Genomic DNA, 121,482 nt, shown 5'->3' with positions numbered 1-121,482 from the left:
AAGCTCACTCCAGTAGGCCAGATGTTTGAACCCAGGCCTCATGGACAAGGGATGGCAGCATATTGGAAATCCTCATCTCACAGGCAACAGGATTTTTATCCATTGTTTGTTGGTTCCAGGCTATAATGTCTGACGAATATGTAATAAAATTTGATCCTGTTTCAATATCATGTTGACCTGACTGTTGTCCTGATTGTCTGTGTCAACGCAGTTCTCTCTGCTTTGTTGAAACAATATAACATTGCTTTGTGTTGTGGGGAATTTTTCAGTACATTTTCAAGTCTCTTACTTCCCATCTCTTTGCTGTCTGTTTAGTTTATTTTTTCAGTTCTGCAGTCAGTGTATAAGATGTCACCATTAAGAGCATTAGGATGCCTCTTCCTGTCTCTGAACTGCTTCATTTCAACTCCCCTTTTTCCACTCAACACATCTTTAGGCCTGTCTTTTTTTCCCTCACATCACCGTGCCCTTATTTAATCCAGCTCTTTCCATCTTTAACCATGTTTCTTTGAAAGCCGCATACTGAGGAGTGCAAATTACATCCTGACACCTCCTGTTAGCCCTCGTCCCACACTCTGCTTTTCACTGGGTACATCAGGCCCCAGCCTCTGTGCTTTTTCTTGGAAAAGATGTAGGTGTTCTATAAAATGCACTTTTTAATAGACACAACCCATGGTTCTTTGCTTTGTTTGGTGGAGCTATAATGAATAATGTTGCCGGTTATCACAGGAATAGTATGTATTTAATTGCTCGTTCGCTAAGCCCAGCTCCCCTTAGTTACTGTTACTCCTGTCAAGCTTTCCTTTCTCGCACGGCACACATGAAGTTTACCACTCGAAATTTTTTTATTCTTAGTGATGATGGGTCCTTGATTTCAGACAGAGGTAGACAAAAAGCAGTTCTTATGTCCGATTTGCAAATATCCATTTGGTAGTCTGGAGTTACTGTTGCTGGTAGATTTTGTATCTAGTGAGCTAATTAAGCTAATGGTAGCTCAATGAGTTGGTTGAAAATGTTGAACTCCTGTCTATGGCTGACTTTTTGTTTCCACCTCACTCGTTTTAAACAGAATCGTGTAAAAGGGGTCTTAAATATGGACTTGATAGCTACACACATGAATCTAACAGGCATTGCAGAATACTGTTTGTTTCTTCAGTTTTGTGTCCTTAATCAGTGGATCCCACCCTGAATCTGAGGCAACAGCATAGTTCTTAAACTCTGCTAAGAAGACTTGCATCACATCACTGTTTATAGTGCGCATGTTGCTGCTTGTGTAACAGTAACCACAGCCTGTGTTTGTTAACGTACTGACAAAATGTGACAAAGGAGGAAGAAAGAAAGAATGTGGCCTAACTGCAATAATACAGTGAATATTGCACATGCTACATACTGTAGATAAAGACCCCTTATAATATTCTATGTATAGTGTAGATATGGGATACTTCTTAAGTAGCTCATGATTGAGCTCACAAATGCTCCAGATGCAAAATAAGCAGTTTTAAAATAATTTCATTCTGCAAAAAAAAAGCTTTTTTTGGAGCTCCTTTCTCCACTATAATTGAACTTACTTATAGCCATGTCTTAAAATACTTCATGTTGAAAGTACCTTAGTGCATCTGAGAACATCTTGAACATACAGTAGATTTGTACCCTAAGACAAATAACCTGTGATCAAACTGGGTTGTCACTTCCTATCAGCTGATCCTTACTCCAGTAAGGTTGTGTTTAGATTGCTCACCCTGCAGAGGCAGCTGAGACACAGATGGGTGAAATGATTGTCAGCGCTTCTGTAAGGTTTTTAGCGACATGGCTCCGTGGATGGCAATGTCAGTTGGTCCGCATTAACAATTGTTAATGGATAGTGAGCATGTTAGCACGCTGACGTGACCATTTCTCTCAAAACACCACTGTGCTTAAGTGCAGCCTCACAGAGCTGCTACCATGGCTGTAGACGCTTGTCTTATGATACCCCGCCCCATCTCAGTCTTATATAACACACTAGATGTGAAAACTCACAATAGTGCTTATGAACTTGTGACAAGGGCAATAAGGACAGAATGGGGAAAAGACCCACAATGCCACCTGGGGAATTGCACCCCAGGACATCTGTCAAATCAAGAACCTTGACTATTGTTTGGAAAATAGATGATAAAACACACCCTCGATAATGACACAAGACACAAGTGTTTTCACAATAAACCACATTTTTTATTGAAATAGCCAAATAGGCAGGGACTGGAGATGCTGCGGAGGAAAGAATAGATAGTCAAATGAAAGTAACTGAAACCAGTAAGGGAAATAGTTATTTATTACAATTCTAGCTAAAAAAGCCTTAATACAAAATCTGAAACCGTAAGTGAACCCTAAAGTATCTAAAACTGTCAGTCCAACGTAAACCAAGCACAACTGGGGAAAGTGAGCTGAGGCCACCTGTGAAGAGGAGGACTACACTGAGGAGTGCCCAGGGGTGCTACCACCTTAGGTGCAACATGTCGAACCTCACAGCAAAAATAGTGAAATCTACATTTGTGTCCCAGTGCTTGTACTCACATTCCTAAAGTGTAGGGCCCTCACCATGGGTGCCTAGCCTCCCAACAATGGCACTCTGCTTCACCGGGAAAAAAAGGTAATACAAAAAGAATCACAAACAAAACCCAGTTTGTTTGACAACACAGGTAAAACAACAACTCAAGCAAAAATCTGCTATGGCAACAGCTGCGCACGTAGATGTAGTGGCTGGTATCTTATTGCTGAAACATGTATAACTTGGGGCTGCGTTCACTAACACTAGACAGGATACTGTATTCACCTGCACTAGGGGATCATTCCCCACTACAAACTGAAAGTGCTTTAACGTCTCCAAAATGGTGGTTCATGAATAAAATGTGATTGAACACTACAAGTATGCTTGTTAACCAAATTGCGCACAAAGAGAAAGGAATACAATTGTACCATATTTCTGTATACTCATGCAGTTAAAGAAACCTACCATGATCTTGAGGATCAGGGATTACTTGCAGGTGGATGAGCCTTGCAGAGCACCTGACGGGAATAACACAAATGCAGCCTAACAATGTACACAGTGGTATGGCTGTGTGGGAATAAACTGGACTGTCAGCCGTCAGACGGAGGTCAGCTGGTGTAGGAAGTCTAACAAGCAAGAGGTTATTTTGGATGACTCTAAATAATGCAGAATCACTAACAGAGATAAGACAATAACACCCACACCTCTCTTGTAAAGTTCATTACATGTGATAATGAACTTTACAAATAGGTAAATTAGGTTCCTCAAATGTGCAGGGTGGACACAAATGGCACAGGATCTATATTGGTTTTACAATGAAATTTTGAAGGTACAGGTCTACAGTATGTATGTATGTGTGTATGTTTTTTTCCCCCTGAAGTTTTATCTTTGTTGCAACATAATCTTCCTTTAAAACACACCAGGATGTGGCCACTGTGCCAGTTAGCACATCCTTGACTTCCTGCACCAGTTACTTGTTCACTTTGACTCACTGCTGTTTCATGCTGGGCAGGGCAGCGTACACTCAGCTCGTGAGAGTTTGCAGGAAACAGCTGCCTTGGGTTTCATATGTGGGGGCAGATGAGAGCTCTGACACTCAGACCTACAGTCTTTGTGAGGGCCAGAAAACCAAAACAATGAACTAAAAGCAGCTAAAAGCTGCACAGACCTGCAGAGTGGGGTGCTCAACAACAATAAATTATATTTTTTGTCGCTAAATGTATGAAAAACTTTGGCCAAAGACACAACCGGGGCATCTTTGTTTGTATTAAATTAAGTGTAACCCTTGCCTAGATCTTAATGTTAACCAGAATGTTTTAACATTACGTCAGCCACCAGAAACTAAGCGTGGCTGCAGTTTTTCATTATTTGATGGGAATAGATACTTGTAATATTGTTTGCAGTAAAAACATAGCAATGTTTTCATATGAGAGAATATACAGTGGAATAAAAGAGAATGCAATGCAGTTTTGAGTAATTGGAGAATCAAATTAAAATAATCTGTGAATCATGTTTGCTTCTGTACATTTGCATGAATACATTCCTATTCTTTTTGATTTTAACTTTTTAGCAAAAGATGAACTGACCACAAACAATGTATTGGCTTTACCTTGTTTTCTGAAGTTCAAAATTGATCTAAGTGATTCCGAGACCTAAATGGATCTAAACCATCCCAGGCTATAACAGAGGCACCAGACCACTTCACAGTGGAAAACAAACACTTTGGCCGGCCGATTTTATCTTTGGTGATGCCACAGATGTAAAAATTTAAATGGTGCTGATGGACGAGTAACCTCCAAGTTTCACTACAAATGTCAATTGGGCGCCAGATATTAACCATTAGCCTTTCTAGCAACAATCATTAGCTATTACTGTAGCCATTAAGAGACTGGTTCCCTTAAATCCATGAAATCCAATACATTTGTCATGTTGTTTTTGCATTATGCCTAAAGACTGCTGAGATTATTTTCTGAGGCTTAAGTTAAAAATACCTTTACAAAGTGGGCAAACACACTCATAAGCAAAGCGTTGTTTATTCATTTCATTAAAGTCAAGTTTCACAACTGAATATCAAAGTCATAATCAAGGTGCCAGCTGGTGGGAAACTCAACAAAGGGCATTACATTCACATTTGAAGACAATTTACATTTGTGAATTAGATTTTTAGATTTCGATTCAAATGCAGTATTAGATGTACTCAGCTTGGGGCTTTTGGGGTAGCACTGAGTATTACATTATTACATTATTAGTGTGCATTCACTGGCTGGAACACAAAGAAGATGGCCAAATTATTAACAAGGCAATGACAGGTTCATCCATAGCATGTGTGCATAATGTGCCCCTGTCACTTGGTAACAATTTAAACATCATCTCATGTGATTTGTACTTCCAGATTTGATCGCGTTAACTTTAAATTAATTTTTTACCATTATATTCATTACATTACCTGTATTTTACCACTTACAACCACAGTTGAGACAAATATAATAAACCCACTGTGGTGTGTACTGTATGTAATAAATATTATTTAAGTCAATTTGCTGCTGCTGCTGCTGCTGCTGATGATGCACGCCTTATTACAGTGCAAACCACACTATCATTGGGATAAAATGGCTCCCTTTGTACATATGATAAGTCAAATAGATAGAGAGATAGTATGGAGACCACAACTCAATCAAAGGACATTATGGAACAGCTGCCTCCCACGGCGTCTCTAACTGAATGAGATGATGTTCATGCATACATTTGCGACATTATATAACACAATTGTCCTTCATAAACTGAAAACATTATCTTAAACTAAACAACATACTATTGCTCCAATTACAGGCCAATTCAATACCTTTTCAGACATAAAAGAAGATGAAGATAATATCAGCTTTTTCATAAACAGACTGGAGGTCTTTAATGACTATAGACAACCTGGACAACTGAACTCAATTTAGCCTACATAAAAGAGAAACGTTGACTTGGAATATTGAGAATATTAAGTTACATCAAGTTACCAAAATTAATGCTAAACAAAATTAAAAACAGAATCCCCAATGATACAGGTTTTAGAGGTGTATAAATATAATATGCTAATATAATATAAACAAGGTCACAACAAAATAAGGGAAAAATGTCAATAAATCCAAATGATCAGCCATCATTATTTTTATTATGTAAACCTGTACTTTCACACTGTGACATGTCAACATATTTTCCATAAAAAATAGGCCTATTATATAACTATATATTTTATTCTTATTCACAAAATATATGGAAAGTAATAACAAGATAATGTAAGAAGTATGCTACAGCCACGCAAGCGACTCAGCGAGGCTGTACTAAATGTTAAATGGTAACACCAGCATGCTAATATGCTATGCTAATGCTTACATGTGCGTTAATATTTATTTTTTATATTATTTTTTATTTATTTTTTGGCTACATGTTGATGTTTTGCAGGTATAAACTTTATCATGTTCACTATCTTAGTTTAGCATGTTAGCATGCTTGCATTTGTTAATTACCCCTAAACACAAAGTACAGCTGAGGTTGATGATCATAAGTTTTGCAGGTCAAAACCAAAATACTGGACAAATTAAAATCCAGACCTGATAATGGCGCTATATGGAAGGTGAAGGGATCACCTAAGATATTGCAATTCATTCCTGAGGGGGACTTGAATGTCTGTACAAAGCTTTATGTCAGTCCATGCAATAATAGAGACATTTCACTCAAACTACAAGCATCATCCTCATGTTTGCTCTAAAGAAAAATTTCATGGCAATCTATCCAATAGTTGTTGAGATTTTTCTGTCTGGACCAAAGTGGCAGACCGCCTGAAAGCCTGACATTGCCATCTCTAAAGCCATGCCACTAACATGGCTATAGAGTATGAATATGGAGAACCAAAACATTTTCAGAGTAACATAGGAACAACTGTTATCATGTGACCGAAATTAGGTACTTAGGTCACAAGACAACAACTGAACAACTTCCATATCTGCATGGCAACTGAGCAAACTTCATCTGCTGATGAAGGCCACCTGATGTGGCTGAAAGCCCTGGAAGATTTCCAGGAAGTGGACCGTTTCCAAGGCTAATATTGAACCTTCAAGCTCTAAACATGTTTATTTGTGGATAAAACATTAATATTTATGGATGTAACATTAGGCAATTAACAATATGTTCATCAGACCAGCTAAGATATCTTTAAAGATGAATAGAATGTCCACTTTAGCTCTAATTGGCTCGGTCAAGTACACACCTGTGACCGCATAACAGTTCATCTAGATCTAAATATCCATGCGCTGACAGAAAAGTCACTGTTCACGCGCTTGGCTAAATGTTTGCTGACGTTAGCTAAACCATACAAATGAGCTTTTTGTTGCTCTTGACCTCATTGGATAGGTGCGTTATCACTTACTTCAAATATTTCTTCAACACGCGCAGTTGTGTTGCAACGGCATTTTATATTTATTTCCCATTTAACATAAAGCCTGATATTGGACTATAAAAGTCTGTAAAGGTACTGTATAACAGTCCACCACCAGGCCGCGCCACTGCGCGTGTCGCTGCGCTTCCTCCCTCTTAAACCGCTCTGACGTCACCAACCTGCAATCGAACGAATGAACTGACGAACGACCGAGTCCCTACCGGAGCTACCGGGAGGCAGTAGCGTTACAGAGCGAGTCCCCGCCGCCGCCCCGGAGGAGCCAAACGGAGGAAGGTCCACTGTGAGCCGCCGTGAGAGAACGCCGTGCTGGAACCAAACGATGCGAGCGCTGCTCTCCGCCGCCCACTAACATAAACTATCGACGAGTGGAGAACAAGAGAACCGTTACCGTGATTTTCCGACAGAAAACAGAAGAGAGACGGACGGACGGACGGACGGACAGACAGACAGACAGACCACCACCGAGAAACCCGCTTGAGAAGCAAACAACTGCGGTGGCTACATCGTGTTGTTTTTGCGCGGTGGATCAAACCGAGCGGATCCTTGATTTAAATGCTTTAACGGTGCCGTATCCGCGGCTTGAGAGCGAGAGAGAGGGAGCTGCCCAGAGAGCAAAAGAAGGATCTTAGAGGGGTCGAAGGCATAACGTTAGCACAGAAAAGGAGTAAATTAACCAAAAAAAAAAAGCAGAAAAAAAAGGATTTGCAACCAGCGTTGTTTCCAAGCACAAGTTTCATTGAATCCACCGTCTTATTGCTTTTTCTGCCGTGGATCCCGGAATCGGTAACGCTATCAAGCTGTGTTCTCTAACCATGGGATGTACTCTGAGCGCAGAGGAGAGGGCGGCTCTGGACCGGAGCAAAGCCATCGAGAAAAACCTCAAGGAGGACGGTCTCACCGCGGCCAAAGATGTTAAACTGCTGCTGCTCGGTAAGAGACGCCGGTTGAATTCCCTACCGTGGGGCCTGTAGAGCCACGGCAGAGAAATGAAACGCTTGGGGGAATGAAAGGTGTGGTTTGTGGGGGCTGGGCGTTTGGTAAGTGCTGATCAGAGACAGTGGTGGAAATGAATATAAAAAACACTTCTATCATGAGCTAAAAAAAAAACCCGATATGAACAGAAAAATCAATATACTGGCAAAGAGGCATTGATTTGCTTGATCTTGCCGTCTTATTAGGCTACATCACTTTGAAGCCACCTGCTATATCAGGATTTTATCCAGTAAAGACATGCCAGGTGGGTGTAATGTACTGCAGGAAAAAGATGGGAACTCCATCAGAGATGATAACTGCAGATGGGTGCCAGAAAAAAATGGCAGTATGCAGCAATGGAGGGCCAAGCACAGCCAGTGTTGGTTCATTGGTTTGGGGTGCGAGATTGATTGATTGATTCTTTGTGGGAAAGAAAGTAGCCTGCAAGTGTTTAATCCATTTATCCATTTGACTAAGTTAAAAGATGGAGGATGGAAGGAGGGAATTAAAAAAAAAGGGTGTTGAGGAAGAAAGGGTGCAGCCACTTTCTCCATCTTTTTATCTCCACCCTGCTGCATGCTGTCCTTATTCACTTTTTAAGAGGCTGATTCTCCCTTTCTTTCTCTGTCTCTCTTTCTCCCACCCCCTCCTCTCTCTCACTCTGTCTCCATCTTGCTCTCTCTAACACACACACACACATACACATACACATACAAACACACGCATACACCCTGTTTACATTGTCTTCTTGTCTCTTATCCCTCAGGGGCTGGAGAGTCAGGGAAAAGCACCATCGTCAAACAGATGAAGTAAGTGTCTAATAAGCACGGTCTAATAACCCTATAGTGTGTATGTGTGTCCCTTTCTCACTCTTTCTTTCTGTCTCTGTTACGCTCACACACACACACACACACACACTTCACACAGCCTGATCTCAAAATGAGTCTGTAGCTTTTCTTGGAAAAGGATGACTGTTGACCCTATAGTGTACTAACTGGCCTTTGTCAAATGTCTGACCATGCTTCACTCTGTCAACCCTCGTCAAACATCTGGTGTCGCTCTATGTGGGTGGAAAGACGTACCAAATTGGGTGTGGGGAAAAAATAATGTAGGTGCAGTGATTTACTGTACTGCTGTGTATGCATGGGGTTGCTCTATCATATTATATGGGCTGTTTATAAAAGACGTTACATGCACTTCAGTCCAGTCATAATAGCAGTAGCTTTTCCTGAACTGGCTTGAAATAGTTGCTTTTCCTACATAAGCGTGCATTAGTTAAATGGTTCAGATTTGAGGTGTGGTCATGTCACCACACTTGGTTAAAAATAAATAGTAATGCTGGAGCAAATTTAAGCAATTATGCTAACATCAATTTAAACTCACTTTTTAGTTGTAGTCACACATTATTGGTTTTAGTATTAGTAAAGGGGTGTTTCTATGTCACTGATTCTGTGATCTCAGGGGCAGAGGTAACCTCCAATCGCACACTTGTGCACTTTAATGCTGCCGAAATGGTATACACTGTAGGTTTTGTATTAAAAGCTATAGTAATACAATGTGGAGGGTTTAGTTGGTGTAGACTTGAGATTCAATATTTTCCACCTAGCTTAACAAAAACACATGTTAATATTTCCAGACCAGTGACTCTTCAGACTTTAGCAATGAGTTTTAATGACCAAATCTTACTTCTATGTTACTGCAGTATTACTGTATAATACTGTATTTATAGAGCTGAAACAAATAAGCCATTAATCAGTTAGAAAATGAAAATGAGTCAGCAGCTATTTTGTTAACAAATTCATCGTTTAAGTTATTTTTTCTCGCAGCAATGCCAAAAATTAGATTGGTTCCAGCTTTTCAAATGTGAGGATTTTCTGCATTTGTCTGTTTTTATGTCATTGGAAGCTGAATATCTTTGGGTTTCGGATTGTTGGTCAAACAAAACAAGACATAATAATAATAATAATAATAATTGAGAAATTATTGTCGTTAATTGCGGCCCTAACATTTTTTAACCCAAACTATTAAAGAGATACTTTTGTTATGGCACCATCAGCTGCCACTGGCTGCTGTAGCCTATAATACCTTTTATGTAAATACCATGTAGCCTGTTGGCTGTGTCAGTGCATGTGAAGGCCTACTTACTAACCAGGAGTCAGTCCAATATAGCTCAGATAAAATACCACCGCAGTACTCCTGCTTTACTCCCGTAGGGATTTAATGTGTACCTGCGGTACTTGCTGTGAGTTTAGTTACTTAATTAAAGCTGTCTCGTTTTTTTCTCCTATGGTATCATTATAATGTCTTTATAATACTCCTATAGGGACCTATCTGCCTAATGCAGAGTTTCTTGCAAATGTATCATACTTTAATAGTATTTTTGTATTTACTATCACTGCAATAATCCTATAATATATCTACAGGATTTACTATAGTTTTTTTTTTTTCTTCTAAGGTTGGCTGCACATCGGCTGGTACATAAACAGTATACTCAGCCCCCCCCGTCATATTATCTGTAATCCAGTCGTGACATATGGTTTTTCTTCAATCTCCTCTGCTGCGTCATTTTACAGACAACAGAGTGCGTTTTAGCTGATAATAGGCTTTGGTTGTGGTCATACAGTATAGTGACAAATCATATGAGGACATGATTCAGTGGATCCAGATTAGCCTGTTTCTCAGCTTCCATCCAGCAGCACAGCACATTCTTCACGCTGACTGACCAATGCTCCCAGTGGGTTCATTGTGTGTATATATATATATATATATATATATATATATATATATATATATATATATATAGTAGGCCATAACCTTTGGAGCAACTGAATTCATAGAACGCTTTGGACTGTTGTAAATCACACATTTATGTGATTTGCAGTGATGCAAATAGGTGGTTGTGTTAGTCCATATATGTGTAAGCCTATTGTGCTAATATTGCAGATAATTTATTAGGTGAACCATAAGGTTATTGCTGCTTTACACTCATTGGAATACCAAAGACACACATTATGGGTGTACAAGATTACTACTATTAAATTAATTTTACCGTATTTCCTGACAGAAAGAGAGCCATTTTCCTTTCAGCGGGTTCACACTATAGGCTGACATTTTTTGGGAATCCTGTCGGTCACAGGATTCCTGTGGGATTGCAGCCGGATGGGAGTCACTTTCACTATTCATCACGTGACTGGGACGGGACAGGAAAAAAAATCAACGGGAGCGGGTGGGATGGAAATCATAGGTCCATTTTTATATATAAATATGCAGTTCTAATAGACACTATTTTCTGATTTTTTTAAATTTTTTTAATGGAGATGGGACAGGAGTCATTCTTCCAGGATTGGGACGGGACAGGAATTTTCTTTTTAACTCATGTCATGAGATTGGGATGGAACAGGAGTATTTTTGTGGGAGTGGGGTGAGTGAAAATAACACTCGCGTGTCACCCTTTAGTTCACACCATGCTCACTTATTCAGTCATTCCAGCCATGCCACCTCTGTGTTTCTGTTGTCTGATTACAGTCTTCAAGCTATTCTTGCTTATGCTTATGCATGAGTTGATGAATCTGCATCTGGCAGCCAACATTGTCTGTTAATTGTTGAAAAAATCCAAGGTTTTATTTAATACACGCTGCATGCTTCTCAGGGGCAACCTTATTCTCGGATAGAGAGCTATCTGATACAGTGTGCCCCAATGAAATTTCTTCTTGATAAGGTGTACTGACCATGAGACCATTTGTTGTGGGCATGTCAGAAGCTTTACACCAGCCTGCCATTTTCAAAGTGATTGATTGAGTGTATGAATATTTTTCACAATATATGACAATATATTTTTCACAGTGTTTGTATTTCTTTACAAAGGGCATCTGATATTATAGAGAGGAAAGCTGCTTTTCAAGTGGTGGACAGCGCCCTGTAGGGAAGCCTTTACGTTCCTGTTCAGAGACGCTCTGCTATTTCCGGAACCGCATCAGAGGAGTGGAAAGCCCTTACTGCATTTTCTTTCACAGTGCTTTGAACATCTGGGGCGTGCTCAAGTGACCAATTGTGGGTGGGTGTGTGTGTGCACTTTCTTCAGAGAGAGAGAGAGACGGAGATGAGTGGATTAGATTTAGATTTTATGGCGTGTGGATGGGGCAGGAATGACGAAGCGTAGAAGAAAATGTGTGCCTGTGCAGAAAAAGGGAATCTAAAGGAATAACGATTTGCTTGAGAAATATGTGAATGACTGGATGGTGTGTGTTTGTGTATACATGTACATGATCGCCTATCAGTGAGTGTAATATTTGGGCCAGCAACCCGAGGGACATGGTCATGTGTGAACAACATATCTCTATCTCGTGCATAGAGCTGTGTGTGTCACCATCTGTTTATGGAGCCTGTGTGTGTTTAGACATGTGCAAAGGTTCTCTCGCTGCCCAGCTGGCAAACTGACCTCTCCAGCAGTTGTGTGTGTGTGTGTGTGTGTGTGTGTGTGTGTGTGTGTGTGTGTGAAAAATAATTTAATGTAGTAATATTTTCAGATAATTGAGCAGAACCAAGGAAACCACTGCCTGGCAAAGCCGCTCCCCAAAAAGTGGGGAGAAAGATTAGAGGTTCTAACCAGTGGTGGGTTTAAGTGTGGCCCCCCTCCCCTTTGTACTTTTTAAATGATGTGTGAGTTGTTTGCTCTCTGCCCTTAAAGGTTGTGCTTCAAGGGGTAGTTGTGTAAGGGCAAACTCCAGAGATGGGTGTAATTGTGCCAGGGAAGATATGAATGACTCCTGGTTAACATGCCCAGAAGACATAAGACGTTTCTTTTTAGAAGTTTAGCTCATTAGCAAGTAATAGCTAGCATGATTTGTTACTAAACAAGCCATTAAACACAACATAAGCCTAACTTTAAGCTAGTTTTTAAGGTGCTGCCTTTAGCTATGTACTCCTAAAGCCTAGCTGAAAATAAAAGTAGGAGTATCCTTTTAAATCTGGAAACTGAAATTGCTCACTTTTTTTGTTTGCTGGCTAAATTATTAGTAATTTAGTTAGCAGGTTATCTATATTATTTATTTTTTGGTATAGAGATTACAGAGAAGCAACCAAGATTGTCAGTGAGAAACCAACAACAATGAGACACTAAAAATAGCAGAACAGCTTAAATGATTTTTAACTTAGGGAAGGACTAGAGTTGAGAGGATAAAATATGCTGTTTGTGTAGGTCAGAGAAAGAAAGACCAAGTGAGTTAGACTCATTAATCTAAAAACATATAATTTAACAAATAACTAATATATACAGTATGCACCTTAGGTATTTAGCCAAACACATAAAGAAATGTATGTATTTTATTTCCCCCCTCAATTTAGTTAACTCTAGGTAATCATTTCAAGCCCAGAGTTGTCTTCTAAAGGTTGTTGTATTGAAGTAAGATTTAGATTTGTGAGATGGACTGTTTCTTTAAAAAACTGAAAATATGATGTTGCTTACCTTTCTTTTTTTATTGATTGGTTTAGTGGTTGTTCAGCTTACTCATCATGGTTAGTAACACTTAGTCTGCAAAAACAGTTGTATAATATCTCTGGAGGGAGTGCTCCAGAGTTTGAAAAATAACCCTAATGATGTTATCAGGGTTATCTTGACTTGGGTATAATAGGAAGCGTGCGTTACAAACTGGGGCATTGTGTTTGAAAGACATGGTAAACAGGGAAAGTGTAATGAAAGATGCTATCCAGTTGCATTTTGGGGAATATAGGATCCAGTGTTTTTTGAGCTTTATCCATACTAGGGACTAAAAGTCAGGATAACTCTGCTTTAATTTAGATCGTACTAAGTTGCTGGAGTACCCCTTAAAGTCCACATTTTTATTAGTCGTGTTTGGGTTGAATATATAACCACATATTCAGCCCTCTGGCTCCAGACCAGTCCAGGTACTTTGAAAAAGTGAGCACAGTGAGTCTTCCTGACATCTCTAGGCCACCTGATAGCCAGAGGAGTCGTACCATGACATGTTTTCATACCTGATTTAAATCTCTTGGTAATTTCTCTTTCAATCATTAACAGTCTACAAACGATATAAAACTATATAAACTGTCAACATAATACGTGATAGGATAAATGCAGTTTATAGGTGCTGAATAGCAGCAATAGAGATGGCCTCTATTGCTCACACAACAATGTTTATTTGTAGTTCAATAACAGACTCACTATTTTATACCCAAACAGGTGAGAGCTAATCTGATCTATCATGATTTCATCATCCTTGTTTATAGATGTTTACAGTGTCTGTAGTGTCAGGACTCAAGAAACATGGACAATCATTCCTCATTTGTAAATTGTAGCCCGAATAACAAGGCTGAAAGACTTTGCCAAAAGTAGCTTTGTTCAGTATAATTTTATAATAAATTGTTTGCCAAATGGTATGTTAAAAACACAGGTCTGTGTTTTTGTTTTGTTTTTTGTTGGGGTTTTTTTGTATGTGCAGTCATTTTAGAAACTTATATTTTGTGGTGCTCTTGAATTTTATTGCGTTAGACAGAAAGGTGTTTCTAAAATTTTGTCTACCTCCAATCTAAAATCAAAACGCTGTTGTTTCTTGCATTTTGTTTAACTCCTTGGTTACTGCAAGGTGGGGGGTTTATGTTGTGATTAGGCTATCTTTATTAGTTGTCTGAAGTATTTTCCATGGAGTATTTGCTAGACATTATTATTTCAAAGCTGTTGCAAATGATAATACATACTGAACAGTGCTGTCAGGTAAAAACCTTTCGCCCTGATCACAAAGACATTATCCACTGGGTTTTGAAAGGATGTTATAAGAGGTGTGACACTTTCTAAACCTATTAAAGGCAGCCGTCCGTGTCAATGAATGTACACAGAAAATAAACCAACCTTGAATTCATTGATATGTTTTTGACAAATTATTTTGATTAGAACTTGGTAGTAGTGAAAAAGTTGTCCTCTGTCATTAGGATTTGAATAAAAGAAACATCAAACCCATTCGGTCAGTCAGTCGCTGAGTGTAGAACATACAGAGCTTCTCACTCTGTCTTTCTCCTTTTCTTCATCTCTGGCTTTCTCTTTTACAATGTATGTGTGTGTTTGTGCCAGGCTGACATGATTGGAGGCGACTGGCCGAAGGGAGAACAAACGCTCTCCGTCCCTCACGGCTGCACTGCTTCCCACAGGCTGTTCCCACCGTGTGTGTGTGTGGTTTCTCTACAACAGGAGATAATTAGGTTTAAGCCTCAGAAGAGGAGAATTAAAGGGGGAAGGGGAGGAAGATGGAGGGAAAAAAAGGTGGTGGTGTTTTGTGCAGAGGGGGAGACGGGGGTTATAAACTCCCTTTGTGTATCCCTATACACAAAGGGAGTTTTAATGAAGAAAAATAAATGTCCAGTGCATAGACAGAAAGAAAGAGAAGAGCAGTCTGTAAGTGGGGATAGAAAGGACTGAACTTACTGGAGAAATTAGGAAGTTTGGTAAAGTGGTGGAAGTAATGTTGAAAAGAGGAGTGATGAAGAACAAAGTGAGGGATGAAGAGAGAGGCAAGAGTACTTGGGGGGGAGAAGAGGAAAAAAATGGGAGGAGAATTACAGGAGAAGCAACCAGGGAGGAAAATTAAATTTTTCTTTTCAAAGAAGGGTGAAGTGATGTTGGAGTGTGAAAAGAAACAGGAGAGAAGAGGATAAAAGGGAGGACGAGTGTGAATGAGGGTGGGGAGGTAAGAGGAGGGAAGCGAAGCCATTTTGAGCAAGAGGAGAGGGACTGGCAAGTGAAAGAACATATTCTCACTTATTAAGCAAGCTAGAGGAAGTGACAAAGGCAAACAGGGACAGGTTTGTCACGGACAGAGTGCAAAGGGTACTCCTCTTCTGGACTATGTTCTCCTCGATAATTATTAGCCTCCTTTTCCTGCGATGGTTAGACACAAGGAGGTAAAATAGAGAGCAAAGAAAGGGTGGCGGGGACTCATGCTGGCACCAACTCAAGTCTTGCTTGAAGACACAGTCTGTAACTGGTCATCTGAAACAGTCCGTCAGCCAGATAGTCATCCTTCATTGGTTAAATATAGCCGTGGGCGTGCTCATAACCGGAATGATTTGATTGGCTGCCTGAGTGAGCTGTGAAATAACAGCAAGGCAGCATCTCATGATAGCTGTGTTCGCATGTGCTCTCTAGCACGTCCAAGCAGTCTTTGATAACAGTGTGTGTATTTAGCGTTTGAATCCTATTTGCATTTTGTCAATAGGCAGACAAACAACAAAACTTTATCAAAGCACACACACTTAGACACACACACACCAACCCAAATGAAGAAACTTCCACTCTTCTCGTTTTCATCTCATTTTGTCAAATCTCTTGAACTTACCTCATTTACCCCGATCTTAAAGTTATCTCCCCGGTCTTTCTCATTCCTTCTTTCCACATGATACACATTTCCACACTATCTTATGTCTTCTGCACAACTTTGCACAGTCAAAGCACGCTTATAGTAGGATGCTTTTAGACAATTTCTATAATAAATAAATGCAGCAACAGCTAAATGCAACAATGCCATTTAAAGATAATGACACAAATGTAACATTTAGAGATATTGTACAGTAGATGTGTGAAGCAGCTGACCTTTGACAGAAAAGCTACCACTAAGACCATTTTAAAAGTTTGTTAAAAATGTTGATACGACAAGAAGGCTTTTTTATAATACACTATAGACTGTGTTGAGTATAAATAGCCTTATAGGCTCTACCATTGACCAGAACCGCACCTATAAGACCAATGGCTAGTTGACGATCCCGTACGATGACATATCACCTGTGTTTGTTTTGGTACTTCCAACCATCAGTCATCCAGGCATCACCTTGAAATTCAACATCACCGCCTGGTTTTGAGTGATGAGCTCATTAATCATTTCTAAAGTTCATTCAGAAAAGTGACGAAATCAGTTCTAAAAGCAAATCAAGTTGCCATTGACTTAGTACTTCTACATGTCTTATCACCTGGTTGATAGAGAACGCTCATAGACATCTTTTGGCTGATATCATTGGACTGTCACTACCAGATGCTTTAACTTAAGAGAGTACGCACATCAACTTTAATAATCAGTTTCAGCACCGATGTGGCAGTCCATCCTTCTTGCTACCAGATAGCCAGCCAGCCCTCTTTAGTTGTGACCTGTAAACTAACTGGGATCTGTATGCATTTACCTGTCACATTTTAATGCCACAGTTTACGGGGCTGGCATAATGTAGTCAGCTGTAATTTTCTTATTTGTGCATGTTATCACAACTTGACTGTGCTGTTTATACATTTTACACATGGTACAAAAAATGTAAACTAATCAAATGAATTAAATCACCTGTCAGCCATAGATTTCCTTCCAAAATAAGATGCGTAACACTTGAGTAAAAGGTTGTTGCTTCTAGGTGTCTTGTGCAGGAGAACAGGAACGATTTGGTGATTGGTATCAGATCAGCTGATCCTCATGACATTTAAATCGGTGATCTGTTTTGGTCCTTAAAACACCCCTCCCTCTGAATATAATGAAGACTCTGGAGATAGAGGCCCTCATGCAGTCACAGCTCTGCAGATCTACAGTTTTCCAAATGTCTCAGGTGTGGAGCACCACAGTATGTGTCCTGTCAGAACGCATTAGCAGTTTAGTTACTGGTGGTAACACAGCAGTCGCTTTGAATATAGAGCAAATCTTTCTGTCTCTCTCTACATTCATGTCTTGTTCTCTTCTTCTGTTACTTTTTTTATTATATTAAAGGCTGTTTTGCTCTAAGCCATGTCTGCTCTCTTTCTTTCTGTCTGCACAGTTGTATGAGACCAGGTCAATACGACTGTGTGTGTGTGTGTGAGTGTGTGTGGTCTGCACGCTAATCGGGGCTTCTTATAAAAAACAAAGGTCTTTTGTTGGAGGAAAGTGTGTGTGTGTGTGTGTTTCATGTTCTTATATCCCAGTGGGGACTTTAACCTGAATGCATATCAACCCATGGGGACTTGTGTCACAAAAAAAGTGTTTGTGTGTGTGCTTGTACATTTATACAATTATAATTGAGTGTGTTTTTTCTGTCTGTGCTTTTGTTGTGTGCATATGTTGATGTGGTTGTGTAAGTGTGTTTTTTTGTGTGTTAGACCTATTTGGCAGATTTCATGTCAGTTCAGCGCACTGCGAGACAAAGGAGTCTTGTTACAGAGGCCACACTCAGCTGATATAAAGTCAGCTGATGGTGACTGTGGCTGGGTTTGTAGCTGGAAGAGTGTATGTTTGAATGCATGTTTGTATTTCTGTTTGTATAACCTAAGTGAGGACAGAAATGTCAGGAAACAAATAAATCTGTAGATTTTAGTACTACTTTACTGATTTCTGTGAAAATAACGTAATTGTTTTTGACACCTGGTCGGACAGGTGTTGATTCAGTTTTATAATAATACATACTATTTTCTGTTGTTTTTCCCCTCCATATATCTGTATGTAAATAATGTGGACAAAGTATTAGAAAGAAGCATAATATAGCCTCAGGACTGAGTCAACATACAAGCAGCTAAAGTTATAGTTGAACAGAAACAAACAAGTAAGAAGTACTACTGCATTGCTTCGCATTACATCATACTGGTGGTTTTTTATTTGTCTGGTCACTCTGTGTAAATCCAGAAAAAACTCTTTTTAGCATATGATTCTTAGATTCCATTTTGGTATCTTGCAAATACAGGAAGTAGATGGGTAAATTAATGTCTTTATCTCATCACTGACAAAATGTGAACATATAGAACAGACCACTTGATTGTCTCTACAGGGCTGTCAGATTTTCAAACAAGACTGAGAGTCTACAGCCATGCTTGCAGCTCTATGAGGCTGTTCTGGTACTTTTAGCGAAATGCTAATGGTTAGTTAACAAGCAATGCGAACAAGCTGATGTTTAGCAGGTGAAACATTTACTATGTATTTTAGCATACTAAACACAAAGTACAGCTGAGGCTGATGAGAACATCATTAGTTTTGCAGGGTCATAAACCAAGGTATTGGACACATTATAGTTTTGAACTGATTATGGCACCAGATGGAAAAATTAAGGGATCACCAGAGTTACTACAATTCATCCATTCATGAATTGTACAAAATTTCATAGCAATTCACATAATAGTTGTAGAGAAACCACTATAAACCACAAATGTCAATGTTGTTGTTGCGCTAAATGAAACATCAGTGGAACACCAAAGTCATTAGAATTCATCCTCTCAGCACCAGGGATATCCCTGATTTCATGGCAATTCATCCAATTGTTGTTTTTCAGCTTGAGTGATGGACCGACTGACACTGCCATCCCTACGTTGCTTGCATGGCTAATAAAAATCAAGTTTGAACGAATCACATCAACCATGTAATTAGTTCAAATGAACTGAATATGAACAGATGATTACACATTGTATATTTTTTCCCACGTTCAAATAGTAGTTCAAATTTCAAATGAAAACCCCTACTAAAAAGACAAACAGAAGCGTTTTGGTGTGGCTCAGCCAGACCAGAGCCATCTATCTGGTTGCTGGAATTCAGGAAGGCCCCATTCGTTTGTTTCCACTAGATGGCCGGGCTTTCCTTGGTTTGAATCACTCAAAGTAAGTAATTAATATTGACACAGGGGAAGACAGGAAAGCTGAATAATTACATTTCGACCTTATATCTGGGACAACCTGATTAAACCTGTGGCCTTACTTCTCTCTCTGTCTCTCCCAGTCTGTCTTATTTCAGCAGCCTGTCTGGAGGTTCCATCAGTTTACCAATGACTCAGATTGCCAGTAACAGAGCACATGTTGACTTATACAGGCTGTTATAGTGATGCTATCAACTGCTCCTGGAACAACCACTTCCCATAATTGTGCTGACAACTGGAAATGCAGAACATGTTTTATTTAATTTTTTACATCACTTTATGCATACTTTTCTGTAACTCTAAAAAGAAATCCCTACATTGTTTGTACTTGTTTTCATTGGCTATTGGTTTTCCTGCATTTCACAAGTGACATGTTTATAGATTCCTTTCCTTTGAAGTCTACTGGCACCAGAAACTACAAAATATGGCCGTAGCCAAGATTTTCAAAATATCAAGGTCTGTTAGTACCGGCCAATATAAAACACTAAGTGAGCTTGGCTCAACAAATAGATTAAATTGAAAGGTGCAAGAAACTGCAAGTAGCCTAATAATATGAACTGCAAACTGTACAGCAGGTTAATAAATCGACCAAATCTTCAAAAAACAGACCCAAGTGTGCTTAATGGTAGCTAGCTGGAGGAAAAAAATGGTGCTCGTAGTTGGCTTTTCTTGATCTGAGAAGAGAATCATATTATTTTTGACTTTGCTGAATTCTGAGTCCCCTAAACCTTTTATGTCTGTTTTTAACTGGGACCTTTTTACAAATTGGGAGTTAAAGACGGCAAGATCCAACCTGAAATATACACACCTGACAGTTAAAGCATAGTGGTGTGATTAGATGAGCCAGTGAGCCAAAATTACAGTTGTAAAATGGTTCCAAGAAATTTACCACATATGGCCTCGAATCTCAGCAGCTGTATCATCATGGCCAGCCAACAAAAATACTAAGCAGAAGTTTACATTTTATTCACTCACATTTACCAAATAGTGATATCTAATGGGGGTATCTGCAAAGGGGATGAACATTTAACAAGCTTAGACCTGTGATTTACAAAAGTACAGTGTGGAGACTAATGCTACCGTTGGTTTTCCAGCCAATAAGAAAGATTTTGACTGTATTTGGCATAGAAATATTCATAGAAAAATCCCACAAATAATAACTGAATTACAAGGCTTCAGTGCAAGGTTTTGGGTGTGACTCTCTTTGCAGCTGTTGTTACCCAACTGTTAATTAGGCAACAGTTATGAAACTGCACTTTCTGCCACTGTCACACAAAGTTTTGCCAGGTGAGCACTTGAGTGTGTGTGAGTGTTTGTGTGTTTCATGTTCTTATACCCAGTGGGGACTTTAACCTGAATGCATATAAACCCATGGGGACTACATGTGGGGACCTCAACTTTTGTCACCACGGGTAGAGACTGCTTTTTGATGGTTAAGACTTGGTTTTAGGGCACAAGTTATAATTAGGTTAGGGTAAGGGTTAAGGTTAGACACTTAGTTGTGATGGTTAAGGTTAGAGTATGGGGCTAGGGAAGGTATTATGTCAATGACTGTCCCCCACAGGGATAGTGAAACAAACGTATGTGTGTGTGTGTACATGCTTTTGTGTTTCCCTGTAGAAATCAGTCACTGGAGAGGGAGACAGGGTGCATCACCACTGTGTTTTTTAATTAATAGTTAATTGCAAATGGAAAAGGAAAGGACGCAGGAGGAGAGGAGTAAAAAAGAAGAAGAAATAATTAGGAATGAGGAGTGAGAAGAGGAAGGAAGAGAAAGGGAACAAGTATGATGTTAGTGAGAAATAGAGCGAGAGTGTGGGGGGGGCACAGGAATAAGGGATGAAAGAGGACTTGGCAGAGGAGAGAGGCAGATAGAGATTACATGTGACAGTGAAGCACAGAGATAATGGCAGACAGATTTAATGAGGTCTTCCCAGATGTAATACCGAACTGTAATTATTCTCTCCTGTCTGTCTGGGTTTATACACATGTGTGTGCCGCTCCTAACATGCCTGCTGAACTAGTGTGAAGCAGACTGTGTCCCTTGGCACAAGAACTGTCCATCAGTACATGACCAAAGCTGGAGCCAGCACTCCTCCCTAGCAGAGGATACATTTTTAGACTCAAAAACTGAACAAGGGTGGAAACTCCTAATCTTCCTGTCACAGTGGAAATGTTGTGGCTCTCCACATTATACTGGTCATTAGAAGATAAGATGTAAGTGACATTTGAGAAGGCGCGCAGTGGTCAAAGGCTTGAGCTTTTTCTTCCTGGGAGAATTTATTTTTAAAAGTTGTAATCAAATATGCAAATGTAGACTTAAATCAATAAGTTTTTCTTAATAGATTGCTATTAAACCTTTTAAGTGCTTCACATGCGATCTCTGATTCAATAGAATACAATAAGAAGAATTTTAACAACTGTTAGACCAGTATTGTAATATGGCATCTTCTGTGGCCATGAATTCAGTTTATTAATCAATTATGTCAATTTTATTCAGTTTTGTACCATTTTCTCATAATGTGTCACGAACAAAACTATGAACCTCTGCGAGTGCCACTGTGTCTTACTTTGGACAAGAGGATTAGCTAAATGGTTACAAGACTGTCCACAATGACACTAGTGGCTCTGTGACGCTGTACTTTGACACAGCGGTGCTTTGAGCTAAATGCATTCGAACCCTGACACATAACACCAGAATTACTGGCTTTGCTCTGGAAAAAGGAAAATAACTTCTGTTGTAATGAATACTGGTGAAAACCTCACAGAACTCATTAGGATTCATCCCCTGGACACCATCAATATTCAAGTACCAAAATTTATGGTAATCCATCCAATAGTTGAGATATATTAGTCTGGACCACAGTGGTGGACCAACCGACCAACATTACCATCCCTGGAGCAACGCCACTAGCATGGCTGAAAACATGATACAGAGCCCAGGGCATGGAGGTGTATGTGAGAGTATGTGGGCTCAGGATGCTGCTGCTTGACCTCAAGGTGTGATTGCAAGTGAGTGGAGCCAAATGACAGAGCAGCTGATGCCTCCATTTCACTGTGTGTGTCAGTCAGGGTGGGGGCTGTATTACAGACACCTTTTGGTTATTTATAGCTTCTTTTTTCTGATTATCTCCCTCTTCTTTCATGCTCTCTCTCGTACCCATTCTCACCCATCACATTTTTTGTCCCCTCTTGCTCCTTCACTCTTTGCACTTGCTCTAACGCTCCCCTAAACACTCACAGACACACACACAAACGCACACACGCGGTACACGGTGTAAGTGTCTGGCAGTGTTGACAGGAGTTGGTCTGTGTGTACTTTGTCACGACTAAGAGCTCTGTCGACAAAGACCACAAAGTGAGTGGATGCACAGCATAGCGATAAAGAACCAATCGCACAGGGTCGTGTGTGTGTGTGTGTGTGTGTGTGTGTGTGTGTGGTTGTGTCAGGACAAACAGTGGTAGCTAGCAACAATGCAGAACAGAGATAAAGACCTAATTGCACAGTGCGGGTTGTAGGCTTTGTGTCTGTGTGTGTTCACATGAGTAGGTGTGAGGATAAAAATATGAGTGTGGGGGATAATGGGAGACAGAGAGGAGAGAGGCAGGCATGTTGTTTTTGATACAATATGTATATATGTGTGTGTGTGTGTGTGTATGTATGTGTTTAAAGCACATACAGCAGAGAAGTCTTATACGGACCACAAGGTCCCCTCTGTTAGTGTTGTTGTCGCTTGTTTTTTATCTAGCAGTTTGTGTTAATGGTAGTCAGAGATGCTGACCTTCTGTACTGCTGTGTATTGTAATTCACTTATTATGTACAGTGTTTGGCTTTAGAAATTAAAATGTAAATGCCACAGCCCCAGGCATTTGTCTGTCTGTGAGTCTGATGACAGGAGCCACAGAGTCACCTTCACATAAAAGTTCTACATTTTAGGGGAACTGAGGACACTGGCCTTTTTTTTTCTTTTTTTTTTAAGATATAAATCTTTATTGTAAATGCCATTTTGTTGTAGACAACCACACATCAAAGGACTGACAGGATGCTTTGCTGACATGCTTTTCTTTATAAACTGTAGAAAAACATGGCAACACATATGACCCTGAGGGGAGGTTTTGATCGGTTCAATTCACACCACTTCTCATGGGGGGATGGTACAGAAAAGTGGTTGTCATTACTTAATTGCCTATAAGCTAGCCAATTGGCGTGACTGGTTCAGCTCGCAGGCTGATGCTAACATCTGCTGAGATGCATATAATTTTTCTCCACAGTTGCATCCCTTAAAGGCAGCTGCATTGCTGAACAAACACTCTTACAGCTTGTTTAAAAAAAACACTTTCATCAACTTCTTTTACTTGAATTTATAAGGATGTGAAGTACATTAAAAGAAATGTACTTCAATGTGGTTGTGGCTCGCTCGCTAATGGCAGGTGGAGCCACATGGGCGTGACTGAATACTCAGCTGCTTATAAGGGTGGCCCTCCTCACCCACCGTCCTAGGAAAAAAACAATATCCTTGACCAATTAAGTGATCTTCTATGTGTGATTAGCGCTTCACTGTCTTTGTTAGCTACTGGAACCAGAAAATCCAAAGCACAAGTGTGTCCCGAATCCATGCTGCATACTAATTCTAAATTTTGAATATGTAGTGTGTTTGCACTGGGAAAGTGACAAAATGAAGTATACTCAAACCAGACAGCACGCATGCTAATTACAGCCAATTCTTGATCGTGCTGTTGATGGACACCATTTTCCCACAGTAAAAAAAAATTACAATATTAAGTATTAAATCTTACGAAGTTGAATTGGGAGTGATATTCCAATGTTTGATAGCTGTCCAACGTCACACATATAGTATCATTTCCTGTTAGTAGAAAATGCCTGGCCTCATTTAGACAGTTTCACACACACCAAAAAATTACATTTCTTATTCAAAATGTAATGATTATCAATTTTCAAAGACCACCACAAATACCGATCATTTAAAGTGATTATTAATTGCTTACTGACACCTGTCGTTACACTTAACACCTGCTATCTGGCTTCCAAAATGGCAGCCACATAATGATATCACGGAATAATATCGTGGTTAAATTGCCCATATGTCTGTCCCTCTTTCCATCTGTCTGGCTCGGTGTGAAACTAAACTATGTTTCAGGTCAACGTGCAGATTGTGCCAAAGCTACGGGAAACTGCACAAACACACACACACACACACACACACAGTGCTTTCTCTTTGCTGACAGAAGGGCTTGGAGAGTGGGTAATGAGAAAAGGTCCTCATGCATGAAAGCTCACATCAGCAGGTCAGCCAGCCCAACACACCACACACACACACACACACACACACACACACACACACACACACACACACACACACACACACACACACACACACACACAAACAAGTCCTTGATACACCTCTAATAACACTTGCTACAACACTAATCTTAAATTTTTGCTGCATCTCAACTGTATTCTCTCTTTTTTGTGAGTATCCTTTCTTTCTTGCTCTGTCACTCTATCGTTCTCTCTCTTCCTGGGTTAATAAGGATAATGTATTCATTTTCTAGGAAGACTGTAATGATTCTGCTGTCAACCCTCCCACATTGACTTCTACTTTAGCTGGTTAAAGATCATATGGAATATTCATTAAATTCCACTCCAGGTTTAGAAAAACATCTCACAAATGCATAGTTGGTTAATATCATATGTCTCAAGTTAGAAAGATAGACTCCTGATGCACTGGGTTCTCCTGTTTCAGGAGTCTTATTTTTTTAGGTTCTCATTGATTGGTGTTTCACGTAACTGTGAAACACACATCACCCTCTTTCTTGGGATCTTCAGCTCAACACACATCCAATTGAGAGTTTGTCCTCGTTTCACCTCTCCGGTGCAAGGAAAGATGGAAGGAAGAATTTTAGAAAAAGTGTCTGGTTGGCAAGTCATTAAGACTAAAAAAAAATCTAGGTATCTGTTTTCAGATGTGATGCAATATATTATGTGTGCAATTTTGTAATGTTAGCGGATGTGGACATCATACAGATAAGAATAACCCATTTATTTGTCCAAGTTCCAGTGTATAGATGTGTGCCTTGGCCCTCTGTGTGAAAGTCACCAATGTAAACAGAAGCCTGGTGTATTTATATGGGACTGGCAGGCTGCCTGATTGATCTGAAACATTACACTGCCCAGGACCATTGCTGTCCTCGAGACCACAAACACACAGACTCACACAACATAAACATGCTCTCACACACACACACACACACACACACACACACACACACACACACACACACACACACACACACACACATAAACTTGCATACTAGGGCTGCACAATTAATCGCATTATTATTGAAATCGCAACATGGCCATGTGCAATATCCAAATCGCAGAAGCTGCAATCTCTTGATAAAGGTAAAATGTGTGACAAAACACCATTATACTGAAGTACTGTAGTGCTGCAGAGATGCCCTGGCCTATAAATCTTGTTCTCCAAATGTAAGGAAACCTGTTTGTTTGGTACAGACCCCAACAAATGTCACATCATCATGATTTGAATCGTTTTTCAGTGAAAATGAAAATTGTGATGCAAAAATGAGCATTCCCACTGATCATGAATCATGTTGCAATTGTAATATCGGTCAAAATAATCGCAATATGATTTTTTTTTTTTTTTTTTTTTTTTTTTTTTTTTTTTTTACCGTATCGTGCAGCCCTGTTGCATACAGATGTATAGTGGCACATAGTGTCAGATGTTCAGACACACACCCTGCTGAGGTGTTTTTGAGACAGAGCAGTGTGTGTGTGTTTGTGTGTAAGATTGTTTGCTTGCCCATGTGTGAGAGGAAAAGAAACTAATTAAAATGTCATGGATGAAATCCCACTGAACTATTTGAGAATGCCACGTTGTTGCTTCACACTTTCAACATTTATCTGTGTAAGATTATAAAGATGCAGGATATTAATAAACTGCTTGGTGTTTTTTGAAATGCATGTCTTAATAATTCCTTTAAGTCATCCTCTAGGAGGGGCATAGGTACACAGTCAATGATTGTGCACACCATTTTGTCCTTTAATCAACAGGGTAATAAAATTGGATAGTACTTGTGGGGAAGTTTGCTTACAGGTCTGCATATGTTGTATAAAGCACTTTGCTGCTCTAGAGTCTGATAAAAATCAGTGTTAGTTGGTGCTGAAGACTACAAGTTTGGAAATGAAAAAAATCTGCGGGTGGGGAGTTAGAAAGAAGTGAGTTTACCAGACCTCTGTAGTCAGCTCCTGATTTCAGCTTGAGGCTAGCAACTGAGTTGCATTGTGGGGAATGTAGGCGCCCGGTTTTGACAAGGAAGAAGATTGCATGGAATAAAAAAAGTTTCAGTTTTACCTATCACCCTCAAAAAACTTAATTACTTTAACTGCCGTTTTTCCTAGTATCATTTACCTGATGTGTTCGCTGACTGTACAGTTATCCTGTCACAGCATGCAGTCAGTGAGGATTAGTCTGGTGCAGGTTGCTTTCAGACACTAACATAAAGACCTGCACAGCCTGTTAAGAATAACATGTTTGTTCCCCTAACGCTAAACTGTATACATTTGTTTACAGAAACAGGCGAGACGCTAACACTAGCAAACCCCCTACAATAAAATATGCGTGAGGATCATGCACATCCATTGTAATAATGTTAGCCACAATCAGAATATTTAATTTATGACATCAGTGTTTACTTAGGTAGGGTTGCAACGGTATGAGATTTTCATGGTACGATAACTGTATCACGGTCTCACAGTATACAGTATTACACAATTATTATTATCAGTTACAATGACCCTTTTGGTTGAACAAATGCTTTATTATCATTTCACAAAATATTATGTCCTGACAAAACTTGAAACCTTTTTTAAATGGAAGTATGTGTGAAAAGTCTCCCTTTTGAAAATAAATAAAAAGATGCAAACGCGCAGGTGAGATTCTCTGTCCAGTTGCATTTTTTCCCCAATACCTGCAATATCATGCAGCCCTGTTGCATACAGATGTATAGTGGCACATAGCTTTCAGATGTTGAGACACACACCCTGCTGAGGTGTTTTTGAGACAGAGCAGTGTGTGTGTGTGTGTGTGTGTGTTTGTGTGTGAGATTGTTTGCTTGCCCTTGTGTGAGAGGAAAAGAAACTAATTAAAATGTCATGGATGAAATCCCACTGAACTATTTGAGAATGCCACGTTGTTGCTTCGCACTTTCAACATTAATCTGTGTAAGATTATAAAGATGCAGGATATTAATAAGCTAAATTTTTTCCCCAATACCGTAGATAAGCAAATGTACTTGGTATACTGCTGCAACCCTACATACAGTTGAAGTAGTAAGATTAAAGAGCTACCAGTCACACGTTCAATGGAAATTTGGGAAAACGTAGGTAGGCCTCTTTCTGCTCGATTAGAGCAGTTAGGAACAGCACAGTGACATTTACGGCTCCATTGCACCCAGTCATCGTTGTTTTGGTCACTCCTCTGAAGCAGCAGAACTTCTTTAGTGACAAGGGTCAGCCTGGCCGTGTGAGCCGTAGAAAAAGTTAAGTGTAAAAAGACAGCCAATTGAGCTGCGTACTTCAGGTGGAACTGAAGAATTGTCTGTTTTTCCAACTCTTGAAGCTAAATACCTCGACTTTACGCTCATAAATACAAGGCCATTTACATTGAGTTTTTTGAGTGCATATTTTCAGATTCTTTTACACACGTACAAATCTAATGCACATTTAGAGATTAGTGTACACATTGACAAATCTCTTCCAAAGCAGAATACACATTTGCACATTCCGGTACGCATTCACAAATCTGAGTACGCACATACGGATTGCGATACAGTTTCACAGCTCTCCACACACATTTGCATATATTATTGCTACAATAATACCCCCATAGATTTCAGGGGGCAGCCACTGTACCTGATTATGATCTTGGTGGTCTTGGAAGTAGCCTTTTGCTTCCTCTGAGTTCTTCCACTTGCGTCAAAAACCTCTCTTTAAATTTCAGTTTTTTTGAAGGAATTTTGAATTTTGTGACACTTGGACTTTTTGGATTAATCTGTTCAAAAAAAGGCTGGGTACCAAAATGAGGTACTTTTATGGTGTAGACTGAAAAGCTTTGACCTCATCAGCATCAAGTCAAAAAGGGCACTTGTTTCAAGATGTAGACTAGTGATTGGCTTGCTGTGTAGCATACATGTGGTGGGCAGGCAGGTAAAACAGTACTTCCTGTCATCAGAGATTAGTGGGTGGCGCCCCGCATTGGCAAATCTCTAGGATGTGTCAGGAGGGCAGAGTCTCAGTAACACATTTATACTGGGGGATAGCAATAGATACAGGACTAGACAAATGTACTGTAAGTTGATAGAGATGGGTATAGTTGTTTGAAGATGTGCTTCAAAAACGAGAGCTGGGTTCGATCCTCAGTCCTTTCCATGTGGAGGTCTTGTTCAGCCTGATTAATTTATGTGTGGGGATGTTGTCTATCTGAATTGCCTTACAATGTTGCCCCAACCTGTATCTGCCTGTCTGTATCAGGCAGTTGTCTTCTGGTGTCCTGTCTGTTGTTCTTGGCTGCCCATCTCTCTGTCATCTCTCTCTGTTTGACTTTGTCTGATTTGTCCATCTGTACAGTCTTTCCTCCTGCCAGTCTGTCTGCCTGACTAACTGTCTAACTGTCTTTGAGTCTGCCTGTCGGTGTGTCCTTGTGTTAGCTACAGTGAAAGACAGCATGACATTTAAAACAGCAGGATGGGCTGCTGCTAGCACTGTGTGCCTAAATGTCAGCTTAACCTACTGGTTATGGACCCTCTCCCTCCCCCTGTCCCGCTCTCTCTTTCTTTTGTGTTTTGTCGTAACCCTCCTTCAACCACCTGTGTTTCTCTCTCTAACCCCTCACCCCCATTCTTCCAAGACCTTTTCCCTCCTTTATTTACTTTTCTTACCTTTCTAGTATATCCCAGGAACAGCCACTGCATTTGGCACCTCTGATGTCTACATGATCGTATTGTTCTTATTTTAATAACTTTAAATTTTTGTAGTGTATGTATATATCTATCAATCTGTCTGTCAATCTGTTGATTTCGGGAAGAAAAAAAATTATCTGCACACTAGTATACCTGGCTATACATGCTTACTTGATGCCTATGATTTCTTGTTTTCTGTATGTCTGTATAAGGAGTATGCATGGGGCTGCTGTTACTGTGTCTGTGCACAAAATCAATGCCAAACCAACTTGACCCATCGACTAATGCGCGTGCTTTTGTGTGTGTTTAGGATCATCCATGAGGATGGTTTCTCTGGCGACGACGTAAAGCAGTACAAGCCTGTCGTTTACAGCAACACCATCCAATCTCTGGCTGCCATTGTGCGTGCCATGGATACACTGGGCCTGGAGTATGGAGACAAAGAACGGAAGGTCAGCACCCGTCCCCCATGCTCTCACACACACACACACACACACACACACACACACACACACACACACACACACACACTTTCCAAACATGCCCGCCAGAGACATACAGTAGAATCGCATACATACATAGCGACATATACACTTCCATCAAGACCATCAAGATAGAGACCATCACAGATGGAAATATCTCAAGACTGTTTATATTCTCAAGTCCAAAACTGTGACCTGAATCAGACTAAATGAAGATGTCAATCAACATTACCACTGAGCTAATGCTCCAAATGCTGAGCTCCCAGTCCTGAATACAGCAAGTAGCCACTGGATGAATGCCATGAACTGATGTAGTTCAGGGAGAGGTCACCGTGTGCCTTACACAGAGTTACTGTCTTTCAACCAAAGCACCAGGAGTCCAGCTCTTGTATCGGACCTGATAAAGTGTCTCTGAGCAAGACACCGATCTCTAGCAGCTTCGGGTCCTTGTTCCGGCCTCTTGGACAAAATATATCTCTGAATGGGGACTGACAGAATATCGCATTATTTTGATCAGGTCGCTATAATTGTAGTGAATCTGTCTGACTATGTGTATGGTAAATGTGCACATTACTGTAGGTGGAAGGTGCTGTTAATGTCACAGCTTCATAAAGCTGGTGTTACAGCACTTTGTTTTAGAGAGCTGAAGGATGGTGAGAGATCCTCACAACATTAACATTTTCCACACACACTGATAAAGAAATGTACAGACTGTTTTTTTAAATTATCTATCAAAAGACCTTCAGGAGCAGCGGTATAGCATTGCGAAGGACACACTCACAGTTACCATGCCATAGGCTCAGTTGATGGTTAATGCTCACCTTCCCCATGCAGTTGCAATGTATACAGTTTTGACTATAAATATGTTTATACAGCAGGGTGCAGCTGTGTGTGTTTTAGCAGCATAGCACATATTATGCTGTCAGCTGGAGCTGGATGAGCAGAGGTGAGACTTCACCTCTGCTCATCCAGCTCATGTGTTTTTCCTTGTTTGGGTATTATCCTTAAAGTGCTTACCATCATTTTTCAGGCATGAACTACAATCCACAGCACTAACAGCAGCATATTGATAGTTTGGATAGTAGAAGAAATGCAAAGATGATGACAATTTCTTTTTAGTTTTTATTATTTGTATTTATTGTCAATTTTTTAAGTTCCTTATGATGTTACAAATCCTTTCTTTCTTCTGGGGTTTGAGGACCAACTTTGACTTTGTTATTGAATGTCAGCTCTTCATCACCCTGGGTCTTTTATTTATTAAACTGTCTACACCAACATTGATTCGGGGGCTCATGGGAAAGGCTGCCAACTAACCCCATCATGCTCGTGCCAAAATTCCTTCCTGCCAGTCTAAGTTAGTCATGCATCTAAGTCCTCTAAATCCTAAAGTACACAAGTTCAATATATGATACGGTAATTGAGGATTATGAGTCTAATCCACAGAAGAGCATCAGTTCTATCTCAATACGGAGCAATGGGAGGAGATTAATTAGAGATGTAAGGACCATGAAGACGTAGTGTTGCATTATACCAACCTCTCCTGGCCTGTGCCTTAGTTTTAGGTCCCACAATTATTATTACTCATAATTCAGGCTATTAGAGTTTTCAAGAGTTGTTTTGTACCCTGTTTTCAATGTGGGGTGTGAAGGGCACTCCAACTGGATTACAGTGTTTCCTGTCTGGCATTTATATGGGCAGCCCACACAAACAAACTTGGCCAAAAGCTGCAGTTTGGCTGAGATGTGATGGAATGGTGCGTTCAAATACAATCATATTTGACCTCTCTAATCAACTTTGCAGTACATCAGATACAAGCTCATATGTTAGCTCTTAAATGTAATGCTGTTGGGACAAGTGTTGGATGCCAGAGCTTTTCACCATTACATGACAACCCCTCCCCCCTGTGGAAACTACTGAAGTATGTATGACAGATGGTATATTTAATGGTTATTTATTTTATTTATAGCACTATCTTGTATTAGTCTACAGGATATTAGACCCCGTCTACATAACAAGCAACCTTGCATGGGTTATGTTAATTACGTGCAAGACTTTAATGCTATATACGAGGAAACAGCGCAGTTAAAAGTTCCCTAATCTAATACAATTACAATTATACCATATCCTGTACAGTTATAGTGACATTGTTGACAATGTGTTGTTGGTAAAGATGATGAGGATTAATGGCATAATAATAATAAGTGGCAGTGTTGACTTTACTGTTCACTCACTCACTCTCACTCTCTCACACACACACACACACAACCACTCTGACACGTGTCATTGGCCTTAACCTTATCCAAAGGCAAAGTATATTTTTAATCACAATGAATCTATTGATACTCAGCAGAGTAGAGGGCTGAAATAATAATACACCTATTGATTAGGATATGATATCTGTGTGTGTATGTATGTGTGTGCACTTGCCTTGTGTGTTTGTGTGTTTAATATGTCTTGGTATTGCATTTCTAGTCAGAGGTGAAGGGAAGGGTCTGAGGCATTAGGGGAAAAGGCTGTGTGTGTGTGTGTGTGTGTGTGTGTGTGTGTGTTGTTGTTGAGAGGGTTGTATCAGGGGTTATGTGCCTTGAGAAAACTTCCTCTTCCTTCTTCTCCTTCTTGCATGCATCGCCTCTGTTCTGACGGAGAAAATAAGCTGCATGAACAGCTGACAGGAGCGGCCCACACTGAGATGCAGCAGTGGAACTTACTGTGTAAAGGACATAGGATTGAATTACTGAGAGTGGACCGAATGAGAACATGACGGAAGTAAAGTGAGAAAAAAATGTATTTTGTATTTGCCTGTTTCACACATTTGGACTACACAAGTTTATTTTATTGGCTTCATATTGCTACACCAGAACATGTGGAGGGTTGGATGGATAGAGGAAAATATATGTTTTGTCAATAGTTGACTCCGGTTCAATTTACATTTGAGCAAAATCCAAAGCACACCTCTTTCCACTTCAGGGTGCACAGAGAGCAGAGGTGTTGAGCTGTGCATGAGTTGCAAATAAACAACTTATTTCCTGTCATGAGCATTTTGACCCTGACCCTGAGAAGGTAAAGGAGAAGAAGATATCTAAGTTTTTACATTAATAACATACTGTAGCTAATAACTCACATTCTGAATACTTCAAAAATGTGAAAGAAGTCCAGACATCACCATGGTAATTGAGAGACTGGAGAAACCATGTGATTCAGTTAATATTTACAGTGTACTAAATTCTATTACAGTATAGGGTATGTAAACAGTGTTTTTTCACAGGTTATCACAACTCACAATAATTCAATTCACAAATAATCTGGGATACATACTCACTGTCAGACTGATATAGAGAAAACATAAGCAAATATATGCAATCAGTATAGTTACTTTCTCAAATTTTCATTATTACTTTTTATCTTCCTTATAGTAAATAGAAACATGTTTACTAAGTGCCTATTAATAAGAAAAAATACTGTGCTAAAAAGTTGCACACCTGCCGCCTTGGTCAAAATGATACAAAAACAGATGTATACCTACTCATATTAATAAATATACTGATGTCGGGTGACTGCTCCTGCCTTGTGGCTGCTATCTTTGGGTAAGCCTTAAAATCTTACCACCTAGACAAAAATCTAATGGCTGTCCCACAAAACAAATATATCTGAATTACTGTACACTTTCAATGCAACAGAGATTTTTGTTAAAGGAGGAGCTTTTTATTTATTTTCTAACAAATTATTTCTCAACCGAATGAACACATTCTATATTCTGATATTTAACACTGTTTTTTGGATCAGCAGTTTGGTTGGTGGGTAAGGTTAACTCTATTCTGATGAGTCACTTTAAATAAACTGAAATAAAGACATTTAGAGTGTAATAACTGGTTACTATTTGCAGCAGGTAATGAATCAAAATATGTTTCAAACATAAGGGTGAATGAAGGATGACAGAAGGGTGTCAGAGGACAATAAAAGACAGTATTAAAGAAGAGAGACAAATTGTAGTTGCTATGAACGCCAAAAAGCATGAGAGGGAAAGAGGAAGGAAAGGAGATTATTTAAGAGAGATTGGAGAGAATGTGACAGTGCACAAGGAACAGAGAGAGAGACCAGACTGAACTGTGTTTAAACTACACTCTACATCTGACTTCCCCTCAAAGTAACCAGAGGACTTTTAGATGTTCTCAAACATTTATAAAGGATGAGGAGTATAGCTCCAAATTGGGACGCCTATTCATACATTTAAAAAGTTGTGGATCTTTTGCAGTCAACTGTGGATTATGCTGATGTTAAATGTAAAATGTGTGTTCTTTTTACCTATACCTTAAGTTAACCCCCACTCTTTTTTTCACTCACCTTCCTTCAATTTTCTTTGCTTGCTCTCACCTCGTCTTCTGATAACCCCCCCATCTGTTACCCTGGCCCTGGCTAGTTGCTGTGTCAACCTAGTGTTTTGCTTTACTCTCAACACATTCCACAAGCCCATGTCCAAGGGCGGCATGACACACACACACACACACACACACACACACAATGATAGTGGGCTTGAAATAGACTGCATGTTGTCACTGCTGTATGAATCTGCAGTTTTCATCACTCAGGTTTCAAAGAAGAAGCTGCTACCAGAGATTTTGAATAACTGTTAAAATTAATGTTAAAACTGTATTTGGCCGTAATAAAAATGAAATTCAGTATTTGGTTTTGTTTTTTCATTTTGGTCAGATTCTGAGTGACTTTATTAATTACTAATTGACCTGATTGTTTGCCAAAAACTTCCCCCGAACAGCAGTTTTCTAATAGCTTGGCAACTGTCACTGGGTACAGCTGGCCTGTCAAGTTTTGGATTTCTCCACATGTTTAAGTGTGCATGGGGTTTGCATGTAGTAAGAGTGATACTCCACATATAAAGAGTTTTGAAGGTGGTTTCTTTTTTTTAGCCTCTCCAAAACCAAAAATACAAGAGCAAAAGTGTGAGGATGCCAGTGCTAACATTAGCTTAATTAGCTAGCTTGCTAAATCTGCTAGCGATAGCTGTCATTTCAGCCAACAAAAAGCCAGCTAGAAATGAAAAGCTACTTTTGTCTACCACTAATATCTTTAAACCGATATCTGCATAAGAATGCAGAATCTGTAGGCAAGGGACAAGATTTTGGTATTGGAAGCGTTCTGGTTTCCATTTGCAGTCTGAGTGTTATTGACCAATCACGTTTGAGTGGGCTTTGATTGCATGCAGGTAAACAGTCCGTGTGGAGAGCAAAAGAGGCAGAATGCATTGGCTGAAATGCAATCTCGGAATCATCGGCTATCGTCTGGCAGCAATTTAGCTTTTTATCAATCTCCGAACCCCAGAGATTAGATTTTTATTAATTTTATTTATATTTAATTTAATATGAATTTTATCTGCGTTAAATCGTCCTGAGACGATAGCCGATGTAATCGGACTGTAAACAATGACTTTCACATGGAAGAGGAAGTCTTGGCCCGGATATTAGTTATCTGATATCTGATACACTAGAAGCCCCGAAACATTGGCCCCCAGAGGCTAAATCGTAGTAAGATGATAGCTGATGGTTTCCGAGATTGGTCTACCACTGTCTGAAATCAAGGACTCATTGTTTTGAAAATGGCTAAGAATTTTGAATAGAAAATCTCCCACCGTTATTGTAAACTGCATATGTACTTTATACTGGCATAGTGCCTCAATGCCCTACACAAATTGTCACGGCACAGCTGAGCTTTCTTTCCCCTCTATCTTAAGTATGGACTCCTCTGAATAGCATCAGTGGATCTTAAGAGTGAGCATAAAGCAACGGCTAGTGATTATTTTGTGTGTGCCAGTATGTACGTTACTGATGCATTGGCCTTAGGCTCCATTTTCTATACACGAATCGCTTCGATGCATCCGGACAGTTCTTTGGGTAAAAATTTAGCAGCCTTACATTATGTGTGCGCATGCATGCTCAACCTTATTTGTTCAGTGTCAGACCTGATAGTAGAAATAAATGAAGTTGGAGGCAGAATGGTTGCCGGTAGTAGACACACACACAGGAACTGTACACATAGCAGAAGATGGACATCAATTCCAGTTAAAAAGATTAATTTACATTTTTTCCAAAGCAAGTTTATCATTATATTTCATTGCTGTCCTTTTAAATAACAAATAAATACTGATCCATACCCCTCATGAAGGAAATAGAGGACGCACCTGCTGTTCGGCTGCAGCACAGACATGCACGCACATACACAACAATGACATCAGAAAAACACTTTGTGTCTCGATGGACTCTTGAAGGGACAGAAGGGAAGCAGACGAGAGGGAGATGGAAGGAATAGAGGGATGAGATGAAGGGATAGACAGAGCAAGAGAGAGAAAATGAGAGAGAGAGAGAGGGAGCCGGCAGACAGGTTGTTGCCTGTTGTTGTGGAAACCAGCTAGGTATCCTCATGGGTTAGTCTGTGTCTGTGCATGTGTGTATTATTTTTGTGTGTGTGGGGGGGGGGAAACAACGCCCCTCTGATGATAATGTTCCCTCTGCTCATTATCGAATAAAACAACCAGCACATGGGCACACTTAAGTCTAGTTTAGAGTGGAGGTAAGTACAACAGGTCTCCTGTGTTGTTTACTTTACATATTTAGGCTTTTTAAAGTACGTTGTGTCTAAACCTATAAACAAGCACACCAAGTAAGCCTTCAAGAACCATTTTCTTTTGTTTGAAATATTACAGAAATATAATTTGCCAAATATTGTAGTCTAAGTAAATTAATTGATTCTGCAATATGATTTCTGTAATAGAGCAACAAAGTCCCCCGGGGGTTTTATCTGTGAACATTGTTGAATGCAAACATTTAGCAACTGCATTTAGACCCAAAGAGAACTGCTTTTAAAATAAAAACAATAAGGAAAAGCCCAGTCTATATTTTTCTTGCTATAAACAAGTCCCATGAAAAGATGTGTATTAATACGCAGCTGAAAATAGTTCAACTGCACTGCATTAGTCGTTAAAAATAATCATCATCAATTTTGATAATCAATTAATCGTAAAGGTCATTTATCAGGGAAAATTGCCAAAGATTTCTCCATCAAATGATTGTAAATATATTTTAGTTTTGGTCGGTTGGTCAGATGAAACAAGTAATTTGAAGACATCTCAATGCGCATATCTGACATGATATTGACATACCATTAAGCGATTGATTGAAAGTCACTAGAGTAATCAATAATGAAAATAAGTGATAGATAAGATAAGTGGTCTTTTCAGGGGATTTGTTGGCAATACAAAAAATATAGAATATCTCGAATCTTATCCTGTAAAATGCTTTTGCTGATGCTGACAATGGTGGCGCAAAATTGAATGTTGGCATTCATATATCTTTGTATATCTGTAGATTCTGCAATTGGAATTCATTTTGGGCTCAATTTGGGATCAATTTGGGATCAATTTGGCCAAAACTGTATGGTGTAGAGTTGTGTTTCTGATTGCAACCAAATGCTACATCACTGATTTCATGGAATCTGGCTAGTTTCAGCCATGAGTCTCATGGATATTCTTGTATTTAAGGCCATTTAACATAACATAGGAATGGGAAAAGATTATTTCTCAGCAACAAACTTGATATACTTTTTGTTAAATTATTCAGGAGGCTAGTGGCCAGTGAGGTTGTTGTTAAGAGCAAAAGAAAAAATTCAAGTGCAACTTCACAGTGCTAAATTCCAGCACCAGTCGTTCCTCCTCATTTGCTGCTATGTTGTGGACTGACACGATAAACGTTTGACCCATTTTTTGTACGTTTCACAAACGTCTCTCAATGAAAAAAAGGACGCCTATTTTCCTGACTTTGCTGACTTTAAAAGTGAATATTAGCAAACTCGATAACAAACAGGACAGGCATCATCTCCAGCTGTGTGTGGATGAGTCATGTATGAAAAGGTTAAAGGTGGACTTTGAGGATGCTGCGTGTGACTTCTAGTCTCAGCACTGCTTTGTCATCACAATAGAGTATGACTGTACTACACTACATCAGGCATTAACGTGTGTCCATAGTGTCAGTGTGCAAGTGTGCCGAAACCAGTGACACACACGAGGTTCCCAGTGGGGACTTTAACCTGAATGCACACTAACCCATGGGGACTTGTGTCACTGTGGGGACAAAAATTGAGGTCCCCACGGGTAGAGACTGCTTTTTGAGGGTTAAGATTGGTTTTAGGGTACAGGTTACAATTAGGTTAAGGTTAGGGTTAGGGTTAAGGTTAGGCACTTAGTTGTGATGGTTAGGGTAAGGGGCTAGGGAAAGCATTATGTAAATGACTGTCCCCCACGGGGATAGTGAAACAAACGTATGTGTGTGTTTGTGTGTGTCATTATAGATTTCTTCCAGCCAGGGTAAGAAGGTCATTGTATGGAAAGAGCCTCCACTACACACACTCACATTCAGATGTTTTGAAGTGTTTGTGTGTTTCTGTGTGTTGTTGAGAGAGAGTGTGTGTGTGTGTTTGAAGTGTGTGTCAGTCTGCCACCTTCCTGCAGTGCTGAGCTCCCTTTGATTTTTGTTCCCTCCCTCCCTCCCTCCCCTCCTTCTCTTTTGTTATTTTCAGCATCCTCCATTTGTCTCTCCCCTCCTCACATCCTCTCTCCTCTTTTATTCCTCTCTTCTCCTTTTCTTTGTTCTCTGCCTTTCTCTCCTCAGCACTTCCTTCCTCATATCATCGTTTCACCTTTTTCCTCTCATCCTTCCTCTTCGTCTCAATCACCCTCCTCTTTCCTTTTTCCTATTACTTTTATCTCTTCTCATCTTTCCTTCCCTCTCTTCACTTTCTCTGGTTCAATCCTATCACTGTTTTCCTATATTATTACATTCATCAATCCATTCTGTCCATCCAGTGAAATCCAATAGATCAATAAGCTCTTTATAAGGCACCTGATTGGCTAGTTCAGTCAAATTATCAAGACACTCGATCGTTAATCCCACCTCTCTAATGAGAGGTCATTAGTCTGTGGGTTACTGCAGCTGGCTAATTAACACACACAAGCACACTGTGAGGATTTTAGGGCAGCTGTGTGTGGATGTGTACGCTGAATGTTTGAGTGTATGCGGAGAGAGAGGGAGAGACAGAGAGATAAATATAGTAAACCAGAGAGGGAGAACAGAGAGAAAGAGTCTGCCTCATGAAAGTGAGATTGTCACAGCAGAGAAATGAACCGTATCCTAGCAACAGAAAGGACCATGATCCCGTACCTGAGATATCGGGAGTGTGTGTTTTTGTTTGTCTTTGTTATAGGTTAAAATTTTGAGATATTGCAGTGTATCTTCTAGGTGTACAGTTGACACAGTTTTTCAATATTCATAGAAGAAGAGATCTCTTATCCACAAATACTCAGTTTCACTTACTGGATACTGGAAGCAGCCCAGTACACTGACAGTATTCCACTGTTGGCTTCACTGAGGCATCATGGCTTAGTTCAGTAGCTTGTTCCACTGTCACCCTGTGGTTTGAATCTGAGGACCAGGTAGGACCTTCCTGTGTACAGCTGGCGTGTTCTCCCCGCTCTCCCACAGTCCAAACACACGCAGGTTTGGTGAATTGGCCGCTCTAAATTGCCTGTAGGTGTGAATGTGAGTATGAATGTGTCTGTCTGTTGGTGCCAGCCCCCGTGATGGACTGGCAACCGATGCATACTGGGATAGGCTCCAGCATCCTGCGACCTTGAACAGGCTAAGCGGTTTAGAAAATGGATGGATGCCTGACAGTAACATCTCAGTGATACTTAGTGAGGAAGAAACAAGCATTGTACATTTCCCCAAGAGTGTGTGTGTCATCAAAATGTTAGGTTAGGTGACCTGTGTATCACTTCATTTTGTACACACTGTTAGGGCAGCAACTAATGTTTTTTCTTCAGTTAATCTTTCGATTATTTTATCAATTAATCAATGAAGCATTGTATTTCTCAAATGGCTTGTTTTTAGCCATGCATGGCTCTAGTGATGACCGCGTCGGTTGGCCCATCACTTTGGTCCAGACTGAAATATCTCAACAACTACTATATTTTGTACAGACATTCATGAAACCCTAATGACTGTGTTGATCCCCCAACTTCTCCTCTATCTCCACAATGAGGTTGATATTTTTGGTTTTCATGTCTCGACAACAATTGGATGGATTGCCATTAAATTTGGTGCAGGTATCCATGCTCCCTTCGGGATGAATTGTAATAACTTTGGTGATAACTTCTCATCCAGTGCCATCATCACATCACACTTTTATGACAAAAATACCTGCAAAACTAATGATATTGCTGCTATTATCAGCCACGGAGAGCAAGGTTAGTTCTGAGAAGAAACACATGGAGCGTGTGTGTGTCTGCATATGATTGCGACCCACTCAATGTGTGTTTGACTCCACTTAGCTACAGCCTCTCATTCCATTGCCCTCTTGTCTTCCCTGTGAGTGGGTCTGTAAACCAACAGTGACTTTAAGATAGAATAAAGCCTGCTAAACACATCAGAGTGCATAACATCAGAAAGGCTCAGAGAAGTGCCTTTATGGGAGGCAACATACACACACCCACACACAACTAGTTCTCTTCATAAATCGCCCTGCAGCTCTCTTAAAGCACACACACACACACACACACACACACACACACACTTACATGGCCTCTCTCTCGCTTACCTCCTCACTGTGTTTGCCAGACTGGTGCTGCCAGTATCATTTGACAGGCACATGGACCTGTCTCACCACGCCAAGCCACAACACTGCGCTGCTAAGAACAGGACCATGATGCCATGCTCCTGTCGCCCCCAGTTACCAGGGCCGCCAATCATCACTGCTGGTTTGCTAAGCACTGCCTTCAGAGAAAAGCCTCATGTTTCCAAAAATTAAACACACACACACGCACACAAACACATATGTGCGTGCGCAAGCACACACACACACACACACACACACACACACACACACATACATACACAGATTCAGTGACTTTATGAAAACCTTGTCTATAAGATGACTTCTAAGTGATTGGAGGAGAATTTTACTCCGCAAGAACAGCTGAGATTGAGCATATGACCTGTTTCTACAAAAAGATAAAGGGCAAAGAGAAAATTGACTGCCAGGTGTAGTGTGATTATAAAATTTTAAAGCCATATTTGGAAGAATAATACCACCCCTACAGTATATGTCTGTAAAGAATGGTGTGGAAAGAGAGAAAAGGATAAACAAGTGTAGAAATAAATCTATTTGTGCACGAGGCTGCTGTTCCTCTGCACTTTATGTGTGTGTGTCCAGGAGTAGATGTTTCTCAAGGGTTGTGTGTAAGTTACCTCAGGGATTGGGTTCTCAGGTGCTGAGAGAGGCAAACCGTACTCCCCTGAGAGGGAGAGAGAGAGGGAGAGAAATGAAATAATCTCCCTCAGGTGTAAAGCATGATGAATAAATTGATGGAGGCGAGAAAAAGCACAGACAAAGAGGGAGGGAGCATGGGAGATTGGTCCTTAGGGGTTTAGCACATTGGCACACCAATAAGCCATTACATGCCTGTTTGTTTGTGTGTGTATAGAATGGATCAGGTTGATAAAGCACCCTGTGTTAATGTCATCACATTTCAATGCTCTGCTAAACAGCCAAATGTCATCAATTGCTGTGTCACTTCAGACCCCAGATACAGTATCCTGCTGTATACAGTATACGCTGTTTGCAAACACACAGACACACACTCAGAGCAATGGGATGATATATACCGTGAGGTGAAATAGATTAGTCAACTGGTAGAGATTTTGCTTTCCTGTTTTATACCAAAGGAATCCCTTTACTAGCTCGCCATTGTAGGCAATGTTGCAAATTAATGTGCAGAACTACATACAGTAATACTGGATACATCAGATTTTTGTAATACCTGGATTTGTCAGGTATTTAATTCGCTGATTTAGCTGAAAAGAGACAACCACATGTGGTTATTTTATCTCCTGTAAAACGGTTTTTCATTAATATTTCTAGGAAATAAGTATTAATAGTCTCATTGCCTATACCTAGGGGAAGACAGATGGTGAAAGAAAACAAAATGACTACATAAATGTGTAATTGGCTTCATAATAGAAGTGTATTGTGTATTGACAAGCACAACAGCACCTCGCTCCAACTAAATTGTCTTCTGATCGCAGAGGAAGTATTTTCCCTGAGGCTTATAAATTGAAACTGCTGTCTTGAGATTTCTCAGGCCTGATGGCTTTGAGGACTTACTGTAAAACTTAAAATAATTGCCAAATCTCCACACTTAGTTAAAAAAACAACAACCTTGTTTTGACTTCTCACACCAAATGTGATTGTTTGAAACAGTAGCCAATAACCTTAACCTGAATATACAACTAGATTAACAACTAGAATCGCTGGACCTCTCTTAATGATGGCAGGATAGTCAGTGTTTTATGTGTGGTGCTAATACATCCTATTCTGTTGTAGGTGCATAAAATCTGTGTTTTTCCCTCCATGATTCAATTAATTGGTTATATAAATCTTATTTTCTAAGGTTGTTGTTGTTATCTGTTGCCTTATATAACCATTACTTTGGATGCAGTCTGTTAACAACAGCAATGGAAGTCTGTGACACCCAGAGTGTTCTATTAACTTTTGAATTTAATATACATTAGAACAATTTTTGCTATAGACAGTTTGTCATAAAGTAAACTGCAGGAAAAACACAGCAGTAGCTGGGAATATTGTTTGTATGTCATGCAATTTAGACTTTTGTATACTGATATTCTTTTACATCATTGTGCTTGAATTATTCTCTGTTCTGTGTTCAGTCTGTCAGCCAACTGCTGGTGCAGCTAATTAGGCCAGGCTAAAAATAGACACCTGCCTATAAGATTAATATATCATCTGTCATACAAAACCTCATATGTGTACATCTCCTGCCTCCAGTTGTTGTCTGGCTGGTAGTATTTTACTGTAGTATGGTTTTCAGGCATGGTGGACCAAAATAAGTTTGTATCAAAATAATTCAAAAAGTAATGTAAAATTCTTTTTAGTGAGATTTAGTGAGAGTAGCTCTAACATTTGTCACCTGTGTGGTTTAAAATGAATCAAAAATATATGAGGAAATTATTGGTTAGAACTGATACATCTACTGATAAGCCATGAAGTAACCAAGATAATATGAGAAAAAAATCTGGTATTTTTTACATTCGTTGTCACACAGATGTAAGTTTTGACATGGTGAGTTAGCTAACTAAGTAAAATGTATCCTGTCATTGTGACTGGAACATGTACTGGAGTGTGCTCTACTAGTATCCTGTAAATAGCACTGTACTGTTGAACACATAGCTGGCCTGTTAATTATAACTGCAGCACAATGCTCTGCGCTCTGGTAGAAAACTGTAGTATGAACCATATACTGAACAGGGCTGGGGGAAGGCTCAGTCTGCTGTGGCTGGTAATTAAGCCTGGCTAAAAACAGACACCAGGATATATGATTAACATATAAGGATGGGCGGATCCGATGGTCATTATTGGTATGGTCCAATACTAGCCAAAAACAATAGACCTGTTATCAAAGTAAATATATAATCCGATACAAACTTATAAAATATACAAACCTTATGCACAGTAAGTAGTATCATGCCCGCATGTCGAAGTGTGGGCAAGATACTGAACCCCAAATCGCTCCTGAAGGCTGTGCCTTCGGTGTGTGAGTGTGTGTGAATGACAGTCCATTTACCATTACCATATTGAACAAATTAAAACTTTGACCTGATGATGGCAAGTTACGGAATCATGAAAGTAGCCTAATTGCAATTTATCCGCAGGGATAATGAATGGTGGTCATGAATGTCTGTACCAAATTTCATAGCAAGCCATCTAATAGTTGTTGAGATATTTTTCTAAAAGCCAAAAATTTCAACCTCAGAGATCTGAGGTAATAAGAATTTGTGTTCTGGCTTTGGACGTTCGCTGTATGTAATTCCTGTTTCTTATCATTTTTTCCTTAAGAATAATGAACTTTTTTTAAAATCCACAACCTAAAGCAGATGTTTTAAAGTCAAAACTCTCTTTTGTTTCCTCTGCCTTCCATTTCCCTTTCTCTTTCTCACCCCTCTTTGAACTGTGGAGGTAGACATAGTCTACTCTGCTGCTGTAGTTATCAGCCTATCCATCATGATTAGGCGTTAGTGAATCAACTGCAAAAGACAGACAGTGGTTACGTTATTGCTTTCACCAAGCATTAGCCCCACACGCACTGAGGCCAGATCTTTAAACCTCAGCCTCACTGACAAAGCACACCTGTAATTACAAACCGACAAGCAACTGACTCACAGCATTAAATCAAAACTGACTCTCCACTTTGCCTTGATGGGAGAGTCATAGTCAACACTTTTTGTTTTTATCTTATTTTTTCTTTCCTTTTTTCTCTCGTTTTCTTCCCTCCTTTCCCTTTTTATTCTTGTGTCCTAGTTTTCCTGCTTGGTGACGTCCCCTGTACACCTATGTAGTGTATGCATACTCACATACAGTACATACACAGAGAGAGGGCAATGAAAGTGTGTATGTGTTTGTGCATGTGTGTGTGTGTGTGTGTGTGTGCCTGCTGTGCCTTGTAGATGTAAATTATGAAGGACATTTGAATCTATATTTGATGACTTCCTCTTATTAAGAAACCAGGCATTTGGCAGAGCACGATGGCTGCAGCCGCTGTGTGTGTTTCTGTGTGTGTGTGTGTGTGTCAGCTTTTGTGAGTTTATGTATGTCTGTTTATAGGGATTGAACGGGTAAAAGGTTGCTGCTAAAAGATTTCTCACCCATTGTTGCTGTGTGACAGTATTTTTGTGTTGTGAGGTCAGCATGGAGACTTGCTTATCCATGCTGTTCTCAAATTGAGCTCTTTTCAATATTGAAAAGCTTGGTAGTAAACTTATTCAATAAGGTTTGGTGTACTGTTGTTTTGGCCCAGACAACTTTTAGTGAACATAAAATCAAATTTGAATGGAGTTAATTCAACCATTAATTAAAACTGATTTTCCTACTAAAGAACTGACATTTAATAAAGCAAAATGTGCTAGAAACATTCTCCGACACTGATTGTGGTTGACGGCTTGAAGACTGAAGATTGTGGCTGACAAGAAATCACATTTGATACATTTGCAACAGTGAATAGGTTGTGTACAATTTCTTCACTCAGCCACCAATCAAAACAAAGATGTGGACAGGAATGGCAGACATAGACACCTTTTTCCGCCGGTGGAGGGGGCCGTGCCTAGAAGGTGAAATAAAGTGAATTTTGGGAGACAGAAGGTTTAGGCAGGTCCTGTCAATCAGCTCTTCTGTCTGAGGGTGTGCATAGGGAGACTGAGCCATTAGCTGGTTATCAGCAAGCTGACACTGAGTGTGTGGTGGGTTGTCTTCCTGGTTCCTGTGTGTATTTCAGTAGTTTGATTCTAGATAATTTGCCCTGAAATGGTGTCAACATGCTCAGACTCAAGTTCATCATTTCACCATTTATTTGAATCCTGTTGAGTGGTGTTCTATTTGACATCTTGCTGGCATGAGTCACTAGGAGATTGCCATGGAGTTCAAGTCTTTTCCAAGACAAATATTCTCATTTCAAGCACAGTAATTTTTTCTAACAATTTCTGACTTTCGAATCTGCGTCATAGTACATAGTAGAGTACAGAGGCATACTGCTGTCAGGAGTCTGAAAGTTATTGTTCAGGGTTTCGCTGCCTTAGCTATTTGTGCATCCTTCGCTAAGTTTGTGTGAAAAGTCCTTCATAAGTTCTTAGTTACAACTAGCTAGTTTCAAACTAGAGATTCACTAAATCAGGGCCATTTAAAACTTCAAAATCAACAATGGAATCACAGTCACTGTAGCAGCACAAGCTGTAGCATAACTTTCAAAAATAAAATTTTTAGGAGGCCAAATTATACATTGGACTTAACTGCCAATCCTTTGCAAATGTAGGTATGACTGCTTTATTCATATACTGTCTGAACGCGTGGAGAAATCTGTTTCAGATTTAGTAGTAGGTCATTCATGTAGTTAAGAGTGAGTGGGAAATATCTTATTAAGCTACATCTCCCCTGCTGATGTTATTTGATCATTTAGTCCAATGTTACTAGCATAAGGTTTTGTAGAGGTGTATTGTGTTTTTTGTGAAACATAATTTACAATCTTCCCAGTTTACCTCATTAGTAAAGAGCATTTTGATCAAGTGTCAGACCAGATATATCAACCATATTCCATAGTACCTCTTTAACTGCTCACTCTAAATGAGTCATATATTAGCAACTAATGATAGTTTTGTCACTTGGTTCAGTTACTCTACAGTACGTATCAGTCACACCTGGCAGTTAGAGTAAATATTAAGTAAAGACTACACTTACATTATAACTAGACTAAATTTGAACTTTCAAACAGCTGGTGCAACTGGCTCAGGTCACAGTAAAATAGTAAGAGTCTGAAGACAGTTCACTGTACAGGGTCGGGACCCAAAGTGTCATAAATTCTTATCCCAATGATTCAGTTGTTAGGGGGAACCACTGCTGATAATCTGTACAGTGCAGTAAGAAAAAGGCTGGAATAATTGGCCAAAATTTCTGGATCAAAGTGTATCCAAAATATATAATGAAAAAAACACACAAACACTCCCTGAAAATGCACAACTATGGTTTAACTCAGACGTTTTAAATTACTTGTATCAGGAAGGAATATCCAATCACTGCAGCAGCTATTCTTGACATGAATGAAAGTGATTCAGCTGTACAAAAACATCATCATCTGTGGATGAAATCCTCTCTCATCTCTTCATCACATAAGTGAAATTATGGAATATATTTTTTTGCTGTGATTTTTCTATTCTGTCTGATGGGTAGATGGTTTGGCCAGTATTGTCAGTACAGTTAAATCTGAGTGGGCCAATCCAAATCAGAGGGGTGTTTCTGTGATCAGGATGTTCCTGTGTTGTCAGATATGTGTGTGTGTGTGTGTGTGTGTGTGCGCGCATGTGAGTGCATATCTGTGTCAGTGTGTGTTTGGGGGTGTGTGTGTGTGTGTAGCCATAGATCAGGGTAGACAATGCCTAGCTGGAAAACAAATGAGTCAGTGTTTTATTACCTGGTCAGAGACACAGCACCAAGGCCAAGCACTCATACATTATATACACACATGCACATTCGCACGCAGTTAAAGATGACAGAGTCCACATACACAAGGACAGGCACATACCTGTACATGCATTGTTGATGTATTGCTACAGGCTTACACATCCTGCTACATTCACACACAGTTTACCTCTCACGCTCTCTCACTCACACACAGACACACACACACACACACACACACACACACACACACAGTCAGATTGTCAAAGGACACATTTTTGCTCTTGCACAGAAAAAGCCAGACAGATGGAGAGCTAGAGAGAAATGTAGTCAGAGAGCAAAAGATGGAGGAAGGCTGAAATAAAAACATCAAAACAAAAAAGCTGAGATAAGACTGAAGGCAAACAGAATAAAAAATACCTGCATATACAGCATGTCCTGTACCTACAAAATCAATACGATTAACAGGGAGCCAGCAAAACTAAGATGTGGTCAAGCTGGTTGTCATCTAGAATACCACACCCATTGCAGAAAAGGGTCACAGATACATCATTTTGATTAAATGAAAGGCACAATGGAGTATCATGGGCATTGGAATGGGAACAAATGTGATATTTCTGCATAATATGAACCAGCGACTAAATGTAAATGGAAAAAGAGAGGTCTAAGAGCAGGCCCCGAGGTTCCCCATAGGTCAGCTTCATACATGAAAACCAATTTAAAAATGAACTAAAGATGCCCACGCACATAATGAAGATTTAATATCCCATGATCTGTGGTGTCAAAGGCACTACAGAGGTCAAAGAGAGCTAAAAGTGATCGTGTTGGAGGGATGGCGGCTGATACTTAATACTTTAAGAAGGGCAGTCTTGCAGTGGTGTTCCATGAAGCCTGACTGAAATCGCTCAAAAAATATTTTGATTCTGGAAATCAGTTGTTCAGCAGCATTTCTTCCTAGTCCTTGGGAAGACAAAGGCAGTTTGGTGATGTAATTCTCTCGGACATGGCAGAACAGTTGCATCTTGAGAGTTGACACAAACACTTCAACACCTGCACAGTCAAATATAAACCAATACAAAAGTCTACACCTCTGACACATGTTTAAAGGAGTTGACGACCCAATCCAATTGATAAAAGAAATGTGATGCAACTTTTGTCATCTTTCCTGCAGGGTAAGGCTGCTGTCACTGTGATCGTAATGCAGGATTGATGCAGATGTGGAGACTTGTATTATGGCTAAAGCTGCAACAGTATTTGATTTATTATTTTTGATCCTCATTTCACCAACAGTGTCCATGAACATCGAATTCCTATGAAATGACAGTAATTTGTACCTGTGCATGTGAGCGTATGTGTGTCTCTGTGTGAGTGTGTGTGTGTGTCTTTGGATGTGTGTGTTGGCACACTGCTCTGGCATTTAGAGGCTAATCAATGCCCTGCTGACTACCGCTGCTAATTGAAGGTTAGCAGATACCATCAGCATGACTCTCTCTCTCTCTCCCTCTCTCTCCCCCTCTCTCTCTGCCCTTCTCTCTTCCTGTCTTTGGTCAATAGAGCTGTATTTTTGTCCATCTCAAGAGCAGCATTATCCAACTCTTAGCACACACAACACATCAGCTTGCTCTCAGAGACACGTTTCTCTAGCTTTGCTCTGTGAATATGCCATATCTGCGTGCACACACACACACAGGCACACACACACTATACTAAATTAGTAACATTACACTGTTGCACTATTCTTCACAGATGATGCAAATGCAGTGTCGTTGCATTATCTGTTTAATACATGAATATTTCCATCAGCTGAAATTCCCTCTGGGGTTTGGTAGACAGCAGCATGATGCACAACATGAGAGTGATGCAACCAAAGTGTTACTTTACCCTCCCAAATCTCACACATCAGTGATTAATGCTAACAACAGATTGTGCCTCTTCAGTAGCACAGTCTGATTAATTTTATGTTTTGATAACTTTGATAACAATCAAGAATATGGTTAGGACATTATCCAAAAACTGTAATTTTAAATTAATTTATTCCTGTTTACATTCGAATGGCAGAATTAGAAATAACTGTTACTTAAAGATTTGAAATAATGTGCAATCGTTCTTGTTTTTGTTAATGTATTCCTGGAATCCAAACCACAGCTCTTCAACATCGTGTGTGTGTGTGACATGAGTTTGGGAAGATGCTGAACAAATGTTGCAGTTATATGGAGTCAGCTGCAGTCAGCAACGAGGACAGTGTCATGTCAACCTGACACAGTGTCTATGTGTGTGTGTTTGTGTGTTCTCACTGTAGCTGCAAGAGAAGGGAGCGCTCTAGGAGATTAATTCTGATGTCTGCTGTTGCCATGGTAACAAGGACACCTGAGCGGGGGGGGGAATGAAGGTGACGAGTGTTAATGTGGCAAAAAATTAAAAGGAGAGGAAGGTCAAGGGTTAGTGAGATAGATGAGAACAGAAAAAAAGATGATGCAGTAAGTGGAAAGGAGGACAAGGAGGCCAGCCCTCCATTTTGAATTGGAATGGTAAACAAAAAAATCATCTCTACTTCCTCCCCCTCTTTGTCGCTCCTCTCTTTCCCCGTCTTCTCTTCAGTCCTTCCCCTCACTCTTTCTTCTTCCCCCCTCTAATTCATCTTTCTTCAATTATTAACTTCATAAAAAGCTGCATCTGTCTGTTCATAAATAATTGAGCCTTAAATGGTGTGTGTGTGTGTGTGTGTGTGTGTAGAGGCATAAGACCCATTCCCCTGTGCACATGTGAGATTAAAAAGAAAACATCCATCTCTCCCTCCGCCCTGACCAGTTGTCCTGCTCTCTTTCCTCCCTCCTGAATTCCTGTCTTCTCTCTAACATCTCAGTCCCTCATTAGCTTTGCTTCATACCTTCATCTACCCATCCATGCATCTGTCTGCAACTTTTTATGTCCAGCTGCTGCTTCATCTCCATTCGTCCATTGCTAAACTCATTTTTGCCTCCTCTACCTCCTCCAAAGGAGAGAAAGAAAGAGAAAATTTAAAGTGATTGAAAATGTTGTAGTTTCAACACAGTATTTCAGAAGTAAATAATTTCTCTGGCTTGAAGCACACCTGTTTACTTATAAAGAAAAAATAATATGCAATAAATTTAAAGATGATGCATTTGCAACCGTCGTTGGTTCGATTCCAGCTGGTGACCTTTGTTGCATGTCATACCCCTCTTTCTCCTCTATTTCCTGTCTGCCTCTTCACTATAGCGGTCTAAGAAAGATTAAAAAAACGTACCTAAAGACGACGCATTCTTGGCAGTGTTGGACTATGGAAACTTTGAGACTTTGACAACAGTTTAAAAGACTAATTTAGTTGCCACACAAGATGAAAGTGTGGCGTCAGACCAGGGCTGAACGATTAATCGTTTCCACTGTATATCGAAATCACAATCTGAAAGAGTGCAACTTTCAAATATATACAAGCTATCATGACCACTGTCGCCCATAAATGTACTCGGCTGTGGCTAATTAACGCTAGCTCTGTGAGTTGGCAAAGCAACTCATTAATAAGGTCTGTGTGTACATTTAAGCTTGGCCAGCTTAAATCAAGATGGAGAAGCAAAAGAAGAAACACCACTCTATCATTTTTGGTGTGTGTCTTTCTGCTGTTCATGACAGACCAAGAGTGAGGACTCTTTTTCTATTTAACTGATCTAGGTGGTCGCCTCACTTCCATTTCACACAGCTAGCTAGCAGCTAGTGTGGTAGTTGTTGAGCGTAAATGATGGACAGCTGGTGTTGTCAGATTATCTCAGTTATACTTTTCATCATCATCATATCATCGTTTTCAGCTTACCACCTTAAATGCTCTAAATTGAGACCTCCAGGATTCAGGGCTGTGAAGCAGTCTGTCCTGTCAGTCTGTGAAGGTGCCTGTCAACCTTATCATTATGGGCTGTCAATCACATATCAAACCAGTGTCACATGTTACCAGCAGTTTGTCATTATAACCGTAAGTTAACTGGCAACTATGTAGCTGGTTTCAATAAATGAAACAGAACGTTTGAATGCCATGAATATATTATTTGGTTATGTTGAATAGCTCACATTTAAGTCCAGCCCTTCCTCAGTCTGACATTTGTTGTGAGTTTAGAATATCGTACAGTACATGTGTGCGTAGATACTTGGATCGAGGATTTAAGCTGCACTCAGCACTTTTCAAACAATCTGATGGAAGGGACTTAAGAGATAAACTCTTAAAGCTGTATTGATTATGTTGGATTTTCAACCCTGATGTTGGAGCATCCTTCCAGCATATGAACACATCACAGTAGAACAGTATTTTTTTTTTTCCCCCCACAGTTTCAACCTACAATCATGACTTCGAGGGCTTGGCTTTAAGATGCCTGCCCGACTCAGACGTCGAAGCTGTTGGATTGGTCCTAATTCCTCCTCAAAGGCCTCCCTCGCTCCCCCTCTCTAGCTCTTTTTGTGCTGCCATCTTAAGTGCTGCTTCTATTTATCAGCTAGTGGAGAAAAGGCTCAAAGGTGTGTGTGTGTGTGTGTGTGTGTGTGTGTGTGTTTGTGTGTTAGTCAATGACATAACATAGGCCCCAACGTGTCTGGACTTTTAACGGAAAGCGGGTTAGAGTCTCTTTCGCTCACCCTCTCAACCATTTTCATTGGTGTCCTCCCTCCCTCTTTCTCACTGTCTCTCTTCTTCTTTCTCCCTCTCTTTCATCTTTATCCTGTCCCTCTCTTTTCCCCTCCTCGTTGCCATCTCTCCTCCTCCTTTCCTCCCTCCTTCACTCCTCCCTCTCCGCTCAGTCGAAAATAGCAAGTTAGCGGTGGAATTAAATCAGTGCCAGGACAGCATTTTATTTCCTTGTGCACTCCTTAAACTCTAAGTTTGCCTAAGCGTTGTTTTAATTGCAACCATAAGTGTACCTCAGTTTGGATGTTTTTATATGTTTTTCAGTTTTTTATACTTAAAAAAAAGCATGTATTCTTTATACAGTATATATGCAGAATACAAAAACACACTCATGCACACACAGTGTATTTTCTACTGATCTATCCTGCTTTCTCAGCAGTGATGTTGTTTATTTAATTGACAGATCATGATGTTCTTTCTCTTACTGCTCTAGTGATAGTAATGGCTGCAGGACACAGAAAAATGCATCATATTATTATACATAGCACCATTGTTAGTGACAGCACAATCAATATTTAAGGCGTGTTAGTGTTTTGGTGCAGATCTGTTCAAACATGCAGCCCTGTACATAATTTTAAATATGTCTCCATCTTTTTCCTGCTTATCAGTATAACAGTAGTTATGTATATTTCATGCGATCCTTATCCTATTTGTCACTATCGGCCGATGTGCTCAATATTTGTCCAACAGTGAGATATCGGTTGATTTCCCCTCCAGAGTGAAATCTGTTATTTATTGTCATGTCTTTCTTGTTTATAATATTTCCCAATATTTTTTGAAAAAATCACATCAGCACTATATTATGTAAAGAGGTGAGAAGGAAATAAGGAAAGAGGTAGAGTGACTGAGATGCAGGGTAAAAATGATGGAGTGGGAAGCTTTTGCCAGCTCAAGAAAAAGACATCTACTTTAAAACAGTAATTTGTTTGCGGTGAAGTCAATTAATTTCAATTGAATCACCATGATCAGTGAATTCGGGGGCGCAGTAAATCTGTCTAAAAATGTCTTGCTAACAAGCTTGTTACTTCAGAGAGCTTTTTTCTCCTTAAATAACTCTTTATTGAATTAAATGATGTACGACCCTATGACCAAAAAACCAGGGGGGAGTGAACGGCAGAGATAGATAAATAATTTATGGATTTTTTTAATGTTACTCTTTCAGTTTTATGCTCACGTTGTTTCTCTCAGTACATGTATATTACACACAGGGCTTGTAACAGTCACTGTGCAGCTGAAGTCCTTGGTATGGGAGATAAAGACCGAACTGGAGGCTGTTGTGATAAAGATGGTGACACGCAGAGGAAGTGCTGCAGGATGAAGAAAACGAAAGCAAGACTTAATGTCTGTATGGTCTGATGTGTTCTTTGTGAGTTCACTGCTATAGTGAGTCCTGTATGAGTTCTGCCATGCATACAGTAATATGCCTCAGCACACCCTCTGTGTGTGTGTGCGGTGGAGCTGTTCTCTGTCAAATAACTGATTCTCTTCACTATTCTTCAGTCTTCTAACAGAGAGAAGGGAGAGGGGGGGCAGCTTGAATAGACCAGAGTAATGGGCTGAGTGGTGAGAGAGAGAGAGAGAAAGAGAGAGAGGGAAATGGGGGGTGGACAATATTTGGCGTGTGTGTGTGTGCGCGCGCATGTGTGTGGCCAATGAGGTTGGATGTTGCGTACCCCTGTGTATGTGTGTGTGTGTGAGAGAGAGACAGTTGTGGGTGCATAAGTCATAAAAATGCTGGCACTCGTCTAGCTCTACCACTCACCCAACCATGATAAAACTGTGCAGTGTTAGAGTGTGTGTGTGTGTGTGTGTGTGTGTGTGTGTGTGTGTGTGTTTCAGCACCCCGTGGGCAGAACTTTTTGCAGTACAAGACTAGAAAGCAGCAGTGATTCTGCCTGGCTGACTGGACGCTTTAACCATACACACACACACACACACACACACACACACACTTTTGTTTCACTATCCCAGTGGGGGACAGTTATTGACATAATGCTTTCCCTAGCCCCTTAACCTAACCTTAACCATCACAACTAAATGCCTAACCTTAACCCTTAACCTAACCCTAACCTAATTGTAACTTGTACCCTAAAACCAAGTCCCCAGTTTTTGTCCCCATGGTGACACAAGTCCCCATGGGTTAGTGTGCATTCAGGTTAAAGTCCCCACCGGGATATAAGAACATGAAACACACACAGCAGAGAAGGCACAGACAGTACTACTACAGTCAGGCCTGATGCTTCACTGAACTAAAAATAATGACAGTCCACACAAACAAACACTCAAATACAGGGAAGCTTGATGAGTCCAGCCTAGATATGCCTGTGTATGTCTGTGAATCATCTATCAGTGAATAGAGGTGTGTCGACTGTGTGTGTGTGTTCGTGTGCATCATCCCATCTGATTTGCCCTTCGAAAACCTTTAACAGCAGCTTTTTTTGTGTGTGTGTGTCTTGTTTAATAGTAGAGCTTCAATATTAGTCTCCAAGCTCTAAGCTTGTCATTTGGAGAGGTTTTCTGTGAACTTTCAAACCATATCTCTATGGTTAATTTTGTATGCTGACAAGTACATGTATCACCATTGTTCACTTTGGACAATTTTATAAGTTTGACATTGTATTATTAATGTGATTATTAAAAAGTGAGTGTATAGCAAGTGATGATGACAAATGAATAGGGGATAGGGTAAAATTAACTCCAGGGAGCTCCTCCCAGAGGCTTAAGTCTCTGGCACTAATTTCAATTTATGTCATGGGCTCTCACTTCTTTGTTAAAATCCAACAATGTCATTCCTGACTACTGAATACTGGCTTTGAACTTATCCCCCTCACCAGATATTAAAATTTGCTTGAGTCTGTTTGATATTCTCTTTTAAGGTCTGGTCACATCAGAAAGTGGCTCAGTGAGATTCATCCACTAGCGGTGCTAGAGACAGGTTGACGTAGCGACTATTCGCAGGTTAGTTAACTAACTAGCTGTTAACATGCTAGCAGGCCAGGAACATGCTAGCTCTAGTCAGTAACAATAGCTCTTTGAGCTACTTTCTATTTTCTCTGTACCATGTAATTTACTCCTCCCTTGCATTTTGTTCTAAGGATTGTACATTGAATTTCATTTAATTCATTCAATTAAGAGTTACGGAAGGGGGAAAAAAGCTAGTTTATTAATTAGCTAGTTTGCCAACTATTAGTTAACAAGCTTGTTAGCTCACTAATGACTTGCTAACGGTACAATAGGTTCACACGGTTAATATAATATAATTGTACCATTGACTCCTGTCTGTCTGCAAATCACTGTTCTTTTGTGGAGCAGTGTATACTCTGACCGAGGAGGTTAAATAAAAGAAGATGATGCAACACAGATAATAAGCTACGATAGCTTCCTCCATTTTAGACTCTTTCAGCACTGTCAAGACCATTTGCTATTGGTTGACAGCTCAAATTCAAGTGTCAAATTTCACCAAAGTTGAACTCAACATACAACGTAGAACAACGTTGTACAAATATTTGTGCAGATTTACTTTGCCCCCGCGAAGGGTTAGGGTTAGTTACCCAAAACTGATTTCACCATTTTAAATACTTGTATAATCAGGAAAGCTTTTCAGTACCAGCCTGTATAAGGCAGGAACATTATTCAGACAAGAAAGAGAACACTATTAATGATCATGAAAATGCATGTGTATTTGAAGAAGGGGTTATTTTCGCTCGGCTGTTTGTGTGTGTGTGTGTGTGTGTGTGTGTGTGTGTGTGTGTGTAGCTGTGAAAATAAGATAATCTAATTCAACAACTCTTATCTCGAATGGCCACAACACCTGAAATGCCTACACACACACACACACACACACACACACACACACACACACACACACACACACACACACACACACACTGTTATATGTTTAAGTGTTTGTGTGTGTGTGTGTGTGTGTACTTCTACTTGCTACAAAGTGAGGACTGAAGCATGTTTTTTTTACCTACAGAGTGAGGGCATTTTTGGAAAGTGAGGACATTTTGGCCGGTCCTCACAACTTCAAAGGGCTGTTTGAAGGTTAAGACTTGGTTTTAAGGGTTAGGGTAGAATTAGGTTATGGTTAGGGTGAGGTTAGGGTTAGGAATTTAGTTGTGATGGTAAGGGGCTAGGGAATGCATTATGTCAATGACGGTCCTCACAAAGATAGAAGTACAAGGGTGTGTGTCTGTGTCTCAATCCTATGATGTGAGATATGGGATGAGGTTTCTTCTTTTCCTCTCTTTTCTCTGGGTGTCTTACCATTCAGTTTTCTATAAGCCCCTTTGCCAGTCTCTAGGATACCAACCAGTTACCGTAGCAACCAGGCTAGCCGGCCACCTCAATGGAACACGCAGCCATGCGGTCACCTGACCACTTATCTTTCACATGATTGGACGCTGTGTTTTGTTTGGCCTCTCTCCTCTCATTTTCATACACTTACTCTATTTTCCCTCTTCTCCTTTTCTCCACCTTCCCTCTGTATCTCTCCGTCCCTTCCCCCTCTTCTTCTGTCTCACTCTCGCTTAGCAAACACAAGGATTGTATTACATCAGCATGGTGCTACAGTCACAGCATGGATTCACGTTTGATACTTCTGCTTTGATGGGCTGTATGTAAGGAAAATGTGTTTTGCATTAGGATCCAGCTAAGGAGCATTAGCTGAAATTCAGCATTTCTAGACTGGGACCATTTACAATAAATAGATAAAAATCATTGGAATGTAACAACCTTCTAAATGTATGAAGATGTATTGTCTTGTCATTTTACTGAGGCACATGGAATTTTCTTTGTTGTTTGTTTTACATTTTCAGAGCAATCATCACCCTGAATCTGTTGTCTCTTTTGGTACATTCATTTCAACACAACTGCAGACACAATAAGCTACTCTGTGCAACCTTTTAAGATTGTTACTCTTTTCAACAAAGCAGTGCTGCTCTTGACCCACCATCACAGATGATCTTGTGACTCCCTGGTGTTCATGACCTGCAGGTTGAGATCAACTGATTGCCACAGCTCTGAAGTGTGTACAACAGTTTTTTTTGTTTAGTTTTTTTGTTGTTGTTTTTGTTGTTGTCTGGGACTGCAACTAGCAATTATATTCATTATTGATTGATCTGCCGGATATTTTAATCATTTTTGTTTATAAATGTCAGAAAATCTTCATATTCCCTGTTTTATCTAACCATTACTCCAAAACCCAAAGATTTTTCAATTTACTATTATATATGACACAGAAAAGGACAAGTCCCCACGTTTGAGAAGCTCTCTATCAATTTACTAATCGATGAATCGACTTATTGTTTCTATTTTTGTGTTATAATGTTGGATGTCTGGCTGAAAATTGAGTAATATGGGTTAGTCGTGGAATGGTGGAACAAGTAAAAAATCTAAATAAATCTAAACTTTAATTTGTTTAACTCATAATTGGATGTTAAATCTGCCATCTGAAAACATAATGGTAGAGCCCAATCATTTATTGACAAATTCAAACTTGTCAAAGTGTCTATTTTTCTTAAAGGTAATTTAACAGATCATATTTTACAATATCCTCCATTTATTCCGTCAATGTCTAGCAAAATTCTAGCATCAGATGCAGAGCAGCCCAGTCGTGCTTATCCTGAGCAGCTTCTTCCTCCTACTCCTATGGTCCCCAAGCTATCCCAGGCCTGCTGGGAAATGAAGTCCTTTTCCAGTATTTCATTTAATTTTTCCAGAAGTCTGTTTCCAAGTTGCTCATGCCTTGAACAGCTTTAAAGGGAAGTGCCTAGAGGGCATTCTATTACTATCACGTCACACAGGAGAAGAAGTACTAATAGAATAGAAATAGACATTTATTATTATGTCTATTTCTATTCTATTAGTACTTCTTCTCCTGTGCGATGTGATAGTAAGCAGCTGTAACAAAGAGTTTCCCCTAGGGGATCAATAAAGTATTTCTGATTCTTATTCTGATTCTTAACCTTAAACCGCCTCAGCTACCTCCAGTCACTATGAAGTAGTTTGGTACTTACTTCCCCTTGTATCACCAAACTCGGTTTATTGAATGAAAACTGAATGGTAAATTGAAAGCAGCCAGTGTGCCAATCTGACAAACCTTGCAATAAAACCACAAAAAATGACTCCACATAGGGCTGCTGCCTCCCCATCTGGATGGAGCAGGTCACTCTTTTCCAGGAGAGACTCTTGGCCCGAGATCTCAGTTTCTAATCCTCATTCCATCTTCATTACACTGAAAGACACTGGAGATCACGGTGTGATGTAGCCAGACAGCAGATATGCCTGGTTAATGTCACCAAACAAAGCTCTCTGGAAAGACCTTAGCTTTGCTTTGATATCTTGCCCATAAATATCAAAAAAAGGCACATCCCAGTTTCTCCGTGTCATGCCTAATTTAAATATGCTTTCTTTAAGAATGCAAACATTGTCCTTTTTCAAGAGCTAGTGTACAGGAACCAAATGGCTTGCAGCACTGCCGCACAACACAGGTGATAAACAAACATCATGATTAAAGAATCCACACTACTGGAATGGATGACAGCAGGGCACTAATATACACACATGGGCAGCAATACAAACGTCTACAATGTGTATAATTAGCCTGCTCAGCTGCCCCTGAGCCAACACCCAAACATAGGAACTACTTGTTATCCTAAATATTGCAGCTCTTCACTTGTTTATCTTTGCTTTATATAACAGCTCTCATAGTCTCCCATGTGCAGACAGAAACATGGGAATCTATTCTACAATGTCTGAAGTACAGAGGTGTGCTGGGTTTGATTCTATCTCTATTAGCTCCCGGTTTTCCAAGGGTCAATCAAGCAGCATTCTTTTAATGTTTCATCTGGGTTCATTTAATATTCACCGTATGTTGGTGAATGTCAGTATGGTGTGTGTGTGTGTGCTTCACCAGTAGACTTTGAGGACAAGGTATGTTTGGAAAGAGGAGTGGTGACAGCTCACTGTTGGATCTAAGTATAGATGAAGTGTGAGAAGAAAGAGACAGTGAGTGACAGAGAGGCAGATTGGACGAGAGACTGACACTCCAAAGACACAACAAGAGAGAAGAGCTCAGAGCACAAAGGGTGATAGTTAAAGAGAGAGAAAGAGGGAGGGGAGTTTGCTTGTAAAAGAAAATCAGAGGTGGGAAAACAAAGAAACAGATATGGAGAGAATCTCAAGATTTATTGATCCCTGTGAGGAAATCAGGTTGTTTTAGCAAAGAAGAATCACTGGGGGGGAAGTCAAATATAATACAAAGATAAAACAGAATAAATAAGCAATGCAAGCTATAAACTGAAAGGGGAAAGTAATGAAAATAATTTTTCAACCCATCTTAAGGCGACTTGAAAGGATGGGATCACCTACTGTACAAGTGTGGATTAACTTGCAATGACTGTCTTCATTGCTTACTGTATATTTAGATATGACATAGTGTAAAATGTAATGTTTGTAGTTAAAATCACAGAGCCTAAAAACTCAACACTAAACCTTCCAGTTTAATGAACTCTTGTGCATTTTGTATGTATTCTTTATCATATCATGTGTGATGCTACCACTTTTTTTTAACACAAGAAAACAAGCGACCAGTCTTTTACTCACACAAAGGAAAGAGTGCAGTGATGTGTTGCGGAATAAAGAATTAAAAACAGAAAGAGAGGACAACAGAAATGGGAAAGAACAATATGGCAAAACAGAGAACCCGAGAGAACATAAGAGAGCCAGCAAGCCAACAGATATTCCACTTCAGTTTTGTGGGTCCAGCAGAGAGATCTTTAATAAAAAGTGCCAGGCCGGCACAGGTAGGAACAGACGGTTAGGGGGAGAGAGAAATACTGTTGTTGGCCTTTTTTTAAAGAATGGCTGTTGACAAAGACAGATGGAGGTCCTGATGTGTGTAGGTATTTTCAGGGAGTGTATTTATGCCATCTATTGATCCTGCTTTAACATCCTTAGTGTAAGAGCTTCCTGCTTTCTTACAGTGCAGACGCTCTGCTGCTTGCTCTTGCCTCTGCTAGCATTCTTTTGCTGATATTCTTGTTTTTTCTGCTAGAAATTATGAGCAGCGCCTCCTGGATACTTATAAATCATTGGGACTGTAATTTATTTAGATAAAGTAAGCTATTGGCATATCTTCAGCACTTTTATGACCTCCTCAGTACTACGTGAGTGCGCCCTACGAACAGCACAAGCCTGTACTACAGTGACTGGATACTTAGCTAAAGCTAATTAGCAGCAAGATGCCTCCCTTCTCCATGGACGACTTCCACAAACTTCTACAGAAAATTGCACTGCTGGAAACCAACCAACTCTGCGAAACAACAACCAAGTGTGCAACTGGGGAACAAATTTGCTCCACTATTGCAGGACCCTAGATCTCTGTCTGATGACCTGGATAACCTCTCATCTTCACACAGCAGGGTAAAGACTGAGAGTAAATCAGAATGTAAAAGGCTACAGGGAAAGCTAACAACTGGGCCTCAAACTCTGATTGTGGGTGATCTCGCTGTAAAAGATGCAAGAAGCATGTGCAGTGAGAACACCAAAATACTCTGCTTTCCCAACGATTTGGTCTCTGACTTGACAGAAAGAATCCTGTATATCGTGGCTGCACACCCAAATGTGGAAAATATCATACTGCACAAAGGGACCAATGATGTTGTGAAACAACAGTCTGAAGTGCTTAACAGGGACTTTATTGATCTGTTGAACATAGTCAGCTCTCTGAATGCTAAGGTGTTTATCAGTGGCCCTCTACCACCAGTCAGAAGAGGAGTTGAGAGATTCAGCAGATTGTTGGCATTGAACATGGCTCTCAGCTGCATGCGCCGTCCATTCAGTGCACTTTATTGACAATTTCAACTTTTTCTGGGACCATAGACCTCTTTTTAAGGAAGATTGACTCTCTCTGAAGAGAGCTTTAATCATCAGAGCCAAGAGGAAGAGTCTCCACCTACCTCACCAACAACCACTGGTGAGGATTCAACTTCTTCACCTACCCAAACCCCACACTGACCGAATGGGAAAATTCAGTGGGACTTTCTGGCACAGTATTAAACTGGTTTGAATCCTACTTAAAAGACAGGGACTACTTTGTGTCTATAGGTAATTACACATCTGAGCGGACAAAAAAGGCTCCATTCTGGGGCCTCTTTTGTTTAACATCTACATATTCCCACTATTATTCCCATTATGGGAAACAACAAAATATGTCACCAGTGGACTATGGTCCAATACAAGCACTGAGTAAGTGTATTGAACAAATCAATGATTGCATGCGGCAGAATTTTCTTCATTTAAACAAAGATAAAACTGAAGTCATTGTTTTTGGAGCCAAGGAGGAACGATAAAAAGTCAGCACTCAACTTCAGTCAGTAATGCTAAAAACCACAAACCAAGCCAGAAATCTGATTCAGAACGCTGCTGCTCGCGTCCTCACTTAGACCAAGAAAGTGGATCACATGACTCCAGTTCTGAAGTCTTTACACTGACTTCCTGTCAAAGAATTGATATCAAAATACTACTGTTGGTTTATAAAGCACTGAATGGTTTAGGGCCAAAGTACATCTCTGATCTTCTGCTACGTTATGAACCATCCAGACCTCTCAGGTCGTCTGGGACAGGTCTGCTTTGTGTCCCCAGAGTCAAAACTAAACATGGAGAAGCAGCCTTTAGTTTTTATGCACCACATATCTGGAACAAACTCCCAGAAAACTGCAGGTCTTCTGCAACTCTCAGTTCTTTTCAATCAAGGCTGAAGACTTTTCTGTTTGCCGCTGCCTTTTATTAAGTCGAATAATGATTAATTTCCTACACTGCACTTTTACTCTCCTGTTTTATCTTGTTTTTATTTTCTTTTTTATTGCCTTGCCTTGCCTTAGTGTACAAACTCGTTAATTTTCCTCTCATGACCCATTTCTCACTGTCATGCAGTAATTACATTGGGTGTGGCAGGAGGGTTTATGTCATGAGAATTGCAGGTAAAATGATTAATTTAATATGCTCAGTTAATGTTTGATTGAGTGCGTGTGTGTAAAAACAAAACTGCAACAGATGTGATTGGTTGGTGTCTGGGATGCAGCTTGTATCTTGGTGAGTGTGTTGTTGATCTAGGTGTGTTGATGGGCACACACACATTTAAGCTGAAACTGAATGAAGCATTGCACACCTTTTGTTTAAACTACAGAGCAGCTGCAAAGGATCGCACCCCTTTTAAATTAGGAATATGGGATGTTGGGGGGGGGTGTATGTGTGTTAGTGGATATGTGCAGGTGTGACAGACCATACCAGAATACCATCTCCATAGCAACATACCTCTACATAGCTACTAACTTTGCACTTATAAATCTCTTTTTTTCATTCATCTTTGTGTTTGTAGGAATAAAATTAAACCAGTTTTTTTGTGTTAACCGATTGCGGGACTTTTTGGTCGAGGAGCTATGACTCATATTCAAAGATGGCTTTATTTTCCTCGCGGCTTGATATCATCTAAAAATAAAACTTTGCAGAGCCTCAACTGATTATGATGAATCCAGTTTATAGATTCTGTCAGCCAAACGCAAAGTTAATAACTGATATCCAGAGAAAAAACACCACGCACTCGGTCAAGTCCAAGATAGCACTAAGTTTTCCGACACTTGTTGTTGTTAGCTACTGTTTGTTACATTTGGCTACTCACCAAAATGTATCTTGGGCGATTCCAGCCTACTGGAACAGGTATCAGCCAGATCGACTGAGCTTCGGCCAAAGAGAGCTTCTGTGGACCCTCGTTGAAGAAATACCAACCACCCTGTGCAGTGGGCGCTGGGAACCCCCAAATATCTTAAAGGTTTAGTTTTTTTAACAGTGCTGCAGTGTGCAGGCAGGACGTGAATGTTGTATCGATAAATTACAGAACCCTTTCACCCAGGGAAATCCTGATGAAGCTATTTGAGAAAATATGGTTTTCTGGCCTTTAATTTATCATGTTCAGCTCTAGTTTAAACATTGTGATAATCCTTATACCATTTTGATACAGCTATTGCTGGTATAGACCCCTTCCGCTTAGCTGGCTACAGAAATATGAATCAGTAAATAATGAGTAAACTGGTGGCTCGGTCTTTTCAAAACAACTATCAAATGAACAGTGAATAAACACAGCCAGCAAAGATGATCCCTGTCAAATTAAAAATCTGGGATTTCAGAACAGACGTAAGAGCCCAAATGTGTGAACACATGGAGACCTATCACTGTATTGTACTCCACAGTAGGTGGAGACAGACAGTGCCCTCATGAATATACTGTCCTGCATCTCTGTGCAAAAGCAGGAACAAAGGTTTTTGTATTTGATTGATTGATTTTATTTTATTTTTTTTTACTGCGCTCTCTGGCTCCTGTTGACTAAGTGTATTTTAACGATCCACTCATATAACAGCACACACTGTACATGCCCCATATCCGCCTTCTCTGTGTATGTGTGTGTGGGCTGTCTTGGGTGTGGTTGCAGGATACCCTGTGAGGGTTGCAACGGAAGCTCCACTGGAGCAAAGCATGGACCACACACAGACATATATACATATGTGTGTGTGTGTGTCTGCGTATGTGTGTGTTAGTGCTCCATTGGGGCAGTCTACAGGAGGCCTGAACAACAGTTTAATATTTCATCACTTCCATTATTCAGCAACTGCTACAGAGAGGGAGGGAGTGGGAGAGACCAAGCGAGAGACAGAGATGGTGGAAGAGAGGGTGAAGGAGGCGGTGTGTGTGTACCTCAAGCTAGTGAGATACTTTGGCAGGACATCTGACATCTACTGTATGTCAATAACATGAGTTGAATTGAATTGATTGAAATGCAAAAATGAAGCAGAAAATGATTTTGAACTCTTTGTATATTGAGAGGAAAATAGAAGAGGGAGGATAGGATCAAGAGAGGAGAGGTGGAGTCGTAAGTGGAGCTGGAGAGGAAAAGTAAAAAAGCGAAAGGGATGGAGGGATAGATGAAGGAAAGGGAAGGATGGTGCTGGAGGAGGAGGGTGCGGCAGAATGGATGGGAAGGGCAAGGGAGAGAATCAGAGACAAGACTGCATTCCTGGGAAATGAGAATGGTCACCATGGCAACTGCAGCTGAGAGTCACATGATGGAGAGAGAGAGAGAGAGAGGGAGAGAGAGAGAAAAAAGGGAGACGGAGCGAGAGGGTGGGGAGTGCCCGCAGACAATAGAGGAGAGAAGAGGAAAGACATGGTAATGAGGTGAAATAATAAAGAGGTGGAGAAAGAGAAGAGTGATAAACGATAAGAGTACAGGTAAAGTCACTCGTGGGAGTGTGTATTTACCTTTTATGTTTTTTTTCTGTAGGCCAGTGGATTTCAGTGACGTCATGTGAGGTTTGGAGGAGGAATGATAAAGGTTAGACTATGAGAGACAAGAGGGGACAGAAAGAGAGAGAGGAGGTGTGACTGACAAGAAAGACTGAAGAAGACGATTGAAAGAGAACTCAAGTCCAAAAATAGGACAGAGAAGGGGAGGGATGGGAGAGAAAAAGAGCCAGAGAAAGGGGAGTGAGAACAGATTGTTGATAGAGAATGCCAGCCATGTTTTTTCTCAGAGATATCTGATGGCTGATGATTCACTGTGACGTCAGCAACACACACACAAACACACTCTTGCAAAGTACATTTTTTATTGTCTGTTGTTACATTGTCATCATGTTTCTGTTTTGCCTGTTTTATTTGTGCATTGTTCTGTCTTATACATAGAGTTTCTGTTTTTTTTATACATGTTAACTTAATAACTAATGTGATTTTCATGTTGCCTAGAACATCTGGCCTGGGCCATCAGATGAAAATGAACTTTCTTGACTAACTCTGGCCCAGTTTTACTCTATTAATCAACAGTTGTTATAAAATATGATATACTAACTAACCCACAACCACACAAAGCAAGTTCAGTGTACAGTGCGTGCATGACTGTGTAGCAGCTCAACAGGTGTATAGTCCTTAAGTGCACTGGCCTTTGTGGATCTGAAATTGGTTTCTTTTGATTTCTTAAAATTGATTGTATGTCCTTTCCCATGTGGAAAATCTCTGGACAATCTAAGTTGAGCCTCATAATTTGGTCACTTTATCGGCCTAGCTCTGTGGTGTTTCAACTGTACAGATTTTAGCTAAGCTAGCTACCAACGGACACACCAGCTGTGTGTGTGTGTGTGTGTGTGTGTGTGTGTGTGTGTTCAGCTCAGCTCAGCCTGTGACTCAAGTCACCAGAAACTCTGGTTCTTTCTGTTATTTTGCTGCAGTCTCCTTTTTCCTTTCGACGTACATTAATGACTCATAAAGTCTCGCAATATGTGTGAATTTTTTAGCGCGAGTAAAAACATTTTGAACTTGCGCGGACACTCTAAAATTTGCCTGTGTCTGAACACGCAGTAAGTCATATGTTCCTTTCATAAAATGGAGTGAAAGTCACTTAAGTAAAAAACTATACACACTCCACACACACTTACTATAAAGTAGTACACACTGACAACAATAAGAAAACTGAGTATACCAAAATGTAAACGTGAGAGAAGCGGTATTTTCATGACATTGTTCAATGTTTAATTGTAGTTAGCCCGTGAAGGCGTCCTGAGGTCTGTTATTTCTGAAAAACACACTTAATTTTGTTGATTTATAGCGTGCCATACCTTGTGCCAATCCACATCACTCCTTTGTTACTGCAGATGGCCCTAAATTCTGTTTTGTTGGAATTTGTTGGGTCTCTGTAAATAATATTATAAAGAGTACGGTCTAGACCTGCTCTATAGGAAAAGTGCAATGAGATAACTTCTGTTATGAATTGGCGCTATATAAATAAAATTGAATTAAATTACTCAAGCTTGTAATAAAATGATTTAAAGCCGTTGATAAATGGCAGTACAACAAATGGTTTAATACATAAAAATCTGCTCCCTTAAGGGCAGATACAAGATAAGATGCATCTACTTTACGGCTGCTTTGCTTACATAAATGTTTGTAAGCAAACTTCAGTTTAACTTCAAAATTTAGTGCATTTTTATGCAGTCAATTAATCTGATTATTGTCAGCTTCCTGCAGCAACTTGATTTCTTAAACATGATGTAAAGGAGGAACCTGGTTTCCTTCATTGGTTAGGGGATTAAAAAAAAAACAGCTAGCACAGCTACATGGCAGCTGCCTTGACAGTGTTTTATACACATATTCCAGATGGATCTAGTTGTGTCTCCCTAGATAAGAGTGGGTAATTTATATTGGGCAGAGGTTAAAAGATATTTACTGTCCTTGTTTTCTTGACAACTGCAACCTGACTGTGTGTGTGCGTGCATGTGTAGAAATTTGAGTCGAGTACAGAGATGGCTGGGGGAAAAGGAGCATTTCCACTGTGCTTGTCTGAACAGTCCATTACTATCACACAAGCTCAAACACACACATACACACCCGAATACTGACCCTGTGCCTTCCAATATGTGTGTTAAAACAGTGTCCTTGGCTTGGGCTGTGGGTTTTAAGTGTGTCTGTGGCCCACTGCCCAGCGCTTTAAACTGGAACACACTCTGGACACAGACACATTTACACACAAACAGAAAACAGGCTCAGTTTCTTCTCGCGCTGTCCCTCATTCATAACAACACACAAACGCTCTCATTCCATATCATGCATTGTGTGGCTGCTGACAGAGGGGACAGAGCATCAGTAGCACAGAGGAAGCTGGAACAGAGCGTTACCCCACGCTGAAACACAATTACATCAAATCATATCCTTTCGAGTGGGATCATCACCTAGTAGAGGACGACAGATGGAGAGTGTTTGAAAAAGAGCATGTTCGGGGTGTCATGGTGTCTCAACAGGCCAAACAGCAGACCATGGACTTGGGTTTAAATGTGGCTCATGGACATTGTCACTGCCGTAGCTCTTTTTTCAAAGACAGTAGTGGCCGCAGTGTCAGAGGGCAAATGAATCACATCCAGCCCCTTTCATGTCAATCTGACAAAGCAGTTCGCCACATAGTGTTATACTGAGCCTAAGAATTGTGAGATAGTCGAAATGCACTTTGGCCTCTGTTTTCCTGAAATAGGATGCAAACGTAAGCAAAATCTCCAGGCAAAGACAAATGGGGATGACCAGCAAATGTTTTGCAACTTTGGTGACCACAGGCATTGCCGCAAACCAGGCGCAACCAGGCCCAGCTAGGTGCAATGGAATACATTATTAGTAGAAGGAATACAGAATCAGCAGGTGGAAACGGAGGGAGAGAGGCTGAGGTCTCTGATAGAGAAAAAACACACAACACTCCAGATATAATATACGTCGCCCCAAATATGCTGTCAATGGTAGAATAAACAGGCAGTTGATGTTCATTGGTGCAGCAGGTGCTGGGTTATCTGCATGGCTGGATATAGTTGGTCAAACAATTAAAGGTTCAGTAGGTAACTTTAGTTAAAATAACTTTTTGGGATATTTGCTGAAACTCACTATATCATGACAGTAGTACATGAGACAGATGATCAGTGAAAAAATCAGGTTCCTAATGTCATTTGCAAGAATCCACCGCGCCTGAACGAAAACAACCAATCAGAGCAAAGAGGAGTCTCTAACGCAGTGTCAATCACTGCTCTTGCACATACAGCGCGGCTATTACTGAGTCAAGCTAAATATCTTCAGTGCAAGGATTTTTTTTTTTTTTTTTTTTTTTTTTTTTTTTTTTTTGCAAATGATGGCTGAGAAACAAACACCAGCAATGAAAAAACTGCCCGTCCTTCCTCCTTCCGGCTCATTATGTTCTATGCCATGGCAAATAAACTAAAAATTAAACAGCCTTTATATCTTTAAACAAACAAGTGCAAAATTTAAATTTGTATTCATTCTTTATATAACCTGGAAGGTCCCATTGAGACACAGTATCTCTTCTGCCAGGGAGTCCTGGTCAAGATGGACAGCAAAATTAAAATAACAAGATTCAATATAAAAGTACAGACTACATTACATTACAAAAACATACCAAAACTCAACAGGTTTGGAGATTTGCTAGTTAGTGTTTAGAAAAACACACATGGTCAGTTATCATTAAATCCCAGTGTCTCATCAGAAGATTTAAATAATGAATGAAGGTAGGTATCCACACTGTGCCAGCTGTGGGTAAAGTAAGCAGGATTTTGGAGAGGTGTGTGTCATGGAGTTGGTTCTGAGGAGAAGTAAAAACAAGTGAACATAATCCACTAAAAACATGGAGGGTGTTTCTGCCTCCGCAATCTGCACGTATCAGTGCATTTTTATTTATTGTTATCATTTATAATCTCTTGCTGTTGTGCGCCCCAACAGTATCCTGTGTCCTGAGCTTTTGTTTTCACTCCCCAGCAGCTGAGCCTATATTTAATTATGGGTCAGGTCAGGTTTTTTTATTAATGGGTTGGGAATTGATTTAGAGATAATTTCAGGCAACGGAGTATTGAGCTTTGCTGGTGTGGAGTGGGTACAGGTTTGCCACAACTGCAAACATGGTTGGAAGTGAAAAAACCTCTTGACATGACAAAAAATATTTTGACAGATATTTTGTGATTTTGGAGAGGTCTGTGTGCCTGCTTCTCTGCCAGCTAAATCCACAAAAATTGCCCTGCGTCTGCAGTAAGAGGTGGTCTGAGCAGGTTTTACAGGCAAACACAATTTCGCACCAAAATGAGCACCAAAATTGCACTGCCTAAACAGCATAAACACCACCACAGCACACCTCCTTCGTTTGGTGCCAGGCGCAAAAAAAAAAGACAATTGCATAAAAACTGTCATTGTCATAGAGCTGGCTTTGCGTCTGCGTCTCTTTTTCTCCCTCTCCAGCGCACACACAGAAGACCGCAGACCAAAAACCTTTATTCTTAGGTTGTTTTATTAATCCCATTTATAAGACATGTTGTTGTCCTCTAAATCTCGTTTCAGCGTTGTCTACTTCGCCTTGATTAGAAGAGAGGAAGAGATGGAGGGTGAAGGGCTGATAGAAAGTGGTTGTAGAAAATAATTAACCTTGTTTATTGTCAAGCAGTACACAAGTGGATTTATTTATGTAGCCAAGCCACAGAAATATACAAGTCCTATAAAACATACTGTACCTCCTCAGCTGAACACTGTCACACTTTCCTTCCACAAAATGATCAATGGCAAGTAAGTGAAACTAATTATAGTTACTGCCCTCACTAAACCGAGGTTACACAAAGAAGAGCTATCCGATATGAACTCATTGCTGATCGGTATGAGCATAACTGTCAGCTAATAAGTAACAGGAAATGTCAGTGTAGAAACGCCAAAGATGTGTTTGAGGCCATTTAGAAAAAGTGGCATTGAATAGTTATTCCACCAGAGAGCACCAACAAGTAAATTTCCCTAGGGACGGCGATGTTGGTCTGCCGGTCAGTCCACCAATTTGGTCCAAACTGAAATATTTCATCAACAACTGGATGTAGTACCCTGACATTTGGTTCAGACATTCATGTTCCCTCAAGATGAACTGTAATAACTTTGGTGATCCCTTCACTTTTCTTCTTTTTTGTCCAATACTTTGGTTTATTAGCAAATACTTACAAAACTAATGACATTCCCATCAGCCTCAGCTGTACTTTGTGTTTAGTGCTAATTAGAAAATGTTAAACTAAGATGGTGAACCTGGTAAATATTACCTGCTAAACATCAGCCTGTTAGCGTCGTCAGTGTGAGCATATTAGCATGCTGACGTTAGCATTTAGCTCAGTGCTCCGCTGTGCCTAAATACAGCCTCACAGCCATGCTAGCATGGCTGTAGACTCTTAGTCTTGTTTGTTACATGATTATATTAAAAAATTAATATATAGTAATTTTATTACATTTTTAAAAACTCAAATATCTGTATCAGCCTTCAAAATTCCGTATTGGTCGAGCTCTAACACAAACCCTTGAGATATGTGACATCTCTCTCAAATATAAAAGGGAATTTGTTGATGTTTTTAGTTTGTAATATTTTAGAAATGATGATTACGATTGTGAAACAGATTATGTGGTCTAATCCTGCCCCTGCAGTGGACTAAATTAAATCATGGATTAAACAAAACTGCTTACAGAATCTGAGGCCCTGTGCCCTAACAATACTACCATTTGTGATTACTTGAACAGTTTATTATATAGACATTTATATAAATATCAAATACAACCATTTTTTATATGGTATAAATGTATATACCTATATGAGAAAACTTAAAAGCCGAGTGCAGTTACAACCTAAAGCCTCAGTTGGACCATGCTCCTGAGGTTTCCTCTCATCTTGTCTAGTGCTGAGTGTGAGCAGAGTCAGTCTGATTCCAGGTCTTGTGGATTAAACTAGCAGATTATTAAACAGGATGTGAGTGTAGTCAGTGGTTAAAGGAGGAGAGGGGGGGAGGACTTTCCAAGTGCACAGCTCTCAGTAAATGGTGAAGGTCAGAATAGGTGATGTTTGTCATGTATCTGTGTAACTCTCGAAATTGTCAGTTTGTTCTCTCTAATTACAAGTGTGTTGCGCTCACTTCAGCCTCTACAGTAGATGACACACACATGGATGGATGGATGTGTGTTGGGTGGATATACTGTATGTTGGGTATATAAGTGGCTATATAAATGGGTGGTGGGCATACTTATGTACTTTGCAGAGGGATGATTGGCTATAGATCGGACACGATAACAGATGTGAAAGGTCCTAAAGTAAGTGCTCTGATTGGCTATTGAATGGAGGAACCGAGGTAAGGAAGGAGAAAAAGGAACAGATGCAGAGGATGTGGGAGGGCTGATGGTGATGACAATAGTGGTGATGATGATGGCACAGATGATTGCCTATTTGCTGTCCAAGCGGAGATGTAGAGCAGGCAAACCGATAGCAAGTGTGTCATTAGACTTGCCACACACACACACCCACATGCATCCAATACATTCATAAAGTCTCTCATCAACTTAAAGTCAAACTAAGACAAAAGCTAGGTATTACAAGTCATAAACTCAAAAACTCTTCTTTTTGTTTATGTGCAAGAAAACATTTTGCTGTATGCTAATTTAATCATGAATTTAATCAAAACAAATTCAGTTCATTAAATACATTTTTGAAAAAAGTATTATTACAAATAAGTATTCATAACTATCATACACAAACTTTTCCCCCTATCAGTGATACTAAAGGATGCTAGCACTAAAACTACATAGAAAATTATAACATAATAACAAAACTCCTAATTCCATATAAAAAGTACATGCAATACAAATAAAAATAAAACTGCTGATGTAAAAATGACAATGTTAAAATCCCCAAAATGAATATACAGAATTATAATTACTCTTACTTACACACACACACACACACACATGCTACTTTATAAGCAATCGTTTCCCCGCAGAGAAACAGTTGCCCCCTCTCACTGTGTGTGTGTGTGTGTGTGTGTGTGTATGTGTGTGTCCAACAGCGTTCTAAGGTTTTGGAGGTCACTGTGATGAGACAGGAGGTCTCCTCCATGTATGACTGTGCTTATTCCTGCTTTGACTTTACTTCTGTTTCAGTGTGTGTCAGAGTGTATAAACTCCTAAACAAGCTGACAGACACACAACCCAAACATCTTATCACCTCATGAAGTTGTTATAGCTAACATGTTAGCAAGCAATTGCCTTTTTTACACATCCATTAGAAATAGGCATTTATTTGGAGGTTGGTCGGTCTGTTGGTGCTTTTTCACAGGGTTTGGGGAAAATGCAACTACAACCTCCACCAAGAAGGCAGGGCAGCTTCAAGTTGCCTGAGTGGCAAAATCCAGGGCAAAAAGGCCTCAAATAACCCGATACTGCTTGTAAAGCTTAAACGCTGTGAGCACATGGTAATAAGTGAAGACAACTCAGATGAGCATTTTAACATTTTGATCAACTACGGTCATCTCCCATCTGGATTTTGGCGGTTGGACAGTAAGAGGACACAGTTAGGGGTCCTTTAGTGAATGAATCACAAAAATAGGATTTTGAAAAGTGAAGGGGACATGTCCCCCCACATCCGCAGTGAAAAATATGCCCTTGGTTAACTTTGCTGCTGCTGAAAACGTGGTTGATGAAAGTGAGGAAACTGAAGCATGCACTAAATGTGCTGTAAAACCAAAACAATGAGCTAAAGTGAATGAGTAACACTGTCAGTTAACATCAAGGCAGTGAGGAATTTAAATGAACAGTATGAAACTGAAGCAAAGCACTGCTGCAAATGACCAGACATGCTCCATAAACTTTCTCTCTGTAAATAAAGGTTAAAAATTAATAATTTAACTCTGTCACCAAGGTGTGTGTGTGTGTGTGTTTGTGTGTGTGTGTGTGTGTGTGTGCACACGCATGAACTGCTGGTCCCACCTTCACATCATGTGGATGGAGCCTCTCAGACCAGACACACACACACACACACCCCTTGGTGACAGAGTTAAAAATGGTTTAACACAACAGAGGACAGTGCAGCTCATGTCAGTGTCATAGAAATGAGAAAGGGAGGAGTAGAGCAGGACAGAGGGGTGGGGGGCGGATGTAGAGTTATGAAAGGAAAAGAGATTGCTGATTGAAAGAGAGGAGAGACTGAGAGGGGGGGGAAACAAAAATAGAGATGGAGAGAGGGGATGATAGGAGACTGACCAAAGGACATTGAGATAGGCAAGAATAAGAGCGGAAGGGCTGGTGTGAAGAATAAAAGAGACAGGATGGACAGAAATACAGGGGGGAAACAAGAGGAAAGGACGAAGAAGAGAAACATGACGCCAGGGGAGTACAAATGGAGAAGAACAAAACAAACATTGTCATGAGCACAGATGAAAGGAGAGATGAAGGACAAAAAAACACACTGTAGAGAGATGAGTGCAGATAGAGATCAGATAGAAAGAGACTGACAGAGATGATGGATGGAGGGATGGCTAATGGCTGACTGACAGACTGGGTGACTGGAGGTCAGATGGGTGGAGAGTTGGTACGCTTAGAAGCAGAGAGTGAGCAAACTGCCCACAATAAAGAAGTAAAGGAATAATAAGGACATGTCAGGTCTGGTTGGAGTCTTATACACCAGTGGCTCAGTTCACATCATGAGGATCTGCTGTTATTTACAGTGCACAGCAACTGTGTACACAAACTATACAAGTAAAAGTCTAAAGTCGCTTTCACAGCTGTAGTTCAGTTCACTTGGTCTGGACCAAGCGAAAAAAGATACATGTTAGTTCTGGTCCAGTTCGTTTTCACACTGACTTTACAAACAAGCTCATAGGTCTAAGCTTGAAGTTACACAGACTGAGTTAACTCATTCATTGGACAGTTTTTGGTGACTGTCATGCTGCTTCATCAGTGCTACGCGGACCCACATGGGGAAATCAAAGTCCTGTGACTGACAGCAAGTCATGCAGCACATTAGTGCACCTTATAAGTAGGTTTATCTTCACAAAGAGCTGAAAAAAAAATGATTGAGAGTTATTAGTTGAGACTGCTACTGGACCTTGTATATCATAAATGGTGATGAAAAGATACTTCACTTGATTTTAGCCACGCAAGCAGCGTGGCTCTAGGGGTGGCAATGTTGGTGGTCGGTGGTGTCTAGAGGAGGAAAGAGTTAAAGATTTCTACTGTCTACAGAGAGCTACTGTATATGAAGGGAATCCATGACTTTGGTCCAGATGGATGACGAGACAGGGACAGAGGAAGAGGGCAAGAAAAGGAAAGAGAAAAACAGGAGGAGGAGTCAAAAATATGGAAAATCAAGGAAGAGAATAGATGCATAATAAGTAAAAGAAAGAAAGAGACAGAGATGTCTTTCCCAGTCTTTAATTATTATATCAAAGCCTGCATCTGTTAAATTTGGACAAATGAATCAAGCCTTTTTAAGCTTTGAGTTGTTGTAACATCCTGTAAAATAACATTTCATCAGTGAGCATCATTGTGAAATCACTCCCTGTCTTTGTTGACATCTTTAGCTTTTTGAACTTTCTAAGCGGATGTGCTGTTAGCCTAGCACCTTGGTGAAATCCTACAGTAAATGAAATGTATTGAGGCTACACTGGTCGCACCGGGCGACTCCCAGGTGTGAGTGTGTCAGACTGGGTGATTTTTAATCAGGTTGCTGCTGGAGGAGCATATGCATACCCTGTCAAATGTCCAAACTCATGTAGTCTGTTTTTATCTCTTCCTGATTGCGTGTCATGCTGTGAATTTCAGGGAAATGTGGAAACTCAAACAGACCATCCCTTCAGTTATTGTGATTTCTGTGAGTGTTGTGCAATCTAATTATAACGTCTGGAAAAAATTGCAGTAAGGGAGTAGTATAGTGTAAGTGCTGTTAACTTACTGTTTCATTGGTTAAAAAAAAATCATCTCAAACAGGCTACAGTAATACAAATATCACATTTGTAGAAGTAACTGTAGGTTGAAACTGTGTATGCTAGTGAAGTATATTTAGGTCCAGTGGCCCATTATTTGTATGTTTGATCCTTTTGTGTAACATACAACAGATGCGGCCATATTTCAAGCTTGCTGACTCAGATTATAGAGCCACTGTGAGTTTGATGTAAGGCTGTTGTTACACAGAAGGAGGATTAGATGTTTTAGATTTTATTCATTTAAATTGCACATTTAAGATCAAATGGTTAGAAAAATATATTTGGAATCTCCAGAAGTATTATTGAATTTTATATCACATAATATATTTAAAGAATAGAATAGATTGTTAAAAATGTATAATGGGATGCAAAGTATTTCTAAACTGCCAATAAAGTTATTACCGTTTTATCAGTAAGCTTTATTATCTTGAAAATTGTTTTATTTTCATCATTTTCACCACATTAGGGTATTATTTGAAACAACTATAATATTACCATCACAATAAGATCATATATCAAAGCTGTATTGAAAGCTGTAATTTCTTTCGGCTTCTGGTGAGAGCTAAATTGTTTCCAGTCAAATACAAAGAATTTATATCTGTAACTAAGGCCATTCCTACTGCACATATAATTGAGTTAATGAACTGTCATGTAGGTCATCAAAATGTTAATATAACAAAACCCTGTCTTTAAGTTGGTGGAATAAAAATAAATCCAAAATGCAGAATGGAAAAACACACAAGCTTTTCAGAAAAGAACTTCAGCATCATAATAAAATGTGACCTAAAGGCAGTTTGTTTTGGAATTGACAATTAGATAACATACAGTAGATGGTATGGCTATAGCCTTTCTAAATGGTGTATTTGTGGTAAAGCAACAATAAATGTACAATTTGTAATACAGAGCCAGAATCAGTTATGCGTTTACTTTATAATGGCCCCTCATCAAGTAAGTTTTGGACATACAGGATTTTTTTTTTTTTTTTAGTAAAACTGGGCGTTCTTTTACAATTGTGGGCAAAGACACTATAACTAAATTTGAATGTAACATTAACTATTTTATTGTTGTTATTTAGTCCTCTATTTTTATTATTTTCATATACACTGAACAAAAGTCATCCCCATTTACAAATGTCTTTTTGATAGAATCTAACTTAAGACTAACCACACACCACAAAAGTGTATATACATACATCTAGCTCCTGAAAGAAGTCTGTATGTGTGTTATTTTACATGTTTGCTATTTAGTACAGTTTAAGTGTGCAGGTGTAGAACTCTTTAATTTCTCATTCATCAGCATGTGAAGCCACCAAACGTTAGGAGTACAAAGGTCAGGGCCTCAGTGTCCTGGCATTATTACTGTGAGCATGAATGACCATGTAGGAGGTAAGTGCTCCAAAGATAAATCAATAGCAGCAAAGAGCAAAGGAGAAAAAGAGGGAAGGGATCAACTGCTGGATTCAGACAAGATGCTGGTAATGGCAGCGGAATCTAAGTGAGAGCTCTGTAGCTGGTTTATTCATAGCTAAGTGGCTAGCAAGATTTTCCATAAACACAGAATGACTGTGATGATTATATAAATTAAACAAAAGAAATATATAATGTTTCAAAAATCATCTTGTTACACTCACGTATGCAATTACAAGACAGGATTTTGTAACATTTGAGGGAAAAGGGACAAGATTGAATTCCACCAAAATCATCTCAATGAATACATGTCATACTTGTCTATAACATTCTGTCACAATAGGAACGATATAGCTAATAGATTGCTTATATCAAGCAACACATGTATGAAATAGCCTGATGTGAACTTTATCAGCTTTAGCACCTTATTGACGGGACTATTTCGATCATATCACCTAAACAGCTTTCATTTTAAGACAGTGACTCCTCTTCAGTTATGTCAGTTACCAGGAGCTGATTTAGCTCCTGAAGAAACCAGAGCCAGATCACTGCTGCATGACAACAGCCTGCAGCTAAAAAAGACCAGGCTTTGCTTTTGTCCAGCTGGCATGATTTTTAGATTTTTGAGCATCTTCATGAAGGTTTGCCCACATTGCAATTTGATGACATTAAAACAGAATTTGACCTCTCCATAAACTGCAGTAGCTCTCTGGTATGTTTCTGCATCTGTACTGACTCAGGGTTTGTAATGACACGTGGAGTTTAAATGATGCTTTTGTGAGGGCTTTTCAGCTAGAGAATAAATGGACCAGAGGGAGCTGAAAATACTCATCCTCCATGTTAACCCTCCTCCCTCAGGGTCATTTGTTTCTTGCAAAATGTAATAGTTCTAAATGTTTTCACACATATGCTGTCAAGTAACATACGGTATTGATCATACTGTAGTGTACTTGAACAAATAATCTCTGGCTGTTTATCCAGTGGCATATTGTTTAAATGAATTGTACAGACTGACAATTTCTCTGCGATGGTTGTCTTTGTTTACAATAATTATACTAATGTCTCACATTTTGAGCAGAGATGTGATTTACAACAGCTTTTACTCTCATTCAGAAGACCCTGCGCTTTCTCAGGCCTCAAAGAATACTAACCTCCTGCTTCCCCCCTCTTGTGTTTCCTCTAGGCGGATGCTAAGATGGTGTGTGATGTGGTCAGTCGTATGGAGGACACAGAGCCTTACTCCGCCGAGCTGCTCTCCGCCATGATACGTCTGTGGTCCGACTCAGGCATCCAGGAGTGTTTCAGCCGCGCCCGAGAGTACCAGCTCAACGATTCAGCGCAGTAGTACGTACATGTGGTCGCGTGTGTGTGTGTGTTGGGGCTAGGCGATTAATCGAAAAGCTGCCGATAATCGACTTGACTATCTAACCGACCTAATTTGTGTCTCTCCGTTATATTTGATCAATTCATTTCTTCAGACAGGCTGCCTCCTGCCCCTTGAAATTACAATAAAAAATCTCAAATGTTGACTGACAAAGATGCCGTGTCTGTCGTGCGCTGACATTTCAGTCAACACAATACAAAACAAAATTAAGCTAAGATAGCGGAGTGGAGCAGCAAGTTTAGCAGCGATCAGTTGCGTTTGTGGCAAGCGTGCGGTGGAGAGAGAGACGGTGTGTCTGCGCTTAGGACAGGCAGGTGTGCTGGGCATCGCAGTGCTTTCAGGTTAGCAGTAAACCGTGAGTATAACACATATGTTACAAGCTACTGTTTGTCACAAAATAAGTGCTACAGCTCCCCGAGAACCAAGCAGAGTTTGCCACAAGTTCGGCCTGGAGTAGTAAGTACCACAGGCTGTAGCAGGTCGTTTCAGATCCAGCCATCTACAGTATTACAAAATCGTTAAAATAATGTCACTGCATTCTCTAAAACATTCGGCAGATGAACTTGAGATAACAGAGGCCATGAATGTATTATTCAAATCTGTCTATAATATAACTTACTTTGGTAGTTGCAAGAGATGTGAAATAGAGCTTATTCTTGTTTGATTTACCTGTTTTAGCAAACAGATACCTAAAAGTGTTCTTAATTAGTGAATATGTCAAATATTAATCAAATCAGGTGTGTGTGTGTAAAAAGATATTGTTTCATTAATTGTTAGAGGCAAATGTGACAATTAGTTGAGATATTGATCTCAGGTGATACTGTATCGCCCAGCCCTAGTGTGTGTGAGTATGAAGGGGAGTTGTCTACAGTGACAAATGAAAGGTGTGAAGGGATTGTGATCTCGCACTGGAGGTTGTTAAAACAACCACCAATATCAGACAATAATGTTACACTTTATTACACTTTCTTTTACATTGATTTTGACTGCTGCCAGCCCGCTGTTATCCTCTTATAATGTACATCTAATTGGCACCATCAGCTTAGAAAATGGATAAACTGAGTTTGTGCACATTTACCATCCTTTTGTTTGTTGTGGGCATGTGTAGGTGTGTGTTTTATAGTGAGCTATAAAACAAAACCGGGTGTGTGTTCTGAATTTTTGTTTGTGTAGCACACCCAGAAGTACCATATCACTGACTCTGCACAGTATACAATGTATACTGTTGTTCATATTCCATCTGCCCAGCTGAGTCCTTATTTTCTAAGTCCAGATCAATACATCACACCCCCTCCCCCCAATCCACCCACCCACCATTTAAAAACAAACGACAACAAAAAATATGCTCTCAAGCACACACATACACCACTATTTATTTATTTATAATCTTCTAAATGCGATCATACACTAGCTATTATGACACACAGTCAATCACCATTACAAGTACCGGGCCTGATTTCTGCTGAGTGCCAGTGTGTGGGTGGAGAGAGAGAGAGAGGCAGCAGGAGAAACACAGCGAGGGAGCGAGGGGGCAGGGGAGAGGAGGGAGGAAGGTGGGGGAGTCATTTCCCTCAAGTGCCATGTTTGTGCGTGTAGCCCTTGTTTAATTGAGCACCATACATCCAGTGAAATTACACAGTGACATAAAGAGAAATTTAACAGGAGTGACAGATGGAGTCATACATCTATGTTGCTGTGCGCTGTACATACACTGCACGTACACCACTCTTATAGGCTAGTATGTACTGTGTAGTGAATGTATCTTGTTTTTCTGTAGTTGATACACTGAGCAATTAATGACATGAATTCATATTAAACATCATTCTTAGTTGTACCAAACCAAGTATGCTCATCTGGAAATAATATTGAATCCAGGAGAAATCATACAAATGCTTGCCTGCCTTTGGATTTCTACTTTATTACTGGGTTCAGTTAACTGGCTAGCATTGTTTTTAGTTAGGTAATCTTAAGATTTAAACATTTACTGATATCAGATGCTGCAGGATGTGTCAGAAATCCTCAACATATGACCAGAGTCATGACTGCACACCAACTCCAGTCTACACATTTTATTCCTACCACAATCAGGGAAAATAAGAGTGGATGGCAGTTGTTTGGTAAACTCATATATTAGGACATGTCAGACATTGTTCAGGTCAACAGTTCAACCACCATTCTGACTGGTAACCATGCCAACAATACTTCTGCTTCCTGTTACGCAACATCTGTTACGCAACAAACCCCAACTCCATACTCCAAGATGTCCTGAAAAAATAATTGACCCTGCAGAGAAAACCTTTACCTCTACTATGTACATTATTTTTTGTGAGAGGATGCCTCATTATGTATTGTTTCTTACTTAATTTAATTGTGGCAGTTCAAAATAGTTAAATCCCTAATATTAGAACTGGCTAAAATGAGAAGAAACCACATCTAGAATTGGATGGGAAATACATGTCCAGAAGCATAGCTAATGCAGACATAGAGGCAACATAGAATAAATAGCAGAAGACAGAGACTGAACAGAGCAGAGAACATGAGAAAAGACAGAAAGAGAAAGGGCACGGAAGATATAGAGAGATAAGAGAAGGAAAGTTAAAGGTGGGGAATTCAAACAGAGGCTTAGGCAAAGAAAACACATCAAGATGATTGAATGATACAGAACGCAAGACTAAAAAGGCACGGAAAAGGTCGAGTTAGTCGAAAATTATGAGAGAAAGAAAAGATGGAAAGAGAGAGTTTCAGCATTTTGTTATTTCACATCATGGCAGACATCTCGGAAAGTGTGCAAACATATTCCTATCAACATTTTCATGTGGTCAATTAACTCAAACAACATCCGCTGTGCGTGCGTGTGTGTGTGTGTGTGTGTGTGTGTGTGTGTGTGTGTGTGTGTGTGTGTAAGCATGTGTGTGTCTGTGTTAAATGTCACATTAAAGATTGATGCACACTTCCTATTATGTTGTGGTCTGTGGAGCAGAACAGGCCAACCAGCCAATGAACTGATAGGACAGATATCACATGATCAGACCCCACTCAGTTTGACGTGTGTGTGTGTGTGTGTGTGTGTGTGTACGCGTGCCTCTTTCTTGAAGTGAAGATATTTTGTCAGTTATTGCTTTGAAAAGGCTTTTTGGTTGTCAGGTGTTACAGTTCGTTTAAGGGTTATGTATTTTAGTGAAGAAGATTATGGTACAAGTAAGGAGTGTTCGTGTGGATGTGTGTGTAATCACATATGCATGTAATGTGTGTTTGTATTACATAGAAAGCAGAAAGCTCTCTTCTGAGAGCAGCACATACTGCCTGAAGTCACCTCTCTCTCTCTCTCTCTGTGAAAATGCTCTGCATGTACTGACCTATTTACCACAATGCACATATACTCTGTTTATGATTTACATCCCTTATCTTTGTGACACAGTGGTATGCATGTACCCACTTGACCTCCATTTTAAAAAAACGCAGTCACATCCTCTATATGCACACATTTGCAATGGCATTAAGATTCCAGGTGAAGTAGTTAAATGGACACTGCACCAGAGCATGGCTTTGGTGCTTTGGTTTATTACACTAAAAGACAGTATTAAATAGATAAAGTGCATAGGCAATAGCAGGCAATCTGAGTGTACTTGTTTAGAACTAATTTAAATTAAATGTCAGACAAAATGGCTTTGTTCTCCATTCTTTAATACAGATATTGATTCTGCATCTTGCATTGCATTTGATTATTTAACACTATAACAATGTAAAGCTACTTCAGCCATATTGATTTTAATAAATAAACATAGTGCATCCTGGTGCCGGTGGGTATTGCTGGCTTTGACAACCGAGTTAACCTAATGTTCAAAGGTCAGTATGCTTCTCTCCATGAAAGGCAAAAATACAAAATAGACGTGCCTTGACGTACACTGCCAGTGTGAAATTTCCTGGTTTATCTTCATCCTCTCTGTTCTAAATAATGACAGGGCTTTTTTCCTCAATCAATTCAGAGCATTTTCATGTTGTGGCCAGGTTGTATCATGTTGCATCATGCCACTGCAGCTTCTGTAGAAGTCACAAGTGGCGGTTGTAAATATTTGTCGGAACATCACAGCAGGGAAGACGTCTGAAAGCTGGTTACGTAGCTGCAGAGCTATGAAGCAGTAAAGTGGAGCTGACCTCCATGCAGCTGATACTATAAAATACATACAAGCCACATAGACATGTTTTACGGTATATTTTATAGTTTAAATCAGATTTTGTACTGTAACACGCGCACCAATAAATAAAAACTTTGTATCCATTACACTAAATGGATGCACAATGTGGGTATTTCTGCTCATCTCTCCTGCTCTTCTGTCTGTCCAACCATCTCTGTTAGCTTAGAATACCAATAATGTCTGAAGCGTTGTTGTGTGGAAAACTTGTATGGCTGAGACCTCACTCTGCACTTGTGTTTAGAAGTGAAGCTGTCTTTCAGAAGTGAATATGTTAGGGATGATACCCTCCAAAGTGGTCATTACACAAGTCAGCAGAGGCAAAGAACATGGCATTAAAAGAACATAACGGACACCTGCCAGCCAATCAGAATAAAAGATTCTCAGTGGCCATGGTGTCAAAGTGAATACGTAATCAAGTCACAGCTCTTTCTTCACTGTCTCTCCTATTCTTTGCTTGATGGTAGGGTGGTTTAATACTGTAGGTAAAGTGATCATCCCTCAGCCAGAGAGCTGCCTGGCTGTGAGGTGAATCTCTGAACTGTACTATTCAGGATTGTTTGATTTATACTTCTACATAAAAAAATAAATGTCCGCTTCCAGGGATATTCCATGACATAACTGAACAGAATCATCTCGCCCACCCACTGCCCTATCTCATTTCTTACAGAGTCGCTTAACAATGTGGTAACTTAGTTTCCATATGTATTTTATCGGCCAGGTACGGCCTTCATTCATTTAATATGCAGGAATCGGGAAGATAAAGGCAATATTTTTATGGGAAACCATCAAAATCAGCATCATTGAAAGTAATTTGATTTTAAATGACTGTAAAAGGAGGACACAGATTCCTTACCTGTTCTGGCAATAGTGATCTGTAGTTTACCCTGACCTCTGACCTCCCATAGAGGGAGCGGGTAAAGGATAGAAAATGACCCCATTGCAGTCAGTAGAGTAGCACATTTACTATCATTATTAATGACAGTAATCCAGTGGGTGGGTGTCATATTCTGCTTGTTATGTAATGCTTACTGTTTCACCAGCCTGAGCCGCCATACAGTAACATACATCATTACATTGTAACACAAGGTGGATTGGACCTGTAACCCCACACTAGTTAGTTTGCCTTACAACACTAGTTAGCCGGAAACATTTGCAGCTTACATTATCACTGTTAATCTAATCCCTGCACTTTTGATTATGTGTTTTTGGTTTTGGAAAGGCTTAAAAAAAAAAGGGCACGTTTCTCCAAACTCTTTAAATGCCAAGTATCTCTCTCACTACAGGCCCATGTGCACCGCATGTGGAGAAATCCAAAGCTTGACAGGCCTATCGTGCCTACTTATAGTACGGGCTGGAAGTAGATTGCTGTTGATTTACAGCCTGTGTCTTTGTTTTGTGTCTGTGTGCAGCTACCTAGATAGCCTAGATCGGATTGGTGCGGCAGACTACCAGCCCACAGAGCAGGACATCCTGAGGACCCGAGTGAAGACCACGGGCATCGTCGAGACGCACTTTACCTTCAAAAACCTCCACTTCAGGTCAGTATTAACTTATGACAGGGACATTTGTAACTTCAGATGTATCCTCTTTCTCTTTTACTGTCACCAGTGCTGCCTTTTGCTCATCTCTCTGTCTGCTCCGCTATCTATTCATTTTCTGAATAGATGCACCATCACACTTCAACTGATGTTTGTTGAACTTCCTGTCTCAATCTTTCTCATACACACACACACACACATATTTGTTGTGTTCAGATACGTAGGCACACACTCAATTTAAACATGCTGAATGATGCTTTCAACTGTGTCTCTTGCAACTGAAAAGGTGGGTGTGTTTTGTTGTTAAGCCTAAATATTGTCAGCTCAATTGCTATTACTGGCAGTCAGGCAGTGTGTGGGAGTCTCCAGTGTTCCTGTACTGGGTGTGACCCATCAACCTACCCACCATTATACCCATCACATGTAGGACTGGGTTTGTGCCACTTTGGATTCACTCCTCTCTGATAGTGGTTTTTCTAGTGTATTCTAAAAGCCACAAAAATACAACTTACACATGAGGAAGTGGTCATTCCAAGTGTATGAAGACATGAGGTGAATTACTCTAAATGGGAAAGGTTCATCTAACCTTACAGTTTATGAAGAATTTCTTTCTTGATAATAGGTGTACCTGTTGTTTGACAGTTTCAGCTCTACCATATTCCTCAGAAGGTCACAGGTCGTGGTTTTATGTGGCAGTACAGTGACTTGTGGTGTTTCCACTGTTCCCCCTCTATGGAGTATAAAACTAAAGATCTGTAGGAAGCCAGCACTCACAGACCAGTACCTCCTATCCTAACATCCCATACCTTTTAAAGAGACAGAAGAAATGGGCCCCAAAAAAGGACAATGCCACATAAGTATAAAGGTGCCTTTAGTCTGTGCGACAACAACGATTGTGTAAGTTCTTTGCATGTCACACTGTGCAAGATGGCTCTAATAATATCTTGGTTGCAATGTGTTTCATAAATATCATGCAATGTTAACAGAAAAAAGTGAGAGCCGTGGCACGTCATCAGCTTGCGTCATCCATCTGCGTCGCTCCATTGTTTTGGTTTGTTAGTATATGCTTGATTTTGTTTCCTAAACTTTATTCAAAAATGGTGCTTACTAGGGTTGGGCGAACAACATCGCGATGGACGATGACATCGTTGTTTTGGGGGGCATACTCAGAGTAGACAGGTGTGCTGGTGGTCGGAGCGGAGGGAAAGGTTAACAGTGAAGTTGTCTAGTGGCAGTAAATGTACAGTGTAGTTTACAGTTTGCCCATGAATAAACGCTGCAGCTTCTCAATACCCAAGATGTTCCCATGTGTCTTCCCAGCTGCTGGGTAAAAGTGAAGGTGCTTAGCCCCAAGGTTAGCATCAACTTCAGCCCTGGAGGAAAACAAAGTCTTCCCTGTGCTTCCCGACCATGGTCTGAAAGCTGCAGCAGGATTAAGCAGATCATATGATTATAAAAAATATTTTAAATACGTTATAGTGATTAATTTCACTTTCAGTAACAAGATTTTACTCGCCGAGGGGGGGCTTTTAAATCACAATGTTACAATGGTTGAGCAAGAACTTGGCGACAGTGGCATGGAAAAACTTCCTTTTAAGAGGCAGAAACCTCGCGCAGAACCAGACTCAGGGTGGTCGGCCATCTGCTGCTGCTCCTCTCCTGTGGAATCAGCTTGATAGCTAAAGTCTCTGGCCCGTTCTACTTTTGGAGACTCTAGGAACCACAAGTAACCCAGCATTCTGGGAGCGCAGCGTTCTAATCGGGTAATAGGGAACTGTGAGGTCTTTAAGATACGATGGTGCCTGAGCTGAGACTCACCTACAAAGCTCTCAGCTTTGTAGGAGAGTAGGAGGGTTTTAAATTCTATTCTGAATTTTACAGGGAGCCAGTGCAGAGAAGCTAATTTTGCAGAAATATTATCTCTTTTCCTAGTTCTTGAGACAATGCGCTTACCACACCACTTCAGCACAAGAGTCCTTTGTCCAATTGTCAACTTTCGTCTCAGGCAGCCCAAAATCACAGTGTAAAGGCGCCTTTAGACAAGACACTAAAGAAAACAAAAATCTCAAATGGCCAGTATAACAGATAAAAATGGTTACACTGTCTTATAGTTGAGGCATTACTGAGCACATACCCAGTGATACTGCACATCAGCGATACATCCAAAGAATAAAATTTACAATAAGATGAAAACTGCCAGAATTTATGAGATCCCATGTCTCTCTTACATACTTTAGATAGACTGACTGAGCTTTTCAAACAGAGAAAAGGAAAATTAAAGTGTGAAAAGCAGACTCATGGAGCACACAGTTGGGTATAGAAACAACAAGTCGGCTCATAAAACCCAAAGTTGACAATATCAGATCATTGCAAGAAAGAGAACCACTTTATGGACTGGGAAGAGGGCCAGAATTGTCACATCTGAGTTATGTGTCACTGCTGGAATAATGCAATCCAATAGAAAAACAGAAACAGGCCCAGTTCATGAATAAACCAACAAAATGACCACAACTGAGAATGCTTAAGAAGCTGCCAGACTTCAGAAGTCGCCGTCTTTCCACTTCAGTTTAGACAGGTATACAGTATTATCACCTGGCGACGCACACCAAAAGCTGTGTAGAGCGAATATGTACGCATAGTTCACAATCTGAGGTTAAATGTTTTAATCGTTCAAATTTGACTTGACTGACCAGAAAGTGACATGATATATGAATCTTCTTTATGGTGATATGTCAAAAAAAAATGTTTGTTTATTATCTTTCTCTCTGTCCATCAGGCTGTTTGATGTGGGAGGTCAGAGGTCGGAGAGGAAGAAGTGGATCCACTGTTTTGAGGATGTCACAGCCATCATTTTCTGTGTGGCGCTCAGCGGATACGACCAGGTGCTGCATGAGGACGAGACCACGGTAAGGACAGATGTTCACATATGTATGTTCTCTCACACTCTGTGTGTGTGTCTCTCTCTCTCTCTCTCTCTCTGATGTTTTTTCTCTGTCACTTTGTGGCCTTATGACCCATTTCTAAATATTGGAACACACCTTTAAGTATATCAGTAATGTTATTTTATACATTCAGAATGTGGGACAACATGGGTAATAGTTTCCTAATACATTCTGACACAGGGTATATAACAGCTAGTGTAAAAAAAGAGGAGTATACGCTTCTATATGTAGAAACGATGTGTAAGCTGGCATTAAACACATGGTCTGTGTAAAAGCTTGTGACAGGGAGGGATAAATATCTGTGGTGCTCTTAGATGAGCTGCTAAATAAATTAAGGCATGAAAGTTTTAAAATGTTTATATTTACATTTTATATATTCATTTTTTAGAATGTTTTAGGAATCATATGTACAGACAGACTTATCTGCTTTCTTCTTTTCTCTCATTTTGCATCTATCTAAATATCTGGTGTTAGTTAGTAATACTGAAGCAACAGCTGTGGTCTGCCACACTGGTATGCCCTTGAATTTCTGTGGAATTCCATGGTGTTTCCTCTGAATCTCCTATTGGTAAACCATCCACCATGACAACCGAACATGTAAATAAATCAACGGAATACTGCTGAAAGCCACATTCAAAACACTTATTGGACTTGTTTGTTTAACAAAACACTCAATCCAACAGTGTTCCATCTCTAGTGACCTCACTGTTGGACGGTTTCATTGCAAAAATACAAGGGGACACTGTTATATGAGAGTTATTTTTTCTCTATGCAAATCATTCTTCTCTGCATTGACGCTGCAAGCCAGGTTGTATTCTGTTCAGAGCAAATTACCTGTTTTAAATAATGGCAAGGGCATGTACAGTATATGCATATTAGGTTGCTCTAAAGGCAAATTATGCTGACTGTAGATATACAGTAGGTATAGAATTTTTTATTTATTTTTTTTTTCAATATCATGGCTTACCACAGTTTTATCACAGTGAAAAACTGTCAGTGTGTGTGCGTAAAGACGTATGTAGACCTATTCGATATTGGGTTAAAATAAGCCTCTGGGAATGGTAAAACACAGCTACAATGAAGAGGCTCAGTGTTTCCTCAACAAAAGGCCACAACCTGCCATGTTGCTGTAAAGATGATGCCATGTAACCTAAAACAAATAAGATGATTTGAATGCACGGTGTTCACTGCTATTTATAAACCTGAAGTGTATCCTTGGAGAACTCCAGGCTGGGAAATTGTGTTCAATAGCTGCTCTATTTATGCAGATGTCGTCAAGCCTCCCTCTGAGCTGGGAGCACCAGAAGAACGTCAGATGAGGAAAGGAAATATCCATCATAAAACACCCTCACAAACAGCTTCTAGTCCATTTAATTGATGCATGGTGTTTTTTGTTCTTGCAGATATTTGTCCAAATGTAGGCAATGTAAGCTCATGGTGATATTTTGAGCACAGCAGCGATAGTGTTTGATAGCAGGAAATGTCTCAGCTACATATAAGATTAATAGTAAACATAATTTCCATCCCTAAGTATCAAAGAGCAATACCTCAATAGATCTGACTTTAGTCCAGTGATAAGAAATGTTTTCATAAAGGGGCTGTTTTACCATGATACTGCAGCCAAAATTATCTTCGCATTAACAAAGCCCACAGCTAAAATACAAGTTCAAATAGACGAATACAAGGCAATATGTGCCAAAATGGGTGTACCAAAAAAGAAAATAACCAATCACGATAACAAACAGAAGTCAAGGGACTTCATTAAACATCCCACATTTATATCTGTTCAGACAACATTAAGAGCAGGTCTGGTCACTTTTTTATTTATTTATTTTCATCTGTGAGACAGTGTTCTAATCAATATTATGTGTTATCTTTAAAGAGCAAACACTAGTGTGGGAGTTATAATTACTAGGCAAATAACCAAATGTTTTTTTCAGAGAGCGCCCACGTCCTCCGTCAGTTCTGCTACCAGACACACTACCAGGCATGTGATTCAGAAAATTACAAGTAATGCGCAGCACAGTTTCTATATATTATATTCTGTAAATAGACAGGAAAGATAACATCCCCTCCTCAGTAATGGGAGTGATAAAGTAATACATATATCCCTTTTGGGCAGTTCATTAAAATCACTGATACACCATGAATTTAATGAGAATGGCAGCTTCTTCCCATAATACTAATCCTGTCTGGACAGGGGTTAAGAGTATCTAAAGGTGGATTTAAAACAAGGAAGTTGTTTTGCATAAACAAATGATTGATTTGACAGTACTTCATCTTCAACATCTCAGGACAATAACCCTAACCTTAAACAATAGACTTTTCCTTTGCTCTTCGCTCATTTCAGGGTTTCTGCAGGGTTCTGCTAAGTTAAATTTAAGACTTTTAAAGACCTTTTTTATGCCACATAGCATGCAATTTAATACCTGTTTCACAATCATACTATCCAAAGTATGATGGAAAGCCTGTAGGGACAATATAGCCTAGAAATATTAATCATTATATCACATTTTTTTTCACTACTTCCCAGTAGTACACAACAATAATTCCTAATGATATAATTAATTCAATTAATGCGACCTGGACACGGATAAGCAGCATAAAATGGATAGATGGATTAACCAATGAAAAATTATGAATTCATTTCATTTCAGTCAAGTGTTTGCTAAAAATTGACACTTGCCCATTATGAGATGATGAGCTTCCTAGCTACTGTAGCTAGCAGTAGTCACAGTGTTTGCTACAGGTCGAATGTCACAACACTGTCACAACAATCCCACTTTTAGATTAAGGGTGTATAATGTCTCACGACAGCCCGCAATCAGATACAAAGACATTTTATAACTAACATTACTGTCTATGCTAGGCAAGACAAAATATTCAAGACTTAAATTAAATTTAAGACTTTTGATACTTTCTGAGGTTGTTTTTTGGGGAAACTGAATTTAATGCTTTTTAAGACCTGCAGATACCCTGTCATTTGCAGTACCTGTACTATATGGTATGATATTGCCAAATGAGTGAGGTAACAGAACAGATTGTCTGTTTGGTTTGTGGGTTTTTTTTGTCCTTTTTGAGAGGACAACAAAGAAGTAAAAGACCACCTCACTGGCCCCATGCTAAAGGTTGTGACTGTGTGTGTATATATATGTGTATATATCTAAACAACTGTGCTGTATAGACACAAACACACACACATGCAGTACAACACATACTACTTTCGCTTTGTAATTCCCTTCTTTCTATTGAAGAACTGCTTGCATTGTGTTTTTCTCTGCCTCTCCTTGTCTTGTTTCTGTGAAAACACACAGACAAACACACACACACACAGTCTATACTCTAAAATGACAACTGCTCTGGGTGAACACTGTCTGGATAAAGTCCTGTCCTCCTGCCTCTAAACACTTTCTTTTCAGCACTAGGGGTGTGTATATGTGTGTGTGTGTGTGTGTGTGTGTGTTTGGGGCAAAGGGGGTGTCATAAAGGAAGTGGGACATGGCTGGGTGGGCGGGTCCCTTGCATTTTCTGTTCCTGCTCTAAGCTCCGCCCTGCAACATCTCTGGCTCCTTCCACTCCTCTTGTCACTCTCGCCATCGACTGTCCTCTCTAACCAATCAGCAGTCAGATCTTCTACAGATGCTCCATCCACAGACAGGTATGAAACCTCCTGATAGGTTGATACACTTACCATGAGTTGAAAGCAGTGCCTCTTTCTGTTTGTGAACCAAGGAATTTAATTATCTCTGTGTGTGTGTGTGTGTGTGTGTGTGTGTGTGTGTGTGTGTGTGTGTCTTTGCACAGCTTTGTTTTCAGTTCATCATTTTTTTATTGCATGCTATCTATCTATCTGTCTGTCTGATCACTTTGCTATTCCTCTGAATTATTGTATTATATATTATAACTATTTAAACCTCCTCTCTTCTGTCAGTCTATTGTATGTGAGGCTGCATTTCCTCAATCTACAGTAATTTGCTACAGTTCTAGTTTCCTCTAATCTGATTGGTTGATGGACCCCAGCAATCACCTTTTCTTCCCTCCCCTGTCCTAAACTAGGCAATAAGGGTTCATAACCAGATAGAAACTGCTTTCAACTCATTCTTAAAAAGAATCTGAGTCTTATCTGTTTTCATCACTAGGCACTATTATATGCAATATGGATAGTTTCTTGACTCGTTAGTTGTTTGCATGAGCACTAAAAACCAATGCCAACAGTTGGTTTGCTTTTCACCTTCAACAGATCTCACTGGCAAACAGAACAGTGGATTCTGGTGAGAATTATTCAAGGTAGACTGATTTATGAAGCACTTTTGCGAACAAAGCATTCTACCAGTATTAACAGCTCAATCTAGAGACCTAAAAGTCCCATGATCTACTAAAATGAAAAAGTGCCTAATGATGAAAAATATAAAATACTAAAATTCATTCAATTTTTAATGTATTAATCATAGTTTTTGGCGATCAACTACAGTTTTCATGCTTTGTAACCATTTCAGCTGCATTTTAGATGCTAATTTAACAGTGTTTACATCTATGCCTTATATCTTGTTTTAAATTTATTCTTTATATACCTTGTGAGGTTTTCATTGTAAACACTATTTTTTATTTTGTTTACATTTAACGTTTTTCACCAAAATCAGTGTTTGTATCTGACCTAAGAGGCATGTTAAATGTTCTGCCTCAGAAAATATTTGCAAAGCTTTTAATTTGAATGTGCATTGTTTACATCAGCTTGTTTTGTCTTCTTCTCCTCCTTCATTGGTATACTGTTAACTTTATAATTCATTACCTCCACAAACGGTTGCTGCCCTCCTGCAGTTTGCAAAAATGTAAAGTACATAAACCCCTGCTCACGGTAAGCAGGTGTCCTCAAGCACATGCTGTAAAATACGTAATACAGAGACCTTCTCTCCAAAGCATTGCTCTACAGTGCCCCTAGTGGTCAAAAACTCCACAGGGTACCTTTAAGCTGTCTTTTTTTCATGGTTACATACTACAGTTAAAGTAGGCAGTGGCTCACAGCTTAAAAGCTAAAAGTGCATGGCTTTGTTTAACTCAGCTGCAACAACCAGCTTACTAATAATTTCTATTACTAACATGTTGGTACACACATGCACACAAATACAGACTCACCACGCAGAAGGAAATTCTGTGTCCATAGACAAGAGGAACTCTTTAGTACTTCTGTTCTGCTTTCTCATTTGTATTTACTCAATTCCTCTTTGTGTTTTAATGGCGTGTATGCAGTATGTGTGACCTTGATTTGGATACTTGTGTGCATGTGTTTTCTGAACATGTGCATTAATTCTGTACGCCTATCTGGATGATTTTTGTGTGTGTGTGTGTGGGGGGGGGGTATTTATGTATTTAAGTGCCTGTGAGCATGCAGTGGAGTGTGTTTTAAAGCCTATTTAACCCTCGCTAATGTCTCTTCTACAGAACCGCATGCACGAGTCTCTGAAGCTGTTTGATTCCATCTGTAACAACAAGTGGTTTAAGGACACCTCCATCATCCTCTTCCTGAACAAGAAGGACCTCTTTGAAAACAAGATCATCAAGTCACCACTGTCCATCTGCTTCCCTGAGTACACTGGTACATATCTATACACTTGAGAGTGATAGTGTATTATTAGTTCATACTATATACCGTATAATTGCATGGACACTAGGAGGCACTCCTGAGTTAGAGCTTCCCCCACATAGTGTTCACAAACATTTAAAGAGTTGCCCATTAAGGAAACACAAATAGTCCTAACTTTTAAGTATTTGGTCATTTACAAAGCATTTTAACATTAAACCCAACTCCTAAAGCTGTGAACATCTAGAGGTAGTTTAGGGTAATTTGTAATTGGGTCACTGCTTTGAAAGATGTTATTAACCTTTTAAAGATATATCTCTTCAAATGGAAGTGTTTTGAGCTGATCTCAGTGATCTGTGGATAGAATTACTTATTAAATAGAATCATACATGCCCTCTCTAGACCTCACATTTTCCAACAACTAATTTCTTTTACCTTTTTCATAAATAGAAAAAATAAACACCTTCATTCCCTTCACTGGACTGATTGGTGCAGTTGGTGTTACAGTATTTCAAATAATTGCACCATGAAAAGTGTTTGTCAAATGTCCCCATTTGACAACCTAGCTGCAGGCTACTGTCTGAGAGGCAACATGTCCCAGCTAGATGCTGGTGAACAGTGGTTGTTCCTAGTATGTTCCACATTATCGCTCCTCAAAGCCTTCACCAAGATGTCATCAAGATGTCATCTCACCAAATTTATAATTAGCTAAGATTGGGATACAATTCACAATTTCAAGAATACAGGCATCCACATTAATAATCAGTTTCAGCACAGATAGAGCAGAACAGTCTTCAAACTAACTCATCTGCTCCAGCTGTTTGTGTTTGACATTAGTCTGATATGTGCAGATAGCTGCTAGCTAGCGTTAGCTACCCAAAAGGGAGGTACAGACTGAACAAAGTAGAATCCGCACACTAGTTTAGTTGACTCACGTGACTTCACCAGATAATGCCTCATCAACAAACGCAAATAAAATGCTCGTATTAGTGTGTAGTCTTTTTTCAGTCTATTGCTCTCATAGATACGAACAGTTCTCTCCATTTTTAAGTAAAAATATTGCTCATCAGCTTTGTGAAAAAATCCTAAGGGTAAGATAAATAAGGTGAATTTGGTACCATATTCATAGAGTGCAAAAGAGTTCAGTTGTCTGTATAAAGAACAATTTCTCTGATGAAATTTGTACTGTATGCAAAAGGTTGTGAGACGAAGGATGAATGAAGAGGAGGACAAATTGACAGAATGGGAAATAGAGGATTGAAGGCAACAGAAAAGAGCTGATAGGATCAGACGCTGGAATAAAACAAAGAGAGAGTCAAAGAAGTAAAAGAGTGAAACAGTGAATGAAATCAGGAGTGTTACTAGGAGTGCAAACGAGAGGAGCTTGAGTGTGCTACTTACAAAAGAAAATGAGAGATAATACAACACAGGGGGAAACAACAGAACGTGAGAAAGCCAGAGACAGAGAGAGCAAGAGTGTGAGAAGATTTGAAAAAAAGTAGACAATGCAAGACTGTGGGAAAGCAAAATGGAGAGAGACCAAAACAGCAAGACTGTGAGAAAGAGAGAATTAGGATTCCAAACCCGCTTCCTCTCCTCTTCTTCTCTTCTCTTCATCCTTTTACATGGCCAGACTTCATGCCTATTCTGATGAAGTTGCAGCTGAAGCAGACAGACAAACCAGAGTGCTGCGAATGGCTGAGAGCCAGATAGATGTTAGTGACACTTGGAGCAAAACTTACTCCAATCACTGAGATCGAACTAATTCCAAAAGCATTAGAACAAATTAAATTAAATCCACTGCATGCCAAATGCATGTATTGCAAGCAGAACTAACTTTCACAGTTAATAATGGACTTGAACTGAAAGGGCATACAGTAGATTTGGCACTGCTGTAAAATGAATCAATATACATTATGAATAATGGTTCCATCCTTTTGGCTCTAGAATCTGTCACACTTGTTCTGTTGCTGGATAAAGACTGTGATACATTGGCAATAATTAGAAACTTTGACAACAATATCAAGACATAACATTTTTCATCACATTTCATTTCAGTCCAAAATCACCTTTCCCTTTTGTCTGAAAACGTTGTCCATGTATCATATTTATTAAAGCTTGGCTAGCAGTAAGCACAGCCCTCCGTAGACCTCAGCAAAATGTGTGCTGAGCTAGAGTCAAAGGTTGTGTTTTCAGAAAATAGTATTGATACGGAAAATGTAGGATAGCCCACTGATATAAAGGTTCAGATGACAACAGCTTTTAAGCCTTCACCTAACTCCCACTGTATGTCATCTCTCTGTCTCTCTGTGCCTCTCTCCTTAGGTCCAGACACTTACTTGGAGGGAATAGCCTACATTAAGTGTCAGTACGAGAGCAAGAACAAGTCATCCAACAAAGAGGTCTACTCCCATGTGACCTGCGCTACAGACACCAACAACATCCAGTTTGTCTTTGATGCTGTCACTGATGTCATCATAGCAAATAACCTGCGTGGGTGTGGCCTGTACTGATGATTCTGTTAAATGTTAGCCAATGGATGAAGGGTGTTTGACTTGTATTTACTTATGTTGTACCTGTTTGTAGCACATAGTATGTGGCCCATATCAGTGATGTCATCACTCAAATATGTGGTATGGGCTATGTTCGTGATGTCACAATTCTGCTTTACCACATGACTGGCCATTGGTCCAACTTGACTCTTAATTAATGAATTGATTGGTTGCTTGGTTGGTTGATTCATTGGTTGGTTGAGACTTCTTTTAATGTATTTGTCTTTTTTACTTCCTCTAAAACGGTACTTTGTGCGTTTAATTGTACCAAAACTCCAAATCTTTTGCCAGCATGCTGCATAAATCTTGCACAATACCTACAGTCGACTCTTCAGCAACTCTACAAGGTTCCTGAGACTTGTTTGTACATACAGTTGTGCCTTACTCAAAGAATTAGACTGATTGCAAATTAAGTGCAATGCATCTTAGTGGTATTAGAGGATGGAGTATTTCTAATTATTTTCATTTAAATTTGAGTTGTCACTCTTTGCCTTAGACTTATGTGTTAGTCACATGAAGGGCCGATGTGAAACTGAATATATATATATATATATATATATATATATATATATATATATATATATATAAGTATACATAATATAAAGTATGTATAATATGTAAGTCATTCAACTAGTCTCAGTCAGGGTCAAGTTCAGCTCACGTCAGAAAGATGTTCTTCAGACTTTGTGTGCATGAGATATTAAAGCCTACTAAGAAGAAATTCAACGAAAATGCTAAGTCACAGGCAAAAACGGTGCATTTCTATATATATTTGGTGCAAAACAGCTTTTGTGCATGTCTCCTTCATTATTGTGTATGTGTTGTGTAATTTGTTTTATTTTGTTTTCTGATGACAGGCTTGCAGTGTGCTGCATAGTGTCTGGCTGCACTAAGCCGTGCTCTATTAACTATGGAGCTCCAAAATGACCAGTATTCAATATATAAGACATTATGAACTAAATCATCATATGAATAAATACAGAAAAAATAGATGAACCAAGCATTGTGAAATTATTAAATAAAATCAAATTTGACTCATTACTGAAATGAAAATAGACTTATAAGAATGAAATAACATTTAATGATATTAATTTAAGTTTTAGTTATGTATTAAATAATTTCAAATTGTATTTGTATATTTTTCTGTACTTTATCATATGATGATTTAGTTATAATAATATGTCTAGTTATAATATCTTATTAATTGGCTTAATATTGCCTGTTGCCTGTAATTCCGTATTAAACAACGTGACACCTTGCTTAACATAATGATTCAACAAGTAGGAACAATTGAACACAGTCCATTCATCTCGTCCTAACCTCCACTGGCCTTAGAGAACCATACACCCCCAAACCAGCCTCACGTCAGCTTCCATACAGCAAAGCCACGCTCACTCCAAACCTGTGGGAGGAGAGGGATTATCAGAGTGGACTGTTCAGAATATTAAATGTAATGAGACCAAAGATAATCCAATTTATGAAACATGACTGTTATCACATATTCTTAACTTTTTCTGTAAAGTCACATTTCTATTTTTTACTACATTACAAATTAATGGCACTTAGTTCAGACTAGTTCAGATTTTAAAGTCCCAATATGTCCAACTTTAAGCCCCCTATGTGTAGGATTTGAACATTTCTGACTTTGGCGACTCATAGTGATGGTTTGAGCAATGGTTGCTTATCATTTTATTGAAAACTACCCCGCAGGAGAGGAACATCGTCATTAGTGTCATTATTTCAAAACCTTAGTGTTTTGGTCTTTGATGCATTTGGGGGTAAATTAGTTTGTAGTTAAAATTGTACTTTTGATCAAATTTACAGGGAGAGAATAAATAAAGCAGAATAAATTCTTCTTTTTTTCCTTTAAATGTATAGTTTATATTAAAATGTATAGTGAGGAAGTTGCTATCTATGCCATTTATTCTGCCATCATCCTTCATCTCTGTGGATGTCAACTCTGGTCATATTTGAGATATTTTTCATTTTCATGTTGCAGCATGCATGTGTCCACTATAAAATCACTTTAAACAATGAGCTACAAGAGGAAGTGTGCTGACTCAACCACACAATTCCCAGATAATGCTTCAAAGGAAGCATTGATTTTATAGGGCCTTGGGACCGCATCCATTGTGTGGGGCTGCGCAGTGTAATATCCTTGTTGTCCACCACTCTGCCTTAATATGCCAGAGGTGAGCTTTGAAAGATTGTGTGCTGGTGATTACATATGGTCCTCTGGGACTAGAATGTCAACCTTGTGACTATTGCCCTTTTTTAGCCCTGATGTTTTGCTTTCTGCTGAGCGAGTTCCATTTCCGGTGGATGGTATCGTCCCCGAGCTGCTGTAGGATAGGAGGTTTGATGTAGTGCACAGCTTAGTTTGTGGGAACAGTTTAAATTTGACCCTTGACGTTAAAGCCAAAGAAATGGATATAATACTAGGACAATATCATCTGTTCCTCTCTTCTGTCTTTATAAGCAACAGTTTACAGCATCACATAGAAAGTGAGCTTTGTTTGTCTGTGGGACTTTGTTGAATTGGCTGAGTGTGTTTACAGCATTACTGATATGAGTGCTCCCTGGCAAACAGAGGTAGAGAGCTTCTTTATTTATGTATGAGCAGCGCATTTGCTATATTCCACTCTTCCCTCCACGCTCAAACGCCGAGGGCGCGTCTCCGCCCTCTGCTCAAAGCTGCTATTTAAAATTTAAAAAAAATCGGTAGATGATGTCATCAGCTCTTCCTACCACATCTGTGCCAACTTTTCCTAATTAGAGACAGAGAGCTGCCTAAGGCTGTTGATCAGCCTGCTGTGTGTGTGTGTGTGTGTGTTTCTTTCTGTCTGTGTATCTTGTGTGTAGTCGTGTGTGTTTACCAATTGTATATAGTTACCTACAGTACATGTGTGTCTGTTGTTAGTACAGGAAAGGTCAGTGTGTGTGTGTGTGTGTGCGCGTAGACGCACACACACATACACATGCGTGTATGCGTACATGTTTATGAACATGTGTATGTGTTCTGTGAGAGATAACATCAGCCCATGGGTGTTGTGGTGGAGTCAGTATCTGTGGATTAATTACCCAGAAGGCACCTGTCTACCCTTTCCACAGACACAGGCCCTCAACACACGCACACACGCGCACTGATGACACAAACACACCCATGGGACTTCAAAATGTCACAACACCTTACTTGCTAGTGCCAAAAAATACCACCTTATCCAACCAAAGAGCTTCAGATGTTTTTTGGGTTATTTGCCAAACATGAAACCTGCTGCTGAAGGCTTTTAGTTTATAATCTTTTCCTTTAATCTTATTGTGAAAGTAAAATGATCTTACTGCATCTGCTCTATGATTTTTGGTTTCAGGAAGTGCATCGCCTTTGGAGATATGACTTGAAATATACAGTACATAAAACATCAGGGTTTGTCCTGAAATGATGTTACAAGTCCACATAAAAGATTTCTTTTAATTCACTTCTTTACTTCACTTCCCACTTCTCTCAGTGGTTACACTGTGCATAGAAGCTTCCCTCCTTTTTTAAAATACACATCAAAGTGTGTGCACATCCGGTTTTGTTTGTAGTTTGCATAGAAGCCAAATATTGCACATTGACATGCTGAAAACAATGAGTGTCTGTGCTTGTGCACAGAAAAGACAAAACAAATTATTCTGATCATTTTAACCTTTGCACTATAGTAGTCATGCCCTTGCACATTTAAATTAGAGGATTTTTCTGTCCGCCTATATGCCCTGCCACTGTAAAAGTGCCCTAACGCGTGTTTAATTCAGCATTTGTTGAATGAATAATTTTGTTTAGCAGCATCCTCACTTAATGCAGGGCAGGACGCTGGGGAAGATGTTACTGTTTTAAAATAAACAAAGACACCCCTCACCTAAATGTTGTTGTTTTTTATCCAATTATGCCCCTATTTTTATGCCTGAAAGCCTGAAGAGCAGCCAGCAGTAGACATGAGCTGTGTAACAATGGGCTGGTGAAATTTCCATCCACAGTAAGTTAGCAAGCTCCAGTTCACATTTAGAGCGTACTGTTCAAGCTTTGACTTCCAACTTCTTTCATCCCTGTGTTAACCTCAGACAGCACACAGAACAGGATGTATCCATGTTTCTGCTGTACTGATTCTTCAGTGGCATACTAAATCAGTCAGAGTGATATCAGATGCATTTAATAGTGAATTGCCCCTCAATTTATTCATAATATCTAACAACACTTAAATATATCAGTATATTAGCAGGGAATTGAAGGAGAAAATAATAAGCTGTCTGACCTAGCTAGCCCTAGACCTAGTAAGCTAGTTAGCTTGGTTGCAAACGGGACAAGTTCACTCTGTTCATTCAAGAGACGTATTTGTACCATCAACTTTTGTCTGTATATTTTGTGGAGCAGTTTAACCTCCGGCAGAGGAGGTTAAATAAAAGTGGATGGTGCAGCACCGCTAAAAAGCTATGATAGCTTTCTCCATTTTGGCTCTTCAATCCCTCAGAGGTCAGCACTGTCAAGACTGTCTGCTATCGGACAACAGCTCAAATTTGCGTGTCAAAGTTCACCAAAGTTGAACTTGATACAGAAAATGTGTGCGTTTTTACTCCGCCCCCGTGAGCAATTCCACTAATTGTGACTAATCCATTGAAATGAATTGACTTTGCTGCAAAATTTTGCCGTTTTAAATGCTGGTGTGACCAGGCCTTTACAAATCTAACACAACAGCACGCTCTGAGAAACTGTAATTTAAAGTATATGTGATCTATAGTAAATGGACCGAAACATGCCCACTGTGCAAGTAAAAGTAACTGTGAAACCACAACCAACATGGTATAAAGCCTGTGGATACAGATTTGAGGACAATAGAGGAGAGCAGGTTGATTAAGCACTCTACTTGTGCTTCATCCTTGGTAGACTGAAATCCGCTTCATTTCATTGATCAGTGAAGGAGAGATTTGTGGGTATTAATGTAGTCTGACGCCATGCTAGAGAGGGTTTGTGGGTAATAGTGTGTTGTTTTTTTAGGTGGCTGGTTCTGATGTGAATAATACAATCAGTGGTTCATTCAGGTAACAAAGGTCCTTGCTCATCTGGGCAGCAGGTGGTGGCACAAAAGAAATTTTAGCACCTTGTGCCAATTCAGTGCCTTAACAACATTCACAATCTCTGAAATCCCACAATGGCAGCCAAATGAAGAACTATTCTGACTGAATTTTGATCCCAGAGTTTAGTGCCAAATGTTTCCCATGTTAGGTTTAAGTGAGCTTCTGTGGTGTCTTTTTGCTGACTTATTTATGTTTTAAATTTAGAAGCAGAGTTTTGCCTGTAAATGCTTTTGGGTCATCTTATAATATGTTCAGTTCCCACTCAACCTTGCCAGTTGATAAAATGAGCGCTTAAGCATCTGCAAAACCAGGGAGATCCTGCTGGACTGGGAGAGGATTCAGAAAGTCGCAGGGCACATGACCGTAATGAACTTGTGTAGAATTAAGGAGGCAGAGTTTAAGCAGGTAAAAGTCCTTGCTCTCATCATGCTCTCAAACCTAACTGCTGCAACTTTAGCCTTCAACCCTCCAGTGTCCACGTCATTTATCCCTCTGTCAATACCAACCTGCACCTGTCTATACTGTACAGATCACCTACAGCAAAATCTACAAACCTGTTTTTTTGTGTGTGTGTGTGTGTGTGTGTGTTTGCGTGTATGTGTGTGCATGTGTTGTATTTTACTGAGCACTAAGTAAAATATACCTGCTGTATCTCCCTCACTGCTGTGATAATTTATTGAAAGTTGTATTTATACATAAGCGAAATGACAATAAAGCACCACATGAGTAACTTGATATGTGTGATTATTTGACTATGTGACCTCTTTTTGTTTTGTGTCTCTCGCGTGTGTATTTGCTTTTGCAGAATATTTAAATGGAAATACTGAGGATGGGGTTTTTTTCTGCTTCCCTCTCACTTTCTCCGTGTTTTCCAACACTGTGCTTATTTATTATAAATATTGGAAAGAATTTCCTGAACGGGCCCACTTTGTAAACTAACACTGGCACTGTTTCTTATTGCTGTGTGTATGAGAGAGACAAAGAAATTACTCCTCAGGTGGTATCTTTGTCACTGCATAATAGGCATGTAGAATGTTGCACTTAGAGATGTACACGCAATAATTGTGCAGAAAAAGGTTTATTCCCCCTGACGTATTTATTTCCCCCTTCTTCTTTCCTCTTTCTTTTACCAAAGTTTTAATTAGAAAGAGGGAGAGGAGGGTGTTATTCTCTCTCTCCCTCTCTCTCTGTAATAGTAAGCAAAGTCTTTGGCTCATTTGTGTCAAGTTTGAACTCAAGACTGTCCGTAACAATGATATTCTTTCCTCAGTCTCCCTGAGACTCTGTCACACTGCAAAGGTTGTAGATTGGTGGTAACTTTAACTTTCCCCTTCTTTCCTCTTTCTTTATCATCATCCATTCTTTGTCTTCCTGTCTGTCCTTGATCTTTTCTCTTTTTCCCCTCACTATTATCTCTTTCCTCTTTCTCCTTTCCTCCTCTTCTTTCTCCTCTCTATTTAATCCTCTTCTCCTCCTTTCACCTGTCCCCTTAATCTCATCGAATCCCCTCCTTCTTCTTTTATTCCTCTTTGCTGTCTCATTCTTTTTTCCATCTTTCCCATCTATTTCTTTCTCCCCCCTTCTTCCTTCCTCCTCCGCAGAATCGCATGCACGAGTCTCTGATGCTGTTTGACTCTATCTGCAACAACAAGTTCTTCATCGACACTTCCATCATCCTCTTCCTCAACAAGAAGGATCTTTTTGCAGAGAAGATCAAGAAGTCTGCACTCAGCATCTGCTTCCCCGAATACACAGGTAAAAAAAACAAGGATTGTCAACTTTCTTGAGTGTATAGGTGAGAAATAGCAACAGAACTTGACAGGTGCACAAAACTGATTTCTCAGAGAACACAAAAAGCTGCGAACCAGCGAAACTCAATCCAATTACACAAGACATAAAAAGAGCCCAATATACCATAAATTGTATGATAAATTTGCTAGGCTTTAAAATGAGAAAAACATGTCTAAAAAAAGTTGTACCATTTTAGCTTCGCCCACATTACGTTTTTTCTTTTTTTTTCCAGAGCATTTGATTTATTGATTGCTGTTGGGATGTAAAGAGAATTTCAACAAATATAGCAAAAAATGCTTCTGAAATACATTACCTGCCCTAGCTATAAGTGCAGTTTTAAAGGAATAGTTCAACATTTTGAGAAATCTGCTTATCCACTTTCTTGTATGAATGTTAGATGAGAAGATTGGGTGAAGTTCAGTAATTACATCTCGTTTGCTTAATCTGTACAAAAACTTGAGGAAAAATGACAATTCCAAAATGTAGTCCAGCACACATTTTTGTCATAGTTTTTTGTAGGGATTAAATAAACAAGACCTAATGTGTTTATTAATGAGCTTTAATAGTGCTGGTAGGTTACCTGTGAACAGAGCCACGCTAGCTCTTTCCACTTTCCTGTTTTTATGCTAAGCTAAGCTAACTGGCTGCTGGCTGTAGCTTATTATATAACGTACTAACATGTGAGAGGTATCAATCTTCTCATCTAATTCTCAGCAGGAATCAAATAAGCGTATTTTCCAAAATGTCAAACTATCCCTTTAACCTAAAATCTTGATATGTTCTAAAACTGCCTGAAAGCCATTATAAAGATGCTGCAACCATATGAGATACCATATGAGGCAGCGGTAAAGAGCAGAACACTAGTTTAAACGAGATGATATAAAAGTATGAATGACTACCAGCTTCCAGATCTCAATGTGATTCCCAGCAGTGGAATAGCTTCCTAAAACCCCTCCCCTGTTTCTGGCCACTGATTAACCGCTGCTTGATACAGTAGATTAGTTTGTTCTGCCTTGTACCTCTGGTGATGCGAGGACCAATCTTTACTGTCACTGAGTTGTAAACCATTCTGAGAAATGTGTCCCTTTTAATCAAAGCAGCTGTGTACAGCATTGAGTCAATTTGAATAATCAGGTGTTAGCAGGAGAGACAGCCCAAACAAAACAACCAAATGTTTGATGTCGCCTGTTTGAAGAACTGTAACCTCAGTTTGAAAAGAGCGATATACATGAAGATTTACTTAGATAGCAGAGAAGGAGCGAGAGGGGGCAGTGATAAACAGGAGGGAGAGAGGGAAGCAGCCGAGAGGCTCAGATGCAAGTAGAAGCTGTGAGGGGAGACAGATGTAGCCGTAGCAGTGAAAAGGAAGGGATTGGGAGTCAGAGAGCAGGAGAGAGTCACGCTTGGTCAGCCATGTAGAGGGAAGAGAGGAGATGGCAAGTGAGAGCTGTCTCCTGCCCTCCTCACACAAACGCAACTCTCTGCCGATCCTATTCATTTCTGTCCCTCATGCTTTACTTATATTCTGCTAACTGCCTTGATAATCACAGTGAGTCTATCTGACATGTTCCATCTCTCTCCATCTCCCTCGTCACTTCCTCCCTTACCTTCCAGCGAGAAGCCTCTGAGAATAATGTTTTTGAACCCTCACTTCTGTGCAACAAAAGTAAACCAAATTGGGAAAAATAAAGTATGAAGAGAGAATTTTAAAGAGCTACTTCAGCAATTTACAGTCGTATTGCTCTTCCATAAAGTCAGAGGAATTGTGAGATACAGATTTAAAAATCAATGCAGCAGAGGCAGAGATATCCTGACTTTTTTAGTATAAGAACTAAATGCAAATCCATTGACCTTATGCGGCCCGCCCATTTTTGTCGTCTGTTCGATTTCCGGTTTTGTCTTGTAACCCCTGGTTGCTATTGCTGGCTATAGTAAATGCATTTAAAAAAAGGCGGAGTCCTGATCAGTCCACACTGTCTGCTATACATTCCTCAAAGTTGGGAACACATGTCCACATTTTTGAGGAGGCCATATGGCCTGACAGCACCACATCCACCATAGATGTCAATGGAACATTTTATGTTTTAGAGGGTCATTATTGCAATGGTGGCTTCTGGATCAAACCCTGCCCCCACGAGTAAATTGAACTTAGCAGCAGTTGATTACTTCCTGAGAATATATCACTCTTTTTTTCTGGATTTCTGGATTTTTTGGCTAGAAATGAAATTTGATTTTATCCACAGAACTGCTGATAATTAATTATAAATGATGTATATATATATATGATGTTTATTCAAATTTTGTTTTCTTTCATAATTGTTCGTTATCTAGTGGTAAAGCAACAATTCCTTTACACAAAACAGATTATTTTTAGCGACATGTGAATGGCATTATCAGTAGGATTTATTAATCTAACCTGTTACCAACTCTAAAGTTGCATTTGAATTGACATTTGTTAATGAGGTTTGGTAAGGCATCTTTGTTTCAGTACATAGTCTTCGGCATGCGAAAAACACAGGCACGTACACACATATACCAACACACTCACATGCTAAAAGTCCTACATGACCGAGAAATAGGAGTCTATTTTAGCGGGCATTATACTGTTGTGTAAAATGGGAATACTGGGATCTCAATACCCAGCATTCAACCCCAGTGTAAAATCAGGGCAGTGCCATTTTAACATCTCTCTTTTCTCTCTCCAGGACCCAATACCAATGAGGACGCAGCAGCTTACATCCAAGCACAGTTCGAGAGCAAGAATCGCTCTCCAAATAAGGAAATCTACTGTCACTTGACCTGCGCCACGGATACAGGAAACATCCAGGTGGTGTTTGACGCCGTGACCGACATCATCATTGCCAACAACCTCCGAGGGTGCGGCTTGTACTGAGCACGCCCACACACCCCGTAATTTCCTCCCCTTTTGTCCCCTCTTCTCTCTCACCCTTCCTGTCCTCCTCCCCCCTCCCTGCTCCTGTTCCTTTGACACTGCTGTGGAAATGATGGTGATGATGACGATGATGATTCTGCTGATTATTTAAAGAAAAAAGAAAGAAAAATGCAACTAGGTACATATTAATAATGAGGATAATTTAAAAAAATAGGCATACGTATATATAAATATATATATATATAATGTTTTTAGTTCTTGTCTCTTCTCTTCTCGCTCCGACTTCTCCTCCTGACGTACTTTGGCCTGCTGCCAAGCAAAACAAAATTTGTTTTAGTAGAAAACATGAAACCCTGCAGCCTTGAAAACTTCTTGAACAAAGTTAATGAAAGCCTCCGTTCCCTGTTCTCCTCTCTTTTTCTTTCTCAGCTGTGTCTTTTGTTGTTAACAAAAACAAAACGTGTACTTATTTTGGAGATTTTTTTTTTTACTATGAATATGACTTCCGTTTTATTTTGTTGATCGTGTGTATATTTATTACATGAGCATCAGTCTGTACACTGATTTTTATTCACATTTTGCCTCACTTTGACACCTTTATTTGTGTATGTTTTTGTTTTTTGCTATAGTAGTGATAATGTAATAACCATATTTGCAGAAATATGTGAAAATGTCGATACCACTAAAAAACACCAGACAGGTCGGCGAAAACCTTAATCAACTCCAAACTTGCTGAAACTGACAACACTGATTTTAACATTAGTCTTTTGTTTACATTAGCCAAGACATTTTAAGATGTTTGTTGTCAATTTCCTTTTTGTCTTTGAGTAACTTGTATCATTTCACTCCCCACAATCGGGTTTTCATCGACAGGAAGTGAGGCTGTTTCCCAAACCTCGCCTTAGCCATTAGCCAACCATTGGTCATGGCCGAGCCTGAGAGCCAATAGGAAATGTGCTAAATGTCCTATCAGTGCCATGTAACAGAGGTACTGTACTGTAGATAGCTACGCTTTTAGAAGTACACAACGTTATAACTCTACCTTCCTCATTGTTATAACCTCTAGACCTACTAACATTCTCCATGTAAGGAAACTCACTCCTGGTTTGATAATGGTTGATTAATTTATTAATTTATTTATTGATTGATCGCCTGTCCTACACATAGCTCTCTCTCTCGCTTCATTTACACACCACCACCATGCCTTTACTTCTCTAACCTCCATCCATCTCTCTCTCTCTTTTTGCCTTCTTTTTGCATGGCGCCCTTGCGTCCTGATTTTGGGGTCAAAAGGCCTCTCCTTTCTTTCCAACCCTTCTCACCCCTCCCTCCCTCCTCTTCCTCCCTTCCTCCTCTTCCTCCTAAAGCCCTGACACAGATAGCATGAGATACTCAAGCCTTTGTATAAAGAGACCAGTTAATTCATAAAACTTAAAAAAAAAAAAAAAAAAGCTTCACATAGATACTGTTGGTAATAATTAAAAAAATAATTTTAATAAAAATAGCAAAAGATGAATAAAAAAGAAGGGAAAAAATACAAAAAAAGACGGATAGCAGCAACAGAAGGAGAGAGATGATTGGTTCCTGAATGGGACAGGGCGGGGTCAAATAAAAAAACAACGTGAGAGGCAAAGTTTCGAAGGGTTGAAAGGTCACGTGGGAGGCTTGGGAGAAGGAGTGTAGATTTTGGGATTTTTGCAGTGACACGTAGAATTCAAACCTATAACTACAATGATTAATAAAACTGACAACAACAATCATGATGATCCTGTAATATTATCAAAAGATAATCTTTCTTCTGCTTTGTAGCTACAAAACATTTTTTCTCTGTACCTCCCTTTTTTTTTTTTTAATAAAAAGATGTTTTGCAAAGGGTTCCAGTTTGACAGCAAGCTGATTTGGAACCACGACGATCTCAGACCGACCCCGTGTTGTTGTAATGCTCTGAACTGTGCCCCCCTCCCCTCCCCTTTTACCGTTTTGCCTGTTTCCCTGCATTAGAACCGTGTCCTCACTTTAGCCTGACTCAGAACGATTAAATATAATATTACAACAATATCTATTTTTTATGATTTCAGAAAAAAACAAACCACTTTTTGGGGGGAGAGCACGTTTCTCGCTGCGTCCACTAGTTAGGGACGCCGCATGTTCACACATCAATGCTGTATAAAGTCATGCTCCTTTCTTCTTCTTCTTCTTCTTCTTCTGTCTCTTTTCAGTTTGACACACACCTTCCAGGTCTACAATGAAAAGCACAGTTCTCACGTCACACACACACTTGCTCGCACTCACACACAAACAATAAGTAGATTTGGAAATTTGTTATCTATTCATACCTAATCTATGTTACCCCTCATCGATCTATCCACCAATCTATCTATATAGACCTCTCTTTCTTGCCCCTTGATTTCTAGTTTTTAAAAGAGAAAACAACTGTGTATAATGACATGATATACCTGTTTCTTTGGCATTCTGTTCCTGTTACCTTCATATTGTTTTTATTTTTACCTCCTCTATGTTCTGTTCTTTACCCAGTGAATGCTTTTTTTCTGTGCAGCTTTTTTTTTCTCTCTCTCTCTCTCTCTCTCGCTCTCTCTCTCTCCCCCTCCCCCTCTACTCCTCTTTAGTGAATGGTTGTTATTTCATGTGGGATGTCCGTGCTGGAAAAACCAATCGAATGTAGTGTTTACATTAAAAAGCCACTGTTTTCATGACAAAAAAGCCAACATCTTCTCGTCTCCGAGTCATTCAGTATCACCGTGTCTGTGTTTTTACCTTTCAGCTTCGAGGAAACTGCTCCCGGGCAGTGTCACACATTCAGTCAGACTGAGTGTGTGGAGCAATTCGGAGCAGATATTTGTGAAATCTCCAGGCTTAAAGTGAATGGTGAAAAGAGTCTTTAAGTTCTCTAAAATGTGACTTTGCTAGGTAGATGCTAGTGTCACAAATGCTGGCTTTAATTTAAACACCTGATAAAGTGTGTAGTCAGACAGGTGGCTGGCACGGAGAACATAACACCTCAGTAAAAAGCTTGCCAGCAGAAATTTAAAACACTGGAAATAAAATCTGTACAGTACCATAGCTGAAGCAAAACAAGCTTCAGGATTATTGTTTGTGCACACTGTGACATCCAATGAGACAGTGCTGACGAGCTCTTTTAATTGCATTTTAATAAGCTCTCGTTGTTTACAGCTGGGCCTCCTATTGCCAGCGGCAGGCAGCCTAATACTGCTGCAGTCACAGAGGAAGAAAATAAATTATCTCAGGAGACAAAACTTACAATTGAGTCTGTAAAACACACCCGGCTGACCCAAGTAACTTTGCTGCGACCACAATTTAATCTCCTGAAAACCTGTCCAGAGATAATACAGCCCCTTGTTTCATCTCAGCTCTTGCATCATCCTGAATGTGCACTGGGACTTTTCAATAAAATCACTTTTTCTTTGCTACTAGTTAATTTTACTTTTAGATTACTATATTAAATGTCACGGGCTGTTTTAGATGCCATCTGGAGTAAAGTGAGCCTAAACCGATTAATTTACAGTCATGGTGGCTGCATCATTCCCATCAGTTGTGACAACATTTTACTCACCAGTTTTATTTATTTGAGAGGTGGCAACAACACTAGACACAACTTTACAACCAATCACCCAAGCTCACAGACAACCAGACAGATTTTCACCCATGCTAGAGGTGTGAGTGTAGGGAGAGCAATGTCGGTCCGTTGGCCCACCTCTTTGGTCCAGACTACAATATCTCAAGAACTGTTGGATGGATTACCATGGAATTTGGTAGAGACACTCATGGTCACCAGACAATGCATCCTATTGACTTTGGTGATCCCCTGACTTTTCCTCTAGCGCCACCATGAGGTTGACATTTTGGGTTTTGAGTTAAATATCTCGACAACTTTTGGATGGGTTGCTATGAAACATGTACAGACATTCATGTTCCTCACAGGATGAACTGTAATAACTTTGGTGATTACCGTGACTTTTCATCTAGTGCCATCATCAGGTCAGAGTTTGAATTCATCCAATACTTTGGTGGTTTATGACCAAATACCATGGATGTATTAAGAGAGCTGGATATGGTGCCGCCATTCAGCCTTGGTGCCAATTTGTCCCAGTGGTCACTTGCGATAATGCAACAAAAAATAATTTTCCCATTACACCACCATTATAAAAGAGAGATCTGTAAAACTGTTGACAAGTCACCTCAAACTGCAATTCAGCTCAATTATTATTCTTTGTATTACGAATTTTCAATCCATGGAGGTTTTATATCTGTAAAACTTTCCCAGAAGCTATTATTTGCATGACGTCATCCCAATGTAAAGTCTATGGGCTGAGTGGGATCGTGTGGGCGGGGCCAGGGGGAGAAACACTAATGCGAATGCGCTGTGGGGCGCACAAACCGAGAAGCTAGAAAGCCCTTTTGGCTCATGCACTCAGCAAGCAATTTTTATTCAAGTGAGTGGGCACCAAGTTCTTATAATACATCCATTCCCTGGTTGACATTACCTTGCACAGCTCTATTAAGTGTACTCACTGCATTCCCAGACTTAAGTAATGCTGTTTGTGAGTGAGCCATTATAATAAATACAAGGATGAACACTATGAAGACCCAGATCATAAAAATATGGATTTTTTCTTTTAAGGGGATGGAAAATAGAAAAGCTGAAAAGGGTTTTCCTGGTTCAAATATCTGTCCTTCACAGACACACACACACACGATCCAAACATGATAACAGAGAGACACAAACATTTTGCTTCCTGTCCTCCCCCTCATTTGGGAGGAAGTCATGAAGTGAGCTGACATATTTCAGAAAGACAAACGCACTTTTTCTATCACGCTCTGATCCACTGATAACTACTTCTTTACACATATACTGTCAGGAAATGGGATTCTCTTACTCATCCTCTATTGGTATTGGTGTTACTACAAGAATGCTCTCCAAAGAACACAACAAATGTACACGCACTGTACAGTTATCTGTTCATGACATCCTGATTTCATCTGTGTTGAGATGAGTCTGTCTCTGCAGTGCTGTGATGACCCTGGGCCTTAGGAGAGTATGTGTTGGTCTGTCTCTGCTTCCCTCTTTCTGTCAGATCCTCCCTGATTACTTGGTCCCTCCCACCTCATTGACAGGTGTCACCTGTTTGGAGCTTGAGCGGTCACTGTGTGGACCTCCCTTCTTTCTTATGCTCCTGAACGAGCAGGGCATAACAGTGCAAACACACACTCACATCCATTTGACATGGAGCTGTGTCATGTCAGTACATTGATATATAGTAAGGGAGTAATCCTGCACATACTGTACACAAACTTCACCAGATAACACACACTCTGCCCTCTTGTAAAGGTGTATTTCAACTGTACTGCACGTCCTCTTGACTTGAAACATCACACACAGATCAGAAAGAATCCCTGTCATGACAGATAGAATAGTAAATGTGAGCTGGAGTGACAGGAGGCAGAGAGAGAGAGAGGTTGTGTCAGACCATATTCACTGAAGAGAGAGAGAGGAGTCTTTCATCCTCACTGCTGTGGCAGTAGCTGTAAGGAAAAGGCTGGTTCACCGAGTCCAAGCATAATACAGAGAGAGGAGGAGATGGAGAGAGCCATCGTACAGCAACAGAGAAGGAGGGTGGGTGAACACAGAGGGAGGGATGGAGGGGGTGTAAGGAAGGAGAGCTCTGAATCTTATCTACTCGACTCACCCTAATTGCTGGGTCAATAATTTTACCCTTATCTGGTTTGTTTGTTTTTTTATTTGGATCCCCATTAGCTGCTGTATCACACAATTCTCAGGGTCCAAATAATTTAATACACAGTGACAGTACAAATCAACACCAACTGTAACAACTCACATTTACATAATGACAATGAGAATACAGAATCATTATGATTATTACCATTGTCATTATATTATAATCATCACCATTATTATATTACTATTACCATAATATAAACAATATGTACAGCACTTTTGTGTCAGTTTTCATAATTTCAAATACTGACCTTTGTGACAGTGTCAGTAGACCCTGTAGCTCTGTCAGGTGTGTAATCATCCAACAACCTTTTAACAACACAAGGCTCTTAATACCATGTTCAGAAAAACAACAGCACAGCGTGAATAAATGCAGCCCCCTCATTGGCTCAGTGGGGGTGTCGAGTTAGAGCGCGGCGGCAAAAAAAGTCAAGCAAAAACGTTGAACCTGACTCAACCAGCCGCAACACAATGCAGGGTCATGCAGCAATGCGCTGCATTGGTAGATTACGTTGTAACACAAACACCGTATTTCAACTGTATACCTCATCATCGTCGCAATGAAACGTAAAATCGTGTCACATAGTACTATAAACCATCAGTATTACTTGCAGTGTTTTGGTGTCTGATAAGCTCTCAAACTTATGGATCTGTTACTCAAACCGGCCTTCCTGAATCCTATTTCAACGTCTCACTGGTACCTGGGGCACGTTCTATCTGAAAACGGTGTGTACCGTTTTGCTACGTTTTCCGGGTTGAAAGATATGTTTCTTCGAAACCGTGTGCAACGGGCTTTGAGGTGCGTTTTCTCTTGTTTAGTGGGTGTGTCAGAGGGGTTACTCAATCAGCAGCGACGTGTATATAAACACCACCGTATTAAAAAAAAAACACAACAGGGTGTTTAACACACCACCGTTTCCATTTAAATAAACGTTTTGCTACGTTTTGTCAGGGCTGAACGCACCCCTGAAACACACAACCACAAACGCAACCCTTACGTTGTTTTTACCAACAAGTCCTCCAAATTAAACGGCCAAATACTGTACATTGTTTGCCCATGCCATCTAGAACGACACAATGAAGGGTTTCTTGATTTGACGCGCCTATCGACATTATTTGTCTCTCTCTTCCAAGACCTTTACAAATCACTGATAAAAACATAAATCCATTTGATGATGTGACAACGTTATGGTTAAGGTTTGGTTAGGTTTAGGCACAAAAACGGCTTGGATACGTTTAGGGAAAGATCATGGTTTACTTTAACAAGTACTTTGTCAAAGTAAAGGACAATCGTGGTCATGCTTTTAAAAAACAACAACATTGACTGAAACGGGAAACAAAATGTGGTCTCTCGTGTTAAAGTCCAATCTTTTGTTGATCCGTCTGTCCACCCCCGACCTACTCCCTATGTGGACTTTGTCAGTCTATAACAACGGTACCTGACTTTCTGCTTTACTCCCATTACAATTACCACGGCCACTAGAGGGCTTTGTTACTTGAACGTAAACATGTAAACGTGTCATTTTGGAGCTCTTGATGAAACAAATGATGCTGTCGTTCTTCTTGGAAGGACAGTATTATTTTTATGCAAGGCTGTTTTTCTGTCTGAACACCCCCTTAATGATTTTAATTCTATAGCCTGTAGGTTCATGAATTCTGAAAATAAACAAGTATATAGCCTACTGTATATAAATCTTGTTATTTCACACTTGTCAATGCCTCTAGGTAAAAGAATGTCTAATGGACCAAACTTTCAATAATTAAGAGTAATCCTTTAACTTTTAATAGTTTAACATTTTCAGAAATATGCTAATTTGCTGTCATATCTGTGTGTGAAGAATGGAGCTGGAGCTCGGAGGCGATTAGCTTGTTAGCATAAAGACTGTAAGCAGGGGGAAACAACTAGCTTGGTTCAATTTGCACAGTTTGCTCCTCAGTTCCACTCAGCCTTTGTGCGCCTTGTGTGTTTTCCCGCCTGTGTAATTGTCTGCCCCGCCCTGATTAGTTTCACCAGTCCCTCATTATCCATCGTAGTGTATTTAGTCTGTGTGTTCCCTTGTCTCAGTGCTAGTTCATCTTTGTCCGTGAGTCAAGCACTCCAGCCATTTACCTAATGTTTTCCCAGTGTTGTTTGGACTTTACTATCCTAATAAACCTTTAAACACCTCTTAAACTCACTCATTAACATGTAACTTGTTTGTTTAATAAGGTCGCAAACAGAAAGTTTAAAATGAGATTTATATTGTTGCCGTAACTAATAATAATCATAATAATAATTGTTGAGAAATAGTTACAGCATGTAACTCCCCCTAAAGCCACAGACACAACATTTTATATTTCTGTTTGTGTACGCATTAAACAAATCTGTGAGCTTTAGAGGTGTTGGTAGACATATTTTTGAACTTTGGACAGGGCCAGGCTAGCTGTTTCCCCCTGCTTCCTTTCTTTATGCTAAACTAGGCTAATCAGCTCCTGGCTCAACCTTCATATTTAAGGTACAGACTTAAGAGTGGTATCAGGCTTCTCATCTAACTCTTAAAAGGAACTGAATGAGCATATTTCCCAAAATGTTGAAGTATTTCTTTAAAAGAGCTATGGTCCTTTTATAGAGACAGGAACAGGGATAGATGGAAGAGATGAAAAAAGAAAGCAACACAAATAAGACAAGGACGTAGAAACAAGGAAGTTTGAGGAAATAAACCCAAAGAAATCAAAAGCAGAACAAAGGCCACAGCAGAAGAGAGGAGCACATAGATTTTTGATTTAGCAGGGTGAAAACTGACAGGGAAAAATTGACTGATGAGTAGAGTGACTGACAGCTGTATTGGACAGTCAAGTGTCAAGAATCTTGAATCCTACCCCGAGTGACTTCACCTCCTCGCTGCCAGTAAGATATTTTTAAATCCTGGGAAAACATAATGAATCATCATCAAGTGAAACTGAAGATATCAGCAATAAAAAGCCAGTCTGGGTCTTGTGGTGTTGTCTGATTCAGTGGAAATGGTGCACTGAACAGGCTATTCTGCTTTATAAAAGGCAAATGACACAGCACTTTGTATTATATTATCTCGTGTCATGCCACCTCGCATGTACTTTTGCACAACTCTTTTGCTGTGGGTTAAATACAGGAAAAAAATACAGGAAAAATCAACCTACATGATAATGATGAGTTCCAATACAAAGTATTTTTCATATTTGCACTGGATGGAGCTGAACATCTAGTTCTCCTGCATAATTGTGCTCTTGTGCATGATTCAGTGCATGATCTTTACTAGAGCTGTCATTTTAATAGCCAAGAGTACAAAGTAATACCTGAAATAGGATGCTCATTGCCAGCGTAAAAGCTATTATGATCAATAAAGGAAGATGGGTTCTATATGGAAATGGAATCCCTGTCAGATTTAATTCAGTATACTTTGTGATGGTTTAATATCTCATTTGGTCTGGAGTTGTAAAGCTTTTCCCCACATAGTTAAAAAGACTTTTCAGGTCCTGCTGACAAATACCATCAGCATAACATAGCTTTTATTTGAGGGTGTTCACGGCCACTGCAATGTCATGAGTTTTCAAGTCACAAGGAGTCATTACTTACCAGAAACCACTCCTTAAGATCTCTGCTGGTACACCCTAAAGATAGGAAGACTGGAGAAGTGTGTGACATCACATGCAACTGTGGGGAACACTACTGTGCACTGGTGAAACAGCAAAGACCCTGGACAAGAGACTGAATGAACACCGGAAACCGGACAACACCAGCTGTCTGTGAACAGCAGACCAAAACTGGTTACTGCACTGACTGGGAAAGGGGTCAAAGGTCATCGACCAGGAGTCAGGGGACACCTGAAGACAGATCAAGGAGGACATTCATATCCGACACCAGAGACAATCTTTAAACAAAGACCGGGGTTACCATCTCGTCTATAGGGTGTAGACGAATCAGGCTATTGGCAAAGGTAGACAAGCCACTATTACTGTGGTGGCACCTCACGTACACATTACTCATGTAACACTAATGTAAAGGATTTTACATTTTAAGTGCCATTGCCAAGAAAACTGTCCAGGAGATCATGTAGAACCGGTTATATGTTGAAAATATGGTCATCAAATACCATTTCAATAAAGGTTATAATCTACAAAACTTAAACTTTTCTACAAAATTTTGTCCACTTGACAACTAGACCTCTTTTCTAGCAGCAGGGCTGTGCTGTTTCCAGCTGTTCCAACGGTAAACTTCAACTTTGGTAAAAGTGGACAGTAAAACCCATAAGCCTCTGCTTCATGAAATCAATTGTAATTTCATAAATCTCCATTAAATCCTTGTGTTTTAAGGACAAAGGGCTGACCAGGCACTGCTAAAGAGTGGTCTTCCGACACGGGGCTGATGGTGAGCTGCCACAGTGCCGTTCTCTTGCAAGCTTGTTACTGCAGTACGTTTCCTGGCCAAATTCCACTTTTACAGATCATGTGTTTTTGATTTTTATTAAATGAGGCATTAGTCTGCGGCAGACCTTGAAAACAAAACACATAAATCAGCTGCCGGATTGCTCTGTATTCGACCACTTGTTGTCACGTGACTGAAGTCTCACACTTAGGTCGCATGATCATGAATGAACCACCTCCATGACAACTGAGCAAACTCCATCCCATGATGAAGGCCATGAGATGCAGTTGAAAATCCTTTTCCAATAAGAGGACCTTGTGCTGAGAATTTTTTGTTAAATAATTTATATCATGTTTAAAGGAACAGCTTGCCATTTTGGGAAATGTGCTTATTCACTTTCTTGCCGAATTAGATGGGAAGATCAATACCACTCATCGTCATATATTTCTGTTGGATATGAAGCTACAGCCAGCACTCAGTTAGTTTAGTATACAGACTGGAAAGATAGGGAAATAGCTAGCGTGGTTCTGTCCAAAGATAACAAAATCCACCTACCAGCCCCTGTGAAGCCAGGCAACCAGCAAAGAGTCCTAAAAGACATAGTTCATTAAACATCCCCCCCTAAAAATCCCCAAATATGATTAAGTTTTTGAATTAAACAAAACACTTGGATCAAGTGAGTTGTGTGTGCTTTAAGTGTTATATAAATATATGAATAGAGGTAAGATATAACATGTTAATTAGAGAGCCTTAGAGGTGCTGGAAGGCAGATTTTTTTACCAGAGCCAGGCTGGCTGTTTCCCCCTGCTTTCAGTCCTTATACTAAGCAAGATGACTGGCAGCTGGTTGCAGCTTCATAATAGTAACAGAAAGATGTAAGAGCTGTATCAATCTTCACATCTAACTCTCTGCAAGAAGATAAGACATAAGAGAGACTTTATTGTCATCCATCTGTATGCAGTGCAGTACAGTACATAGAGGAATATACTGTACAGTATGTTAAGGCTCATTATCCTAATATTAAGAGGACTATGTATAAAATTGGCTACAATTCCTACACTGCTCGTCTGATTTAAAAAGAAATACCCTTAAAGCTAAAAGTCAGCACTTTAACCTTACAGTCACTGTTTCATTTCAAATCCAATGTGCTGGTGTAGAGCCAACATATTAAATATTTCTCACTGTCTTATTACTTTGTAACTGTACTGTCTATATGCTTTATATAAATAATGAATGATCATAAATCCAATATTAATGGAGTTGGAACAAAATGGCCATTATGTTATACTGAGAAAACACGAAGAAAGTGAGAAATGCTTACATATTGGTTCTCCATTCAAGTCACGCATCATTAAATAACAGACAGACTCAGTGCTTTGGTGTTCTTCCACATTTGATAGGAATAGCTGAGTTGACAACAGCAACTGAGACTGAGAAGTTGCTGTTGGTAAAACGTATCATTCCAGTGTTGATTTCCCGTAATATTAGATCCAAACTGGGAAAGAGCAGCATCAGATATTCAAGTCAGTTATTATTAATGGAATTAATGGAAGGTGATTCATTAAAAAAAATAATAGATTAGGTAGACATTAAGTATGAATTAAGCAGTTGGATCATCTGAGTCACAGCAAACACTTTTGGAAGCTGTTGGTTGCTAGCCCAGTATCAATGACATGATTTATGTAGCTAATCAGCTTTAAAGCAGGTTGACCATGTGCTGTATCTTCACACAAAATGTTACACTGCATGAGCCATACATCACAGTAAATTACCCCAGAAGCTGACACATTGCTGCCTCATTATTTAAAAGTTAGCTTTTTTTGCTAGCATTGCTTTTTAAGCACAGAAAAAGAGGTTAGACTGATAATTTAAAGAGATATAGGAGGGAATGAAGAAGCAGAGAGGGACACGTTGGGGGGTGGGGGTGTTGGCGCACTGAGATCAAGCCGAATTAGCAATCATCATTCACCTTGAGATGTTTAGCCAGGTGCCTGCCAATTTAATGAACCTGGCCCACTGCCAATGCTAATCCACTAAAGCACCTGCATTACAGTTCATCATCATCGAGTAGTGACTGTGACTGAACACATCACACAGCACAAAACAACTTTTAATTTTTGTTTCACAAGTACATTTCCAGCTACTTTATACATACATTGATTCAATATCTGGGCTATTATAAGTATTACCAGGTCAATTAAAGTGTTGGTTTTTAAATATGAATAACACATTTCCCCTGTTGTGGTATATAGCCATGTAGATGTTATTTGTTTCATGTCTCCAGGTGTTGAGATATCTGTCTGTCTTTGCTAATGACCGCTAAACATAAGTACAGCTAAGGCTTTTGGAAATGTCAGTAGTTTGGTCATAAACTAAGTATTGGACAAATTAAAAATTTTACCTAGTGATTGTGTTGGATAAACAAGTCGGGATCACCAAAGTTATTACAATTCATCCCATGGGGACCATGAAGGTTTGTACCAAATTTCATGTCAATCCATCCATGTTATTTTTCATGTTAAGTCAAGTCACTTTTATTTATTTCCACATTTAAAAAGAACAGGATTTGACCCTTGCTTTCCAAGCGAGGCAGATGGGTTAGAATGTGCCTCAATACAGGTATACATGATAAAAGGAATAATAAATAAAAGGCAATAGTGCATAATGTAATACAATAATACATATAATACAGAAGAAGAGAAGGCAAGACTAAAATGAAAAAAACACACCTAAAAGAACTAAAATGATCAAATCAGAATCAAAGTAATAAAATAGAAAGTTTGAAGAAATTGAATAAAACCAACAACAGATTAAAAATGCAGCAAGAGGACATTAGAAATAAGTTAAGAGTGGACTTGACAAAAACCATGGGGCAACCTCAGACTGAACCAAAAGCAAGAGAAAGAAAGTGGGTCTTTAAATTTGATTTAAAATTCTCTATGGTGGAAAAGGACTTAATGTGGGACGGTAGACTATTCCAGAGCCTGGGAGCAGCAACAGAAAAAGGTTTTTAGGTATTAGTGAGGGACTGAGAGGAGATGCTGTGAGGATGACCTAAGTGACCTGGGGGCAGAATATGGAATTAGCAGATCAGTAATGTATTGTGGAGCTAATCCATTTAAGGCTTTGAAAACAAATAGTAAGATTTCTGTATTCAGTATTTTATTGGTAACCAGTGCAGGTGAGCCAGAACAGGAGTGATGTGTTGTCTTTTCTTTGTTCCAGTTAAAAGTCTAGCAGCTGCATTTTGAACTATTTGGAGTCAAACTTGCAAAAACAAACTCTAGAGCCAGTGTTTGGTCTCTGGGCTACTGTAGAAACATGGCGGTGCAAAATAGCGACCTCCGTGGAAGGGGACCCGCTCCCTATGTAGATAAAAAACGGCTTATTCTAAGGTAATGAAAACACAACGATTCTTATTTTCAGGTGATTATACACTAATGAAAACATACTGATAAATCTTATATTCCATTTCTGCCAATAGCTCCTCCTAAATGTTACACACTATAGATGGGACAAGGGAGTGGGGCTTGGATGGGGTGGGAAGGGGACAAGATAATGTGGATTCAAATACAATCATAAGATGGTCAGAGAGACCAGTTTCAGCAATTTCCAGGTTGGAGACAGAGAAACCAGATGACAACACAAGATCTAGTGTGTGACCCTTTTGAAGTGTTAGGCCGGCACTGATTAAATGAGATTAAAAGAGTCCACAAGGCATAAAAACTCGTTGACCATAGGTTTTGATGGGCAGTTTATAACAGTTTATCAGAAGGCGAGGTCATAAATGATAGAAGATCAGAAAACTCTTGAACAAAGCTACTGTTAGTTTTAGGTGGTCTGTACACCAATGCACATAGGACAGGGGTAGTAACATTAATCTTAAATTGCACCTCAAAAGTAGAATAGACATCAAATTTGAAACAGTTTTTAAAAACAGTGGCTAAGCCACCTCCACGACCGGTAACCTTGGGGAATTTAAGAAGCTGCAGTGGGAGGGACAGAGACCACCAACTGAGGTGAGATCACCAAGCCAAGTCGCAGTTTCAAATAAAAAGTCCAACTGACGAGCTGTAAAGTTGTCATTTAAAATGAAGGTCTTCTTTGATAGGGACAGAGCGTTTATTAGGGCAAATTTGACAGGTGGGCAGCACGCTACGACGACGCATTTCCACAAACTCTTAACGGACTGATATTTTCAGCATTTACTCCACTGCTCAAAACACCTGCTTTTGGGGGGCGAGGTGTCCAGTTAGGGTAATGGTGTCTGTTGGTAATATGGACAAGAATAGGAAGAGGTCGAGCAGCAGTGTGATCATTCCACAAGGAGGAGCTAATGTGAGTGAAGGCTGCGACAGTCTTTGGCTGTGTTTCATTAGTAGTTCCACTTCCCCTCATTCACTTCCCCTCAGCCCCTGGCATTACGTAACAGCATACGCACAGAGGCAAATGGAATGCACCTGCCCTTGTACACATTCATCCCAAACTATCATGGATCGACCGCCAGTTGTAGGCTTCGTGCTATACTAATTGCAATATGTAGGCACTTTGTAATTAGCTGCATCCGTTTCTGATTTAGAAATTTATGTTTGTGATCTGTATCATGATTATCATAACTAGACCTGTTATTGCATTTACAGATCATGTTGCTAATAAAGTAATCACACAAGCTGAACAGTACAGCAATCCAAGTAAATATTAACTGCAATTAGTTATACGACATTTTTCAGTAAAATATAAAGCTATCAATGAGATTTTCTTAAGAAACTATCAGCTTACTAGCCAACCAGAGTTTTATGTACATTACTGCCACCTAACCATGCATGTATTTTCTTGCACCAAATGCATAACTGCAATGCATTGTGGGTGATATTCACACCTGAGCGACCATCGTTGTTGACTCGCTCCCTCAGCCCTCCGAGGGTCCATCTCACTAAGTTCACTTCAGTTTTTCAGACAAATGGAACGACGCTTATGATGGCGGCGGGGAAGTCAGTGAGGGCATGTTGAATGCCTAATGAAACGCTAAAGATATTTTTATATTCATGTGCAGCTTCTATAATGTCAGCAGCGCCATAATGTTCATTAAACAAGTTTGAAAACAGAGGGTCTGTCCTCCTCCTGCCATCATACTATGCAAATATGAAAGTGGAATTGATTTATCACAACACATCTGTGTACCTGGGTGTCATCAGCTTTCATCCACCATCTGGCATGCTTTCGGGTTACCCACACTAACTCCACCGACAATGTCACCCTCCTCTCCTTCCTCTGGCTCTCTTTGTGGGTGCTCTGTTTGTGTCCCAGGCCCGCTGGATCCACACCTGCTCATTAGGTGTCCTCAGCGAGCTCCACGCCTCTGCACGTCACCTGACTGCCCATCTAAAGCTGCTACCTGCCTGCAGAGATGTCCCCCGTCAGCTCACTAACAAGTCAGTTTATATTGATGTTTTCTAGCCTGGAACATGGATAGACTGCCTAAACTGTCGAGCATTTGGGCCATCTCTGTTACCTTACCTACCTGCCTGTGTCTTGTTTACCTGATCCACTGTCTTTGTCAACTCATATCCTGATGACTGGTGTCCTGACAGCCCTCTAATGTCTATGTAGGAGCTCATCATTAAACTGTGCTGCACACACATTAACCTTCTCATTATGACATTTGTTAAAATAGAAAGTGACTACCAGCTAGCAACAACACAGATTTCACAGCTGCCAAGTGCAACTAGTCGGTTTTGTGGTTCAGCAGTCTAGATCATGATAATTTATCCAATCTTGTTTATTCATCAGGTCCTTGACTGAATGGCTCTCATGTGTTCCTTCCATCAAAGATGAGGCTACTTTACAAAGTGTTGTTGTGTTATCGTTGGCTCCCTACACTATGATGTTTGATGTCTGTGTGTGCCTCAAAAACACTGTGGCCGCATAATTCAGTATCATATAAAGTTAAAGGTGCCCTTTCTGTTTACGTTCACTGTTTCTCAGCAAAACGCATTGTGTGTATCTTTGGTCTGATAGACATGCTAAATGCATTTCCTTTCTCATAAAATATGTTCAAAGATGATTCAGTTGTATAATTTACAGCCATGTTTACTTGCATGCAGTCTTCTTCTTCACTTCCTCTGTTGGCGCATTGCTATGCTACTTTGTGCGTTACCACCACCAACATGCAGAATAGCATTCTGCATGTTGCGGCGGGACTGTATATAGAAAAGCATGCTTGTGCGTCCTTGTGTGTGTGCACAATACAAACAAAAAGGGAACCCACCCATAAAAACATTGCTCCATAATGTTAATAGTGGTGGAAAAATCAACAGGGTATCTTAAAGTAGCCTTCTGTGGCTATAAATTATAATAAAATAACATTAGTTATGACGGAATTCCATTCAGGTGTGCCAACGCCTCTGGGATCTGGAACTGTGCATGCTGGATCACCTAAATGGAACAGAGCCATTATTATTGATTCCTACTACAAGTCAAAATGTCTGGTGTGAAAAAGGTTTATTACATAAAATTTTAATATTCTACATCACAAAAAAACATAATCATAGTAGCATTACAATGTGATGTACAGTAAAATGAAGATATATTTAAAACAACCAATATAACACCAAACACTGATACAGAGAATAAAACAGGAAACAAGCGGAATCTTAAAATGGTATGTAAAAGTAATAAACCAAATCACCATTAAAATGATAAAGAAACCATAGAGACAGCAGGAATGTGTTTTTGAAGGAATAATTTGACGTTTTGGGAAATACCCTCACTGGAGGGGCTGGAAGGCAGATGATTTTGTTACCTTGTGACAGAGCCAGGCTAGCTGTTTCCCCCTGTTTCCAATCTTTATGCTAAGCTAAGCTAACTGTCTCCTCCTGGCTGTAGCTTCGTATTGAACAGACAAATATGTGAGTGGTATCAATCTTCTCTAGTCTAATTCTCGGCAAGAAAGCGAATCAGCGTATTTCCCAAAATGCCGAGCTATTCCTTTAACTCAATTTTGCTGACTTCTCACGTTAGTCCCAATGTGTGCCACACAAATGAAATCAGCCTTTCGCTTCATGTTTTGTCAGAATCCAACTTTCATAACACATCCAGCTGTTTAGCTGCTGTTTCACAGTTTGTCCTATACTATACATGAGCAAAGAAACCAGAATATCAACCGCATTTGTTGTTTGTTCAGATGCCTATAATGCATACACTGCAAAATGAAAACACAAAGACCGATAAGATGTATCCCATATGCAACATATTTGATATCGTTGAAACCAATATTTAGCCCATGTGAAGCTCTGCTGCAATCTGTTAATGGTGATATTACTTTTGATGGAGTGATGCACTGATGTACTGGGCCCACCCTTCCTGTTCAAAGGTAGCAGGCACTGACGAGAAGAACTGACGAGACATTAGAAAAGGAAGTTCAGTTGCAGTCTGGTTCCAAGAAATTGGTTAACAGTTTGTTTACCTTTGGATGTTTGATCAAAACACGTATCAAGTGTGCAAGGGTGAAAATGACAGTGGGTGCAGAATATTACCACAATGAGTGAGTGGTAAATGTCTGAGGAGAGTTAAGGAATGATTGTTTTGTACTAATAAATATATGTGTCTTTATATTGCATTTCAGGATTTTTCCTTTAAATGAACTGAACTGCAAAACTGTAGAAATACATGCAGATGAAGAAGGTACTGTGACATTGTGAAGTGGATGTTACAACGAATAAAAGATCCCCCTCTCTTCTTGCCTCTCTCATTTATACATTCACATCCCA

General features: G+C 39.7%; 1 protein-coding gene and 1 long non-coding RNA gene across 3 annotated transcripts in view; one reads left to right on the top strand and one right to left on the bottom strand.

Moving 5' to 3' along the window:
- Positions 1-6,853: 6,853 nt before the first annotated feature.
- Positions 6,854-106,282, top strand: gnao1a (guanine nucleotide binding protein (G protein), alpha activating activity polypeptide O, a). Of its 2 annotated transcripts, none has more exons than XM_044192005.1 (8): positions 6,854-7,898; positions 8,707-8,749; positions 29,881-30,022; positions 76,757-76,917; positions 82,563-82,691; positions 85,468-85,597; positions 91,073-91,226; positions 93,537-94,079. In XM_044192005.1, exons 1-8 carry the CDS (start codon positions 7,781-7,783, stop codon positions 93,722-93,724), a joined length of 1,065 nt encoding a protein of 354 aa, XP_044047940.1. In that variant the 5' UTR covers positions 6,854-7,780; the 3' UTR covers positions 93,725-94,079. The 2 variants fall into 2 exon arrangements, with proteins under 2 accessions (XP_044047940.1, XP_044047939.1); XM_044192004.1 differs by lacking the exons at positions 91,073-91,226; positions 93,537-94,079 and adding exons at positions 100,474-100,627; positions 103,369-106,282 and having other exon boundaries at positions 6,867-7,898.
- Positions 106,283-119,933: 13,651 nt separating this feature from the next.
- LOC122875069 overlaps positions 119,934-121,482 on the bottom strand; it is a 1,935-nt gene continuing 386 nt past the window's right edge. The window contains exons 2-3 of the long non-coding RNA XR_006377739.1: positions 121,035-121,108; positions 119,934-120,148 (exon numbers count right to left, since the gene is read on the bottom strand). This is a non-coding gene — a long non-coding RNA (uncharacterized LOC122875069). The remainder of the gene's footprint in view (positions 120,149-121,034; positions 121,109-121,482) is intronic.

The sequence above is a fragment of the Siniperca chuatsi genome, linkage group LG4 (genome assembly GCF_020085105.1).
Source record: "Siniperca chuatsi isolate FFG_IHB_CAS linkage group LG4, ASM2008510v1, whole genome shotgun sequence".
Lineage (NCBI taxonomy): Eukaryota > Metazoa > Chordata > Actinopteri > Centrarchiformes > Sinipercidae > Siniperca > Siniperca chuatsi.
The sequence above is the reverse complement of the archived record's forward strand: the minus strand, read 5'-3'. Positions and strand labels throughout refer to the sequence as shown.

Excerpts from the sequence above, each read along its gene's own strand:
- gnao1a (XM_044192004.1), top strand. The coding sequence starts at position 7,781 with ATGGGATGTACTCTGAGCGCAGAGGAGAGGGCGGCTCTGGACCGGAGC. Across the intron at positions 7,899-8,706 it reads TGTTAAACTGCTGCTGCTCG|GGGCTGGAGAGTCAGGGAAA; the intron begins GTAAGAGACGCC and ends CTTATCCCTCAG. Across the intron at positions 30,023-76,756 it reads ATGGAGACAAAGAACGGAAG|GCGGATGCTAAGATGGTGTG; the intron begins GTCAGCACCCGT and ends TGTTTCCTCTAG.